General features: G+C 33.4%; 3 protein-coding genes across 3 annotated transcripts; all 3 read right to left on the reverse strand.

Annotated features, from left to right (window-relative positions):
- Window positions 1-30589: 30589 nt before the first annotated feature.
- Window positions 30590-30904, reverse strand: LOC137402489 (protein FAM200C-like). Its single transcript, XM_068088991.1, has one exon. It carries the CDS (start codon window positions 30902-30904, stop codon window positions 30590-30592), a length of 315 nt encoding a protein of 104 aa, XP_067945092.1.
- Window positions 30905-33050: 2146 nt separating this feature from the next.
- On the reverse strand, window positions 33051-54937 carry LOC137401484 (cyclic AMP receptor-like protein A). Its single transcript, XM_068087859.1, has 11 exons — window positions 54889-54937; window positions 52157-52318; window positions 48737-48844; window positions 46066-46122; window positions 42311-42380; window positions 41977-42064; window positions 40140-40277; window positions 38589-38715; window positions 37597-37750; window positions 36478-36594; window positions 33051-33346 (listed from the first exon to the last, which is right to left on the reverse strand). The coding sequence occupies exons 2-11, from the start codon at window positions 52295-52297 to the stop codon at window positions 33300-33302; spliced, it is 1047 nt and encodes a 348-aa protein (XP_067943960.1). The 5' UTR covers window positions 52298-52318; window positions 54889-54937; the 3' UTR covers window positions 33051-33299.
- A 2806-nt stretch (window positions 54938-57743) lies between these two features.
- On the reverse strand, window positions 57744-87768 carry LOC137401485 (cyclic AMP receptor-like protein A). Its single transcript, XM_068087860.1, has 11 exons — window positions 87667-87768; window positions 79480-79641; window positions 78758-78865; window positions 77760-77816; window positions 71535-71604; window positions 71201-71288; window positions 69381-69518; window positions 67823-67949; window positions 65069-65222; window positions 63942-64058; window positions 57744-58045 (listed from the first exon to the last, which is right to left on the reverse strand). The coding sequence occupies exons 2-11, from the start codon at window positions 79618-79620 to the stop codon at window positions 57999-58001; spliced, it is 1047 nt and encodes a 348-aa protein (XP_067943961.1). The 5' UTR covers window positions 79621-79641; window positions 87667-87768; the 3' UTR covers window positions 57744-57998.
- Window positions 87769-106272: the final 18504 nt, after the last annotated feature.

The following is a 106272-nucleotide window of genomic DNA, read 5'->3' on the forward strand; positions in this document are numbered from 1 at the left end:
ATGTGTACTACTTTCTGCAGTAGCTGACAGTTAAAGTGGCAACTGACAGAGACTATTACATGCAGGCTGCGCAGGTAAATAAATAATATTTATATGTTTAACAGTTTGCTTACAAATAGTAACAAGTTAAATTGTACACTGCCACGAATTAACAGGTTGTAAGTTATGATATATTCATGATTTTATAGAAGACATTTAGTTTTTCTGAGACTTAAAAGTGTGCTAAAATTATTAAATGTTGCAAAAAAATTGGTATAAGAATTAACTGTATTTAATTTAAATGGTTTCACATAAAATACTTAAAATTTACTGTTACTTTATTGTTTTAAAAAATTTATGACATAACCTTTGTAACCTCAATATCGATGAAGCTTTAAGTAACGCAGCGGAAGCATTTTTTTGCGTCAAGCTCTAGCCGATATTTTGCTTTTATATCCTGTGATGCATAAAAAACTTCACAACGCTGATGACCAAAACTGTTGAACTACATGTGAATGATTTGAATGAAATGGTATTTTTGGTTCTGCATGCATGCAGAATTTCTTTAGAAGAAACTTAAAAATTAGGAGAGGTGTAAATACATGCAAGCTTTTTCCATTCTAAGATAAATACATTAATCTGCTAAAATTTTGCGCAAAGTCTTAAGATTTTTAATGTTAAAACTGCTACTTACCATAACATCTAATAACAACACTATCTCTATACATAGTGTATCAAATTTCATTCACAAAGTAGTTGAAAAATGTAAATGTTATGGCGAAAGCCAGTCAACCTCAGGGCAAAAGAAAACCATTACGACTGATCAGCTATACCAAAAACAAAATGATGTTTAAGCCTTCTAAGAACTGGTAAGTACTTGGACAGGCTCCGCTTGACCAAAACAAGAAGAACCTAACCTAGCCCGTTACCTGTCTGGACATACTGCCGACCAATCACTGGCCAGTAGATACAACGGAGCCTACCATTGTGCTGGCAGATGAGAGACTGGTCTGTTGCCAAACCTGCACTAAATAAACCAATCTAGTACTGAGTCGTCCAGCTCAGGAAAAGGTTTAGTCTGCTAGCGATGACAACATATAAAAACCCTAGCAAGCAGAGGATGGCAAAACATGAAAAAACCTTACAATATGCAGTTGATTTCTGCAGACATTTTGACTGTACTTATTTGTACTAGCATGTATGTTGCCTTTTATGCTCTAAATGGCCATTTTTGGGTAGCAGTTAAGTATAGTAGAAGATCCTTTGCGTTATAGTAATATCTAAGGTAGCTTATAATAGTCACATCATCTCTTTACAGAAGGCGACATTTCAAAAACAAATAAAATGTAACACCTGTAGTGTTCAAAATTAGGTTGGACAGCCAAATAGCTGAACTCAGGCTATCCAGTGTCACCAAGTCTTCTCCATTTGCCAAACAAAGATTCCTAGCCGAGTCCCAGGTTTCTAACTGGTTAACATATCTAAGGCAGGTGTGAGAGTGAGGGTTGAAATGGTACTCTGGGGGACAACCATCAACTAAAATAGAAACAAAGTTAGATATATTTTAGCTTTTGGAGATTAAAAAAATCGCAAAAATAAGATTTTGTTTATGCAATGTATATAGTTAAAGAACATGGGAAAAATAAAAAATTAGATTGTAAAAGATGCTGTGTTAAAAAAAAATCTAGTTTTGATCAAAGATTAAAGCAGATTTTGAAACATTTTCTGCATTAAACTTGGTCTTCCAAGTCTAGTATGTTTAAGTCTCCTACAGGTTTATCCACTGACTACTCATTTAGCTTAAAATATTTGATAGATATTGGCTGAAAGTATATGATTATTGCACAGAGTATTCACTTGAAAACGAGTCATTGGTATTACCTGTTTAGTACTTTAGTACGTGTTTACGTAGTAGTAGTAGTAGTAGTAGTAGTAGTAGTAGTAGTTGTAGTAGTAGTAGTAGTAGTAGTAGTAGTAGTTGTAGTAGTAGTAGTAGTTGTAGTAGTAGTAGTAGTAGTAGTTGTAGTAGTAGTAGTAGTTGTAGTAGTAGTAGTAGTAGTAGTTGTAGTAGTAGTAGTAGTAGTAGTAGTAGTAGTAGTTGTAGTAGTAGTAGTAGTAGTAGTAGTTGTAGTAGTAGTAGTTGTAGTAGTAGTAGTAGTAGTAGTAGTAGTAGTAGTAGTAGTTGTAGTAGTAGTAGTAGCAGTAGTAGTAGTAGTAATAGTAGTAGTAGTAGTAGTAGTAGTAGTAGTAGTAGTATTAGTAGTAGTAGTAGTAGTAGTAGTAGTAGTAGTAGTAGTAGTAGTAGTAGTAGTAGTAGTAGTAGTAGTAGTAGTAGTAGTAGTAGTAGTAGTACGGATGACCCATTCTCAAAGGACTATACCCTGTACAATAATCATATACTTTCAGCCAATATCTATCAAATATTTTTAGCTGGGTGAATGAAAGTAAGAACTGCCAAGTTGGAAGCTAATCTTTGCTTCCTCAAAAGTTAATAAAACATTATGCTATTTTTTGTAATTATGTGCGACTACTGTGTAACAAATAAGGATTTCCCAACCTTCAGAGAAAAACATAGAAGATTGAGAGGCATCCTGAGCAGCCATTAAAGGTGAGTCATACAACCGACAGATGTTCTCTTCTTTATCAAACTCAAAGGCTTGACAATTGATACGCTTTGTTAGGAGGCATAGACCAGAGCACTTTATGACCGAGTTCACCTTGTGCTGAATGATTGCGTCAGAGCTTGGCTGGTCGAACCTTCTCACATACTGCTTCTCACATCTTCCGAAAATCTAAACCACAAAATTTCTGCCCTAAAAATTTTTTTGTAACCCTGCAAACATTCTTTCCAACACAAAAGTCCAATAAATACTTAAAATTACCACTAATTTAATCATTAGTCAGCGATGTTCCAAGACTTTTGAAGCGTAGGAGATTTTCTAGTGAAAACAAAAAAGCTAATAGAGATTTTATTAAAAAACACTTAAATAGATAATTAACCAGCAATATATAAGGTAAGTTACTTTAAACTTTAGCTAACACAAAGTTGAGCAAGCTGCGCGTGTATCTCCAAATCTACCGCTTCCTGTAATCTTACATTTTGTGAGGTTCTCACCTTTATTTGTGTGTCTCTTAAACTGCACTAAACTAGCATTGATATCTGCTACTATTTCTGGGTATTTTTACTAAATTTACTGAGTTTTCTATAAATATGACACTTATTCATATTCAGCTTTCAAGTAGTTATACAATATATTTGTTTTGATGCCATTTTGTATCAATTAATTAAGGCTACTGTATGTTTTTGAACCATAAAAAAATCAGGTAAGTTTGTCAGCGATTTTTATATGATTGTTTGTATCATGTAAGGAACTGTTATTATATATCTTAATAAAACCCCATATATGTGAACATTTTATTTAACATACAACTCAATCAGCATAAAAGGTTGTTGTTGAAACTCAATGTAAGATAAAACTGTAAAACAATTCACAAAACCAAAATACAAATAACATACTTACCTGAACAGTTAATACAACAGCAATTGATACAAAAAGCACATTGATGAAATACGATCTCATGTTACAAACTGGAGGTGTAGCGACTCCTTGAAAAGATACTATCAGACTGATGCCGGCAAACCAAATAGCGTCTGAGGAGAAAGGTTTTATATCCTTTCATGTATTAACAAAACCGATATTTTAAGTGGTGGATTGAAAAATGTAATATAAGAGATATCTAGCCGTGGTGCCTTTGTGTGTTACTACCACTGTAAAGCATAAAATGCTACTGACAAACATAGGTAGCATCGCACATTCTTCATAAATGTTTCTGACATTCAGATCTATTAATCCACTCCTTTATACTCAATCTTTCAATCTTTAATGAAGTCTTTTGTGCCACCAAGCTAGTTGAGTGGATCTTTACAGTAGATGATTACTTAGGAAAGAGCCAATCTTGAAGGTTTCTTGCCTTCTTTCATCACTAGGAAGTTGGCGACTTGTTGAGTAACACTTGAAGTTTGATGGCTCCAGATAGAAACAATGGATCAAAGAGCCATAGAAGCTTAGCTTGGGCGGCAATAAAACGGAATCTTATTGATTGCATAGTGGTTTCTTGATAACTACTTGATAGCTGCTGATCTTGCAGTTGATTGATATGCCTAAGATAATGCTGACAAGTTGGGAACTGATGTTTGACTGACCAGGAAAAACAGGCCCGGGCAAAAAATAGAAGCAGTTGATTTTGCCGTTGCGGAACACAGAACATTTTGATTGCTATCATGTGATCCAACACATTAATTTTGGCTCACTTTTGAATTGCGATTGTCTGCCGAACATATACATGTAAAAGCTGCTAAAAAGTGAAAATTTACCTAACTAAAAGTTTTCATTCTTATATGATAATGAGCATATAAAGCAAAAAATTAAACGCTTAAGCGGAAGTTAGATCACCTTTTATCTGCTGAAAACTGGTTCTTATTGTCCTATTTTCTGTCTAGTAATAGCTAATCATTCATGTTAGCTGGTATATCCTTGATAGACACTTGAGAAGGATGTGCAAACAGTGGTGCTTTAGAAGTCACATATGAATAAATAATATTATTTGGTTTCTGGATATTTTATTCTGACAGCTATCAACCAGGTAAGAGGATGTGTTTCATGGCTCAAACTAAAATACCTCTTTCTTATTCTTTCTCAGCAGATTAGTATATCTAGGTTTGCAAAACTGAGAAAGTATTGAAAACAATGAATTTCTATTAGAATGACTTCTCTTAGATTCCAAAAGCATTTTGAGTTCAGTTCTTGTATTGCACCTCATGGGCTTTTGTTGCAAAACAACTTTACTACACTGTAGCAAGTCCTGATGTAAACAACTGGCACATCAAACAAAAAACTATAATTAGGTTCTTTATGTCAAGTGGAAGTTATGAAAAGATAGGTTTACATTAAAGGAGCAGCGACTGTACATAGATGTACATGAGTAGAGTTGGGAAGTTGGAGCAAATGGCTCTATGATAAAATCATAGCAATATTAAGTTGTTAATACAAACTAATTCAATTTGATGAGCTATTATACATACACACAACACACGCTCCTCCGACGTAATTTATCCATTCCACTAGCGTTTACTTACAGAGGCTGTATTGTATGTACAGATTTTATTTACATGTATTTTATTGTTATAAGAACAGTAAAATACATGTAAATAAAATCTGTATACATGTAAATTGCTTAATCTATTCCATTATCTTTGCAAACTCATCTCTTTGGGCATACAAAAAGAAAAAATTGACTTAACTATTTTAATTTGTGGGCTGTACCGTATATGCAGAATTATTAGTTTGCATCGACAGCTTTTTTATGATCAATCTCAATGTTTTTTTAAAATATTATTTGCGATAATTCTTCAATAACTTTAAGGGGGAGCACATCCTGGGCGTTTATTTAAAAAAATTGGTTTATTTTTTTAAGCAACAATGTTTACTCTGCAAAGTAAAATTAACTACAATTATTTTATCTATCTCCATCAAAGCAAAACAAATGAATATTTTACACAAAATGGTACTACCTGCTCATTGTCTATTGGTAACCTGGAATCAATGTTAGTATGAGAACCTTTTGACAATACTCGAGCTAATGACACGCTGATTAGTGGACCAATCACCTTTGCATTTATGAACAGTGCCCAGCTACCCTATTCTCCAATTTGTCGACATAGCTGACCATCTATCATGATGAACTACATGTAGGTAGTTGCAAAAGTTGTATAAATATATATATATATATATATATATATATATATATATATTTATACAACTTTTGCAACTACCTAGTTCATCATGATAGATGGTCATGATATATTTTCATGTGTCATTTTATATATAAATATATATAAATATATATAAATATATATATTTATATATATTTATATATTCATGTTACAGACATTACTGTTTCGGCTATTGAATCCTCATCAGCGCAGCTCAGAGCGCAGGCAAGGGACACAAATCTCAGCTAGTATATATACAATGTATACCAGTTGTGCTACCCGGCGTAGCCTGAGTGTTAAAAGTTAGCTTATCAACAATGAGAGGTAATAAGACTTGCCTGCCACTTGTTATTAGCCTGGCGCATTACCAATGGATAATTTGAGTAAGCTTACAAATAAGAACTACGGTTTCTAATGACTTTGCGTCATGTTCGAAAACGTAGCGTGTTTGCTCTCATATAGCGACATAACGTAAAACCTCTAATTGAATGCCATGGTACTCTATTTTTCAATCTCTCCTCTATAGTGGAGGTCAATTGGAGGCGACATTTATATAGATGCTGGCGGTCTATTTTTCAACTGGCTCATCAGAATTTTCGGAAGATAAATTTAGCGCTATTACGGGCGAAGCGAATGTCAACTATATTCTGCAATTTCTTTTGCGGTAGACCGATATTAAACATTTTGAATGCAATAAATCTGCTAAATTACTTCTAACCAGTCAAGCATTTTTTAATAAATGTGCATAAGCCGATCATGCAAATGAACTGCGATGACATTATAGGCTGTGTCCTACTTTGCAATTTGATTTCATCTTCAAATTTTATTTCGTTTTAAATTTGAAGGCAACTTTAATTTTTATCTATATTTAAAGTTTCGGAATAAATGTTTTTTGCATTGAGTGATATTTTTGCTACAGTTTGCATTAAAAACTAGGTTTTTATGTTCAATAGAAGTGTAGTTATCAACATCAACCTATTGTAAGTTGTGTAAAGTTAGCCGCAAGAATGTTATTAAATAACATACTATAAATGTGAATATTTATAAGCTATTCAACAATAATCTATTAAATGATACAAATATATGCAAGTGAGATAAACAAATCACACTAATATTACATGCGGAAACAAAAAAATACGTTTTAAGACAAAAATATTTACATCTTCTGCTCGGATCGCTACATTCTGATTGTTGGTTTTGATGTAACTAACATCTTCTAGCTGTCCAATACCTTCCACAATGTTTTCTGACCTCTAATCTTTTTCTGTGCTACTGAACTAGTTGATATTAGCGTCCAAACGACTCTTCTGGTTGAGCAAAACTTTCACGTGCTGCCTTTAGCGCTAATGCAATGCGTAAAAGTTTGCTTGCTAAATGTTTGCTTGCGTAAACTTTCGAGCAAAACTGGCAAGCCGTTTTTATATGCATGTCCTTTGAAGTATTTAGACCGCGTTAAACAAAGAACTACAATCAGCCTGAGACAGTGATTATTTTTATAGTGTTGCTTTGAAAGCTCATCTACTATTGTAATTTTAAGCTGTTTTTTATGTATGTAGGCGACTTCGAAGTAGAAAGACCGCGTTAAACAGAAAACTACTATTAGCCTGAGACAGTAATTGGTTATTTATACAGTATTGCTTTCAAAGATTTAATGAAAAAACAAAAGTCTTTCGAACTGGAAAACGAGAGAATTAACTGATATTGATACAAAGGATTCATTATTAATACAATTTGGTGAACATTTTTTACTGATCGCTTGATATTATGGGCTCAAAAAGATCAAATAATAATGTCTAAGTGGTAGTCTATTTTTCAACCCTTCTCTCAAGATGGTGGTCAATTAGAGGTGGCGTTCGAATAGAGGTGGCGTTCGAATAGAGGTGGCGTTCAATTATATTTTTATGTCCATGCGCATATATTATATTAATATATATATATATATATATAAATATATATATATATATATATATATATATATATATATATATATATATATATGTATATGTGTATGTATATATATATATATATATACATAATATCTAAAACTAGAAGTTCCACTGTCATACAGCCCTTGACCAAAGATATATTGGAAAAAAAGGGTACTGATGGTTGAGAAATGCAATATTAGCAGTCAAATGGCACTGCAGTGCAATAGGATAACTGCAACGGTAGCTGTATCGTACTGGGTGTTATTATATACAGCAAATATAAATAATGAAAAGAAAAGATTATATGTTTATATCTCTCACCTGCAATATGAGAAATGCAACATCGGCCAATATTAGAAATAATATGCACTGATATTATTAGAATAACCAATATCTTTAATATAGTAATAATATAAAACCAATGCAAAATTTTGTTTACATTTCAAAACGTCATGGCTAACAATATCAAGAAGTTGTGATATTTATATAGATTTTTAGAAAATCTGTACTACGTAGTCATTGTTATGTAGTCATCCAAACTTATAATTAAATATTGTAATAATTAACCTCATGAGGATTGTTAGAAAAAAAATCATTGTCATTTCCCTTACTTACACTGCATTGGACATCAGTTAGAATACCAAAGAACTCAAGAGTGTCTAAAATGTCAGTTACTTTGAAATTGACAAAAATGAAAATTTCATGAAATGAAATGATTTCAGTATTCCTACGTTAATTACAGACACCTTCGGCAATTTGACAATGCTATAGACTAGTGAAATGTGCATGTTATTTTTCCGTGAAATGCGCACAATTTAATCGTTCTATTCTCTGTCGCTCGGGGTTTCAATTTCCGGTCTTAACTTTTATTAAACCAAGCTTGTCAAGCGTTTTGTGAAGAATTTCAGCCAAATTAATTTGTCTATTTGTCTATAATCCGATCAGATGGGTAAGTTTTAAGATAATGCCGATGGTATACAAAGACTTGGTAAGATATTTACATGTAAATATGCTTATATGTGTTTTGTATCATTATTATACTTAAGCAACTCTACAATATGATGGTTAAATTTGTTGACGCGATTTCAAGACAAGGGTTTGTCTCATTGTTGATGAATAATTTTCGTAAGTTGTGTGCACATGCATTTATCATAAATACTTTCAAACATTGCATCCCCTCGTTTGGTCATGGGAAAATGTCTCCTTTACTAACTTTAAGTTGCTATGATTCTATCATTGAGCAATCTGCTCCAACTTCATGTTTTTATTGGTATATATCTATGTAAAGTAGCAGTGCCTAATGTAAACCTACTTTTCATAACTTCCAATTGATGTAAAGAGCCTCATTAAAGTTTTTTGTCAAATATGCCAGTCACTTAAATCAGGACTTGCTACAGTGTAGTAAAGTTGCTTTGCAACAAAAGCCCATGAGGTGCAATACGAGAACTAAACTCAAAATGCTTTCGGAATCTCTGAGAAGTCATTTTAATAGAAATTCGTTTTTTCCAAATACTTTCTCAGTTCAAAAACTTAAAGATACACATATGCTGAGAAAAATGGGCACAATGTATTTTAGTTTGAGCCATGAAACACCATCCTCTCACCTGGTTGATAACTGGGAAAATGAAATAACCGGAAGCCAAATGATATTATTTCTTCCTCTGTGACACCTAAAGCAAGACCTTTTGCATATTCTACTCTCGTGTCTATCAAAAAAATACCAGCTAACATGGGTGATTAGCTAGTGCTAGATAGAATATAGCAAAACAAGAACCAGTTTCGAGTTGATAAGGTGAATTATAACATCTGCTTAAACTTTTAAGTTTGAGCTCTATATGGTCACAACACAAAACGCATCCCAAAACAATGGGGCATTCATTCACAAATAATTTTATTTGATTATATTTTCCCCAGGTAGTCCCTTTAATATATTTGACATGCAATTGCGTTTGACCACTTTTTGCGTTTGACAACTTAAAAAACAACGACTTTTATTTTTTGCCCAAGCCAGTTTTGCCTGGTCAGCCAACCAACAACTCTCAACATGTCAGCCTTATCTTAGGCTTATTAATCAACTGCAAGACCAGCAGCTATCAAGTAGTTATCAAGAAACCACTACGCAATCAATAAGATTCCGTTTTATTGCCGTCTAAGCTTAGCTTCTATGGCTCTTTGATCCATTGTTTCTACCTGGAGCAATCAAACTTCAAATGTTACTCAACAAGTCGCCAACTTCCTAGTGATGAAAGAAGGCAAGAAACCTTCAAATTTGGCTCTTTCCTAAGTAATCATCTACTGTAAATATCTACTCAACTAGCTTGGTGGCACAAAAGACTTCATTAAAGATTGAAAGATTGAGTATAAAGGAGTGGATTAATAGATCCAAATTGCAGAAACATTTATGAAGAATGTGTGGTGCTAGCTATGTTTGTTAGTAGCATTTTATGCTTTACAGTGGTAGCAAAACACAAAGGCACCACGGCTAGATATCTCTTATATTACGTCTTTCAATCCACCACTTAAAATATCGTTTTTTAATACATGTACATGAAAGGATATAAAACCTTTCTCCTCAGATGCTACTTGTAGTTGTAGTATCTTTTCAAGGAGCGTCTACTGCACCTCCAGTCTGTAACATGAGATCGTATTTCATCAATCTGTTTTTTGTATCAGTTGCTGTCATGTTAGCAGTTCAGGTAAGTGTCTTATTTATCTTTTGGTTTGTGAATTGTTTTACAGTTTTATCTTACATTGAGTTTCAACAAGAATGTTGTATGCTTATATAGTTGTATATTAAAGAAAATGTTCACATACATGTGGTTTTATTAGGATATATATTAACAGCTCCTTACATAATATACCCAATCATATAATAATCACAGACAAACTTAGCTAATTTGTTTTATGGTTCAAAGACATACAGTAGCCTTGATTAAATGATACAAAATGGCATCAAAACAAATACAATGTATAATTACCTAAAAGCTGAATATGAATAAGTGTCATAGTTATAGAAAATTCAGTAAATTTATTAAAAATACCCAGAAATAACAGCAGATTTCAATGCTAGTTTAGTGTAGTTTAAAAGACACACAAATAAAGGTGAGAACCTCACAAAATGTTGGATAACAGGAAGTGGTAGAGTTGGAGATACACGCACAGCTTGTTCAACTTTGTGTTAGCTAAAGTGTAAAGTAACTTACCTTATATATTGCTAATTAATTATCTTTTTAAGCTTTGTTTAATAAAATCTCTATTAGCTTTTTTGTTTTTACTAGAAAATCTGCTACGCTTCGAAAGTCTCGGAACATCGCTGACTAATGATTAAATTAGTGGTAAGATTAGGTATTTATTGGACTTTTGTGTTGGAAAGAATGTTTCCAGGGTTACAAAAAATTTTTGAAAACAAAATTTTTGTGTGATTTAGATTTTTGGAAGATGTGAGAAGCAGTATGTGAAAAGGTTTGGCCAGCCAAGCTCTGAGGCAATTATTCAGCCCGGGGTGAACTCAGTCATAAAATGCTCTGCTCTATGCTTCCTAACAAAGCATATCAATTGTCAAACCTTTGAGTTTGATAAAGAAGAGAACATCTGTCGGTTGTATGACTCTCCTTTGATGGCTGGTCAGGATGACCCTAAATCTTCTAGGTTTTTTTATGAAGGTTAAAAAATCCTTAATTTTTAATTGTCCAGAAGTTGTACATAATTATATAAAATAGGTTTTTTTTTCAGTAAATGCAGAAACCCATGTTAGAGAAGGTTTGAGAGAGCAAAGGTTAGCATCCAATTTAGCAGTTCTCATTTTCATTCACCCAGCCTAAAATACTTGTTAGATGTTTGCTGAGGATATATGATTATTGTACAGGGTAGTCACTTGAGAATGTTTCGTCTGTACTAAACAAGCAGTACAGGTAACTCATTCATTCTCATGTGACTACCCTGTACAATAATCATATATTTTCAGCCAATAACTATCAAATATTTTAAGCTGTTTGAATTACTAGTCAGTGTATAAACCTAGTGGACTTAGATTTATTAGACTAGGAAGACCAAGTTTAACGCAGGGAATGTACCAACATTTACTTTACTTTTGGACAAAAGCATGCTTTTTTAAATGCAGCTTTTTATCATCTAACCTTTTGTTTTTTGTGTATTTCAACTACATGTATATACATCGTATAAAACAAATTTAATTTTAGCGGGTTTTTATCCCCGAAAGCTAAAGTATATCTAATTTTGTTTCTATTTTAGCTGATGCTTGTCCCCCAGATTACTATTTCAACCCTCACTCTCAAACCTGCCTTAGACATGTTAACCAGTTAGAAACCTGAGAGTCGGCTAGGAACTTCTGTTTGGCAAATGGCGAAGACTTGGTGACACTGGATAGCCTGAGCTCAGCTAATTGGCTGTCAAATTTGATTTTTGCCACCACAGGTGTTGCATTTTATTGTTTTTGAAGTGTTGTCTCCTGTAAAAAAGTGCTGTATCTATTAGAGATTACTTTAGATGCTACAAGAGTGCAAATGGTTTTCCGTTATACTTTACTGCAACACAAAACAAACCATTTAGAGCATAAAAGGCAAAATTTATATTTGTACAAATAAATACAGCCAATGTGCGTGCAGAAATGAGCTACATACCAAAAGGCTGTCTCATGCTTTGCCAACCCCTGCTTGATGGGGTCTATTAATATCATCATCGCTAGCAGACTCTATATTTTTCGGAGATGGATGACTCAGTAGCAGGTTGGTTTATTTAGCTCTATCTGGGCAACAGGCCGGTCTTTCATCTGCCAGCTCATTGGTAGGCTCAGGTGCCTCTACTGGCCAATGATTGGTTGGCAATATGTCCAGCCAGGTCGAGGACTAGTTAAGTCTTTTTCCTGCCTTGGTCAAGTAGAGCCTGTGCATGTCCCTATCAGCTTGAGGGGGCAGAAAGATCATCTTGCTTTTTGTATAGCTGGCCAGTCGTAATGGTATCACTTTGCCCTGAGGTCGATTGTCTTCTGCCATGAAAAGTAAAAATTCAATTATTTTGTGATTGAATTGTGATGCGCTATGTATGGAGATGGTATTGTTATTATATGTTATCGTAAGAGGAAGTTTTAAAATTAAAAACGTTAGTACTTTGCATCATATTTTAGCAGGTTTAGATTTCTATCTCGGAAAGGAACAAGCCTGCATGTGTTTACACCTCTCCTAATTTCTAAATGCTTCAAAAGAAATGTTACATGCGCGTTATATCAATTCATGCAAATCCTTCACATACAGCCAAAATATTTCCGACATCATTCTTGTGAGGCTTTGGAGGCATCACAGTATATAAAAGCAAAATATTGGCAAAAGCTTGAAATAAAAACAAAGAAAAAACATAAAAATGCATCTGCTGAGTGAGTTAAACCTTCATCGATATTCAAGTTACAAAAAAGTATGTCATGTGAAAATAATAGAGTGACCATTAAATGTTAATTATCAAATTGTGGTGGATTGTGTCCACCTACTAAACCAAGCCAAGGCAAGCTGAGTCGAACCAAACAGAGCTGTTCTGGGCTTGCTCATTGCATTTGCTTGATTGTTCTTGTACTCTTATGAACAAAGCAGAAATACATATATAAACTTATGCATCAAGTCTTATATTGATGGAGTAAGTAAGGGTGGCAGAAAACCTTTACACTGATGACAGCAGTGGGATAACTACGATCCTAAAAAACACTCCACCACGAGACTCGTACTGGATCACTGGAATTCTGGCTGAACTCTTTACTGCATCAACAACGGCAGTAGGAAGAAACCCAAGCAACACGAGACAAGGGCTTGCCTAAAAAACGGCAGCACTAATCCTACTGGAAGAACTTCCTAGAAACAGGAAGAAACTCAGAGAGCTGCGTAAAACACTACGTACAGGAGCGGACTCAGTGGATGCACTGCTTTAGAAAAGGAATAGAAACCTACTGAAAGCCGCCAGGGCCTGCTTGAAAAATGAAACAACTGCTCCTACAAACTGAAGGAACTTTTTGGCAACAGGAAGAAACCCAGAGAGAACTCTGTAAAAACCTGCAGCAACGGACTCAGTCGATGAACTGCTCTAAAAGCAGAAACCTACTGAAAGCTCTGACAGAACCTGCCTGAAAAAAACGGCAGCACTGTTCCTACTAGAAGAACTTCTTGGCAACAGGAAGAAACCCAGAAAGAACTGTGTAAACCTACAGAACCAAACTCAATAGATGGACTGCTCTAAGGAAGGAACAGAAACCTACTGAAAGCTCCAAACATGGCCAATAGAAAGGCACGAAGCGCCGATCTGGAACCCGACCCGCTATTCGAAGCACTATAATGGGTGCTACTGATGCCAATGGCCCAGAAACTGGCACCACGATTTAAAAATCTCCAGTACATGGAAAAAGGAGATGTGAAATCCTTAATTGCCCACTTCCTGAAAGTGGCTGAGGCCAACCAGTGGACAGAATGAGCAACACTGTTGCGCCTCTGAGAGGCACTGGACAAACAGGCCAAGGACTGTGGGTGAGCCAAGAATCTGGAACCCATTTTCAATGCCCTTGAGGCAAGATTTGGGCTGTCCGCTAGACAGGTGCTAAACCGACACAAAGCCTTCAACAAGAGGAGAAAACGCCACTCCTGGATCATGCAATGAAGGTAGAAAGGCTGTTACGCATTGCGCAGGGAAACCTGCCAAACTGTCACTAAAATATCATGGCCATATATATGTTCTGCAGCTCACTAAGGCACCCTGCGCTGAAGCGACTCTTGTTGGCAGTAGACACGCCCATACTAGCTGACGCTGTACAGGCCGGGAATGATTACCTCCAGATTCAAGGGAGCGAGCGCAAAACTGCGGAATCTTTGGTGCGAGCCATGGAGGGGAGACCCCCTGAACAAGTGAACTCCGCCAAAACTGATGTCATTGGGTGACTAGCCCGGCTAGTCCAATCTCTCATGGAGAAAGTGGAACAAATCTAGGAGCAAGTCCACCCACAGACCAAGATAGGAAGCTAGCCAGCTACCTTTTTCTGGGGTTGTGGCGGGCCAGGGCATGCTTAGAAAAACTGCCCCGGCTACTCAAAACCGGCTTCGGAAGACAAGGGAGGCCATAGCAGTAGCTCTGGCTACTGACTGTGCCCAAGCCAAACAACCCCGGAGACGTACCAAAACCACACGGGATTCAGTGAACGCTGATGGATGGTCTCAACCAGCAAGGACTAGACAGAGGGAATTTCATGCACAGTAAGAGCCTGGAGAGACACGAATTTATTATTAGTCCTTGAGTGAGGCCAGCCCTGACGCTTTTCCGATTCTAGATGCCACCTATGCTCCTCTGTGTGTGTGGCAAAGAAGTAACCAGAAACATAAGAGAGTGACTACCAAATCCCCTTCACTCAAAACACCGAAGACCACGCCCAGAGGACAGGATAGTCGGAAGCCTGGCTTAAAATCGGCAGGACCGACACTTTTCTTGCTTCAGGAGTGGTGACCTAAGGAGCCACGGGTCAACCAAGACGCGGGGTGGCCTCAAGGACTAACTTTGCCCGTGGCAAATGGAGAGTACTCCAGGCCCCTCAGAAGATGCCCTGAAGGATGCTATAATAACGCAAGTCCTCAATCAACCTTGCTCCACCAGCTATTTCCTTTTAGGAAAAGTGGAGAGGTGGCCCATCCAGTCTCTCTTGGACACGGGGTGTACCGCGAGCCTGCTAAATAATCAGGTCTTTGACCGACTACCTGGATTCGTTCGAGACCAGCTCAACAAGAGCGACAGCCACGGCCTGCTGGCTGACGAGACACGACTCCCCATCTATCGAATAATCCGGTTGCCAGTTCGCTTGAGGGACGTAAGGACGGAGGAAGTTTTTGTAGTCAGTCGTCTGAGTAAGGATAATATATTGAGAATGCCATTTTTCATGGCCCATCAGTGTATTCTCGAGTTTGAACAACTGGTGGTTTGAGTGGATGGCAGGCAGCTAGCATGCACAGACTGGCATGGACGACTACTATAGAGTAAATTGCAGGTGATCAGGGTAGTGGTGGTACCAGCTTGGAAAGAAATGGCGATACATTGTTGCATCACTACGCGGAATTACTGCCCCATTGAGCTGATCGAAGGGTTCCCAGATAGACCCCCAGTAGCAAGGAGGCTAAATCAGCAAAACCCGAGGGCCAGGTCATCACCCGATGCATAAATATGACGGAACGGCTGTTAACTTTCCGATCTGGAGCCACTATTGGCACTTACACGGGGGTGGACACCCCGCAGGTCAAAGAGGACGACCCCTTATTGTAGGAAGCCGACCCGACTTCAGACAATGAAGTGCCAGATCAACTTGAGGAGCTGTTTCAGGTGGCCCGACTGAACTGTGAAGGGTATGCCATTGTGTTCAGCATGGGCGACGACGATGTAGGAAGGACCTCTAAATGAACCATTCTATTTTGCTCAAGGAGGGCATTTGGCCAATCCGGCAACCCCCCAACAGGCTTGAGCCAGAGAAGGAGGCAGAGGCTAAAAGGCAGGTTTAGGACCTACTCAAGAGGGGACTTGCTGAACCAGCTAGAAGGGCTTGGAGCTCCCGTATGGTGCTGGTCCGAAAAGAGGACAGGAAGTGGTGCTTCTGCATAGATTGCCGACGTCTGAGCGCCATCGCCATGCAGGACGCCTACAACCTACCCAGGATTGACAACAGCCTAAACGCGCTGTCTGGCAGTCGCTACTTCAGCATGTTAGACCTGGTGTGCGGGTACTGGCAAGTGCCCCTGGATGCGGAAGCCCAGGGAAAGTCAGCCTCCTCGACTCGATTTGGGTTGTGGAAGTGGAAAATACTACCCTTCAGACTGACTTCTGTCTCAGCCACCTTACAAAGGCTTATGGAATGCGTCTTACACGACCTCCACTGGTGGAAGCTCCTGTTATACCTTGATGACATCATATTCATCGCACCGGATTTCAACACACACCTGCACCGATGGGAGGAGGTCTTCCAGAGACTCTACAGGGTCGCACTGAAGTTGAATCCATCCTAATGCAAACTGTTGCAACTCCAGTTTTGCTATCTTGGTCATATAGTAAGCAAGGATGGAGTTTCCACAAACCCCAATGAAGTCAATGCGGTCACAGAATGGCCAAACCCGAGTGAAATTAAGGAGCTCCAAGGGTTCCTTGGGATAGTCGGCTACTACTAATAACACATTCTGCTGGTTGCCACGATAGGGCATCCCTTGCACCTGTTTACTGCAAAGGAAGAGTCCTGGAGATGGATGAAAGAAAAACAGATCGCCTTCAACAAACTGAAGGACAGCATCAGCACCGCCCCCATTCTTGAACTATCCAGAGCTCCGGCGGCAGATGTTTTGGATGCAGATGCCAGTGCATGTGGACTAGGGGCGATGCTGTCCCAAATACAAAAAGGCTGTGAGAGGGTCATTGCCTGTTACAGCAAACCCCTCACCCCCTTGGAGCGCAATTATATCATCACTAGGCAGTGAAGCACTTTTGGCTCTTCTGGATGGATAGGAGTTCCTTCTACAAACAGATTACGCCTTGCTCCAGTGGTTGTGTAGGATGAGGGAACCCTCGAACCAGGTGGCCAGGGGGCTCAAAATTTTGGCGAAGTTCTGATATACCCTGGAACATCAGTCAGAAACTTGCAACCCTGCGAGGATTGCCGGCAATGTGCGAGCATTGAACAGAGGGACAGATGCACTTCACAAAGGGAGCTGGCCCGAGAACAAGGGCTGTTGGCCGCATGGGTACTGGCCAGTTGCCTAGATGAGACTCCCGCTCTCGACAGGGGACACACTACGGCAGAAGCAGATGGAGATGAGACAGGAGGACCAAAAGGAACTACCGCTGTACACCCCATCCAACTGGGTATGGCTCACGAACAAATGCCAGAGACGAGGAAAAACCCCAAGCTACAGGCAAAGTTTGTAGGATCGCACCAAGTCCTTAAGGCCTGGAGCAACCAAACTTATCTGGTAGAAAGAGAAGGCCAGACCTCAATTTACAGCAAAGCAAGACTGAAGACCTATCAAAACTGTTCAAAGAGGCTGGGACTAGCCCCAGCCACCCTGGAGCCAAGAAGGGGCCCTAACATGAAGGTAGCTTGACCCAGCAGGCCGGAGAAAGATTTTGAGGAAATCAGAAACGACCCCTTACCAGTAAGTCGCCCCCAGCTGAGAAAAACTGCTGATGGTGGTTGCAAACCCCAAGGGCAGGAAACAACTTCTTTAGAAATTCCGGCCCGACCAGAAGGAAGGGATCAGCAAAAACCGAGTTCGTTAATAATCGATCCGGTCCCACTCAAAGAAGTTCCGGAAGAACCGGAATCAAACCCAGAAGAGGCCGGAGCAACGGCGACGCCAGAATTTTTATCAGCTCTGGTCTGGCACAATTCGAGGCCGGTCCAAACTACTAGTAAGCCAGACTGATACGGAGATAGAATGTGCTACTCTACGGAATTGCCGGAAAACGGTCCGGAGGTCAAACGGGAGAGTAGTAAAACAGTTTTTACGGACGCGACCAAAGGTTGCCTTTTGAAGCACTCACTTTTTCTGGACGACCTTAGAGCATTCAAGAAAATGGACAGGGAAGGTAACACCTCTCTACAGGATTTATTGACCTCAATCACAATTAGCTTAAAAGAAGCAGTGGATAGACCAACACCGGCAAATGTTATGGCCTACGAAGGAAATAGCGAAGAGTTAGACATGAAGACCAGGATATTCAGGCTCAGCAGTGCTAAATATAACAGTCAAAGGAGCAGAGGCACTATTGAACGAGACCCTGATGAATGATGAAGAAGAAGGGTCCCAGGTGGCTGCAGTACAGACCATGAGGAGATGAGCTTCCCTCTTCTACTCCAGCTGTAGCAATCTAGGAAAGCACGCCCATCAGGGAACCGGAGCCAAGGGAGAATACCGCAACAAAGAAGCCAATGGTAAAAACCATCATGTATCTGTTTGCCCAGACTGTCACACAAGTGGAAGACCAAGTGAAAGAAAGGACCTGCCAGATTTGTCAATTCACTACCAGCACCGGGCGGATCCGTTTCCATGTGTTGCAGCACTATGCGATATTTGTTTGCCCTTGCGACTGACCACATGTGTCACAGGATCAAATGTTGATTCACCATGCTACTCACTGACAAGGAGGAGTCGAACCGGCTGTTTACCTAGTTGATCAGGACACCTGGGAGCATTTCTGTCATGAGAACATGCAAGGCTCTCTGACCATGGCTGCATGTACCCCCACTACCCAAGGTAGGAGACGACGCAGCCGACGCAGATGAATTCAGCAGACCGCGACACAGCCCCACTCCCCAACCCGGACTATTCTGGCCTAACGAGGAGCCAGATGACCCTAAACCGGCCTGGACATTGTACTCTGACCGAGATAGTTGGGCAGACCCCTGCTAGTCAGGCACTGCTGCAAACCCAGCCAAGCAGGGCCCGGCTGCTGTCCCAAGAAGCACAGGAGAAGGCCGCGAAGACTATGCAGAACGTACTAAGACAAGGAAACTTGGTGGGCCAAGAACGCCAGCTGCTACTGGACGAAGTGGAGCGCCTCCGCTACGGAGCTCGCCAGCATGAAGCTCTGGCACAGTTAGTACTTTTCCAAGATGTTAATTGGAGACCCTAGTCGCCAATGGGGAAAATGTGTGGTGGACCGTGTCCATCTACTAAACAGAGCCAAGCCGAGCCAAAGTCGAACCAACTCGAGCCGAGCTGATCAGAGCTGTTTTGGGCCTGTTCATTGCATGTGCTTGATTATTCTTGTACTCTTATGAACAATGCAGAAATACATGTTTAAACTGATGCCTCGAGTCTTATATTGGTAGAGCAAATAAGGGTGGCACAAAACCTTTACAATATGTAAAGCCATTTAAATTTGGTACAGTTTATTCTTATATCAATATTGGTTGCAGCATTTAGTAATTGTAGCACACCATTATGTCTCAAAAATCTAAATGCTTACAATAAAACCATGAATGTATCACGATAACTTGCAACCTGTTACTCCATGGTAGTGTACAACTTAACTTGCTACCCTCTGTAAGTGAACTGCTAAACATCTAAATCTTTGTCATTTACTTTTGCAGCCTGCATGTAGTAGTCTGTCAGTTACACTTTAACTGTCAGTTAATGTAGACAGTGGTATGTATGTTAATATGCAGGTGATCTACTTTTGATCTACTTGTTTCCTTGCGCCTGTTCAAATAAATTTAAATTATCTAAAAAAAAGTTTCGTTTTCAGGTCATTTGGCTAACGATCTGTTTTACAAAAATACAATTATTAAGCTTTCAAATGTGTAACATTCCTAAATTTTAACAACAAAAACTTGGTCAAAGTTTAAAAATATTTCTACAACTTTTTAGGTATTCATCAATCAAGAGTTTGGATAGGAGGAAAAAAGGAAGGCGGCGCATGGTTTTGGAATGAAAAGCGAGTCAATCCTATCGTCTTAGACTACTGGGGAGATTACGAGCCAAATGGAGATGGTGACTGCTCAAACTTGCTGCCTGTTTACAGATTCAAAGTGAATGATGCACCATGTAGAAATAATGATCGATTCTTTTGTGAAAGAGTCATTTGTGATTATATTTAGCTCAAGAGGAATGACAAAAATGAAGTTACAAAATGTTTATGATCATACTTTAAGGTGTTTTTGATGTTGAAAAAGTGTTTAGCAGCCTGAATCATTGTTTTTTAGCTTTAGCCTTTAGGATATCTGCTAACTTTTTCAAACAACTACCCGCACTGATTTTTTGTAAAATGTGCAAACTTAGCAGCTAGATCTGCACACTTGTTTGTTGTCTGTTTAGAAGAAATGTTTTGATTAGTTGACAGTCAAAAAGTCAAATTTTTGAATTGATTGACAATTCAAACTGTTTCCTTATTAAACTTGTTAATCACGATTTATATTGTCATTGAAAGACATAAATAAATTTACAGCGTAGTCTTTACATCTGTAAGTTTCATTTTCTACCCTTAAAAATCCAGACTAGCTGAGTTGAAATCTGAATAATGAGGTGCGAAGAACTAGTAGCAGAACTCAAACAAATCAGAGTCATACAAGCTTTATATACAGCTAAAAAATTTACAATTAGCAGTGGTTCAACAATCAAAGAGTTTGTAACAGTTCAGATTAATATGCAGAGTACCAGAAACACTCGCACAGGCATACCTGCACTTGCAGGGGCATGTACATGCAAAAAATAATTATGAATTTAACTAAATGAAAGTGAATCTTCTTTCAATTCAAGTATTAATTCTAAAAAACATGTTTTTTCATAGAAAACTAAGCAATGATACCGACAAACCAGTAATGATATATATATATATAAATATATATATATATATATATCATTACTGGTTTGTCGGTATCATTGCTATATATATATATATATATATATATATATATATATATATATATATATATATATATATATATATATATATATATATATATGCATGTTTGTATAAATAAAATTTTATATATAATATGAATAAGAAATTGATACTAGGTTGAGCGTATATATACATATATATATATAAATTTGTAAAGAATTAGATAGTGTACTTATCTTTTTCCAGCTACTGTCAGTTTTTTGCTTGCGCAATCATCAGGTTGTAGATTTCAACGGAATTAAGATGGTGACTTTCAAATATCCCACTCTGTCACGTGATTGGTGAATTCTGCCATCCTCTGATTGGCATACTGATAAAATAAGGAGAATATAACTCATATTTATGCTTTGAAGTTATGCTAGTTAGGCTTTGAAAGTTACCTTTTACCATAACAAAAGGCTACTTTCAAAGCCACCATTGACTGGCATTGGGACATTTAACTGCAGATCAAAGTCAGACTGTCTACTAAACCAGAACTGACTTCCAAAGAGTATAGCATACAAAGCACAAGTGACAAGATTAAACAACAACACTTCTGAGACCTATGTGGGACTTCTTGAAACCGATTTTAAAACAAGATACCTAATCATAAGACTAGTATAAATAATAGCACAAAAAGAAATGCTACAGAGCTGCATAAGCATATATGGGCACTGAAAGACAGAGACATTGATTTCAATCTTAACTGGACTATACTAAAACATGCTAAGTTTTACAGTACTTTAAACAAAGTGTGCAATTCGTGTCTTACAGAAAAATATTACATTAATAAAAAACCTGATATGTCAACACTTATTAAAAGAACAGAAATTGTTTTATCCTGCCTTCATTCTAGGAGTTGTTTTCTCTGTATTTTCAGTAGTACCAGCCAACCAGAGTCACTATCTTGTTTCAGTTGAAGTCTACAGCTTGATCATTTTGCTAGCATGAAACTGACAGTAGCTGAAAAAAGATAATTACAATATCTAGTTTTTTACTAATTTATACCTATTTTCAAGCTATTATCAATTTCTTACTCATATTATATATATAATTTTATTTATACAAACATGCATACATATCCATATTTATATATCCATATATATATATATTTACATTTATATATATATAAATATATATATCATATATATATATGTATATATACATATATATATATATTTACATTTATATATATATATAAATATATATATCATATATATATATATATATATATACATGTATAAATATAAAAGTTATATTTATACACATTAGTAAAAAGAGTGCTCAATGTTTAGAGTAAAAACAGAGCTGAAATAAAACTAAGTGCACTAAAAAACTACAAGTTTTGTTAAAACATTTTATTACTTAAAGTTTCGTGCGGTAGGCTTGCACTCTTCAGATAAAATGTTAAAAATAATAAATATTCCACTATAAGAAAGTTGACCACACGGAGACAAACAACATCAACACTGAAGCAAAATCTATTGCGAAAGCTCTAGACTTAGATGATACAATAAATATAACAGCTAAAAGAGAAGCATATGTTACCCTGAAAGATCATAAGGCTAACTTTGTCAACCACCCTACGTGTCGGCTAATCAACCCAACAAGATCTGAAATAGGTAAAATAAGCAAAATTATCCTGGAACGAATCAACGAAAAAGTAGTCAATACTCTAAAACTCAACCAGTGGAGAAATACTTCAGCAGTTTTGAAATGGTTCACTGGCACTGACAACGTAAGCCAGAGTGCATTCATCACTTATGATGTAGTTGAACTCTACCCTTCCATAAAGGGCGATTTATTACTGAAGAGTTTAGATTTTGCCTCTGAATATACCACCATCACAGATGAAGAACGTCACATCATTATGCACTCTAAAAAATCGATATTACACCATTCAGGAGAAGACTGGGGAAGATCAAGTGCAGATAACTTATTTGATGTCACCATGGGCAGCCATGATGGTGCAGAAACATGTGAACTGGTGGGCTGCTTTTTATTACATCTAATCAAGCAAAAATACGGAGACAAGTTCGGTCTATATAGAGATGATGGACTGGGAATCATACAAGACTCACCCCGTAACAGAAAATATCAAGAAAGATCTTTGCTCCATATTCAAACGACAAGGCCTGAAAATTACGACAGAAGCCAACTCCAAAGTTGTAAATTTCTTTGATGTTACACTCAACCTGACAAATGGAGAATATAGACCATATATAAAACCTTCAGATAAACCCATCTTTGTACATGCAAGGTCAAACCACCCACCATGCATATTGAAGAACATACCTAGAGCAATAAATCAGAGATTGTCAACACTCTCTTCCAGTGAGGATTGTTTCGAAAAAATAGCTCCCACATACCAACAATCACTCCAACAAAGTGGGTACGACTACAAACTATCATATTTGCCAGAATCCGACCAGACCACCAATTACAAGCAAAAGCGAAGACGGAATATAATATGGTATAACCCGCCATAGAGTATGAATGTTGCCTTCAACATAGGAAAGCAGTTTCTGAACATCATAAGAACAGAATTTCCACCTGGCCATAAACTGCATAAAGTATTTAATGCCAACACAATCAAACTAAGCTACAGCTTTGTTATTACCTACTCGTGGTGATGACAACTCCAGGACAGGTAACTGTAGAAATAGAGTCAGCTGCCCTATGGAAGGCAAGTGCCTAACAGAGAATGTAGTTTACCAAGCATCAGTCACCACCAACAACGGAACAGAGGAGACATATGTCGGCTTGACACAAAATACAGTCAAACATGGATAACTCGAACTTCACGGGACCGAGCGAAAGTGTTCGAATTATCAGAGCGTTCAAGTTATCAGAGCACTGTCACAAGTTCATGTATTTACTTATTTATTAGTAGATACATGTACATATACAATCTATAATATAAATCAAAAGCACAAATAGCTTGTTTCAAATTAAATGTTTCTAATGTAAAGTTTAAAACGTTTTTATCAAAAAGTATAGAGATTTTTCTATCACTTGAGATTGGTTCGTTGTTTGAGGTGATGTTATTGCCAGGACGTTTTTTAAATTGACGTTGGCAAAACAATCGTTGTTGAAATGCTCAAAAGAAAAGACATCCATACATATACAAACTTTAATACAAATCAAAAGCACAAATGGCTTGTTTCAAATTAAATGCTTCTAATGTAAAGTTTTAAACGTTTTTATCAAAAGTATAGAGATTTTTCTATCACTTGAGATTGGTTCGTTGTTTGAGGTGATGTTATTGCCAAGACGTTTTTTAGATTGACATTGGAAAAATGATCGTTGTTGAAATGCTCAAAAGAAAAGACACATTTTCTTTTGAGCGTTTTACCCACAATCAATTTTGCCGATTTTTCTTGAAGTTTATGCAAAGATTACCTCACTTTGCCTCGCTTCCGAAGGGCGATTGCTACGCGGATGTTTGGTATAAATCAAATTTCACCAAACCTTTAGAAAAATCGTTGAAAAAAACATTTTGCTGATGGTGGTAATAACGACGCTTATGAATTACGAAAAGTTGAGGTTTACCTCTATGGCTTATAATAAAGTGATTTTCTAAAACGATAACAACCGTTTCGGTAGCCGTTGGGCACAAAACAGTTCGAATTAACAGTGTTGAGTTCGAGTTACCTATAGCAATTTATCATTACGTGGGAACGGACCAAAGAAACCTTTCGAATTAACCATGTGTTCGAGCTATCCGTGGGCGAGTTATCCATGTTTCACTGTACTTTCAAAACTAGATATACCAACCATAAGGCTTCCTTCAACCATGCATCAAAAAGGAGTGCCACAGAGCTAAGTAAATATATATGGCAACTAAAGGATAGCGGACTAGCCCACAAAATCAAATGGTCAATCTTAAAAACTGCAAGACCTTATAGCCCTACCACTAAGAAATGCGAACTTTGTATATGGAAGAAGTATTACATAATATGCAAGCCTCCATTAGCCACCTTAAATAAGCGCAACGAAATGCTATCCAGTTGCCGTCATGTCAATAAATTCCTGCTAAGAAACAGTGTCACTTAAGACTCTGGCGTTTAGCTTTTATACAGCTTTACTGCTAGTAGAATATTTATTATTTTTAACATTTTATCATTTTATCTGAAGAGTGCAAGCCTACCGCACAAAACTTTAAGTAATAAAATGTTTTAACAAAACTAGTTTTATATGTAAATATATATATATGTCTATATATATATGTCTATATATATATGTCTATATATATGTCTATATATATATGTCTATATATATATGTCTATATATATATATATATATATATATATATATATATCTATATATATATATATCTATATAAATATATATATATATATATATATATATATATATATATATATATATATATATAACACACTGTGGCTCAGCAAGGACTCACCATCAGCGAAGTGGACATCAAGTGCAGAGTGCAGCGTATAAAGAACTGGGCAGCACCTGGCCATGACATGATTCAAGCCTTCTTGTTGAAAAAATTTACATCGCTTCACACTAGAATGGCTAAGCAGATGGAATGCATAATAGAAAAAGCGACCATCCGGAACAGCTGACCAAAGGACAAACTGTACTGCTGATAAAAGATCCAAAGCAGGAACCGATTCCCAAGAACTATCGACCAATAACGTGCTTGTCCACTACCTGGAAACTGCACTCAGGACTAGTTGCAGACAAACTGAAAGCGCGCATGAGTCACTATATGATCAGTGCTCAGAAAGGAGTTAGGGGCAACACCCGATGAGCAAAACAACAGTTACTGGTGGATCGGACGGTCTGTCAAGACAGCAGGAGAAGGCATACCAATCTTGCCATGGCTTGGATCGACTACAAAAAGGCCTATGACTCAATTTCCCATAGTTGGATACTTGAGTGCCTCAGTATGTACAATGTTCACTCTGCTATTGTGGCATTCATCAAGATGTCAATGACCAAATGAAAGACGGAACTAGAGGCTAATGGCAAAAAGCTGGCGAGTGTAAAAATTAAGCGAGGCATCTATCAAGGTGACTCCTTATCACCGCTGCTCTTCTGCATATGCCCAAACACTCTAAGCAAGATGCTGGAGGAGACTCAATATGTGTACCAATTTAAGAGTAGCACCAAGATAAACCACCTCTTCTACATGGATGACATCAAGCTGTACGCTAACAAATAAAGGGACATTGATTCGCTAATACACCTCACTCAGGTATACAGCAAGGACATCGGAATGACCTTTGGTATTGAGAAATGTGGAAGGCTAATTATTAAGAAACACCAATCTATGCTCACAGATGGCCTAAGAATGCCAAATGGTACCATCAGATATATAGAAAAAGGTACAAGTACTTGGGGATTATGCAAAGCAACATCAACAATGAAGCCAAGGTAAAAACTGAAAAGGAAAATGGCCGCGCTAAGATTCTCTGGAACGTATACATCCGGACTGACAAGCATGTCCTGGCAAACCAACCAGATATAGTAGTCGTGGACAAGGAGAACAAGAGAGCTACTATAATAGATATAGCACTACCCAATGACTGCAATATAGCCAGCAAAGAAAAAGAAAAGGTAGAGAAATATCTCCCTCTTGGAGACGAGATTGAAAAATGCTGGGATGTAAGAACAATTGTAATCCCAGTAGTCATTGGGGCACTGGGTGCAATAACACCGGCACATATAATGTGGCTTGCCCAAATACCAACAGCAATCAACTCAGGTGAGTTGCAGAAAAGTGCGCTATTGGGAACAGCTACATGTAAGATCTTGAGGCGAGTGCTCAAACCCCCAGGTCTCTGGTAGGAAACCCGAGTTAGAGCAGAAAATACCACCCATACGGGTTAACCGGGGTGAGGAAACAGTTATATACATGTATATTATATAACTGTTATATATATATATATTTATATATATATTTATATATATATATATTTATATATAAAACTAGTTTTGTTAAAACATTTTATTACTTAAAGTTTCGTGCAGTAGGCTTGCACTCTTCAGATAAAATGATAAAATGTTAAAAATAATAAATGTTCCACTAGCAGTAAAGCTGTATAAAAGCTAAAAGCCAGAGTCTTAAGTGACACTGTTGCATATATATATATATATATCTTCAAGCTGTAGACTTCAGCAGACTTCGCAGTTGAAGTCTACAGCCTGAAGAATGCACTAGCAGGAAACTGTCAGTAGCTGAAAGATAAGTAAACCATTTAATTTTCTAATTTATACTGCTCCATTTTATGCTGAGCTCGCTGACTTCAGTGTTCGGTATGATAATTTTCAATATAAATCTATACAATTCTCATTGTAGCCTGTCGTTGTCTGTCATCGATTGTTGTCATCTGTTGTCGTCTGTCATCTGTCATGTTATGTCGTCGTCTGTTGTTGGCTGGAAATAATATACAGAAAAATTAGAGATGTCAGACATGTTTAGCTATGCCAGACTTGTCAGACATGTTCAGCTATGCTAGACGTGTCATCCATGTTCATCTATGCTAGACATGTCAGACATGTTTAGCTATGCTAGACATGTCAGCCTTGTTCAGCTATGCTAGACATGTCAGACATGTTCAGCTATGTCAGACGTGTCAGACATGTTTAGCTATATAAACCGTGTTAGACATGTTTAGCTATGCCACACATGTCAAATGTGTCAAACTATGTTTGAAATGTCATTAGCATGCCACATTCGGCATAACAAACCACAAATATGCAGAGAGAAAGTACCTGACATGATCTGCTCAAGTCACTCCCATGTGTTTTTGTATAAGACGAACACCGCCACACAACATTAATTCTTTTTTTGTTAGGATCGTAAGACAAAAATGTCGTATATAGGGGTATAGGAACTTATAGTGAGAATCTAATGCAAACATCCCTAACAACCAACCTCAAATTTTTATATACAAAACCTGTACATATCAACAATTAGCGACAAAATAGTTTAATTTTCATAATTACAGGGACCTGTTTAGGGATTTTGATTTGCATTTGGATGTAATAATACTAAATATAACAATACTATATATAATAATACTATATATTTTTATATTTCTTGCTTCTTGCTTTTGCAGCATCATCAAACTTAGAACTATTTGCTAACAAATTAAAGCTATATAGTTATACTATATAAATAACTTGCATTGCCCCAGTATTAAAAAACATTTGCTCAAAAATATATTTGTATTCAACATATAACGATAATTCCTATTTTAACTTTCAATTTTCCTATCATGAGAAAAGAGTTTTGTGTGATTTAAATTAAATACGTGAAAAAGTAAAACAACTGCAAATGTTTTCAAACTTTGAAAAACCACTATAACTTTCAAACTTCAAATCATGAAAAAGATGTCTTGTGCAGCTCAAATAAACTAAGAAAAATAATTATACTACTGTAAAAAGTGTTTAAATGTAAATGTGAAATATTTAGCAAGTAATGGCTAAATAAAATCTGTTTTATTACAATTACATAAAAAGCTGATTTGGTAATGATACAATTAATACAAACTAAAAAAACAAAATAAAAATCCTGAATATGTTGAACTAGTGTAATAAAATTGTGTGTATAAAAAAGTTTATTGTTGCTGCAGAAAGTATTCATCAAAACTTTGAATGCAACAACAGTGATACCTTTTGATACCAGTACAAACATAAAAGTTTGAAATCAGACTGTTTTAGCCTGGTACTTTGTCTCAACAACCGGAGTGAGAATGTAGAAGCAATACTTACTAGAGATCGTACAATTGCCCACAGGAAAAATGTTTAGCCTTTATAGATTTAGCAATCGAACTTTAGGAAAAACCAAAGCTAGAAATGCAACGACACAGTTTAAATGGCACATTTGAAAATTACAAATTACAAATTTAGTAACGGTAGCACAACGTCAGCTTTTAAAATTTTTTCAAAAAATCTCAATGCAAAAAGGAAATCTAAATTAATATAAAAGTGCATATTTAGTGCACTTGTACACTAAATATACACTTTTTAATTGCACAGTGAATCATGAAAAGCATGGTGCACGATTGTGCCACCGCGCCACGCTCATGTGCCATCATGCCACACGCAATCGCTTAATTGCGACAATGATACAAAGTACATATATGGTGAGCATGGTTTTGCCTTGTGGTTAGGTTCGCACGTTTACACACCTCCAGTTGCAATCTTTGTGAATTCTAAACGAAAATGAATAAGTTGTTTTATTCCTAGGTTTTAATTGCTATCGCTGGACAAGCGCCAAACAACAGACAACAAACTTTGAAATTTATAATGAATAAAATTTAATTGTGAATATTAGGTGAAGTGATAAAATTTGCGACAAAATCTATATTGTTTATGGCATGGTTTTTGAGACTTATGGGATGTTAGCTATAGAAAACCCCAGGAATGACCTTGATCTACAACGATGTATCATTTTGGTACCTGTTCAAGCATCTAACAAGCGGAACTGAGAACAAAGTGAATTATTCTCAATGTATTCAAGGCAAAAATATGTCACTTGAAGAATTTATAAAGTTTTATCTTGATTGAAACCTCAATTTTATCATAGCAGTTTATGAGAAAGGAAATTTAACACGCAGTAAATGAGTTTTTGAAGTTTGTACTTTTTAGAGTTCTATACATTGCCAAAGAGCAAAGGTAGACAACAAACTATACAAAATTCTGGTGAATTTTAGTGCCTTTATATACTTTTGGTAAGGTGCCAGCAACAACAACAAAGAACATTGCCTCATGCTTAAGAATAGACTCATCATTGGTCTCTCAAGTCTCCATAATTTTGCCGTAATTACCAAAACCTCAAAAGTACTGAAAGACTAATTTCTTTGTAATTCATGCTCAAATCTGAAAATTCAATTATTGTTAAAGTTTATTTCCATTATTTAAATCTTCTAGAAATCACCCATTTATACACTGTACAAGTATCACATTTTCGTTTAGTTTTCCATATTTAAAAAAAAACCCACCCTATTGATTATATATAACACATGATGGCTCTATAACTTCTGCCTCTTACTTCTGCATCAGGATCATGGGTGGGCCTTGTACGAGGTGTTGGCGGCGCAAGACTCTATAAATTAACTTCCAACCAATAAACATGTTTGATCTCTTCAAACCAAGTCTCTGGTAACACTTCCTCAATTCACCTAAATAGTATTCGTGTTTATTTTTATCTAAATAAATTATCTTGCCGTTAACCCAAGCCACAACAAGCTATGCTATTATCTATATCAGGGGTTCCCAACCTTTTTTGGCCTAGGTACCCCTTGGGAGTCAATTTGCAAAAAATGTACCCCTTTGGAAGACACAGTTCAATCAAAGGTATTATTGGTCTAATTTCATTAATATGACATGTGTGCATTATTGAAATGTGTCACTTAAACAGGTAAATAAATGTGGTTTGGTATGAAATTGCTATTTATTAAAATAATGATAACTATGCAGTACAACTTTTATACATTGCAGTGCTTTGTTACTTTTCCACTTTATTTAGGCCAGTCTAATGGGAAGGCTGTGCCTGCTTTGCCTCAGTGATCTGTTTGATGTTTAGTTCAGTAACAAATAATGAAACATTGAGGTCGTCATCAACATTTAGTCGCGAGCGATATTTGCTTTTCATGTGCAAAAGTGAGGAAACCTCTTGCGCACACTTATACATGTAACTACTAGGAAATATGAGCAACACTTTTAAAGCTACCTCTGAAAGCTTTGAGTAGGATGTTATCAATGAGCACCAGAACTTGCTAAGAACGCAATCTTCAAATCTATCATGTGCACCAGAGTCATTGAGAAGGTCAATCAACTCTTCGTGCATGTCACTATCGATATCAGCTACATTTAACTTACATGGTTTCTAGCCAACTTCAAATCTGTGTCATTTAAGTCAGTAAAATATTGTTAAAACTACCAAGCCAGCTGAGCGAGGTGGTCTGCAACCAGATCTTTCATGAATGAAATTGAATCATGTGAAGGCAATACTTCTGACAAGCTATCAAACATATCAAATGATCCAGCATTGACTCTCTCCACATCTTTAGTTTAATGATAAATGCTCTAAGCTCGCCTGTAAAATCAATTATAGTGGTAGAGTTCCCTTGAAGGGATGTGTTGACAGTGTTTAATCTTAAGAAGATATCTCTCAGATATGCAGCTTTCCATTTCTATTCTGGAGTTCTTAACTTCTCACTGAATCTTGAAGCTTTCTCAGAAGTCATGCAGCAAAGAAAGCTGCAATCTCATCAATCAGTCCCACAAGTCGGTTCAGGACATTGCCTTTAGAAAGCCATCTCATTTCTGTGTAGTAGAGGAGGTTTTCAAGATCTGCATCGCAATCTTGATATAAATGATGAAACAACCTTATGTTTAGGGCTGATGTTTGCCTATGTTTGTCTGAATGGTAAAACTAGTTGGCTTTAAAATGATACCAATAATAGCTCTATAGCCGAGGTTTCAGAAAATTTATTAATAATTAGAGCGAAATAAACCAAAAATTTATTAAGCTTATAACTTATATTGTACCCTCTAGATTTCTAAAATGTACCCCTAGGGGTACTTGTACCCCGGGTTGGGAACCCCTGATCTATATGAATCCTCATTACAACCAATGTTTTCTATCCCTGACTATTCTAAACTTTTTTCAATAAAATCTAACAAACAAATGTTCCAAACGCGATAAACTAACAAAAACTATTTTGTTAATGCAACTATGGTAATTAGTTTATACTATTTATGTTAGCTACTAAAATTTTTCTGTCATACAGCCCACGAACAAAGTGTATTGGAAAAAAGAAAGTGTACTGATGGTTGAAAAATGCAATATTAGAAGTAAAATCTACTGATATTATTATAATAACCAATATTATTAATATAGTAATACTGTAATAATAGAAAACCAATGCAAAATTGTGTTTATATTTCAAAACGTCAGAGCAACCAATATCAAGAAGTTGTGATAGTTATCTAGATTTTTAGAAAATCTATTTAACAAAATTGTTTAGAAAAATAATAACAGTAACATATTGCCCAACATTGGTCACTATATACTTCAATCTTGTAAATTCGAATGATTATTATTATAATTAAATCTTATAAAATCGAATAACTATTCTTATAATTAATCATTGTAATAATTTTATAAAAACTCTTAGAAAAAATATCATCGTCATTTCCTTTACTTTCACTGCTTTGAACATCAGTTGGAATACCAAAGTACTTATTATAAGTGTCCAAAACGTCAGTTACCTACTTTGAAATCAGCAAAGAAGAAACGATTGTTTTTCAGTACTTTCACGTTAATTACAGAAACCTTCGGCAATTGGACAATGCCATAGACTGGTGAAATATGCACGTTTTTCTCGTGAAATGCAAACGACATAATAGTTCTACTCTTTGTCCCTCGGCTTTATATGCGTCTCGTTGACCGGTCTAAATTTTGAATTAAAAAGCTTATCAAAGTTTCAATAGCAATTTTAGACCAAATTAATCCGTCTATTTATGTATAATTCAACCAGATGGGTAAGGTTTAGGAAATTTTCTACAAATAATAAAGACTTGGTCACATATTTAAATAGGTTTATATGTGTTTTGTATCGTTATTATACTTAAATGACTCCATTGAAAATTGGTTAAATTTGTTAATGAGATTTCAACACAGGACATCTAACTAGTTATATGATATAATAAAATGTGATAGCTGATATTTACAATATGAGTTCAGTTGCTCTAATTTGTCCGTGACCAGCCAAACCGATGCTGCTTAATGCTTTAAAACAATTTTTCATCAAAAATCCAAGTATCTGGTGCACAAAGATTACTTCACAGTTAGAAATTTAAAATGTTCAACAAGCAGGATTCCAGTAATAGAGCGCTACCACTGCTGTTCTATGGCCTCTGCGCATTTGAATATCAGTGAGAGTCGTTCACCGTTAGAAAAAATATGATGGCCACAAAAAAAATAAAGCTGCAAAATACAATTTATTGCGTATATGTGCAATAATGTATGGATAAAATTAGAACAAAATGTTTAATCAAGAAGGTAAAACACTTGTTACCAAAACCTTTAAGAAAACTCAAATATAATGTATAATAATAGCAGCAATAAAATAAAGTTGTGTTGAAGCTCAAGTTTTTGTAGGAACAGGTGAACCAGAACTAAACAATTTTGCTTTAAAGAGGAAACTGAAGATATTGTACAGAACTTTGAGCTTTCTCTATTGGGTGGAAGCTTGCTGTTCTACTTCATAGATGGTTGGTTTACCTGCAACAGAATATTCTAGAGTACTAGAAAGCAGATTTACCAACAGTATGCTAAGCAAACATTAAGACTTCATTAATTCGACAATGTGACACTCACTACTAATTATGACCCGGTTTGCTATCAGAACTTATGCTAAAAATTAGCTAATTTATACCAACATACACCACTAATGTATTACAATGACCGGTCTGCATGGACTTATATTTTAAGACCCGGTTTTTTCATGTTATCTACCAGTTTCAGCAAAGGACAGCGACTATCTACAAATAGACAGACTAACATTGGGCAAATTGTTTTTTACTTTTTTGGTTCAAAGTGAACAGTAAGGTGTTGATTCAAATGATTCAACTACAACGTTCCATTATCATTATATTTTAAAGAAATGTTAGCTTTTGGGCAGCTGAAAAGTTTGTAATTGTCCAAATATTTCTCTAAAATTCTGGCATCCTGATTATCAGATACCATATTTATGCTTTGTTACTTGATTAGTTACTTCATTACTTCTTTAATAGATGCTAGCTACTCTATAGTATTGTTATGGTTTGAATGTTTTTAATATAAGTTTAATAAACTTACAGCAAGTTATTTATCCAATTGGCTAGATAGTGTAATATCATGGTTAAATCATAACTGAAATTCTGCCTTGAAAAAACCGATATTAGGGAAAAGGAGCAACTATAGTTATTGTAAAGGAAAGCTTTACAAAAACTGTATATAAATGTATATTACTAGGCACAATTAGCATGCAAAATTCCATTTACTAGTACTCTTCAAAGCAGCCATTCTATTACTTTACCACATATTGCTGAGATTAGAAGTTATGCTTTCAACTACTAGTAATTCCACAGAAAGAAAACTTCTTTGTATACATTGAGTAGTTAGTTTAATTTGCTTAACAGCTCATAAACCTACACCAGAATCCTACTAACCGCTACAGATAATTACACATATCAATTAATCGAATGAATAATAGATATATGTACATGTAAGTGTAAATTGATAAACAGTTTATTAAGAAATAATAAAAACTTTTTATTTATTTTAGCTTTTAATTACTTAACCATGCAAGTAGAAGTTTAGCTTACTTTGAGATTAAGAACGATGTATAAACTTAGTTTATGTAATGTTCAGTTTTTATATATATACATATAACACAAATATCGTCTGTTTTTTATCTTTCTGTTTGTCTGTCTGTTAACTTATAAAGAGAAAACCAAAGATATTTAAGTAAAAGCAAACATAGATCAAACACAAATTTTTTTGAAAAATTGATTACATTATTTTGCTTCGGATCAATTTGGTAATTTTGGGCAACAAAAATAAAAATCGGGGTAATTTTGAAAAACTTTATTAAAAATTTTTAAGAGTTAGGCGTTAAAATATTTAAAAGTATCTTATCTGTCAACATAACTACATCTTCAAATTGTCCTTTGTAAATATGTCCCTGAAATGGCGTTTTGGGGAATGTCAAACATGGAGTTGTCGGTACCTGCCTACAATATATATTTATGTTTTGACAGCAAGAAATAGTATTTTAAATGAGTAAGATAGTATATACATATACATATATATATATATATATATATATATATATATATATATATATATATATATATATATATATATATATATATGTATATATATATATATATAAATACATATACATATATATATATATTTATATACATATATATATACTCATTTATATATGTATATATATATATGTATATATGTATATATATACATGTATATATATGTATATATATGCATATATATAGATATTTATATACATATATATATATATTTATATGTATATTTATATGTATATATAGTTATATTGATGTAACTATATATATAATTATATATATGTTTATATATATATGAAGTTTATATATATAAACTAATATAAATAATGCAGGCCTAACATATGTATACTAGACCTGCATTATATTGTATTGATGTAATGGTACGTACATTATTTAATGGTAGGATAATTAAGTAGTATAAATTGAAGTTACATTGCTTGCTAATATTATACTATTGCACAATATATTTTTAATAACATGAAATAGTACATTGTTATAAAATGCTACATTAAAAACCATACAATGTGTTTTCCAATATCCTACAAATAATTGCACACTCTCTTTCTAACTATCTTTCATTAAAATACATGAACGATACTTTATACAATACAATGATGTTACATTACAGCTAAAATTGCATTGTCAAAATTTGAAACTTTAAGCTAACTAGCACATTCCTGTCAATAGTTTTGTTGCATGTTCTGTCAATATTCTTATTGATAATGTTTCTTTTATGGAAAAAAGTTTTGATTCGTGTTGTAAATTTCATAATAGTGCTATAGTAAAACAAACAGAAAAAACTTTACTGCAATTTGCAGCAAAATTTTAAAAATATGGTATACATTATTCATCATTTTTTTGTAGTTAGCTTTGGCTTAAACCAGCAAAAATGTTATACTAAATTTATTAATTACTTGTAAATCTCATGATCAGTAATTTGGAAGAGTTGATTAGACACTTACTAGATCTTGCAGAGGCTGATGTGACATGATTAGCACTTGTGTTCATATTTTGTTCAGGTGAAAGTTTACATTTTTATCACACATATTTAGACTTAGAGACTTAATAAAAGCTTTGCAAGCCAAGTAAGGTGACATTCAAGAGTTAGAGGATAAGCACAGTTTGGATGCAGTTGGTCTACTGATTGGTTTTACATTTAATTCAAATTATTTTATTTTACATTTATTCACAACTAGTACCCTGTTAGTCCACTTTGCCAGGAAACTAATCGTCAAGTCTACTGTCAAGCGTGGCAATAAACACAGAGATTTACTATATGCACAATTATTCTAAAAAGTAGCAGGTTGTTTGATAGGCATGGATGGTAAGGTGTTGAACTACCACCAAGAATGACGTTAAAAGTTTGAAAACCGATGAAAACAAAAATTTTGCAGCACTTTCAGTGTAGTTTTGAAAAAATGAATAAACAAACAAGAGAACACAGCCCTTTTTTATAGTAAACATTTATCAAGAATCAGATTATATTATTAAAAGGCCAAGGCGTTATGTACTAAAAAACCATACATTCATAAAACAATTACTAACCAGGAATTTCACGAGTACAAAGCATTTGTTGATAGTAAGCCCCTCCAGCCCTGAACTGTTTGAGTGAAAGTGACTTCCTTGAACTTATCACAAAAAACAGAGCGCTCAAAGTCAGACCTGCAATGCAAAACATCACATGCTTTATTAGAGTTGTCTTCTCTTCAGATAAATAACAAGAAAACACCAAAAAGAATGCTCAAGCATAATTTATTCAGGTCTTTGAAGCACATAAACTTGTTAAAATAAATGCCATTTTGAGTAATTTGTTTCATAACTGGAGAAAAAAATGTGAAAAATAAAGAGCCCACAAAAGCATTAAAGCAAATGGATTATATAAAGCCATATATAATATAATATATTGTTTACAATATATATAAACTATTTATATAAAACTACATATAAAAAGTTGAATGATCGGCATATACTAAATCAATAAACTGAGCATTGAAAAAACAGTCTTCATTTGTTATTTTATCTATCACACTCCTGAATAAAGGAATATGTTTGGCAGTGTATAGTTTTGGTTGTAGAAAAAAGCAAGATGAGCCAAAACTTGCATTTTTTAGAGAATTTTACTCAGCGAAAGGGTTAAAGAAAAAAGAGGTTATCGAAGTAACAACTAGTCTTATAGAATTTTATCCCTGTTTCACCTCAAAACACAAAATGAAAATATTAGGGTGCTAGGCCTAAAGTTATTTTTAAAATACACGCAATATAAGCTATTTCATTTTAATATACATGTATGTTTGTGAAAAATAATTTAGGTGATGTATTTTCAATTTTTTAAATAATTTATCCAATTTATATCATTGCTGTTAATTTTTTGAACAGCAAACATTAAAAAATTTTTTTGTAACTTTAGCCTTAAAGCTAACTAAAATCTCTATGTCAATATTTGCTAAAATTGTATATTCATGTAGTTATGAAAGAATATTTGCACTTGAAGTAATTGAAAATTAAGGTTGGCATTGAATATGCATTGACATACACATTACAGTGTTTTGGCTTTTAACAGCAAACTCTTCAAAAACCTTTGCAGCAGCCTTTCAAATTGAACCGCTTGAACTCAGTCTAAATCATTTACTAGTGTGTGGGTGTCCGTCCACCTGACTTACTTACCGTAGATATTATGGACAATGACGAGAATGATCAGCCATACAGAAATAGGTTTATCCAAAGCATCCTGAATTCTCGTGACTAAGATGAGGAGTTTGATAAGTAAAAAAGAGATGACATAGCCAATGAGAGGTTTCAAGTACCTCTCAACTCTTGCCTGTAAAACAAAGATATTTAGTTGTAACCCTACCAGCATCCAAAACATTCCAGGTCCCGTTAAACATTCGTTTTTACGTTAACTTTGCTTGATTTACCTGCATGCATATTTAAAAAAACTACAGTGCCACCAGATACTATAAGACCATATCACATATTTTGGTACTTTTGCTGGTAGCACTGGTTTATTACCCTAACTTTACTAAAAATAGTCGCAAACAATATACCAATAGATACAAATTTTTGACCAACCAATATGGAGTTATTTTCCAATAAGAAGCTAATGCCAATTAACTTTTTTTCAATTCTCAAGCATATGCCGCCCAATTTGGCAAAGAATGAAATAGAACCTCAACATTTGCTTCTTGCTTTGTTTGATTAATTAAATTGAATATACTATTGCAACAAAATTTGAACAACTTCTGTAATAGTTGGTGTCCTTAATTTGCCATTAGAGATTGGGTAAAGTGACTAGACTACCCTTAATCCTTGGTAATACATGATAACAAGAAAAAATAGAACAAAGAAAAATCTCTGCATTTAATGATGTGCAATATGGTAATGAAATGGATTACCGTGGCTCTAGCGAAAGTGCCAAGAGAAACAAAAGCATGAATTATTTGGTGTCTCATATTTTCTACCAGCAACATTTATGTGAAGATTTTGATTGTGTTACAACGTAAAATTAGTGTTTGGCTGTCCTCAAGAACTGCAATATATATATATATATATATATATATATATATATATATATATATATATGAGTGTATATATATTCAATGGGTGAGTGTGTAGTAAATGGCAGGTCAATATGAGAGTATAACAAAAGAAACTTCCACCTGATGCTCAAGGTTCCTTGCTGCTGGTGACATGTGGTACTGACTCTGGACACTTCTGACATGCCATAGCATGTAAGCAACAGCCGCCAAAATCAAAATCAAACTGATAATCACAGGTCCAAGGTATCTAAAAAATTTATCAACTTTGTAAGACGGTTTTTTATGAAACGAGTTTCTCTTTATGTACAGCAAATCATGTTTTTTTAATAAAAATGTTACATCTGATGTCAGACTTAGTAGAAAGTAGTAAAACTGAAATATGTTTAAATTGAGCTTTTGCCGTTGTTTTTAGGTAGTTTGTTTTAACTCGGCAGCACAACAATCGACTAAAATAAACTACAACTAAAAATTCCCCTGTCATACAGCCCATGACCAAAGTGATATCGGAAAAAAGAAAGGGTACTGATGGTTGAGAAATGCAATATTAGAAGTCAAATGGCACTGCAGTGCAATAGGATAACTGCAATTGTAGCTATAATGTACTGGGTGTTATTATGTACAAAAAACAGCAATAATGAAAGAAAAAGATTATATGCTTATATATCTCCCCGCAATAAAAGAAATGCAATCTTTGAAGTAAAATGCACTGATATTATTAGAATAGCCAATATTATTAATATATTAATACAGTAATAATAGAAAACCAATGCATAATTTTGTTTACATTTCAAAACGTCATAGCTAACATTATCAAGAAGTTGTGATATTTATATAGATTTTTAGAAAATCTATTTATCAAAACTATTTAGAAAAAATAATAACAGTAACGTATTGCCCAACATTGGTCACTATGTACTTTATCTTGGAAATTAGAATGCTTATTCTTATAATTAAATTTTATAAAATCGAATGACTGTTCTTATGCTTAAGTATTGTAACAATCTCATAAGAATTGTTAAAATATACCATCGCCATTTCTTTACTTTCTTGGCCTTGGACATCAGTTGGAATACCAAAGTACTCCAAATTGTCCAAAATATCAGTTACTTTGAAATCGGCAAAGAAGAAACGATAACTTTTCAGTACTTCTACGTTAATTACAGAAACCTTCGGCAATTCAACAATGCTATAGACTGGTGAAATGTGCACATTTTTTTCATGAAATGTTCACGTCTTAGTGGTTCTATTCTCTGTCGCTCGGCGCTTCGTTTGCCGGTCTTATTTTTGATAAAAATAAGGCTTGTCCAGTTTTAATAACAATTTTAGGCAGTATTAATCTGTCTATGTATGGATAATCCTATAAAATGGGTAAGGTTTAGGAAATTATTTACAAATAATAAGGACTTGGTAACATATTTAAATAGGTTTATATCTGTTTTGTATCGTTATTATACTTAAACAACTCTATTGAAAAATGGTTAAATTTGTTAATAAGATTTTGGTACAAGGGTTTGTGACAGCCGTTGATGAATAATTTTTGTGAGTTGGGTTCACATATGCATTTATCATAAATCTCCAAAACATTTGCTTCGCTCGTGTTTGGTCGTGAGATAAAAATTCTGTTAAATGCGATTTTCACATTTTACAAAACTAGTATAGATTGTCACTTACAGACCAAATCTCCAACCTTTTCCTGATGAAGTGTTTCTTAGCCAACAATAAGGTGCTCCAGAAGGTCCATAATCTTGCGTAGTCAAAGGCAAACAGGCCAAAAAGACTGGGACTATCCATGCAACAGCTGTGAGATATCTAGTACAAAAATTTAAACCAAATTCTATAAATTAATAACATTGTGCGTCAAACAATTCTTCTTTACTCACTCCATGTAAATGAGCAAACATTCATTTCTAAGTGCCTATATATAATACAGCAATAGTGTAGCAGAACCTCAGTGCGTCAGTATTGTACTGTACTGTAGTGCCACGCTGGGTTTACTTGCAGATCACGGTTCCGAGGACACTGTATTTAAAACAATTGCTATGTGATGCTTTATCTCAAGGCAGAGAATAAAACAAGCAACAAAAACACAACCTATGCGTATGTACAAGTGTGACACCATGTACACATGGGGCTGCGTATTGCAAAGGTTGCTTCGATTTTGGTTTCAAATCACCGAACTTTATCATCACAGAAAGAGTGACGCGATCGTTTCCATGATGACATTACCGCAAAATATGGAGGGGTGACACTGCGATATGGATATACGGAAACTTAACAATTCTGCAAGAATTCTACTGATGTAAGTGAGCTGACAATATTTTATTTTAGGCAACTGAGTTTTAAGGTATTGCAAACACCTAATTGGCATGTACCTAACGAGTAACAGCATTAATAAAATTATGATTACTTTTAATTCTTTAGGTCACTTCTTTATCGAAAACTTAAAGTAGGTTTCAGACATCAACAGAGGTTTTGATACTTTTTATCTTTTATCTTTATCCTTTTTAATACTTCTACCCATAAAGTCATTATCAGAGAGAAATTTTAGTGAGTATCTTCATTGCAAAGTTCATTTCTTTCAGACATAGTTTAGCACCTCTCAGTTAACCATTTACCAGATTAGCTAAATTCAACTTACTGAGATGACAGTGTCTTACCAACCTATCGTAACAAGAGTATTATTTTGAAAGCATCTAAGTTAACGTAAAACTAATCTAATAATTAAATCAATATAATAAATTAATGTAAATAAATAATTGCAGTTTACTAAAACTTGCAAAATAATTTGTTCTATTTAAATTGAAACAGGCAGGAAAAATTTTTTATAAGACATCAAAAAAACGTTTTGTAAAATTTCTTTATGCTACAATATGCCACAACTATTCATGCCATGCAGTAAAGGTTTTTAGCATGGATTTATGTAGATAACTCTATCTTAGCACGCCTGTCTCACATTTATTACTTTTTGTACCATCTCAAGTTATATCATATCAAAATATATATGCAAATAAATACATGTAACCATCATGTACTAAACCTCATTACATAATTTTACACTTTATGGAGAATCTGACACAAAACTGCTCTGTGCCATATTAAATTATTGGCAAAATATAGCACAGACATATCTTAGGATATTCTGTAAAATCTCGTCGCATTACATGAGCTTATCTGACAAGTTTGATTTAAGGATATGCCTTGTTCCATTTGCAATAAAACTGCTAGGATAATATTACTAACTATTCCTAATATCAGACAAATTTATCATACCTTATTCTATGAATTTCAGTATTATCCAGTTTTATTAAGACAATGCCTTGAACATAATTAATAACATTATAATAAAGTTTATTATATCTTGCCAACTAATGGAATTTACCTAGTCTTTCGCCTTTCCTATAATAACATTATTTCGAGCAGAGTTATTGTTGCCATAGGTTTACAATGTATAGCTCAGGTTCGTAGGAATGAGAACGAGGAATAGAACAAAGGCAATCATTACTCCTACCTTTCATACTGAGCGATGGACTTGTCTCTAACAATTATCATCATTAAGAACACTGTGAGAAAAATCATCCAAAGAATCTCTACCCAGTCTAGAAAACATATAACTGTCAATATAATATCAATAGTGAAGGTATAAGATGCAGTCAGCATGTCATTTAACAATGTCTATGCTGAAATATTGGTACTACTAGACCACAACTCATAAACTATTCTGTCATATGGCACTTCCGCGTACCTGCTAATCAAAATATAGCTAGGTTTAATTTCATGACAATAAACCCAAATTTTGTAAAGAAGGTTGCTAAATGTGTCCTTTATAATTTGTTGAAGCTTACCAAAAAGAAGATGAAAGAAGCCTTGCGCAATACAAGCTGATGAATACTCAAATTCTGGCTCACCATCTCCCTGTCACAACAGAAAAGATATATAACCATTTCGTAGCTCATTGAAACAAAACGTTTTGAAGCTAGAATCAAATAGTATAATTTAACTCTTTCGCTACTGCAAGCCGATGTATAATGAAAATGTAATATTATATGATACGATGCATATATTATACAATGTAATATAGTATGTACCGACCACAAACCGATGTATCAGCTTATCAATAGGGTTACGCTTTTCTTTCCATTACAAAGCCCACACTTAGTTACAGTATACCAAGCAAAATTTGTTTCCAACAACACAATGTTGTTGCCAATTACGGGAAACCAATAGAAAGTTTTTGGCTAACTAATTTCATTTCTAATTATTTTTCAAAACAAAAAAATCAGATCGTTATGGCAATATAAAACACACTGTGTTCGTTCGATGCAAAGAAAGCGTGAGAAAGTTTGTGGTAGTGGGACTCACTAAACAATTTCATTCGTACCTTGTAGAAAATTTTGTTTTAAATAAAATTTTATTTACGGTAAAATGATATCTGTTTTTATCCTTGAGATATTGCTAGAATACTGGTGGTTGGTGGTGTTTTCCAAAATTTGTTCGATTTAATTTGGGCAGAATAATCGTTCGGTCAGAGTTTAATGCGGCAAAAGAATTAGGTATAAAAATATTTCTTTTTTATAAAAAATTGAATAGATTGTAACAGAAGAATGTTGCCTGTTAGTTTGGTTATCTTCGACGCTTGTTAAGACAAGAAGTAAAACGTGTGTAGATAATGGTGGAGTTTGCTCTTTGGCTCCAAACATAAAAAAGGTGTATTACCATACAAATGTTTATATATTTTCATGCAAACTTATCTATAATCACATGAGAGATGCATTATGAGTTGTTCACTCCAATGATTTTCTATTTAAGTTGAAACTACCTGTTCTATATTACATATGTTAATCACTCTATTGATTAGAGGCTAATTAACTGATAAAGCAATCAAAACATTTTAGCATTTACATTTAGAGGAACCATTGGTTAGTGTAATCTATGAAAACTAAGTTTTAATTAGCACCTCAGGCTATTGACTTGAATGACTATTCAAGGAGCATATGCTTACCCAAACGCAATGAAACCTCAAAGATTCACTTTATCCCTCTGTAATTGGTCTCTATGGCTCAGTTAACAGGTCTGTGACTTATTTATCCCTTCTATGATTTAGTTATAATCTTTATGACTGAGTTTTCACCTCTTGAAATCAGTTATTACAAAAATGATTCGGTTATAATTCCCTCTATGACTTATTTAGTGCCTTTATGACTTAGTTATTACTTCTATGACTCAGCTATCACCTCTATAAGACTCAGCTATTACTGCTTTGAATCCGTGATTATCTCCATGACTAATCTTTACCTCTATGACTCAGTTATTACCTCTATGACCTAATTATCACCTCTATGACTTAGTTATTAGCCCTATGACTTGTTCACCACCTCTATGAATTAGTTATCACCTTTATGATTAAGCCAATACCAATATTACATGCATATTACATCCAATTTAGAAGCTAACTTATACCAAATTCATAAAATTTGCGTAACATTTGTAATGGGTTACAGTTTGATGTAATAGGCTAAAAACCTATTCCATATGCTCTTTTGTGAAGAAAACAATAAAAACCTTGTGATTCCAACTTAAAATACTCTTTTCAGAAAATGAAAGCAGTTTTGACTGTTACTTTTCTTATAATTAACACTCCCATTGATAACTCAATATTTGTTAGTATTCTAATTGTTAGTTTCTCAATGTTAACACTCTCATTGCTAACACACTCATTGTCAATTCTCTCACTTGTAACATTTCCATGGCTAACACTCTCAATATTAACATTATCATAATTATTACCATCATCATGGGTAACAGTTAGAAGGTAATACTCTCATTGCTAACAATGTCACTAGGAATATTATTATGGATAACACTCTTTTGTTAGCACTCTAATTGTTAACACCCTCAGTGTTAAGGATTCATACTTTAAACAATTCTGACATATGCTTGTAGTTGTAAGCTTTAAAAAGCAAGATTTGAGAAATAAATTACTTAAATTTAAGGTTTAAAAAATTTAATAATTATGCAATAATCGGGTTAAATTATATCAAATCTCTAGTGAGCCATAATGGTCTTTGAGACAATTAGTAGTTAGATGATTTCCAAATATGTTCGTACAATTTGCGTAGCCAACTTCTTAGCCTGCCAAACAGATGCGGCAAGCATGTTCTAAACTTCCTTAAGATAGGGGAAATCCCCCTTTTCCCCTGGTCATGTTATACAGGCGTTGACATAAGCTCATGTCATTTGAAGGACGCCCTGGTACCATCAATTAAAATATGATTTAAAATGCCTTGAAGGAGACAGTTCATGACAATAAGTGACCACAAAATCTTCATAAATGGAGACACGAGTCAACATATACACATATAAATAGTAAATAAGTGTGATTGTGGTCAACAACTGCATGATTTGTGATACATTACATTCAAGACTAAGCTGTAGAATGTGCATATTTGAGGAAAAGTGATCTTCCTCCAGGTGTTTATTACTACTTTAAGTTTGCCACATGCATGTCTGTAAGGGGGGGGGGGGGGAGCGCCACAGCTTTGATTAAAATAACCCAGCTGTGAGAGATAACCAAATCAATCGTGGCATGAAAAACTTGCTACCAAATCACTCAATTAGATTTAGCCAGGCATAACAAGGACTGTTTTTGTTGAACAATATATTATTATTTAACTCGCACAGAAATCTATATTTTGGGTCATCACAGCCAAATAATTCAACAAATGAGTCAGCATGCCAAATCATCCGCGAGTAAAAGTTTTATTTGAGAAAATTTCAGGCTGCAAACAAGTTGCTAAGATCTAATAAAGTTTATGCAAAAGATTGTTTGCTCAAGTAGAGGATCTTCATATGAACATTCAAATTAAAACACGCTATTTGATATTCAGCTCATTGTTTAAACATGGAAAAATATGGTTTTGCACATAAATATAGAGTGTTTATCCTTCATTTTTTGTTTGCTTGTAACCCTGACTAACTGCCTTTTCCTTATTAGAAGCTGTAGAAAATAGCTTATTTACAACTATTTTATTGGCAGATAGATCAGCGTAAAAGTGTGTTTATAGGAGGATGATCTATCAGAGTAGATTCAATGGCGACAAAGTCAATAAAACCAAAAAATGATTTAAAAAAAGTCATTGTAAAAGTTCCAACGCAAAAAACTGTTAAACTCTATGCCACTACATGCTACAGAATACTACTATTATTGTTACTACATGGCAACACAACTCCGACAATTGGTCTGGTGTAAATGTACCTACATGTAAGTGGTACTAGCTTTAACCAGATTAGTATTCACCATACTAAAACACTAAACAAACAGTAGTTACAACCAAACATATATACTAAATTTAACAAAATCGGTCGGTTAATTAATATATATATATATATATATATATATATATATATATATATATATATATATATATATATATATATATGTATTCTCTATTCATTAGTGGGAAGGTAGGAAGCAAGTAAATTAGAAAATCAATTTTATTTTGGTAGAAAGTAACTGAACAATACAACTACATATATAAACTATTAATAATAATTATATTTTAATCTCTAGCATAGATTATAAGAAATGAACGATACTTACGGCAACCACGAAGATGTCAACAAGTAAGTTTGCCAAAAGCAGCTGGAGGATGATCCTCTACAACAAACCAACATTCTATATTATTATTATAAAAGTAATTGTACTATTTTTATTGTTACTATTAAGACAAAACTAAACAGTTTTGGATTTGTTAATAACTATTAAACACTTACTATTATCCAGTATAAAGTTTTATAACTTTAACTGCAGCTTTTGGAAAAAAGGTCTCTTATGAACATGAGTTTTCCTATTATAAACAAGAAAAATGAAAATTGTTTATCACAAGATAATTTAAGTCAAGGAGTTGCAGAGGCCAACATCTGACGCTGATTCAGAAACATTTTGGTTAAGCTTGCTCGTTGTAATTGTTTTATTGGTTGTCTTTATGCTTGTAAGTCAGATGTCTCATTAGCTACTGTAGTTAAGTTACATTTTACATCGACTATGTTTATTAAATACTAAATAATAAATTATATATATATAAATATATATAATCTGGTGCCAGCACATTGACTTTCTTAAAGTCTGTGAGGCAACTTAGTTGTTTCATGGCAGGAAGTCAACTCTCATTGGTAATGGGATTTGTGTCCCTTGCCTGAGCTCTGAGCTGCACTGATGAGGCTTCAATAGCCGAAACAGTACTGTCTGTAGCATGAGTATATAAATATATATATATATACATATATATATATATATAAATATATATATATATTATATCCCTAAGCGTATATATATATATATATATATATATCCCTACCCTCTAAGCAATATGCTGGAGGAGACTCAATATGGGTACCAGTTTAAGAGTGGTACCAAGATAAACCACCTCTTCTACATGGATGACATCAAGCCGTACGCTAACAAAGAAAGGGACATTGATTCACTAATACACCTCACTCAGGTATACAGCAAAGACATCGGAATGACTTTCGGTATTGAGAAATGTGGAAGGCTAATTCTTAAGAAAGGCCATTCTATGCTCACAGATGGCCTAATAATGCCAAAAGGTACCATCAAAGATATAGAAGAAGGGTACAAGTACTTGGGGATTATGCAAAGCAACATCAACCACGAAGCCGATGTACGTCACAAAGCCATTACCGAATACAAGAAACGGCTTCGGCAGGTCTTACGGAGCCAGCTTAATGCCAAGAACCAAATCATGGCAATAAATACCTACGTACTGCCAGTAATAAGATATCCAGCAGGCATAATAAAGTGGACTGAAGAAGCCATCAAAGAAACAGATATAGCAACTCGTAAACTGCTGACCATGCATGGAGCACTCCACCCAAAATATGATACTACTAGATTGTATCTTGATAGGAAAGATGGCGGTAGGGGACTCAAAAGTGTACAGCAGACAGTGAAAAAGGAGGAGCAAAGCATCAAAGCATATGCAGCCTTCATGGCCATCTCAGATAAGTTGCTAGCTGAATTTCAATCGGCTGCTCTTACAACGGACCTACGGCCTGATGAGGAGGAAATTGACTGGCACACGAAACCTCTTCATGGTGCTTACCACCAACAAATATCTAAGGTTGGCGCTTTTCACCAGACATATATGTGGCTGAACAAAGGAAACCTAACGGCCAATACAGAGTCGCTAATCATGCAGCCCAGGAGCAAGTGCTCCCAACAAGGCAACTTTAAACGAAAATCTATCACACTAGAGACGATCCTAGATGCAGACTGTGCAAAGATGCACCTGAGAGTATGCATGGAACGCATACACTGAGCGGGATAATCATGTCGCAGGTATTGTGTATAGAAGTCTATGTGATGAGTATGGCCTTAATAAACCACAACACTGGTGGGAAGCTCCTGGTAAGGTGAATGAAAATGACCGCGCTAAGATCCTCTGGGACTTCTACATCCAAACTGACAAGCATGTCAGAGCAAACCAACCAGATGTAGTGGTGGTAGACAAGGAGAACAAGAGGGCTACTACAATAGATATAGCAGTACCCAATGACTACAATAGAGCCAGCAAAGAAAAAGAAAAGGTAGAGAAATATCTCCCTCTTGGAGAAGAAATTGAAAAATGCTGGAATGTAAGAACAACTGTAATCCCAGTAGTCATTGGGGCACTGGGCGCAATAACACCGGCGCATAAAATGTGGCTTGCCCAAATACCAACAACAATCAACTCAGGTGAGTTGCAGAAAAGTGCGCTATTGGGAACAGCTAAGATCTTGAGGCGAGTGCTCAAACTCCCAGGTCTCTGGTAGGAGACCCGAGTTAGAGCAGAATTTACCACCCATACGGGGTATCCGTGGTGACGAATCAATCTATATATATATATATATATATATATATATATATATATATATATATAGACATACATATATATATATATATATATATATATATATATATATAGACATACATATATATAAATATTTATATCAATTACATATATATATATACAGAAGAATTGTATTCACGGTCAAGTTGTCTATAAAAGTGTTTTAAGTTTCCTGAGCTGATCCAATTTGGAGTAATACAGTTTTATCAAACTTTCACATCTTCTATATCTATATATATAACAAACTCCAAGTGTTTTCCTGATTTTCTTTAGGAGTATAGCAAAATACATTGCTTTTTATTCATAACAACGTTAAATTTTTTTTGACTTTAGATCATTGGCAAACCTGAGCGGGTGACTTACAGAGTGAAATGTTCGATACTGCATAGTCAGTAGAATGCAAATGAGGGCAGCCGCAACACCTATGATGCTCATTGATAGAAACACATTCTTTGTGTCCAAAGCCACTTTCTAAAACATAAAGAAATTTATGAAAATTTATACCATCTATGGTTTGGAAACCAGCATGGAACAAACAAGTGTAATGATATTGTTGACACGCATATAAAGTAGATCTTTCAAAATTTCAATGTGGATCACCAAGTTACCCCATAAATTAAAGTATGTGGTCTATCATAGCCCCTGGTGTGATAATCTTTTTGTAATTTTATTGGCTATAATCACCTTTTGTAACAGTGGTTATTTAGTTAAGGCTGGTTAACACTACTTCACTGTATGTCAGTGCAGTATCTTTGGCAGTTATTTGCCAATTATGTGCATCGTAAATCAGAGGCATCGTCGAGGCAATGCAGATTAGTAGCAAACTGTTATTACTAAAATTCTAGTTTATTAATTATCAGTGCAACGTTAAAAAGGGTGTTTTATTTAAAGAGGATTAGTGTTTATGAAGTCTCGACCGCAGATTTCCAATGTCTGAGCGATCTTGGAAGTTTAAGTAAGATGCCTGTTAAGCCTAGAGCAAGCAGATGCTGTGCATGTTTGTAAAAGCATTGCTTTCGAATTAATGGCTCTGCGATCTTGGCTTGACAAGTCTGAGTCCAGTGAAAAGTGAACCTCTGCAACTTTATATATTCCAAGTTGCAGAGTGCAATCTAAGGTTCCATGTCATTTTGGTCACCACCATCAGTAGTCTTTGAATAGCCGAAGCTGTTGTTTGCAGATTAGGCCTTTCAGACCACATAGCCATGGCTGCTATCATGAGGCCTTTCAGACCACATGGTCATGGCTCCTATCATGAGGCCTTTCAGACTACATGGTCATGGCTGCTATCATGAGGCCTTTCAGACCACATGGTCATGGCTGCTATCATGAGGCCTTTCAGACCACATGGCCATGGCTGCTATCATGAGGCCTTTCAGACCACATGGCCATGGCTGCTATCATTAGGCATTTCAGACCACATGGTCATGGCTCCTATCATGAGGCATTTCAGACTACATGGCCATGGCTGCTATCATGAGGCCTTTCAGACCACATGGTCATGGCTGCTATCATGAGGCCTTTCAGACCACATGGTCATGGCTGCTATCATGAGGCCTTTCAGACCACATGGCCATGGCTGCTATCATTAGGCATTTCAGACCACATGGTCATGGCTCCTATCATGAGGCCTTTCAGACCACATGGTCATGGCTGCTATCATGAGCAGAACTATTAAAGCTGGATTTTTTCTTAACCTGTTTTCACCACATTTATCTTTAAAAACTTGAACCTAAAATAAGTCATGTCTGCACACAGATATAATGCTATTTTAAAGATTTAACTGCTGCAATTGCAATTGGACTAAAAAATAATACTGCTATTGTGATCGTAGTCTACAAAAATTTTCTTTCAAATAAAACTTTGAAAAATAGCTTGTAATCTCAGAAATGTCAGTATATTAAAATAGCTTTCAGTCATTCTAAATCTCTAGAGATAAATGTGTGGAATAGATTGACAATCTAGCAAAATGTGCTCACACAGTTGGTTTGTGAACCAAATTGGTTTTAAAGTGCCTCACCAAGTGTTCATAGTAGTTGAGCTTACATAGTTTAACTTGATTGCACGAAAACTTTTGTGCAAGTGTTTCTTTCAACATAAATTATTATATAAGTTTCTGAGGAGACTGCTTTCAACGCGTTCTGAATGTATCATATGCCAAAAGACTATTCACATGATGCTAGCTTAAGTTTTGTGACTTTCTTTGATGGGCATCTCGTTAAACCCTCTACTAATATATTACATGGCTAAAATGTCTGCAATGCAAGCCAAAAGTTGAGGTTCAAGCTCAAATTGCTCTCTGCAACTGGACATGTTTCCAGTCATTGAAGTCTGTCTGCCACCAAACCCAGCTACGCCTAGCCACAAAAATGACGACAAAAAAGATATTAAGTTCTATCCTGATATATTGTTTAAACATATCAACCTTAAAAATAATATGTTTGCCTATTGTCCAAAAAAGGGAAATTTTAACAGGAAGGTGGGTTACAATATTATACAGAAATGCATATATAATAGCAAATAAGCTACTGTAACAGGTACAACCCTACCAAACATACAAGCCCTTTTTTTGCTTGCAAAGTAAAAAAACTTTGCAAGCAAAAAAAAGAGAAGAGAAATATCTCCTACTCATAGAGGATATCCAAAATACTTTCAGTTAAGAACAACTGCAATTTCAGAAGTTATTGGAAGATTAGTTGCAATATAACTGCTCATTTATTGCGGTCTCTCAAATACTTGCAGCTATCAGCACAACTCAGTTGCACAAAATATTATTATTGGGAATGGCTAAGATCTTGAGGCGAGTGCTTAAACCTCCAAGTCTCTCGAAAGAGATCCGATATTAGGTAGACATTAGTATTCACTTGAGTAAACCAAGATGAAGAAACAACTTTCATCTCACATACATGTAATATGATTATGTATACAGCCTATCATCATTGCTAATAGTCTCACTTATGATTAATGCTCAGTAAATCTGCTTATTACAAACAGTCGTTGAATTGATGTTTAATACCTTTTAAAAGTTTCTAAGGCGGCAGCATAGTTCTCATTAAAAAGTATCAAGAGTTTTTAAGAAAGAAACTTTATGAATAAAATATTTTTGCTCACTTAGTTAATACTCCTTAGTTAAACTTATAATAAGCTTTAGCATTATTAGATGTGTTTAAAAACAAATTTACATAATTTGTTGTCTATTTGTAGAAGTGAATGATAGTCTAGACACTCAAAATTTCTTGACAACGATGAAAGCATTTCCGTTTGAATCCGACCTAATCTTGGATTATGAGTGATGTTATGTTGCAGAAAACTTGGTCTGGTTGTATTTATCTTGATTACTGCTGCTAAAATTATTTTATTTTCTTAAAATTTTGTTTGGAAAGTAAAATTTGTTCATTTCCAAAACTGAACTAAATGGAGATCATTTATTCCACAGTAAAATATTAGACTTGTGAAATAGCTTTTAAACCAACTCAGTCATTTCTCCTTTTACATACATAACTGATCACTCATGTGATTATGACACTGTGACAAAATAGCCAGTGTTTAGATAGTTGACATTGTTAAATCACTTGGAATGTCATAACATCAGGAGGTAATGTCTTGACAGCTAGTTTTTTGAAGGTGACAGACATGACAGATTTACTCTGCCAGCTTTTTAAATGGTTACAAAACTCACTAACACCAATGTAGCAAAGAATAAAAAAAAAATGAATAGAAAAATAAAAATAAAAATTTAATTTTCATACAAGTTTTAGATTGAAAAATATTTGAAGAACTTACACACATATGCTCAGTTGACAAACGGCAGTGATGAAACATCGGCTCAATGTTGTTGCTAATTTTTCTACTGGTGCTGGTCGTGTTTTGGATGGTTTCATTTGTTTGTTGAAACAGAGTGTTAGTAGTGGTGCTGTTGTCCATGACAGCGGCCTCCACTAAAGCCTATAACAATACTAATAGATTGGGCTGACCAAAACCTTTGCTGAAGAAAGAGGATGCATAGGTTTACTGTTAGAAACTGTTAGCTGTTTCCTTTCATTATATAGTTAATAGATATTATTTTGCATACATGGTTAAACAGCAACTTACAATGCTACCACATTTCAGTTAGTGCTTCAATTGCTGCGAAAAATTCATGTTTGACCAAAGGTTCTTGAGCCAATGAATTCTCAAAAATGTGTCAGACAGTAACATATGACATTATGTTAATTTTACAGTTTAAAACTACATCAAATTATACCCTCACAATATTCAAAAACTCAATTGTAAGAGCGACAATAAGTTTCATAATAGTTTCATTGTTAGTTTAATCTGCAGTGTTTGCCACTTTATATTTACAAAGAAGCAAACATTAATTTGCCCAAATTGTTCAAAATTTATCAATATTTGTCAAACTAAAGACTGAAGTTTCCTAACCAGACATTTAGAGCGTCTTTATTTAAACGATTGCAATTAAAAATATTTTTGGCCCATGAACCTTTTGCAATTTGCTTAATGAAATTGAGAGCAATGTTTTATTAGCAATACTAATATTAGTCTCGTGTATATTGCATCATCATACATATATTTAATTTGAAGCGCAATCCTAACGACTGTGCAAAAATGTGGACCTTGAGTAAGCACCACCTAACAACTACTTAAATAAAAATGCTCAAAATAGATAGTGACGATTATCAGTAAGCCAAATTAGCCTCTTTACCAGAACTATAAATCAGACATGTTCTAGACAGGTCTTACCTTTTTGCAGAGTTACATCAAAATGCATTTTTGTAACTTCCAAGAAAGCGATTTTTAGCATTCTATTTTAACTTGTGATCTATACAATGCAAGTCAGATTTACACAATATTTTATATCTAATGAACAGAAATTGCTTATCTTTTGTTTTTGTGATTTGCAATTTTAACACTTTTGATTAAGTTATAACGATCATGTCGTGAAACTTCTCTTTAACCTATCTTCCTTCTCAGTTGGGAGAATGTTTTCTCCCAGAAAGTTGTCTGGTTGCGATTGCTTACGTTAGCTGTTAAATGTAAAAAATAGTTGATGGTTAATTTAGTAAGTTCGTCTTATACATATTTAACAACAGAGAATGAATCACGTTGCTTAAAATTATTTTATTTAAGATATATAATACAGTTGTGAAACCTATGCCCCCTGAGCCATAATCTTGCCAGATGCATTAGATATTAAAACGAGAAAAAGTTGTTTTCAAGGAAACTAATCTAAAACTTTGTATTTAGTAACTTTCCTTTGAAAGGTTCCGGTCGCAAAAAACCAACAAATCAAAATAATTAAAGATGGTGGTGTGCTTATGTCTCTCAGTGCTCTTAAAGTTGAAGCAAATTGTTGATCATATTTAAGGCTCAATGCTAAACAGAGGTTGAGATGTACTTTTTAATCTATATTTCGGTAAGTCAATCTTGTTTATTTACTTACATTTGCTATAGTCACAAAACCTTACATAAAACATGCATTGTTTTGACATGGTCAACCATACTACTGTCAAATACTACACAAGCACTTTAATGACTTGTAATGGTGTGGTGTTATTGAATATTTTGACTATTGCTGAATTTTTTACCAAACAAGTATAATGGTTTATATCATGTCATATCATATTGTATCAGGCATCATATAATTATTGTTATGTCACCTCATAGCATGGAAACATGTATATCTTATTATGTTGTCTTAAACCAAATCATGCCTCATCATACCAAATCATACCATATCACCTCATCTCACATTATATATTTTAATATCATTTTATGTTGTGGTAAACTACTAAAGTGTTTCATGGTTTTTGCTAAAAAAATACTATGATGCATAAGACATTTTGCTTTATTCTACAATTTTATAAAAATTGAAAGTATGTATCTTTTTTGTTCTAATTTTTGGACCATAATGTTCGATTCTAAAGGTTTATTTATGCGGATTTAGTAGCAGCTTAATTATTGAAAGTTTGCCGTTTTCTATGTAGTTTTACGTATTTGTACAAATTTGGACGAATTTTACCAATGTTATTATATGTAAGTACATGTATATACATGTATAAGTTAGATATAAGACACTTTTGCCATGCTGACACCAAACCAAACCACTGCAGCAAAGTAGTAGCTCGTTAAGGAGAAAGTTTTTCACTCATAGTTTTTTCAACCCTTAATGCCATTTAAAGTGTGTCACTGAATGCAGTTAACCTGTGCACTTCTGCTTCCAAAGAAAAGATATGATACTATCAGCTTGATTAGTGTGAGTTTTTTTGTTTTGATTGAAGCGGATAGCTGAAGATAGCTTTACTGAGTGAAAGCAACTATTTATATAAAATTAGTTGAGTATTTTAAGATATATAGTTTATGATTCAGTTTTCTACTGTGGACAGAACAGGTTTTTGGTCATATCACAGTAGGTTTTATATGCTATCAAAAGCTGCAATAATATTTATGTTATATAGATAATCCAAAATAATAAATATTGCATTAACTCATAATAAAGATGCTTGCCCATAACTTACTAGTATGAAGACTTCAAATCTATAATCAAGACAGAGATGCTCCAAAGCTTTGCTGTTTCCGAATGAAATTGAAAAGTAATTGACCAGAAGTATTCCTCGAATTCTTTGCTTGGATGCACACGTCTGAACATTAATCTATAGAAAATAAAGATTAGCAGTCAAGCGCTACCTTATGAAGCCTATGACAGCCTTGCAATAAAATAACAATTATGCTTGAAAAACCTGAGACGGTTGCAGCAGTTTTATAACAACCAGATGTGAAAGTGACAATTGGAAGATTTAATGTGCTTCATACAAAGCTCAGACAAAATAAGTAAATTCAACTAAAACTCTTCATTTAAGTCTTTGAACTTGAAACGACTTCTAACTTGAATTTGAGTTGAATCTTGACTCAAAAGGTGAGGAGGAGAAAAAAAGATTTTTCAAAATGACCTTCGTAGCTTCCCTAGTTGAACATATCTTTCCAATCTGTGCATTCATGTGAAACAAACAGGGAACAGCTAATTTATTACCAAAATTATTCGTCCGCGCTTGAAAATTTCATTCAGCGAATAAATGAAGAGCTAACTAGTAGAGCTGTCATGCAAATCAGAGCTAGTTGACTCATTGCACATTCATTGCATAAGTGCTAATCAAACTCTTTCTGAAAACTTATGTATAAGATACTAAACTACTTCTACCACTGTGTCTAATTGGTAAGTGAAATACATGTACTGAGTGGATAACTCGACTGCGATAGAATACATAAAACAAAACTTAAAGTTTATAAATAAAACACATTTTGCATACTTTTACACAAAATGTTTTTCAAACAATATGCTTTATCAGAATATTGTGCTAGGTAAAACTGAATGTGTCTAAAAATAGCCTAGTTTAATGCTTTTTGTCTGACTAGCTTTATTTACCAGCCTTTGAATCTTGTAGAAACAGCTGTAAACACTTGCTGCAAGAGTAAACCAACAATGAGTGACTTAATAAGTTTTTAGCGTTACCTTAGTAATAGGTGGCCATGTATCTTACTGACATATTTTGTGTATTTTACATTTATTTAAGCTGTAATGTGACATGAATGAAATTTAGTTACATCACACTTATAGACTAAAGATTTCAGCAAAAAACGAGAAATTTATGGTCGCACTGGTGTGTTAGTTTTTTATTGTCTAGTAAGGCAGCAGTTTTACAGTGTCTGTGTAGTAGTTTCAACTACAGCTGAGTAATTTGAATACAAGCTAAATTAGATTTAGAAAAAAAGTACTGACACTGATTTACTTTAACTCAGTTAGCGAACATGCCAGTAAACATGCGCAAAAAGGTGGAAAAGATACAATTTTAAAACTGTGTTTCTTTTGAATTAGTAGCTATAGCAATCTATGACTGTATATTGTGTAGCAATTTAACTGTGAATTGAATATCATTTCAAAAATTTACCTTTCCTTCACAACAAGTAACTTGGTAGTCTTGAGTGTCATGACAAATCTTCACGCTAATAAATAACAAAAATTAATCATATATACAGAAGTGATAAACACCTACAAAGTGAATGATTGAAATGGTAGCATTCTAAGCAAAGAAATTTAATGTTGAGGTTTGAATACTGTATGATGCAGTACTTTTACATAACTTCCAACCATGCCTTTGACAAACAGACATGGCTCGCATTATATTAAAGAACAAGCCATTGCGAATGGACATCTACGTGTATTTGGTTGTTCAAAATGCTACATACAAAGATATCTTGGGTTCTCTACAATTACCCTCATACATATTGAAACATTAGCTAGACGCTTGGCATTGCACGAGTAATAAAAGCAGCTTTTTCGTACTTAAAACTTTATGGCTATAATTGGACAGACAGTAGCGCAGACTGACGAACAAGCACTGAGATTTATATATATATAGTGAATGTTAAAATCCAATGTTGCCGTTTGTTATAAAGCTAAAGCTATTGATTGTTGTTGCATATTGCTTTGGAGATGAACCAAATAATATTTTTCAGTTTTTCCTTGGTACAAATCTTTTGTGCTACTATTAAAATAGTTCACATACAATGATTATAATACGGAATTTGAAATCTCTATAAATGTTAAAATACTGCTCTTTTAATCGCGATAATGAATAAGCAACCGTTAAAACAGTAATAGGTAAGTAAATCTCAAAATGCCCTCACAATAATGTTTAATTGACTTGAACACATACATGCTATCTATACTGATAAGAGAACACCTTATTGATAACTTTTACTAGCATACATTAAAATTACAGGTATAGAACAATTAGCTTAACAAAATCAAACGCTTTCAAAACTATTTCGCTGTTTTTGTGTCTTTGTTAATGGAATGACAGTAGCTTACCTTTCGGTTACAATGTTTTTGAAACTTAGTTACATTCAACCTTTATGTTAATATGTGTGAGTCAATGTCATGCAGCATTAAGTCATTCTTTCTGATATAATTAGAGCATAGTCTGACAGATCTAGGATTTGAGATTGCAATATAGGTATCATTCTGCACTCTGCAAACGGGCCATCGTTTACAATATGATAAAGTCTCAACCTCAAACTAGATTAGCAGTAATTTTTTGCCACTTTAGTGAAAAAATAGGATGTCCTTTAAACAGTTTTTGCCACAACCCAATCAATTTTTCTGGTTAAATGATTTAGCTTGACTTTAAAACAATTTTTCATCAAAAATCCAAGTATCTGGTGCACAAAGACTACTTCACAGTTAGAAATTTAAAATGTTCAACAAGCAGGATTCCAGTAATAGAGCACTGCCACTGCTGTTCTATGGCCTCTGCGCTTTTGAATATCAGTGAGAGTCGTTCACCGTTAGAAAAAATATGATGGCAAAAAAAAATAAAGCTGCAAAATACAATTTATTGCATATATGTGCAATAATGTATGGATAACATTAGAACAAAATGTTTAATCAAGAAGGTAAAACACTTGTTACCAAAACTTTTAAGAAAACTCAAATATAATGTATAATAATAGCAGCAATAAAATAAAGTTGTGTTGAAGCCCAAGTTTTTGTAGGAACAGGTGAACCAGAACTGAACAATTTTGCTTTAAAGAGGAAACTGAAGATATTGTACAGAACTTTGAGCTTTTTCTATTGGGCGGGAGCTTGCTGTTCTACTTCATAGACGGCTGGTTTACCTGCAACAGAATATTCTAGAGTACTAGAGAGCAGATTTACCAACAGTATGCTAAGCAAACGTTAAGACTTCATTAATTCGACAATGTGACCCTCACTACTAATTATGCCCAATTCGCTATCAGAACTTATGCTAAAAATCAGCTAATCTATAGCAACATACACCACTAATGTATTACAATGACCGGTCTGCATGGACTTATATTTTAAGACCCGGTTTTTTCATGTTATCTACCAGTTTTAGCAAAGGACAGCGACTATTTACAAATAGACAGACTAACATTGGCCAAATTGTTTTTTACTGTTTTGGTTCAAAGTGAACAGTAAAGTGTTGATTCAAATGATTTAGCTACAACATTCTATTCTCATTATATTTTAATGAAATGTTAGCTTTTGGGCAGCTGATAAGTTTGTAATTGTCCATATATTTCTTTAAAACCCTGGCATCCTGATTATCAGATACCATATTTATGCTTCGTTACTTGATTAATTACTTCATTATTTATTTAATAGATGCTGGCTACTCTATAGTATTGTTATGGTCTGAATGTTTTTAATATGAGAATAGTTTAATAAACTCACAGCAAGTTATTTATCTAATTGGCTAGATAGTGTAATACCATGGTTAACCCTTTTGCTGCCAAAGACACATTTATGTGTTTTTTAGGGTCGAGTGTAGTAGACGCATTTTTGCGACTTTCCCAGCAATTGCGTTGTAACTTAATTTTATTATTTGTTGACAACATAACCCACAGTCTTTAGGACTTTTATGAAATTGTCAGTTGTTTAAAGATTTCTCTTTAAAATTAGCCTAAAACATTGAAACAACTTAAAATTTTTGTTTGAGAGTTTCCAAAATGAAAACCAACATTATTTGTGTAAGTTTGGTTAAGTACCTTGCGAAACAGAAAACAGGTAATTAGTTATGTTGATGGCATTATAGCCAAGTGAGATTCAGATTTTCGTGATTATACCTATAATTTAAATAGCAGCGCTGTCTCTGATAGTAGTGAAAGTAATAGTTTTGTTAAAGTAACGAACATTGTGGGGGATCATTTTAGCTTCGCAGCAATCATAGCATCACATAGCTTTATCATCACACAAAGTATAGATACATTGAATTCTTTGCATAGCAATGTTGGTTAAAACGTTGGCGAAATAAAATGTTTAAGAAAATTGTTCTAGATAGTGTTTGAAATTGAAAAAAAAACATTGTATACAAATCATGAAGCAATATCGGAATTTTTCGGTAAAATGGCTGGCAATAGGCGGATAGCCGAATTTGTAGAAAGGGTTAAATCATAACTGAAATTCTGCCCGGAGAAAACTGATATCAGAGAAAAGGAGCAACTAAAGAAGAGCTTTACAGTAAGTATATATATGTATATATATATATATATATATATTTATATATATATATAACGAAGATCTATCACACTAGAGACGATCCTAAATGCAGACTGTGCAAAGATGCACCTGAGACCATCCAACACATCATCAGTGGATGCAAGCAGCTAGCAGGGAACGCATACACTGAGCGGCATAATCATGTCGCAGGTGTTGTGTATAGAAGTCTATGTGATGAGTTTGGCCTTAATAAACCACAACACTGGTGGGAAGCTCCTGGTAAGGTCAATGAAAATGACCGCGCTAAGATCCTCTGGGACTTCTACATTGAACTGACAAGCATGTCCTAGCAAACCAACCAGATATAGTGGTGGTAGCAAGGAGAACAAGAGGGCTACTATAATAGATATAGCAGTACCCAATGACTACAATATAGCTAGCAAAGAAAAAGAAAAGGTAGAGAAATATCTCCCTCTTGGAGAAGAAATTGAAAAATGCTGGAATGTAGGAACAACTGTAACCCCAGTAGTCATTGGGGCACTGGCCGCAATAACACCAGCGCATAAAATGTGGCTTGCCCAAATACCAACAACAATCAACTCAGGTGAGTTGCAGAAAAGTGCGCTATTGGAAACAGCTAAGATCTTGAGGCGAGTGCTCAAACTCCCCGGTCTCTGGTAGGAGACCCGAGTTAGAGCAGAATTTACCACCCATACGGGGTATCCGGGGTGAGGAAACAATTTATATATATATATATATATTATGTTATTATTATATATATATGTTACTAAGCACAATTAACATGCTAAATTTTATTTACTAGTACTCTTCAAAGCAGCCATTATATTACTTTATCACATGTTGCTGAGATTAGGAGTTACGCCCTCAATTACTAGTAATTTCACAGAAAGAAAACAACTTCTTTGTATACATTGAGTAATTAGTTTAATTTGCTTAACAGCTCATAAACCTACACCAAAACCCTACTAACCACTACAGATAATTACACATATCAACTAATCGAATGAATAATATATATATGAACATGTAAGTGTAAGTTGATAAGGAGTTTATTAAAAAATAATAAAACTTTATATTTATTTTATCTTCTGATTACTTAACCATGCAAGTGGAAGTTTAGCTTACTTTGAGATTAATAATGATGTTTGAACTTAGTTTATGTAATGTTCAGTTTTTATATATACATATAACACAAAGATGGTCTGTTTTTTATCTTTCTGTCTGTCTGTTAGCTTATAAAGGGAAAACCAGATATATTTAACTAAAAGCAATCTTGCACACCGTAGGTCACTATATTCTTCAATCTTGTAAATTCAAATGATTATTCCTATAACTAAATCTTATAAGAATCTTATAAAATCAAATAATTATTCTCACAATTAAATATTGTATTAATTCTATAAGAATCGTTAGAAAAATATCATTGTCATTTCCTTTACTTTCACTGCTTTGGACATCAGTTGGAATGCCAAAGTACTCATTATAAGTGTGAAAAATGTCAGAGTCCGGTAGAATCGGCAAAAAGAAAGATTACTTTTTAGTACTTCTACGTTAATTACAGAAACCTTTGGCAATTGGACAATGCCAAAGACTGGTAAAAGACGTTTTTTTGTGTGAAATGCACACGACTTAATGGTTCTACTCTCTGTTGCACGGCCTTATCAACGTTTCACTGGCCGGTGTTAATTTTGATTAAAAAAAGCTTGTCAAGTTTTTATTGCAATTTTAGGCTAAATTAATCTGTCTATTTACGTATAATCCGATCAGATAGGTTAGTTTTAGGATGTTGCATCAACTTTTCAAAGACTTGGTAACATATTTAAATATTTTTATATGTGTTTTGTATCATTATTATACTAAAACGACTCTACACAAAAATGGGTAAGTTTTTTGGTGGGATTTCGATACAAGGGTTCGGTAACAGCCATTGACGGATGGTTTTTCGGGGGTTGTGTGCGCATATGCATTTATCATAAAGCTTCCAAACAAACGCTTCGCTCGTTTTTGGGGGTGGGATAACACAAAGATGGTCTGTCTTTTTATCTGTCTGTCTGTTAGCTTATAAAGAGAAAACTAAATATATTTAAACAAAAGCAAACATATAGATCGTATAAAATTTTTGTTGAGGAAGTTGATTACATTATTTTGCTTTGGATCATTTTGGTAAATTTGGGTTAAAAAAGATGTAAAATTCGGAGTAATTTTGAGAATGTTGATCAAAAATATTTAAGAGTACTGACAAATTTTAAAGGTATCTTATCTGTAAACATAACTACATCTTCAAATTGTCCTTTGTAAATATGTCCCTGAAATGGTGTTTTGGGGAATGTCAAACATAGAGTTGTCAGTACCTGCCTACAATATATACTTATGCTTTGACAACAAGAAATAGTCTTTTGAATGAGTATCTAATAACCATCTAATAATTGCTGTTTAGTAACAGAATTCTCAAGCAAGGAGTTTTGTGTATTCACTTACAGTATATTTACTTATAATGTTTTAACAGCATGGTGTAATCCTTGGGCGGGGTAAATAACCAAAAAATCTCCTTGTTGATATTTACATTTACATTTACATTTACATTTACAATTACATATTTATAATCAGTACTCATTTTTTATAGATCATCCAATAACAGTGAGTAGTTTTAACCTAAACCGATACTGAATATATAAAATTACTCAATTTTATATCATTCGCCTCAACAAGTGTAATCACATTGATATTTTCAGACTATTAAAAATCAACATATAATATAAGTAAGGCTCAAACTCTTTGGCTGTGAACCGAGCATTTAAATCCTATATACTATACATTTATATACTATTACAGTTATAATCTCTGTTATCGAAACCACCAAAACTATGTGTGTGTTTATATGCTCATGTTAATAATAACAATGATAACAGAAACCTGAATATTTGTTAGTTTTTAAATGTTTAGAAATGTGTTATTTTAGCTCATAATGATTTATAGATTGTATGTAAAGCTGTAATCTATAGATTATAAAAAATCTGTAGATTATAAAGTATAGATGATTTAAGTTATGGACAAGTTTCACCAATAGAGCTTTGCTATCATATATTACAAAGCAATGAAATTGCGGGGTGTAAGTACCGATTTATGATTTTACATACTGGCGACATAAAGCTTTTAAAACCTTTTTTTAAATAATTTTTTCTGATCATTAAATACTTTTTATTATTTAGAAATAATGCCCAAATGTGACAGTATGTAGGTACTACTAGGTTTAGCAAAGCATTTAGTTTATATTATATGTATATAAATATATATAAACTAATATACATAATGCAGGCCTAACATATGTATATTAGTCCTGCATTATACTGTATTAATGTAATGGTATGTACATTATATAGCGGTAGAATAATTAATTAGTATAAATTGAAGTTACATTGTTTGCTAATATTATACTATTGCATAATACATTTTTAATAATATGACACGGTAGATTGTTATAAAATGCTACATTAAAAACCAAATAGCGTATATCCCAATATCCTACAAATAAGTGCACACTCTCTATCTAACTATCTTTCAATAAAATATATGAACGATACTTTATACAATACAATGATGTTACATTACAGCTAAAATTGCTTTGTCAAAATTTGAAACTTTAAGCAAACTAGCACATTCCTGTCAATAGTTTTGTTGCACGTACTTTCAATATTCTTATTGATAATGTTTTTTTATGGAAAAAAAGTTTCGATTCGTGTTGTAAGTTTCATTATAATGCTATCAAAAAACAAACAGAAAATACTTTACTGCCATGTCCAGCCAGCAAAGTTTTAAAAATATGGTGAACATTGTTCATCATTTTTTGTAGTCAGCTTTGGCTTAAACCAGCAAAAATGTTATATTAAATTCATTAATTACTTGTAAATCTCATGATCGGTAATTTAGAAGAGTCGATTAGACAATTACTAGATTTTGTGGAGGCTGATGTGACATGATTAGCACTCGTGTTCATATTTTGTTCAGGTGGAAGTTTACATTTTTATCACACATATTTAGACTTAGAGACTTAACAGCTTTGCAAGCAAAGTAAGGTTACATTACAGATTTAGAGGAAAAGCACGGTCTGGATGCAGTTGGTCTACTGATTGGTTTTACATTTAATTCAAATTATTTTATTTTACATTTATTCACAACTAGTACCCTGGTAGTCCACTTTGCCAGGAAACTAATTGTCAAGTCTACTGTCAAGCGTGGCAATAAACACAGAGATTTACTATATGCACAATTATTCTAAAAAGTAGCAGGTTGTTTGATAGGCACGGATGGTAAGGTGTTGAGCTTCCACCAAGCCAAACGTTAAAAGTTTGAAAACCGATGAAAACAAAAATTTTGCAGTACTTTCAATGTAGTTTTGAACAAATGAATGAATGGCCCAGAGATCACAGCCCCTTTTTTATAGTAAGAGTTTATTGTGGATCAGGTTATACTACTAAAAAGCCAAGGCATTATGTACTAACAAATCCATACATTCATAAAACAATTACTAACCAGGAATTTCACAATTACGAAGCATTTGTTGATAGTAAGCCCCTCCAGCCCTGAACTGTGTGAATGAAAGGGACTTCCTTGAACTTGTCACAAAAAACAGAGTGCTCAAAGTCAGACCTGCAACGCAAAACATCACATGCTTTATTAGAGTTGTCTTATCATCAGATTAATAACAAGAAAACACCAAAAAGAATGATCAGGCATAATTTATTCAGGTCTTTGAAGCACATAAACTTTTTAAAATAAATGCCATTTTGAGTAATTTGTTTCATAACTGGAGAAAAAAATGTGAAAAATAATGTGCCCACAAAACATTAAAGCAAATAGATTATATAAAGCCATATATATATTATAATATATTGCATATAATAATTATATATATAAACTATTTATATAAAACTACATATAAAAAGTTGAATGATCGGCATATACTAAATCAATAAACTGAGCATTGAAAAAACAGTTTTCATTTGTTATTTTATCTTTCACACTCCTGAATAAAGGAATATGTTTGGCAGTGTATAGTTTTGGTTGTAGAAAAAAGCAAGATGAGCCAAAACTTGCATTTTTTAGAGAATTTTACTCAGCGAAAGGGTTAAAGAAAAAAGAGGTTATCGAAGTAACAACTAGTCTTATAGAATTTTATCCCTGTTTCACCTCAAAACACAAAATGAAAATATTAGGGTGCTAGGCCTAAAGTTATTTTTAAAATACACGCAATATAAGCTATTTCATTTTAATATACATGTATGTTTGTGAAAAATAATTTAGGTGATGTATTTTCAATTTTTTAAATAATTTATCCAATTTATATCATTGCTGTTAATTTTTTGAACAGCAAACTTTTAAAATAAGTTTTAGAAACTTTAGCCTTAAAGCTAATTAAAATCTCTATGTCAATATTTGCTAAAATTGTATGTTCATGTAGTTATGAAAGAATATTTGCACTTGAAGTAATTGAAAATTAAGGTTGGCACTGAATATACATTGACTTACATATTACACTGTTTTGGCTTTTAACAGCAAACTCTTCAAAAACCTTTGCACCAGCCTTTCAAATTGAACAGCTTGAACTCAGTCTAAATCATTTACTAGTGTGTTGGTGTCCCTTCACCTGACTTACTTACCGTAGATACTATGGACAATGACGAGAAATATCAGCCACACAGAAATAGGTTTATCTAAAGCATCCTGAATTCTCGTGACTAAGATGAAGAGTTTGATAAGTAAAAAAGTGATGACATAGCCGATGAGAGGCTTCAAGTACATCTCAACTCTTGCCTGTAAAACAAAGATATTTAGTTGTAACCCTACCAGCATCCAAAACACTCCAGATCCCGTTAAACATTCGTTTTTACGTTAACTTTGCTTGATTTACCTGCATGCATATTTAAAAAACTACAGTGCCACCAGATACTATAAGACCATATCACATATTTTGGTACTTTTGCTGGTAGCACTGATTTATTACCCTAACTTTGCTAGAAATAGTCACAAACAATTATACCAATAGATACAAATTTTTGACCAACCAATATGGAGCTATTTTCCAATAAGAAGCTAAAGCCAATTAACTTTTTTTCAATTCTTAAGCGTACGCCACCAAATTTGACAAACAATTAAATATAACCACAACATTTGTTTATTGCTTTGTTTGATTAATTAAATTGATTATACTATTGCAAAAAAAGTTGAACAACTTCTGTAATAGTTGGTGTCCTTAGGCCATTAGAGATTGGGTAACGTGACTAGACTACCCTTAATCCTTGGTAATACATGATGACATGAAAAATAGAACAAAGAAAAATCTTTGCATTTAATGATGTGCAAAATGGTAATAAAATGGAATACCGTGGCTCTAGCGAAAGTGTCAAGTGTATATATATATATATATATATATAAACTTGGTAAGAAATTTATTAAAATTTGACTAAGCAAAAAATTACTAAAATTTTCGTATTACACAAAAGGTGTGTAACACTCATCAGATAAAATGCTTAGAGCATTTTGTTATGCTTAGGCACAAAATGCTCTAAGCATTTTATCTGATGAGTGTTACACACCTTTGGTGTAATACGAAACTTTTAGTAATTTTTTGCTTAGTCAAATTTTAATAAATTTCTTACCAAATTTATAGTAAGCTCTACTTTAGTATCGAGCACTTTATGCTGACTTTTAGCCTATACTTTATTGTATATATATATATATATATATATATATATATATATATACAGTAGATGCAGTATGAACAGTCTCTTGCATGAAAGTGCTCAATATTAAAATAGAGCGATGTAAAATTGAGTAAAAATGAAAGTTAAAGTTAAGTTTAAAACAACTTTATTACTAATAGTTTCATATTGCCATGCAATAATCATCAGATAAAATTGTTAGCACTAAGAACGACTTATATATAGATGGAAATAAAAGCGTAGGTCTTAAAATACCTAAATACACCACTGATACGTAGGATTAAAATTAAAATTAGCAAGCAACACGATTTAAAGCCTCAACAATGCAGAAGTTTAAAAGTTAAGTCTTAAAATTGCTTAAAAGGAATTTGCCAGTATGTCTACATGTTGAAACTAGTTCGCAGCGTTTGTTTAAGGTGGCAATGTTAGGATTGTATATAATATAAAATTTCTCATACAGGCATAGGTTGCATCTGCCTGTGGTCTTGTTGTATGATGTAGCTCTTTTGACTATGCTCCACTTGATGTTATATTCTATGCCTTGGTCTTTTAAGGTCCATATGTGCTTACTGAGCTCGGTGCTTGATCTTTTCCCTACATTTCTAAAGGTTGTCATATGATTGTAATAGCGTTGTTTGAATGTGGTGTCAGTCAATCCTATGTAATGTTCGTCCGCAGATTGATCATTGGTGGTGACTGTATATATAATTATATATATATATGCCTTATATATAATTGACTTGCTCAGGCACTTTCCTTGTAGTGGGCAGCCATTCTTATTTCGGCAGTTGCATTCTCTTGGTTCTGCAGTTATAGGGGTCTCATTGTGATGCTGCAGCAATCTGGTATTATGAGCGCTAATGATACTGCTCACATTGTTCATGCAGCTGTAGCTTAATTTCACAAAGTTTCTATTGAAGATCTTACGAAGAGCGTGTGATTTAGGGAACTCTGTGTCCAGGATATTAAAGAAAATCTTACTGATGTTATTAGCTACATTTTTGTTGAATGGCGGGTTGTACCATATTTATTTTATTTCCATCTATATATACTGTAAGTCGTTCTTAGTGCTAACAATTTTATCTGATGATTATTGCATGGCAATATGAAACTATTAGTAATAAAGTTGTTTTAAACTTAACTTTAACTTTCATTTTTACTCAATTTTATATATATATATATATATATATATATATATATATATATATATATATATATATATATATATATATATATATATATATATATATATATATATATATACATATATATATATATAATCATAATCATATATATATATGATTATATATATTTATGATATATATTATGAATATATATACATATGATTATGAATACATGATTATATATATATGATTATATATATATATATGTGAGTATATATACATGTATATGATTATATATGCGATTATGTATATATGGTTATACATATATGATTATATATACAATTATATATATGATTATATATATAGCCTATATATATCAATCTATACAATTTTTTTATTCATATGCACAATAAAACAACGAAGAGAACAACAAATTGTTGAAGTGTGAGGTCAATGGGTACAAGGCCAGTATATGAAAGGTCAATAAATGAGCAGTCAAGGGGCGAGTGTGTAGTAAATGACAGGTCAATATGAGAGTATAACAAAAAATAACAAAAGAAACTTCCACCTGATGCTCAAGGTTCCTTGCTGCTGGTGACATGTGGTACTGACTCTGGACACTTCTGACATGCCAAAGCATGTAAGCAACAGCCGCCACAATCAAAATCAGACTGATAACCACAGGTCCAAGGTATCTAAAAAATTTATCAACTTTGCAACACGGCTTTTTATGAAACTAGATTTGCTTTATGTGCAGCAAATCATGTTTTTTTAATAATAATGATACAGCTGATGTCAGACTCAGTAGAAATAAGTAAAACTCAAAAATGTTTAAATTAAGCTTTTGCAGTTGTTTTTAGGTTGTTTGTTTGAATTCGGCAGCAAAACAATCGACTAAAAATAAACTATAACTAGAAATTCCCCTGTCATACAGCCCACGACCAAAGTGATATCGGAAAAAAGAAAGGGTACTGATGGTTGAGAAATAAAATGTTAGCAGTCGAATGGCACTGCAGTGCAATAGGATAACTGCAATGGTAGCTGTAATGTACTGGGTGTTATTATGTACAACAAACAGCAATGATGAAAGGAAAATATTATATGTTTATATATCTTCCCCCTGCAATAAAAGAAATGCAATATTAGAAGTAAAATGCACTGATATTATTAGAATAACTAATAATAATAATATATTATTACAGCAATGATAGAAAACCAATGCATAATTTTGTTTACATTTCAAAACGTCACAACTAACAATATCAAGAAGTTATGATATTTATATAGATTTTTAGAAAATCTATTTAACATAAATATTTAGAAAAAATAATAACAGTAACGTATTGCCCAACATCGGTCACTATATACTTTTATCTTGTAAATTAGAATGCATGTTCTTATAATTAAATCTTTTAAAATCGAATAACTGTTCTTATAATTAAATATTGTAATAATCTCATGAGAATCGTTAAAAAAATACCATCGCAATTTCTTTTACTTTCAATGCTTTGGACATCAGATGTAATACTGAAGTACTCCAAAGTGTCCAAAATGTCAGTTAATTTGTAATCGGCAAAGAAGAAACGATAACTTTTTAGTACCTCTATGTTAATTACAGAAACCTTTGGCAATTTGACAATGCTATAGACTGGTGAAATGTGCACGTTTTTTTCATGAAATGTTCACGTCTTAGTGGTTCTATTCTCTGTCGCTCGGCGCTTTGTTTGCCGGTCTTAATTTTGATAAAAATAAAGCTTGTCCAGTTTTATTAACAATTTTAGGCCATATTAATCTGTCTATGTATGGATAATCCTATCAGATGGGTAAGGTTTAGGTAATTTTTTACAAATAATAAAGACTTGGTAACATATTTAAATAGGTTTAAATCTGTTTTGTATCGTTATTATACTTAAACAACTCCATTGAAAAATGGTTAAATTTGTTAATAAGATTTTGGTACAAGGGTTTGTGACAGCCGTTGATGAATAATTTTCGTGAGTTGTGTTCACATATGCATTTATCATAAATCTCCAAAACATTCGCTTCGCTCGTGTTTGGTCGTGAGATAAAAATTCTGTTAAATGCGATTTTCACATTTTACAAAACTAGTATAGATTGTCACTTACAGACCAAATCTCCAACCTTTTCCTGATGAAGTGTTTCTTAGCCAACAATAAGGTGCTCCAGAAGGTCCATAGTCTTGCGTAGTCAAAGGCAAACAGGCCAAAAAGACTGGGAGTATCCATGCAACAGCTGTGAAATATCTAGCATAAAAATTTAAACCAAAATCTATTAATCAATAACATTGCGCGTCAAACAATTCTTCTTTACTCATTCCATGTAAATGAGCAAACATTTATTTCTGAGTGTCTATACAGCAATAGTGTAGCAGAACCTCAGTGCGTCAGTATTGTACTGTACTGTAGTGCCACGCTGGGTTTACTTGCAGATCACGGTTCCGAGGACACTGTATTTAAAACAATGGCTATGTGATGCTTTATCTCAAGGCAGAGAATAAAACAAGCAACAAAAACACAACCTATGCGTATGTACAAGTGGGACACCATGTACACATGGGGCTGCGTATTGCAAAGGTTGCTTCGATTTTGTTTCCAAATCGCCGAACTGTATCAGCACAGAAAGAGTGACACGACCGTTTCCATGATGACATTACCGCAAAATATGGAGGGGTGACACTGGGCTATGGATATGCAGAAGTTTAACAACTATGCAAGAATTCTACTGATGTAGGTGAGTCAACAATATTTTATTTCAGGCAACTGAGTTTTAAGGTATTGGAAACACCTAATTGGCATGTAACTAACGAGTAACAGCATTAATAAAATTATGATTTTTTTTAATTCTTTATCACTTCTTTATCTAAAACTTAAAGTAGGTTTCAGACATCAACAGAGGTTTTAATGCTCTTTATCCTATATCTTTATTCTTTTTAATACTTCTACCCATAAAGTCATTATCAGAGAGAAATTTTAGTGAGTATCTTCATTGCAAAGTTCATTTCTTTCAGACATAGTTTAGCACCTCTCAGTTAACCCTTTAACAGATTAGCTAAATTCAACTCACTGAGATGACAGTGTATTACCAACCTATCGTAACAAGAGCAATATTTTGAAAGCATCTAAGTTAACGTAAAACTGATCTAATATTTAAATCAATATAATGTAAATGAATTATTGTAGTTTAATAAAATCTGCAAAATATTTTGTCCAAATTAAATTGAAACAGGCAAGAGAATGTTTTTTATAAAACATCAAAAAACTTTTTGTTAAACCACTCTAAGCTACAAGAAGCCACAACTATTCATGCCATGCAATAAAGGTTATTAGCATAGATTTATGTAGATAACTCTATCTTAGCACGCCTGTCTCACATTTATTACTTTTTGTACCATCTCAAATTATATCATATCAAAATATATATGCAAATAAATACATGTAACCATCATGTACTAAACCTCATTACATAATTTTACATATTATGGAGCATCTGACACAAAACTGCTTTGTGCTATATTAATTTATTGACAGAATATAGCACAAAAATATTTTAAGATATTGTATAAAAGCTTTATACATTATGTGAGCTTAAATGAAAAGTCTGATTTAAAAATATGCTTCGTTCCATTTGCGATAAAACTTCTAGGATCATATTACCAACTATTCACAGTATCAGCCAAATTTGTCATTCCTTATTCTATTAATTTCAGTATTATCCAGTATTATTAATAAAATGCCTTGAACATAATTAATAACATTATAATAAAGTTTATTATATCTTGCCAACTAATGGAATTTACCTAGCCTTTCGCCTTTCCTATAATAACATTATTTAGAGCAGACTTATTGTTGCTATAGGTTTACAATGTATAGCTCAGGTTCTTAGGAATGAGAATGAGGAATAGAGCAAAGGCAATCATTACTCTTACCTTTCATACTGAGCGATTGACTTGTCTCTAACAATTATCATCATTAAGAACACTGTGAGAAAAATCATCCAAAGAATTTCTACCCAGTCTAAAAAACAAATAACTGTCAATATAATATCAATAGTGAAGGTATAAGATGCACTCAGCATGTCATTTAACAATGTCTATGCTGAAATATTGGTACTACTAGACCACAACTCATAAACTATTCTGTCATATGGCACTCCCACGTACCTGCTAATCAAAATATAGCTAGGTTTAATTTCATGACAATAAACACATATTTTGTAAAGAAGGCTGCTAAATGTGTCCTTTATAATTTGTTGAATCTTACCAAAAAGAAAATGAAAGAAGCCTTGCGCAATACAGCCTGATGAGTACTCCATTTCTGGCTCACCATCTCCCTGTCGCAACAGAAAAAGTTTATAACCATTTTGTAGCTCATTGAAACAAAACATTTTGGAGCTAAAACCAAATAGTATAATTTAACTCTTTCGCTACCGCAAGCCGATGTATAATAATAACAGGGTAATATTATTATTTAATATGGTAGGATGTATATATTATACGATGTAATATAGTATGTACCGACTATAAACCGATGTATCAACTTATCAATAGGGTTAAGCTTTTCTTTCCATTACAAAGCCCACATGTTAGTTATACCAAGCAAATTTTGTTTCCAACAAAACAATGTTGTTGCCAATCATAGAAAATCAATAGAAATTTTTGGCTCAATAATTTCATTTCTAATTATTTTTCAAAACAAGAAAATCATATCATTATGGCAATATAAAACACACAGCGTTTGTTCAATGCAAAGAAAGCGTGAAAAAGTTTGTGATAGTGGAATTCACTAAACTATTTTATATGTATCTTGTAGAAAAATTTGTTTTAAATAAGATCATATTTACAGTAGAATGATATCTGTTTTTATCCTTGAGATATTCTTTAAATACTGGTGGTTGGTGGTTTTTTTTCAAAATTCTTTTGGTTTAATTTGGGCAGAATAATAGTTCTATCAAACTTTATTGCGGCAAAAGAGTTAAGTATGAAAATATTTCTTTTTTATGAAGGATTGAACAGATTGTAACCGAAGAAGGTTGTCTGTTAGTTCGATTATTTTAGATACTTCTTAGAAGAAGAGATAAAAAGTATGTAAATAATGGTAGTGTTTGCTTTTTGGTTTCAAACATAAAAAGGTGTATTACCATACAAATGTTTATATATTTTCATGCAAACTTATCTATAATCACATGAGAGATGCATTATGAGGAGTTGTTCACTCCAATGATTTTCTATTTAAGTTGAAACTACCTGTTCTATATTACATATGTTAATCACTCTATTGATTAGAGGCTAATTAACTGATAAAGCAATCAAAACATTTTAGCATTTACATTTAGAGGAATCATTGGTTAGTGTAATCTATGAAAACTAAGTTTTAATTAGCACCTCAGGCTATTGACTTGAATGACTATTCAAGAAGCATATGCTTACCCAAACGCAATGGAACCTCGAAGATTCACTTTTTCCCTTTATAATTGGTCTCTATGGCTCAGTTAGCAGGTCTGTTACTTATTTATCCCTATCTATGGTTTAGTTATCACCTTTATGGCTGAGTTGTCACCTCATGGATTCAGCTATTACCTCAATGATTCAGTTATAATTACCTCGATGACTTATTTAGTAAATTTTTGACTTGATTATTACCTCTATGATTCAGCTATCACCTCTAATGGTCCGGCCACACATAACGAATTATTCGTTCAATCTGACCGAATCCACGAATTTCAAAGAAACCACAGATTTATTCTGCCGAATATCATAGATTCGTCTGAGCTGTGCATGCACACCGAATTCGTTAACAAAACGCTTTTAATTGGCTAACCAATTTTTTTTAGCAAGCTCTTTTTTTTCGAGATTTTTTTTTCTAGTAGCTTTGACAAGTGGTATAGTCCAAGACACGTACGACGACCCACAATAAAAGTATGACCGCGATATGACTTGATACATACGATGCAACGGCCTATATGCGCTATTGTTGGTTCTCTCTCGTTGGTTCACCATGACAGGAACTTCTCATCGTGTACCCAGAATTTTCTTTTACATGTTTTAGAAGCTATGAATTATTTCTTTTTCAATAATAATAATTTCTTTTTATGCAGCAAAAACTCCGTCGCAAAAACGGTCGCTATCTCTAGCGCATATAGGCAGTTGCATCGTATGTATCAAGTCATATCGCGGTGATACTTTTATTGTGTGTCGTCGTATGTGTCTTGGACTATACCACTTGTCAAAGCTACTAGAATCGTGCTCGCTAAAAAAATTGGTTAGCCAATTAAACGCGTTTCGTTAACGAATTCGGTGTGCATGCACAGCTCAGACGAATCTATGATATTCAGCAGAATAAATCTGTGAATTCTGTGAAATTCGTGGATTCGGTCAGATTGAACGAATAATTCGTAACGTGTGGCCGGACCTTTAGACTCAATTATTACTGCTGTGATTCCGTGATTACCTCTATGACTAATTATTACCTCTATGACTAATTATTACCTCCATGACTAATTATTACCTCTATGACTAATTATTACCTCCATGACTAATTATTACCTCTATGACTAATTATTACCTCCATGACTAATTATTACCTCCATGACTAATTATTACCTCTATGACTAATTATTACCTCCATGACTAATTATTACCTCCATGACTAATTATTACCTCTATGACTAATTATTACCTCTATGACTAATTATTACCTCCATGACTAATTATTACCTCTATGACTAATTATTACCTCTATGACTAATTATTACCTCTATGACTAATTATTACCTCTATGAATAATTATTACCTCCATGACTAATTATTACCTCTATGACTAATTATTACCTCTATGACTAATTATTACCTCTATGACTAATTATTACCTCTATGACTAATTATTACCTCTATGACTAATTATTACCTCTATGACTAATTATTACCTCTATGACTAATTATTACCTCTATGACTAATTATTACCTCCATGACTAATTATTACCTCTATGACTAATTATTACCTCCATGACTAATTATTACCTCTATGACTAATTATTACCTCCATGACTAATTATTACCTCCATGACTAATTATTACCTCTATGACTAATTATTACCTCCATGACTAATTATTACCTCCATGACTAATTATTACCTCTATGACTAATTATTACCTCTATGACTAATTATTACCTCCATGACTAATTATTACCTCTATGACTAATTATTACCTCTATGACTAATTATTACCTCTATGACTAATTATTACCTCTATGACTAATCATTACCTCTATGACTAATTATTACCTCCATGACTAATTATTACCTCTATGACTAATTATTACCTCCATGACTAATTATTACCTCTATGACTAATTATTACCTCTATGACTAATTATTACCTCTATGACTAATTATTACCTCCATGACTAATTATTACCTCTATGACTAATTATTACCTCTATGACTAATTATTACCTCCATGACTAATTATTACCTCCATGACTAATTATTACCTCTATGACTAATTATTACCTCTATGACTAATTATTACCTCCATGTCTAATTATTACCTCTATGACTAATTATTCCCTCCATGACTAATTATTACCTCCATGACCAATTATTACCTCTATGACAAATTATTACCTCTATGACTCAGTTATTGCCTTTATGACTTGCTTACACCCTCTATGGTTTACATAGTTATCAACTTTATGATTAAACCAATACCAATATTACTTGCATATTACATTCAATTTAGAAGTTAACTTATACTAAATTCATACAATTTGACTAACATTTGTAATAGGTAAAAGTTTGATATAATAGGCTAGAAACATATGCTTACTCTTTTGTATAGAAAACAACAAAAACCTTGTGATTCCAACTTAAAATACTCTTTTTACAAAGCGAAATCAGTTTTGTCTGTTACTTTTCTTATAATTAACACTACCATTGATAACTCAATATTTGTTAATATTCTAATTGTTAGCTTCTCAATTTTAACACTCACATTGTTAACACTTTAGTTGTCAACAATTTAATTATTCACACTCTCATTGTTAAAAGGCTCATTGCTAACGGAATCATTGTTCATTTTCTCACTCGTAACATTCTGATGGCTAACACTCTCAATATTAACATTATCATCATTATTACCTTCATCATGGGTAACAGTTAGAAGGTAATACTCTCATTGTTAATAATGTCACTAGGAATACTATCATGAATAATACTCATTTTGTTACCACTCTAAGTGTTAACACCCTCAATCTTAACAATTTATACTTTAAACAATTCTGACATATGCTTGTAGTTGTTTGCTTTGAAAAGCAAAATTTGAGAAATAAATTAGTTACATTTAAGGTTTAAAAATTTAATAATTATGCAATAATCGGGTTAAATTATATCAAATCTCTAGTGAGCCATAATGGTCCTTGAGACAATTAGTAGTTAGATGATTTCCAAATATGTTCGCACAATTTGCGTAGCCAACTTCTTAGCCTGCCAAACAGATGCGGCAAGCATGTTCTAAACTTTCTTAAGATAGGGGAAATCCCCCTTTACTCCTGGTTATGCTATAGAGGCGTCGACATAAACACCTCGTCATTTGAAGGACGCCCTGGTACCATCAATTAAAATATGATTTAAAATGCCTTGGAGGAGACAGTTCATGACAATGAGTGTCCACAAAATATTCATAAACGGAGACACGAGTCAACATGTATACAAATAACTAGTATAAAAGTGTGATTGTGGTTAACAATTGCATAATTTTCAATACATTACATTCAAGACTAAGCTGTAAAATATGCATATTTGAGGAAAATTGTTCTTCCTCTAGGTGTTTATCACTACTCTTAGTTTGCCAAGTGCGATTACTCTATGTGGGCACTCACCACAGCTTTGATTAAAATACCCCAGCTGTCAGAGCTACCCAAAGCAATCGTGACATGAAAAACTTACTACCAAACCTCTCAATTAGATTTAGCCAGGCATAACAAGGACTGTTTTTTTTTAACCATATATTATTATGTAACTCCCACAGAAATATATATTTTGGGTCTTCACAGCCAATGAATTCAATAAGGGAGTCAGCATGCCAAATCATCTGCTAGTAAAAGTGATATCTGAGAAAGTTTCAGGCTGCAAACAGGTCTCTAGATCTAATAAATGTTAGGCCATTTGCTCATTGCAATTTGCCATTTATGCCACTGCTCGTTTGCTCAAGTAGTTGACCTTCATATTATGAGCATTCAGATTAAAACACGCTATTTGATATTCAGTTTATTGTTTAAACATGGAAAACTATGGTTTTGCACATGAATATAGAGTGTTTATCCTTCATTTTTTGTTTGCTTGTAACCCTGACTAACTGCCTTTTCCGTATTTAGAAGCTGTAGAAAATAGCTTATTTACAAGTGTTTTATTGACAGATAGATCAGCATAACAGTGTGTTTATAGGAGGATGGTCTATCCGAGTAGATTTAACAGTGACAAAGTCGATAAAACCAAAAGATGATTTAAAAAAAAAACATTGTCCAAGTTCGAACACAAAAACAGTGAAATGATATGCCACTAAATGCTACTATTACTACGATATTGCCACAGAATGCTACAGAATACTACTACTATTGTTACTACATGGCAATCGGTAATTGCCATGTCATAGAATATAGTAAAGTGTTGCATACTGTGGTTGCCCCATTTTGATGGCTATCATTGATAGAGTACGACCTGAACTTGGCCAATCATATATTGCAAATGCGTCAGAAATGTGATGTATATTCTGATTTCAGAAAAGATGGTTTAAAAACTGTATTAATAACATTATGTGTGTTTACCCCAATATGATTTAAATCAATAGTACTTAATTAGTAACTGTTGATAACCATTCTTATTCACCATACATGTACATGACATTTAGTGATTGAGTGACTCTCTGCAAGTGTTGATGCAAAACTGAAAAGTGGCCAAAATTAAATTAATATGAATGAAGCAATTCATAGGCTAAAATAGTGACAGATATTGCATAGTCAGAATGTTAAATGCCTAATCACGGTCATTGCAAAAATGTTTATAAAACTTGGACAGGCTAGAAGTCTTTCTAGCTTTGACTCTCAAACTAAATGTATTTAAAGTGAATATACCTAAGTGGTCCTAGCTTTACACAGATTAGTATTCACTATACTAGAAGACTAAACAAACAGTAGTTACAACCAAAACTGTATACTATAGAAAAATATGAAATATAATGCAGTGGCGACGGCCATTTTAAACTACATACATAAAAGTATACGAAATTGGACTATTAATTGATATATATGTATTTAAGGTATTATTAGTGCAAAGCTAGTAAATTAGCAAATCACTTTTATTTTATTAGGAAAGTAACTGAACAATACAACTACTGTCAGTTATAATTTATTAATAATAATTATATTGTATTAAATAATAATTATATTTTAATCTCTAGAGTAAATTATAAAAAATGAACAATACTTACAGCAACCACAAAGATGGCAGCAAGAAAGTTTGCCAGAAGCAGCTGGAGGATGATCCTCTACAACAAACCAACATTCTATATTATTATTATAAAAGTAATTGTACTATTGTTATTGTTACTATTAGGAGAAAACTAAACCGCTTTGGATTTGTTAATAACTATTGAACACTTACTATTAACTAGTATAAAGCTTCATAACTTTAACTGAAGCTTTTTGAAAAAGGTCTCTGATGAGCATGGATTTTTCTATCAAAAAAAAGATTGGAATTGTTTATCACAAGATAAATTAGGTCAAGTATATATACATGAATAATACATAAAAAATGACTGTAACAAAGGGTTTGTCTTAGTGTGAACATTGTTATCACAGACGATCATCAAAGTATTTTGGGAATATACCGAGATGCAACAAAATATTGTGAGTCATCATTTAGAGTTACTGCAAATATTGCTAGCCATATGCATTTCATCAAAAGAGTTTTTAACAAAGCGTTCTCCAAAATATTAATGAGTAAGGCTAAAATAACTATAACTAGAATTTCATATCTTGTGATCTACAGTAACGTAAAAAAGGTTTATTTTTTTATATAAAAGGAAGTATTTTTTGTCAAAATAAATTTTATTCTCAATTTTGTATCCTGTGACTGATCACAGCTACAAATTGGTGTTTTTGCTCAAAAACACAAGGCAGAACAATTTCAAAGTCTTGTGCTATAAGTTTATATTTATTTGCTAAATATTTTGCTATCCTGTGGCACTATACCTTTTGGCACCCAAAAATAAAACTGACCTCTTCGTTAAAAGCTTTGAAGGTTGAACTTTTGAATGTTTGAATTTTAAACTTCTAAAACTCCCCAACAGCAGACAAGATACCCCACAATCTCCCAGTTTTTCCTGATTTTCTTTAGGAGTAAATCAAAACACATTGCTTCGTATTCATAATAACATTAAATTGTTTTTGACTTCAGGTCTTTGGCAGACCTGAGCAGGTAACTTACGGAATGAAATGTTCGATACTGCAGAGTCAGCAGAATGCACACAAGGGCAGCCCCGACACCTATGATGCTCATAGATAGAAACACATTCTTTATGTCCAAAGCCACTTTCTGAAACATAAATAAATTTTTGGAAACTCCTATAATCTATGGTTTGGAAACCAGAATGTAACAAACAGGTGTAATAATATTATTGACATGCATATACTGTAGATCACCAAGTTACCCTGAAAGTCATCTTTTTTGTTATTGTATTGGCTAATCACTTTTTGCAATAGTGGTTATTTAGTTAAGGCTGGTTAACACTATTTCACCGTATGTCATTGTAGTATCTTCAGCAGTTATTTGTCAATTATGTGTATCGTAAATCAAAGGCATTGTCGGGGCAATGCAGATTAGTAGCAGACTGTGTTATTATTAAAATTTTAGTCTATTAATTATCAGTGCAACGTTAAAAGGGTGTTTTATTTAAAAAGTATTTGTGTTTATGAAGTATCAACTGCAGATTTCGAATGTTTGAGCGATATTGGAAGTTTGAGTAAAATGTCTGTTAAGCCTAGAGCAAGCAGATGCTGTGCATGTTTGTGAAAGTATTGCTTTTAAAATAATGGCTCTATGATTTTTGCTAGATATGTCTGAGTTTAAAAAATAGCTTGTAATCTTAGAAATGTCAGTACATTAAAATTGCCTTCAGTTTTAGATTGCAAAATATTTGAAGAACTTACACACATATGTTCATTTGACAAACGGCAGTGATGATATATCGCCTCAGTGTTGTAGCTAATTTTTCTACGGGTGCTGGTCATGTTTTGGATGGTTTCATCTGTTAGTTGAAAGAGAGTGTTAGTAGTGGTGCTGTTGTCCATGACAGCGGCCTCAACTAAAGCCTATAAAAATACTAATAGGACTGACCAAAACTTTTGCTGGAAAAAGAGGATGCATAGGTTTACTGTTAGAAACTGTTAGCTGTTTCCTTTCATTATATAGTTAATAGAGATTCGTTTGCATACATGGTTAAACGGCAACTTACAATGCCACCACATTTCAGTTAGTGCTTCAATTGCTGAGAAAAATTTATGTTTGACCAAAAGTTCTTGAGCCAATAAATTTCCAAAAATGTGTCAGACTGTAACGTATGACATAATATTAATTTTACAGTTTAAAACTACATCAAATTATAGCCTAACAATATTCAAAAACTAACTTGTAAGAGCGATACTAAGAAAAGTCAATGGTTTCATTGTTAGTTTAATCTGCAGTCATTATAACATAAGTACAGGCTAGTTTGGCAACGTGTAAGTTTGGTGCTATAGCTAATGATAGAAATATGGATAGAACTTACACTGAACCCGGTTCATTTTATTTTTTTTTAAATCTAAATTTTATTTTCGACAGTCCTTTTGCCGGCTATTTTCCTTACACAATTTTGCAAGTGAAAATAGTGAGATGTCATCTGTCATAAGTAGCGTTGTACCCCTACTGACAAAATTGTGATAAACGTTTATAAAATATCTGAACGCTCGTAAGCAAAGGTCACCTCATTAAGATTGCTGACAAGCCAAAATTCAACATGCTAATGTACAAATGAAAAATATAAACACCATTTGTAACTAAAATTTGCGACTTTGCAAACATTTTATTAAACTTGGTTCAAAACCTGGCAAAGTAGTGAAGCATAAATTTATTTCATTACGCGTTCCAATACCGAAGGATATCTATTTTATAAAGTATAAAACTCTTTGATGAGGCAATCACAGCAAAAGGTTTTACGAATGAACACATCTTGAGCAGTAGTTTTTTTTGTAAATAACTGCTAACTATACAAATCAATAAACAAAAAATGTTGCAAAGCTGTATTTTTTTTAAAAAGTATGTTTGCACAATTAAAATTGGTGTTATCGGCCTAAAAACCACTTTAGATTTATAGTGGCAAACATTAATTTGCCTAAACTGTTCAAAATCTATCAATATTGTGTGAAACTAAAGACTAAAGTTTCCTAATCAGACATTTAAATCTCCTTTATTTAAACAAATACGCTTAAAAATATTTTTGGCCCATGGACTTTTTGCAATTTGTTAATGAAATTGAGAGCAACGTTTTATTAGCAATACTAATATTAGTCTGCTGTATATTGCAGCATCATACATATATTTAATTTGAAGTAGAATCTTAACTACCAAAGATTTGGACCTTAAATAAGCATCACCTAATAACTACTTAACCAACAGGATCCAAAAATACAGTGACGATTATCAGTAAGCCAAATTATCCTCTTTACCAAAACTATAAATCAGACATGTGTTAGACAGGTCTTACCTTTTTGCAGAGTTACAGGAACAGGCAATTTTGTAACTTACAAGAAAGCGATTTTAACATTCTATTTTAACTTGTGGTATGTACAATGCAAATCAAATTTACCCAATATTTTATATCTAATGAACAAAATTTGCTTATTTTATGTTTTTATGATTTGTAACTTTAACACATTTGATTAAGTTAATTAGGTCATGTCACATTAATTAGGTTATGTCATGAAGCTTCTCTTTAATCTCTTCCTGCTCAATTGGGAGAATGTTTTCTCTCGGAAAGTTGCCATGGTTGCGATTGCTTACTTTAGCTGTTAAATGTAAAAAATAGTTGATGGCTAATTTAGTAAGTTCGTCTTATACATATTTAAAAACAAATCATAAATCATGTCACTTAAAATTCCTTTATTTAAGATCTATAATAAAGTTGTGAAATCTGTGCTCCCTGAGCCATAATCTTGACAGATGGATTAGATATTAAAACCCAATAAAAGTCGCTTTTAACGCAGCTTACCTAAAACTTTGTACTTAGTAACTTTTCTTTAGAAGGTTCCGGGAGCAGAAATCTCAACAAATCAAAATAATTAAAGATGGCGGTTTGCTAATGTCTCTCAGGGCTCTTAAAGTTGAAGCAATTGTTGATCATATTTAAGGCTCAATGCTAAACAGAGGTTGAGATGTACTTTTTAAACTATATTTCGGTAATCTTGCTTATATACTTACATTTAACCATGTGTTCGAGCTATCCATGGACGAGTTATCCATGTTTGACTGTATATTTCGGTAGGTCAATCTTGTTTATTTATTTACATTTGCTTATTCACTGACATTTGTTACAAAATCCTACATAAAACATGCATTGTTTTGACATGGTCAACCATACTACTGTCAAATACTACACAAACACTTTAATGACTTGTAATGGTGTGGTGTTATTGAATATTTTGACTATTGCTAAATTTTTTTCCAAACGAGTATAATGGTTTATATCATGTCATATCATATTGTATCATCATCATATTATTGTTATGTCACCTCATAGCATGGAAACATGTATATCTTATTATGTTGTCTTAAACCAAATCATGCCACATCATACCAAATCATACCATATCACCTCATCTCACATTATAAACTGCTCAAGTGCTCCATGGTTTTTGCTAAAAAATACTATGGTGCATAAGCCACTTTGCTTTATTCTACAATTACATAAAAATCAAAAGCATGTATCTTTATTTGTTCTAAATTTTGGACCATAATCTCCGATTCTAAAGGTTTTTTATGCAGATTTAGTAGCAGCTTTATTATTAAAAGTTTGCTTATTTCTATGTATTTTTACCTATTTGTACAAATTTGGAAGAATCTTTACTAAATATTTTATGATTCAGCTTTCTACAGTGGACAGAACAGGTTTTTGGTCTTATCACAGTAGGTTTCATAGCTATCAAAAGCTGCAATAATATTTATATTATATAGATAATCCTTACTTTATATAAAATAATAAATATCGCATTGACGCAAAATAAAGTTGCTTGCCTATTACTTACTAAAATGAAGACTTCAAATCTGTAATTATAACAGAGATGCTCTAAAGCTTTGCTGTTTACAAATGAAATTGCAAAGTAATGGACGAGAACTTTCCCTTAGAATACTTTGCTTGAGTGCACACATCTGAACTTTGATCTATAGAGAATAGAGGTTAGTGTTTGAGGCTAAGTGCTTCATTACGAGGCCAATGACAGTCTTGTAATAAAATAACAATTAGGCTTGAAAAACCTAAGAAGGTTGCAGCAGTTTTATAAAAACCAGATGCAAAAGTGATAAGTGGAAAATTTAATGTTTTTACACCCAAAGCTGAGATAAAATAAATAAATTTAACTGAAACTCTTTTCATTTAAGTCTTTGAACTTGAATTGACTTCTGATTTGAATCTGAATAGAATTTTGACTAAAAAAATTGAATTGGATAAAGAAAAAGCTTTCTGAAAATAAACCTTATAGCTTCCTTGTTAAATATATTTATATATATTTATATATATGTTTATATTAAATATTTCTTTCCAGTGTGTGCCTTTTTGTGAAAAAACTAGAACTACCTAATTTATCAACAAAATTATTCGTCCGCGCTTGAAAATTCCATTCAGAGAATAAACTAAAAGCTAACTAGTAGAGCTGTCGTGCAAATCAGAGCTAGTTGACTTATTGCACATTCATTGCATAAGTGCTAATCAACCTCTTTCTGAAAACTTATCTATAAGATACTAAACTACTTCTACCACTGTGTCTAATTGGTAAGTGAAATACCTGTACTGAGTGGATAACTCGACTGCGATAGAATACATGAAACAAAACTTGAAGTTTTGTAAATAAAACACATTTTGCATACTTTCACACAAAAAACTTTTCATGCAATATCTTTTATCAGAACTTTATGACAAGTAAAACTGAATGTCTCTATAAATAGCCTAGTTTAAAGTTTTATGTCTGAGTTGGTTTATTTACCAGCCTTTAAATCTTGTAGAAACAGTTGTAAACACTTGATGCCAGAGTAAACCAGCACTAAACGATTTGAAAAGTTTTTAGTGTCGACTTAGTAATAGGTTGCCATGTATCTTACTTACACATTTTCTATTATATTTGACATTTATTCAAGCTGTAATGCGGTGTTGGTAAAAATTAGTTACATTGAACTTAAGGACGAAAGATTTTAGCATAACAAAGATAAATTTGTGGTCACTCTGCTGTGTTATTTTATGTTGTTTGTCTAGTAAAGCAGCAGTTTTACAGTGTCTGTGTACTAGTTTCCATTAGTTGTCTAACAGTTTGACTAACTTGAATACTAGGTAAATTTGTTTTTAAAGTCTAATTATTGAAAGGGATTCTTTTTAACTTAATTTACGAACATTTCAGTAAACATGCGCAAAAGTGTGAACAGAGAGAGTTTTAAAACTATCTTCTTTGGCTGAGTAGCCATGTCAATCTAAGTCTGTATATTGTGTAGCATTTAAACTGTAAATCGAATATCATTTTAGAAGTTTACTTTCATCCGCAACTAGCACTCTGACAGTCTCGAGAGTCATAAAATGTATATACATACCTATGAAGCACAAATATAAGCGTGTACATATAAATTCAAAACTCTTTGAATGTGAAAAACTGGTGCAAGTGCTAGCTTTTTGAAGCAGAAACATAATGTTGGGGTTTGATTTTGTATGATCCGGCAATTTTTCAGAACCTTCAACTGTGGCTTTGGCCAGACAAACAAGGCTCTGTTAAAAATATAGCAAATGTTATAATAAAATGCAACAACTTTTTTATTAAGCCAAATTCATCCATTATTGCTGTATATTGTTTCAGAGATGAGCAAAATAGTCTTTTAGTTTTCTGTTGTTACACATTTTTGTGCTGCTGTAAGAGTAGTTTACACGCAAAGTTTGTATTAGGGCATTTTTAATCTATATTAGTCTTAATATATTGTCCTTGGATAGCATAATTGATGAGCAACAACTGTTAGACCAATTATACATGTAGTTCAGTAATTTTCAGAATGCCCCCACAAGAATGTTTAATTGACTTTAACACATACATGATATTGTTGGTGGTTAGATAAAAACTTATTGACAACTCCAATTAGCATACATGAACATGTCCAGTATACAACAATAAGCTTAAAAATTCAATGCTTTCAATGCTCTTTTAGTGTTTTTGTTGGTTGGAAGACAGTTGCTTACCTTCTGTTTTCGAGGCTTCCCTAATTCAGTTATGTTAAACGCTCATGTGCGAGTTTATGAAATGCAGCGCTAAACCCTTCATTCTGGTATAAATAGAACATGTTCTGGCATATCTAGGATTTGAGATTACAATAGAGTCAATCTGCACTCTGCAAGCTGGCCATTTTTTACCATACGGTAAAGACTCCACCTCAAACTAGATTAACACATTTTTTCACCACTCTAGTAAATAAGTCAAAGCTCCTTTAAGCAGTTTTGTCAAAAACCAGTCAATTTTTCTGGTTCAATGATTTAGCTTGACTAGCAAAGTTTTACTAGTAAAGCATTCGTTGTACTTATAATAATAATTTACACTTCACCATTGTCTGTGTTTGTTAGTTAAGGTCTATTATACTAGGCCTTTTGTAATATTTTGACAAAGTTTAGCCAAACCTAACGTGTATGCTATCGGCCTTTTTCTAGATTTTTAGCAATAATTGGCTCAAAAACTTTATCTGATTTCACTGTCTTAAACACTCACTTGTCAGGCACTTGATTGAAAAGTTAATTATCTCGGGTAGCATCAGACCTGTTCATTAATCCAGATGCTTGTTTCCTGTTGAATAAATCAAATTTTTGACTTTGCTAAACTCAAATGTTTCATTTCCAATGACTTTTAAAAGAAACGTTAATTTTTTAAAACTCTTTTTCCTGCTTCAAGCATTATGTCTGCAAGTTTTTCAAACAAAAAATTAAAGATCCTAATCTGTATATTCACTATCTCAGAGAATATTATATAATATTTAAAACTCTTTGATTATTAAATCAAAGTCTGGGTAATTTTTTAATCCCAACTTGTTGTAGCTTTGTAAGTTCTTTAGCTATTAAGTATTGAGTAACTAAACATGCATTTTAACACCATGTTTCTAGTGTAGATGTTAATATAGTTATGCCAAACACTGAGTTTGGCATAACTATGGTACAACACTTCAAGTTGTACTGGAAAGCCTGTATCAAATATAGATGCTTGCTGCTTTACAGTTTCGTTTCAGCCTGGCCTAACCATGTAGCGTAATCTGATCGTGTGACCCATACTTCTTGTCAAATGGCATGAACAATTTCTGAAGCGGTTTTGACTATCACAGGTGACCAACAGCCTCCTCATGTTTATCAGAAGATTACTTGCACTTCTTCGAGCTAAGGTTAAAACAGTAAACGATTGTTTATGGTACGTTTTGAGATATCAGTGCTCAAAGTGCCGCATTACAATGACACTGAAAAAGACGTGTAAATACAATATACACGGTTTTATTAAACGCGTAGAGTATATTTGTAAAAATATTTCGGCGAGTGAGGCTGCATGAAAGTCTAAACAGAAGCAATTGTGTTCAACTACGTCCCCTTTGAGCCATTTTGGAAATGGATTCAGATTTACAGCGTTTTTGTGATGGCTGCGATGAACTGCTTGTTTTTTAGCTTTTAAAAGCTTGTAATCACATTTTTGCATACTTTGTACCTAAAAAACAGCAGAGTAGGACATAGCAAATCTTTTGGTACCAAATAACTGTAATGTGAATTTTGTTGCAAGTCAACCTTCAGCAGCATTATTGTATATCGTTGCATATCTATTCCTAAGCATTACAATAACATCCCTTTAAAACAAGTTCACAGAATTTAGCACATAAGTTAGCAGTGGAAATACGAAGTTACATTTATCACACCAATTGAGCTGCACTTTAACACGGTATGAGAAATTTGGTTAATATATTGTGCTACAATCCTTGGAGTTGCTTTCCCTTACTTGAGGTTTGTAATGTTCTAGATACATGGCTCTTTTGTATTTCAATTTGTATTTTAAGTAATATATTTCAAAGTAAAGATTATCATCAATTTCTATTAGCTTGTTCCATGAGAAAAACCTCACTGGAAAGCGTCACATGACCAAAACACTACAAAAAACAATTTTCTTCAATATTGAAGAATATTAAAATTGTGTAGAAATATAGTCCAATTGTAATTTTTTTCATGAATCTAAATGAAAAATTCAGTGTTATGTGTTGCATACAAAAAAGATGATTGATTAAAATATTGCAGCAAAAAAGCTTTTTATAGACCTTTCGTATTAATGCTCACAGCTTAAAACTGATCATATCTGTTTAGCATCGTTATAAACCCATCTAAAAGACATTTACTTAAGTTAACGCATACATCGTCATGGTTTAGTGGTCTAAAACGCTTGACTAGCAAATGTCAGATTATAATGAGGTGGTGACAAGAATGACATCCAAGCTTAAATCGCTCTCTGCAACTTGACATGTCTCTAGTTGTTGAAGTTCGGTTGTCACTGAGCTCAGTCATGTTTAGCCGAGATAACAAAGCCATGGTTTGAACAACTATATCTTTGTAAAAAAAAATTCGTACAGCCATACTATGCAGCAGACATTATATGTGATCCGCGAGCAAATCCTTTCACATCGTCTAGGTGTAAAGGGATATATAAGCAACACCTAGTAGTGAGTTTAATCCAAGCTCAAATGCAGACATCAACCTTTGTAGGTTTTTGTTTGAAAGCTGCTTGGCTGAGAGAACGTTTGCGTAATTTTATGGAAACACGGATTAAATCACAGACACAAGGTGTCAATGATGCAACACTCTAAATTTCTGTTTGTTATAAGATCATCTGATGAAGGTTGTTCACTTACACGTAAGTTAGGAGCTTGGGTAATGCTTCAAGCAAAACCTTCTTTATAGACAATATGCAAAACCAGGTTAAATATACATATACATACATATATATATCATATATATAATATATATATATAATATATATATATATATTATATATATATACTATATATATCATTGGTCTACCAACCTAAAACTTAACTAACTTTACCTGGTGAAATGTCCTATACTTCTGTAGTATGACTATGCAGGCTATTGCTATCAGTAGACTGAAAATGGTTATGGAGAGCAAGGCCGACTTCAGTGTTCTCACAGACTCCTGCAATATATATCATCTACCTGATTTATACGTTATATATATGTACATGTATATATACTGTATATACTTTCATTGTGCAGTCTATAATCATTTGTATAAATAAGGGTTTAACTTATGGTGTCATAAACAAAACAATAAAAATGAAGTTGTCACACTGGCAAAAAAATTTATGCAGAACTTGAAATGAGTAAATTTAAATATACATCTTATATCTTTTGATATAAGATGTATATTTAAGATGATTATATATCTGTATATAATCATTTTTAAACTTTTCTACCAAGTTTATACTTGCATTTCTTCAACTTTCTGACATCTCGCAATGAGTTACTAAAGCAGAACTAAAGCAGAACTAAATGGCTTGATCATAAGCTGCACATAATACTTTGACAGATAAATTCCAAATGCAAATGATTGATTGCATACATTAGTCTACGACTGACCTAAAAAACTTGCTCTTATGGTTTGTGGCTTACAGACTGTTATCAAAGCTTACAGGTTCGTTTAATCCAGTAAGGTTGCCATGGTATTAGGGAGCACACAAACTCCCAAATATTTGCTTAAAGCAAATAAATCTTACTAAACAGCTAGCAATGCACTAATCTTGAGATAAGTGAAACTGACCAACTCGAGCAGTGTGACTTTGCTAGCAAAAAAGGTGTCTCTTAAATTCTATTAATTGAAGCGCAGATAGTGAAAGCCTTTCCTAACTTCTACAATTTTTTTAACAAATGCATATCTTCATGGACAGCCAACTAATGGTTTTATATTTTAATGCGTAAAAAGCTTATGTTCTGTCATTTAGGTTGGCCAATCAAAACTGATAGCTTAATTTATGAGCAACCAGTCAATTTAGTTGGAAGTTAATTTTTATAATTGAATTAGCATTTTTATGTACAACATTATATGAAAAACTTTTATTTATGGTAGGTGCTTCAAAACTAGTGGTAACAGAATGTAAAAGAAAGTAACTGCAAATTTAGTTCATATATGGTTTTCTGTGCAAGTGTGTGATTGTGTTCTAGATACATGTAGTCTTAGCATCCATCAATGTGGATATATCACAGCTAGTAGTAATCAATGGATAACAACAAAAGAAGCCAACAGAGATCCAGCCTAGAGTACCATCTAATGCTTGATTGGTCCTGAGGTTGCAATGCAAAAGGCTAGGCCATCAATAGCCTGATTGTATCATACTGTCCTGGAGGTGTTTTCCATTTTTCAGTATGTGATATTTATATTAGCTTATATTTTTTGCAATACTTACTACTTGTATGTAAAGCTAAATGTTCCCAATTGAAATGCGTAAATTTTTTGGCTTCATGGCAGCAAACTTGGGCCATTCATAAGATTTTAGGCAAAGCACAAAATGGTTAGTTACATCAATTAGAATAGAGATTAGCTGAATGTAGTAGATATTGTCTTATACGCAAAGAGGTAAAAAAAGAGCAAGAAAATATGCTTGCAAGTGTTGTTAAAAATATTAATTGTTTAGCTGATCGTATAAAATATATTGAATTTTTCCTGGGTGAAAATATTAGCTAGAGTAAACAACTATCACAGCTGAACATTAAAACAGAGAGCACTCATGATCCTTATATTAATTATGATGTACTAGCAGCATTCACAGTTTTATACAGTACTAGTGCGTTAGATAGTTTCCCTAGTAAATAGTAAATGTCGAGCGCTAGTTTTTATTGTTAAGCACAATAAACACTGCTAGAATTAGGAGGCTCCCTGGACGCCTCCTAATTTTTCAGAGCCTCCTAACATGGATTATATATTGATAGAAGCCTCCTAGTTGGAAAATATAGTTATATATATATATATGTATATATATATATATATATATATATATATATAGCTTGGGTAATGCTTTGAGCAAACTTTTTTGATAGATAATATGCAAAACCAGATTAAATTTATATATATATATATATATATAATCGTTTCCTCATCCCGGTTAACCCATGTTGGTGGAAATTTTTGCTCTAACTCGGGTCTCCTACCAGAGACCTGGAAGTTTGAGCACCCCCCTCAAGATCTTAGCTGTTCCCAATAGCGCACTTTTCTGCAACTCACTTGAGTTGATTGCTGTTGGCATTTGGGCAAGCCACATTTTATGCGCCGATGTTTGGAGATGGTCTCAGGTGCATCTTTGCACATGATACCATCCAAATATATATATATATATATATATATATATATATATATATATATATATATATATATATATATATATATATATATATATATATAAAAAACTGAACAGCTATGCAGACGCATGAGGTGGAAAGCCTTTCACTTCCTACATCCACAGAAAACTTATAACACTAAGAAGACTTATGGATTTAACTATCTAACTCTGCATAACAGCGTATTTAATACTGGAGTATGAAATTCATTTTAGACATTTTATCTGAAGAGTGTGATACTGAGTGTACCACATGAAACTATTAGTAATAAAATGTTTAACTTATAGAGTGAAGTTCCACTTATAAATATTTTATAATTTAGCTCTGATTTATCATTGAGCACTCTGTAACGAACTGTGCAGCGTCCACTTTGTCTACATATGCTCCTATATCTGTTGAGCACTCTTAGCAACACTTCGTTAAAATGGAACGTATTAGCTTTGACTACTCCACAAAAAACATCACTATACCAACCAAGAGGAATTACACCATGAAACTCATAGAAAAAACTGAACAGCTATGCAGACGCATGAGGTGGAAAGCCTTTCACTTCCTACATCCACAGAAAACTTATAACACTAAGAAGACTTATGGATTTAACTATCTAACTCTGCATAACAGCGTATTTAATACTGGAGTATGAAATTCATTTTAGACATTTTATCTGAAGAGTGTGATACTGAGTGTACCACATGAAACTATTAGTAATAAAATGTTTAACTTATAGAGTGAAGTTCCACTTATAAATATTTTATAATTTAGCTCTGATTTATCATTGAGCACTCTGTAACGAACTGTGCAGCGTCCACTTTGTCTACATATGCTCCTATATCTGTTGAGCACTCTTAGCAACACTTCGTTAAAATGGAACGTATTAGCTTTGACTACTCCACAAAAAACATCACTATACCAACCAAGAGGAATTACACCATGAAACTCATAGAAAAAACTGAACAGCTATGCAGACGCATGAGGTGGAAAGCCTTTCACTTCCTACATCCACAGAAAACTTATAACACTAAGAAGACTTATGGATTTAACTATCTAACTCTGCATAACAGCGTATTTAATACTGGAGTATGAAATTCATTTTAGACATTTTATCTGAAGAGTGTGATACTGAGTGTACCACATGAAACTATTAGTAATAAAATGTTTAACTTATAGAGTGAAGTTCCACTTATAAATATTTTATAATTTAGCTCTGATTTATCATTGAGCACTCTGTAACGAACTGTGCAGCGTCCACTTTGTCTACATATGCTCCTATATCTGTTGAGCACTCTTAGCAACACTTCGTTAAAATGGAACGTATTAGCTTTGACTACTCCACAAAAAACATCACTATACCAACCAAGAGGAATTACACCATGAAACTCATAGAAAAAACTGAACAGCTATGCAGACGCATGAGGTGGAAAGCCTTTCACTTCCTACATCCACAGAAAACTTATAACACTAAGAAGACTTATGGATTTAACTATCTAACTCTGCATAACAGCGTATTTAATACTGGAGTATGAAATTCATTTTAGACATTTTATCTGAAGAGTGTGATACTGAGTGTACCACATGAAACTATTAGTAATAAAATGTTTAACTTATAGAGTGAAGTTCCACTTATAAATATTTTATATATATATATATATATATATATATATATATATACATGTATATATATATATACATATATATATATATATGTATATATATATATATATAAATATATATATATATATATATGTATATATGTATATATATATATATATATACATGTATATATATATATATATTTGGATGGTATCATGTGCAAAGATGCACCTGAGACCATCTCCAAACATCGGCGCATAAAATGTGGCTTGCCCAAATGCCAACAGCAATCAACTCAAGTGAGTTGCAGAAAAGTGCGCTATTGGGAACAGCTAAGATCTTGAGGGGGGTGCTCAAACTTCCAGGTCTCTGGTAGGAGACCCGAGTTAGAGCAGAAATTTCCACCAATATGGGTTAACCGGGGTGAGGAAACGATTCTATATATATATATATAAATTTAATCTGGTTTTGCATATTATCTATCAAAAAAGTTTGCTCAAAGCATTACCCAAGCTCCAAACTTACGTGTAAGAGAAAACCCTATCAGATGATCTTATAACAGACAGAGATTTATAGTGTTGCATCAGTGACACCTTGTGCCTGCGATTCAATCTGTGTTTCCATAAAATGACGCAAACGTTCTCTCAGCCAAACAGCTTTCAAACCAAAGTCTATAAAAATTGATGTCTGCATTTGAGCTTGGATTAAACTCACCACTAGGTGTTGCTTATATATCCCTTTACAAATAGACGATGTGAAAGGATTTGCTCGCGGATAACATATGATGTCTACTGTACGGTATGGTTGTATGAGTCTGTTTTTACAAGAATAGTTGCTCAAACCATGGCTTTGTTATCTTGGCTAAACATGACTGAGCTCAGTGACAACCAAACCTCAACAACTAGAAACATGTCAAGTTGCAGAGAGTGATTTAAGCTTGGATGTCATTCTTGTCACCACCTCATTGTAATCTGACATTTGCTAGTCAAGCGTTTTAGACCACTAAACCATGACGATGTATGCGTTAACTTAAGTAAATGTCTGTTAGATGAGGTTTATAGCAATGCTAAACAGATATGATCAGTTTTAAGCCGTGAGAATTATTACGAAAGGTCTATAAAAAGCTTTATTGCTGCAACCGAACTACCAATTGCTATGCTTATCTCAGCAAAAAAATAAAATGGTACTATACATGATTGAGTAGAACTAAAAGATGCTTCATATTTGTATAATCTTTTAATTAATGATCTTTTTTTGTATGCAACACATAACACTGAATTTCTCATTTAGATTCATAAAAAAAAGTTACAATTGGACTATATTTCTACACTCTTTTAATATTCTTCAATATTGAAGAAAATTAGTTTTTGTAGTGTTTTGGTCATGTGACGTTTTTCGGTGAGGTTTTTCTCATGGAACGAGCTAATAGAAATTGATGATAATATTTACTTTACTTTGAAATATATTACTTAAAATTCAAATTGAACTAAAAGAGCCATGTATCTAGAGCATAACTAACCTCAGGTAAGGGAAAGCAACTCCAAGGAATGTAGCACAATATATTAACCAAAATTCTCATACCTTTTTAAAGTGCAGCTCAATCGATGGGATAAATGTAACTTCATATTTCCACTGCAAACTTATGTGCTAAAGTCTGTGAACTTGTTTTAAAGGGATGTTATTGTAATGCTTAGGAATAGATATGCAACGATATACAATAATGCTGCTAAAGGTTGACTTGCAACAAAATTCACATTACAGTTATTTGGTACCAAAAGATTCGCCATGTCCTACTCTGCTGTTTTGTAGGTACAAAGTATGCGAAAATGTGATTACAAGCTTTTCAAAGCTAAAAAACAAACAGGTAATCAGAGCCATCACAAAAACGCTGTAAATTGGAATCAATTTCCAAAATGGCTGAAATGAAACGTAGTTGAACACAATTGCTTCTGTTTAGACTTTCATGCAACCTCACCCATCGAATTGTCACCTGTGATAGTCGAAAACTGCTGCAGAAATTGTTCATGCCATTTGACGAGAAGTATGGGTCACATGATCAGATTACGCTACAAGGTTAGGCCAGGCTGAAACAAAACTGTAGAGCAGCGAGCATCTATATTTGATACAGACTTTCCAATACAACTTGAAGTGTTTGTCATAAATAAGTGCTGCGAGACCATATTGAGCTTTTTACTGGCCTTTAATTTTGCGTGATAACATCACGAGTTAAAACTATAACCACAATGTTTGAGTACGTCATCGAAATGAAGTGATTCTGAACTACAAAATTTTTGTTAAGAGCTTGTAATCACATTTGCACCAACGCAACAGCCGAGTAAGATACGATGAACCTTTTTGATACTAAATAACTGCAATGTGAATTTTGTTGCAAGTCAACCTTTAAGGCAGCCTTTTCTGTATATGAATGCCAATATTGCAATGATTACTAGTTATTTGAATACAAGAAACCATAAATTTAAAATTTTGGTACCAAAAATTGCAAGCACACCCTTTTAAGTGACACAGTATTAAAAGATGTCCAGATGTTGCCAGCCATTGCGCAATGAATAGCTCTAAGAAAATGAATATTTTATAGTCATTTCGTTTGCCAGAGTTATCTTTCAGCGCAGTGATCCAAAAACTTAACATCTTAGTAATTGATAAAGTCATAGCAAGCAGCCATTTATTTAAGGTTGTAAAATGGCATCATCTCTAGAAGCGAAGAACGAGATTACAGAGGAACAAACTACCACTGACGATCTGTTGCCAACTGCTAATCGAATTGAACTATATAACTACTGTGACCTGCCAAAGACAAGTAATTGCGTAAGTAGTATTTTGTTTTACAAAACATAGTAGATGATTCATGCAGTATTAGCACCCATATAACACAAAAGGTCAAAAAATGGCATGTTTCTCTTTAAAAATCTCTGTGTTACCAGGGCTGTATAATTGTTGTCAAGTTTCCTAGGGCTGTTCTTTAAACATAATCTTTATTTTATATATGATTTTAAAAGATATGACTTTTAAATGATATCCCAATTTTTTGAATAAATTTTTAGTCCGACAGCTTTACTTCCAACTCATTAGTTCTCGTTTCATTAGTGGCATTCATGTATGTCTGAACAGCATTTCAAATTTACCATTAAATACATTACTTATTTTAGAGAAGATTCAATTATGACTTGTGTGTAATTTAAAAGTGATACCTTGCTGTTTCGTACCATCTGACCACCTGCATTTTTGTTTAGAACAATAAACTTTGTTTCAATATGGTCACTCATTTTACTAACATTGTTAAATTCAAAGAACCGAATGGTTCAACTCCATTATACATCACTGATACGTTTTTATTCTCAATTACCAGATATTCAGGATGCGATTATTTTGTTTTGTATGTACCAAAAAGTGTACTCAGCGATTGTATTGCATATTCTTGCAATCTGTTGCCAAATGATATAAAAAGCATATTTAAACAAAGGGCCTATTCATTTCAAGTTCTGCATAATTTTTTTGCCAGTGTGATAACTTCATTTTTATTGTTTTTTATGACACCATAAGTTAAACCCTTATTTATACAAATGATTATAGACTGCACAATGAAAGTATATACAGTATATATACATGTACATATATATAACGTATAAATCAGGTAGATGATATATATTGCAGGAGTATGTGAGAACACTGAAGTTGGTCTTGCTCTCCATAACCATTATTAGTCTACTGATAGCACTAGCCTGCATAGTCATACTACAGAAGTATAGGACATTTCACCAGGTAAATGAATTTTAAGTTGGCAGACCAACGATCTACCATCTGAGCCAATCATCCACCTTACTATACTCTGGAAAAAATGGTTATGTATTTTTTACACTTGACTACCTCTAATGGCACACTGAACTGCCAGTCTGGGTGTTATTGAGCTCATCAATTTGTTGATAATGGATTATGGATTGGTTATACAAACAAGGATAGAGACTACTAATTTTTTGTCGAGAGCTTTAAATAGTATCTTCTTATATGTTAAAGAATTGTTAATATACTACAAAAGTCAGTTTTAGTCATCAACTACACGTATCATGTTTTAGAGAATCATCTGTCATATAATGGTAGCAGAGTTACTCAGTTCTTAGGATGTAATTGGGGTAAGTGAACTTTTCCAACTATTTTATACTAATTTATTGTAAAAATATCTTGTATTTTGAAATTATCTTCCTTTATTTTAAATCAGTGAATTCAAGCTCAAATAAGCAAATGCCTTCTAAACAATTGTATTATATCGTCTATAATCTAGGTAGAATTCTCAGTGTTTGTCATTTGTTTGTTGGTTTGTCGTTTGTGTGTCTATTTGTCGCAATAAAGTTATAGAAAAGGAAAGTGCGCTCTGCTTTGGACTTGAACTCACATGTATATATAAATATATATAAAATTACATATATACACACATTTGTATACTTATATATATATTTAGATTTGAATATATATTAACCCTAATATAACTCATCAATGGCTGTTAATTCTCAGGGTGATGACAGAGCTAGGGACTGGGGTACTCCAAGTTGCATCGCACAAGGATTCTTTGGATTACTATTTGGTAACTCTATAAACTTCTATTTGTAGAACAACTGCTTTCATGTTTGTATCTTCACACTATTATATTTTCAAAAAGAAATTGATGAGCTGATTTAAAAAATAATCTACTGATTCAAGTGCAAAAACTGATATCCTCAACAAATGTGCGGTATATTCCCGCAGATAAGCCCATCTCACATAGAAATGAAACTTAGAACAACAACCTTGAAATTACTGACTTTATAAAATTTCACATATAAGCCAAATCTATAAATTTTAAAAAGCTGTGGCAGAAATGGAGCGACTTCTGCAGGCCTAGTAAAAACGTTTCAGATTGGTGGGCAGCTTATTGTGTTTTCTCTTAATTGAAAAGAAACAAGAACTTATTTGCGTCAGTATCTCATGCTGAACTTAGTTTTGCTTTGAAAAAGCATATTTTTGAAGCTATTTCCTCTCCTTGATGATCAGACAAATTACAGTCACACAAGTTTCACAAATTGTAGATCAATTGACTTACAATGACATTTTGTTGGGCAATAGTAGTAGTGACATTGAGTACTCATTTATCAGAAATAATTATACCATACGCTGCTAAAATATTATAGCAGTAGTGACAACTTGTATGACTCGAAAATGCCCAACTTGTCAGTCATGGTAGTTTGAAGAGGACAGAAAGTGTTCAAACTCATTCTGCAACATCTGTGTGGCCTTTTTATGGCATCACATGATGTAAAAGTTTATGCTAACTAATTTTGTCAAAATTTATGACAGCGTATGCTACAATCTGAAAAGTTAAAAAAGTATAGGCAGAAAATACTATTTGATAGCAAAAAGTTAATGATAGCAGTTACCATTATTAAAGTAGAAATGTGAGATATTAGTTGCCCGTTATGCGCAGATCGGATGTTTTTTTTGAGTCAAATCTAAGCAGCTGCATATGGTGTACCTAAAATGCTAGTGATCATGTGTGTGACTAACCGACTATGACTTACAGTAGTCATAGCGTGCTATAATCAAACAAGATCTACTTCATGTGGATGTGCATACTCTTACCTTGAGAACAAAAGTTTGACAGAAAAAGGCTACATGCACCTACATGGCATTTCTTTTTAAGCGATTCTTTACTTGTGACTTAAAAGCAAACCATTGTTACTGTACAAAACAGACTGTTAATAAAAGACTACCAGTCACATACTTAGTTTGGTTTGAGTTGTAGTTGTGAAAATTAAGTTAGCATAATGTCATTTTGTTTTCTTTTTATCAGAGTTACGCGCATACAAACCGGACGCCTAAGTTTAATAAAAAGGCTTTGCGTTCTAGAAGTGGCTTGTCCGCGGTGATATATGGTATACTGTTATTACTCGCTGATAAATTTCACAAATGTTACTAAAGCACTTACATGTTTTTTTGGTTTGTGCAAACGCAAAATAATTTGGTTCCAATATGTTAAAAATACGAACAAAAGGTATGGTATTTCCTGATTTATAAGTTGTTTATAGAGCAAGTTTTGAACTTTTAGATTGGGCTGAACTTCTATAGATGAGCCAGATGACAATAGGTGAGGCTTCGCAATACACAGAATTATGAATGGTAAGTACTTCTTACATTTTTTCCTCAACACGAGTTGGGCAGAAAAATAGAAGTTCTCTCATAAAGGCTTAACAAGCATGAAATGTGAAAACAGGTGATGCTAAGAAAGCATTTCATATAATTCAGTATGCTGAAATGACACTAACTTTCAATACAAAAGTCTGTCAATGCTAACTTAATTTTCTGAAGTTTTTCGTATCTAACTAAGACTTTTCAGTGTAACTTTTAAAGTAAACCAGTACTGTTAAGCTGCTGATAAATTGTGTTTCATCTTTTTTTAAAATCTCTGCTAATGTAGTAAGGCAGCTCATGTTTGGCAGACATGCAATAAATGTTAGCTTCCTATAAATATTTACCAACTTTCAGGTTTTTAACTGGCTCGTCATTTTCCTTTTCTTTGATAAGATAATTTTTTTATAAATTTTTTTTCCACAATTTAACTATTTCTAGAGCATTAATGTGTTGAGTTATGTTGGTTTCATTACAACTTCATCAATGATGATATGACTAATTACAATAAAAGTTCAAGTTATAGATTGTTATTACAGGTTGTACACCACAGTTGGCTGGATACTTCCTCTCTCAATCGCCTGTTTGCCACTAACTGCAGAGGACTATGGGACTTCAGGTACGCCATATTGCTGGATTAAGAACTCACTATCTGGCATCGGTTGGAGGTTTGGAATGTAAGTCATACAACGACATACATACTTTCAATAGACATTTTGTGCAGAATACAAAAAATAATTACTTACTAAATAGAATGTTTGTATCTGTACAGGCTAACCAGTAGCCAGAGTATCTGTACAGGCTAACTAGTAGCCAGAGCATTTGTCAGATATCAAAACTTTGCTACATAAAATTAAATTTGGAGCATATTGAAAGCTTTTCATTAAAGAGTTCGGTTTTTATTTGTTCATAGAAAATATTAGACTTTCTGATAGCTCTTTATAAACACTTGACTTAACTATTAAGGTTTTAAGTGCTTCTATTTATAAATTGTTGTTAAATACTTGATTATCCTCCGAACAGTGTTTACACCATTTTTATCATTTTAGCTATTCCTAGCTATTACTTTTAGTCGGAAAGTTAAATAGTTTTAAAAACATTCTGTGTATACACACACACATCTCTTTTGCAACAAGACCACTATGATTGTGGTACTTGTCAGATACTGGGCTCCTGCAGTTGCTGGAATGTCTATTACGCTCGCTGTCATAAGCTATATTCTCTGGCATATTAGAAGACAAAGACGATACAAGAGCAAAAATTATCAGCTGAATAAGGATTATGAGGTAACACTTGCACATTTCAGTATGTTTAGGATACTTCAAATACATTGCTAGAATCGTAAGACATTGTGGATAATGCAACTGTGTTTTATGTGTTGGAATTAGCCAACTGAAGCAGGTTGTTTTCTAACATCTTAACTTGTTTTCTGTTTTAGCAAAGAATTGTCGAATACTTAAAACCCCTGGTTGGCTATGCCCTATCTTTTCTGTGCATCAACATCATTATGTGCATCAACAGAATCCAAAATGCTTTTGCTCCACCCATATTTGGCCTTCTCTGTTTTCACGTATTTCTTGTGAGCAGCTATAGTAAGCAGCCCAAAAGTATCTGTTAAAAATGAATGATATTGGCAATCAAAAATGCATTTACATGTATAATACAGTTTATGCTCCTACAATGTAAACAACCCAATTTGAGGACATTTGCATTATAGGGAATTTACATTAAATGAAGAGTAACATCATATTATTACAAATTAATCCACTCTAAAATTTATCCAAACTCATAACTTTAGCACATTAGAAGAAAAAAACTAAAGTTAAATTTTTGGTTTAATGACTGTACATGAGCTGTGGTAACATCTGTTTGTATCAACAGCTTTTTTCTACTTTTGCACCACTTTCACTTCATTTCTGATATAATTATTATTGTAATAATTTTACATTAGCCTAAAGGGAGCTTAACTCTTCAACGCTAATTTAACTTCACTTTTTTTCCTACAGCAAGTTCTATGCCACAAAAATCTAATAAAGGACAATAATTATATGCTTCAAATAAAGTAAAAAAATACATAATTCATACCCCTATACGCCATTTTTCTCCCTTGTGCAGCAAAAGAAAAAGGAATACTTTCACTGTTGTTTTAAATCTTGCTAGATTTTAGATATTTCAAACTTTAGATCTTGCATCGACTTGAGATTTATTTTATACAGATTTTTTAAATAATACCAAGCAAAAAATTCATGTGAATTATTTATGTTCAGTGAAATTTAAGCAACACGATGTTCACGTTATATGCGCATTTACGGTATAATGTCCATAAGATGGCAGCTTGCAATATTAACTGAGCTGGCAAGACTAGTGGTTCTGTAAATCAGTAATGCACTAGTCATTTAAGAATTGTTAATGAGATGACAACTCTATGCTGTTTTTTGTAGGTCTGGTGTGGAGCACCCTTTTCTTTATAACTAATGGTCGAAGCTCATTTACTATAGATAAATTTCGTAAAGGCATCACGTATCATCGAGGTTACTTTAGAAACTGGCGGAATCAAGGTAAATATGTTGAGCTCAACTGCTTTTTGAAGTGCCTATAAATTACAAACTGTGAAATATATTACGTGTTACTAAAATTAGACCCAAGATCAAAAGAAATAACACAACAAACTATGAAGTTATAAATAAAAATTTGACTTAATTTTAAAATTGAAGCTGGTATTTCATAAATACCAGAGTGCACAACTTAAATTTTTAAAGGAGGTAAACTGTATCATTGAGTATTTATAGCCTTAACCACATATAAATATTGTGACATAATAGTTTCAGAATTATAGGAGCAGCGGCTAGTATTGCTACCTTTATTTCACATTTTAACTTGGCCAATGATGTTTGTTGACAAAATCAAGCAAACATGTTGTTTCTAAAATATGTGAACAAGCGAGTTATTGTGCCATTGTTCTGTTGAAGCATTTAGTGCCCATCTTTAAATTTAGGTCGTGAATCATACCAATAAATGACTAAGTAGTCAAAAAACATGTCATATGTATAGCCACTACATCAAACTTAAGGGACAGAATGCTTCAACTCAAAGTATAATTAATAATATTGTTTGCCACATGTTGCTGGTACCCTGCTCCCATTATGAGAGGTCAGATTGAAAAAAGCTACTGACTGGCATTTGAGAATAAATATTTTTTGTAGAGTGGTTCATGTATCAATTACTTTAGGCCGTTTTCACCCCTAATATACCACATCAAGCAATGAAGAAGTTTTTTTGAGTTACTCAAACTAAATTGGCCAATTGTTTTAATAATTGAATGAAAGTTTTAGTTTTGAAAGCATACTAAAATTGATCAACCAGTAGTATCATGTAATGTAGTGTCATTTAATGTAGTATCATGTAATGTAGTATCATGTAATGTAGTATCATGTAACGTAGTATCATGTAATGTAGTATCATGTAACGTAGTATCATGCAATGTAGTATCATGCAATGTACTATCATGTAATGTAGTATCATGTAATGTAGTATCATGTAATGTAGTATCATGTAATGTAGTATCATGTAATGTAGTATCATGTAATGTAGTATCATGTAATGTAGTATCATGTAATGTAGTATCATGTAACGTAGTATCATGTAATGTAGTATCATGTAATGTAGTATCTTGTAATGTAGTATCATGTAATGTAGTATCATGTAATGTAGTATTATGTAAAAGATCTCTGCATTCAAACATAGAAAATAGCTGTTTTGTTATTAACATAGTTTTTTCAATCATGATGTGTAATTTTCAATCAAAATCAAGATCAGATTATTAGCTAGTTAGTAGCTACATAAAACGGTAAAATTTGTGACACTACCCTATTATGATAGAACACAAGAATAGGTTTATTTTTTGATAACACCTAATAGTTACAATTCGATCAGCTCTTCACATGGCTTGCCAACAATATTTGAGTGACTAACCTCATGTAGAAGTCAGATAGCAAGTACCTAGCTTAGTTTGCTAACATGTATGGTCTAGCAGTCTAGTACGCTGAATGGTCTACACCAAATTGGAGCTGAATTCCCAAAAAGGCAGCTGGTAGTGCCAAAAAGACATATAAGCTTCAATTGCTCTCTCCAACTGGACATGTCTCCACTAATTGTGGTTTCTTTGTCACTAAACTCAGACATGCCTAGCCAAGACCACTGAGTCATCGGTTGTTCAAAAGGACTTTTAAGTTACAAAACAGCCTCTGCTTTCAGTAAGCTAAGACAACATCATACTCAATGTTTAAGATACTGCTAGCACCACAAGAACACCTGATAAAGAAACTATTATGATGTATTCTTGTGGCAGTCTGTATTCATAGATTGTCGTCTGTTCTGTTAACACCAAATCTGATCTGTTCTTCAGTTAAACGTACATGTGATGAGCGAGTCTGAAGAACTAATGCAATCACAACGAATCCAAGTCTCTAATTTCCAGATTGTATCTTCAACATGAACGCTTGACTATTACATTTCAAATTATCCAAAAAACTACTAAACTTTATACCAGCCACCAACAAGTTATACAAGACACCAACGCCTTACAAATTTACGTGATAGAACCACATTACGTGATAGAACCACATTACGTGATAGAACCACATTACGCAACAGAAAAATTCATTTTCCTTTACAGAATTTACTTTATTAATTTTTTGCTGTTGTTTTTTGTGTCTTCAACAATGTGTAGCATACCGTGAGCTTAAAACTTTTATTTAACAATTTGCAAGCTGTGCTTATATTTTTAGAGTTTTAGCAATATGCTGCTTCTATTATACTTGAAAATTTATATATCTGATGCCCTAAGAAACAGCTGCTCTATATATACCTTCTTTCTGCCTTTGTGGCATGTCAAGAAACAGTTGCTCTACATCCTTGCTAAGGTTATATTTTAGTGTACTCAAAATAAGCAGCTTTATCTACTTTTTGGCTTTTATTTCTAGTGTACATTGCACTAGCCAATCAATCTACCTGCTATGGCTATATTTTGATAGAAAAAAATGACTGTTTTAGATAGTTGTTAATTAATGCACATTCTTAAAATGGGAAATGTTGCTGTAAATAGCAGTTATAATTTAGTTCTTAAATTAAAGATCACTAAAAATAGGTTGGAATGCTAAAATTTTATTACTTGAGAGTTTTAAAACGTTATCCAAAACTAAAAGTGGCACTTGCTGTATTTTCATTATTAGATTAAAAGTTGGTCCATTATAAAAAAAACTTGCAAGTTGATTGTATATCTGTTTTGTGAAATAAGATCTGCATTTTATTAAATGTCTAATTGAGTTGAGTTTGTTTGATGACTGTTTTTGAGCTTGACACACTAAATCTGCTTACACTACTGTTTTTTTATTTTTCAGGCATAGATGAGCAAATGAACCAGCAGAGCAAGATGGCATGAACCAGCAGAGCATTATGTCATGAACCAGCAGAGCATGATGGCATGAATCAGCATAGCATGATGGCATGAACCAGCAGAGCATGATGGCATGAACCAGCAGAGTATGATGGCATGAACCAACAGAGAATGATGACATGAACATGAGAAAGTCTTCCTTTTCATCATCTGATGTTGTAAGACATTATAGATTAGACTTGAAAATAACTTTGTAATTTTTGAGTTAATTAATTTTTAGTCTGCAGTTAAATAAATGTCAGATTAATTTTAGAGATTACTCCTATCCAAACATTTCTAAATGTAGGTTTGTGTTTTGTTTATTCATTGGCTATGTATTTGCAATTCAGCTGTTATGTAGTTAACTAATTGAATGCTTGGCGTTGACCGGGTAATAAGACTATAAATAGACAAAAAAAATTTTTTTTTAACGTATACAGTGTTTAATCTTCTAACTTTAAAACTTCATATCATGAAAAAAGTGTTTTGTGCAGTTCAAATGAATTAAGAGTAAAATGAAACAACTGTAAATGTGTTCAAATGTTAAATAATTAACAAGTATTGGCTAGATAGTCTGTGATGCTACAATATTACAACTACTACAAATTGGGAGAACAAAATAAATATTATGAGTATGTTTAATAATAATAAAAGTGATTGCACAGATGTGTGTGTATAAAACATGTTTACTGCTGTAATCAAAGCTTCCATATTCAAAAGTTGGACATCCATCCAACTTTTGAATATGACAGCACTGGCACCTTTCGATACCGGTAAAACCGCAAAAGAAAGATATTGGACTGTTTTTGTCGTGTTCTTTGTCTGATCAACCAAAGGGTTAGTGTAAATGCAATTCCTACTCAAGATAATACAACTGTGTAGATGTAAAAGTTTTAAATTTAATAGTTCCTAGCGATAGCCATGAGGAAGAGCCAGAAATTGGAGCTGGTAAAAGGATATTTGAAATTGAAACACCTTAGAAATATATAAAGTAAAAAAAAGGTGACGAGTTAAATACTTTTAACACTAAAAACAAAATAAAAATGTTATATTAATTACTAATTAACAAGGTACATCATTATTTAGCGATAAAGATATCATAGATGTAGACAAAATGGATAAGTATGTCATAAATTACATAGCCTAATGGTTAAGAGTATATGTTGGTGAACTTGTGTTTGCAATTTTTGTGAGTTCAAGATTAGTACGGAGCAATTTTTTGATACAAAATTTTATTGCGATAACTAAACAGACCACAAATATTGAGATTTATATAAATACGAGTTGAATGCCTGGCTTTACTCGAGTTATAAAAAAATTCTTTTCACATTAAATCATTTTAATCAACAGATAAAAAATGTACCATTCTACTTTTAAAACTTCAAGCCTGAAAAGCTTGCTTGCGCAGTTAAAGTAAATTATTAAAATAATGGAACGACTGTAAAAGGGTTTAAGTTTAAAAATTAGTAAATATTGACTAGATAAATCGTTTTGCTAGAATAAATAAAATGGGAAAATTATTTTATCTAATAGATTATTACAAGTTGAAAAAAATCATGACTATGTTTAATTAAAAAAAGAGTACATGTATGTATAGAAAGTTCTGGCTGCAGCAGTTTGTGGCACTCTATATTTTTCATGAAAGATACTGGTACTTTTTGATATTGGTAAAAACCTACAGCAGGTAGGTGTACGTTGTTGGTTTAGTGACTGCCCCACAGGACATAGGAGTGTAACGAGTTATTTGAAATTGAAACCAGTCTTTAAAAGTAAGATTTAAACAAATATTATTGTGTTTTGAAAAAAACTTTTAACAATTTTAAAACAAAAGCAAATGTGAAAAGTAATATAAATTAACTATAACAAGTAAACAATTTACATGTATTTCATTTTTCTTCTAATGTAAAATCTATATAATGTAAATGTTCCTGGAATGAATTATTTACGTTGTAGGAGCGCCTAGTGTATATATCTAGCCTACGCTTGTGAGAACTTGTTAGTCAAAAACCCTTAAGATAGACAAGATGGCACATTTATCTTCACTCATGTATTGGTTGTAGCTGATCAGAGAAGCAGTAAATTGTAGACTTAAGTCATTCACAAATAAACCAGCTAAATAAAAAAAGGCTTCAATGCTCTATGCTATGGTAGGTATATTCACTTGAGCAGTTTTGAGCATCTACTGTATTGAACTTGGTCAAATTAAAACTAATAGAAAATAACATAACAATTTGAGATGCTAGAAGAGTTGTGAAAAATCTGCTACACTTTTATTTTTCATTAAAAAGCAACTGTGATTATGTATAAAGAATAAATAATTGTCAGGTAATAATAGTTGAACTTGGCAATCCTGTGTTTGGCTTTCAATTAATAAGTATCACTTGATGACTATGATAAAGGAACATCTAGCAACACATCCTGTATACTACTAATACTCATAACTAAAGCTAGTGTTTTTTTCTGGCAGCTAATAATATGACTGTCAGCATTTTTCTGCTTAGTTGGTTTCACCTTACGCTATAATTGGGGTAGCAGCTTTTTGGATTTTCCTCTGCTATTATAATATTTTCTTTGCCTGCATAGCATAGAGTCAACAGGGGTGCTGCTTTTGGCTCTTACTTGTCAAGGTGGTTAATATTTAGAAAGTTGGCATAAAAACTGTTCCAAAGTATGGCACATGTATATATGCTACAATCATCCCAATGCTGTAACTCCTATTCATACTTCCCGTTGCTCGCAAATCAAACATTTAATGTTAAGTTTTTAAACGCTTTCATGTTCTAAATTGTCAATAAGGCTAATAAATGTCAGCTTTTACAAGATAAATGTGTGTAAACCTAACAAATTGTCTTCTCAAAGTATTTCCAGAATCCTAAAAGCGGATGCACTATTTCAGTACTATCAATCTACCATACTGCCTTGGTTCATCTGCTAATTATCTCAGCCTCTATCAAGTTTTTAAAAGTCACCGGATCTCAATTGGTTTTCCAGCTGTGTTGCAGTGGAACTTGTTTCTTAAGCCTCGAGCTTTAATAAACATGCAAACAAAAGCTTCTAAAATAAGATCTCAATGCTTGGTCGAAATGTTATTATAGGTTTCTTCTT

The sequence above is a fragment of the Watersipora subatra genome, chromosome 8, assembly GCF_963576615.1.
Source record: "Watersipora subatra chromosome 8, tzWatSuba1.1, whole genome shotgun sequence".
Classification (NCBI taxonomy): Eukaryota; Metazoa; Bryozoa; class Gymnolaemata; order Cheilostomatida; family Watersiporidae; genus Watersipora; species Watersipora subatra.

What these genes read in the sequence shown, in the direction of transcription:
- LOC137402489 (XM_068088991.1), bottom strand. Translation starts at nt 30,904, where the DNA reads ATGCACGAAGAGTTGATTGACCTTCTCAATGACTCTGGTGCACATGAT.
- LOC137401484 (XM_068087859.1), bottom strand. Translation starts at nt 52,297, where the DNA reads ATGGACAACAGCACCACTACTAACACTCTGTTTCAACAAACAAATGAA. An exon ending in TTGACATCTTCGTGGTTGCC is followed by an intron (nt 42,381 to 46,065) that starts GTAAGTATCGTT and finishes CTGTTGTGACAG; the next exon opens with GGAGATGGTGAGCCAGAATT. An exon ending in TCCATCGCTCAGTATGAAAG is followed by an intron (nt 40,278 to 41,976) that starts GTAGGAGTAATG and finishes TTTTTGTACTAG; the next exon opens with ATATCTCACAGCTGTTGCAT.
- LOC137401485 (XM_068087860.1), bottom strand. Translation starts at nt 79,620, where the DNA reads ATGGACAACAGCACCACTACTAACACTCTCTTTCAACTAACAGATGAA. An exon ending in TGTCAAATGAACATATGTGT is followed by an intron (nt 78,866 to 79,479) that starts GTAAGTTCTTCA and finishes TTTATGTTTCAG; the next exon opens with AAAGTGGCTTTGGACATAAA. An exon ending in CATTGTCCATAGTATCTACG is followed by an intron (nt 64,059 to 65,068) that starts GTAAGTAAGTCA and finishes TTTGCGTTGCAG; the next exon opens with GTCTGACTTTGAGCACTCTG.